At 42.2% G+C, this 144,179-nt stretch overlaps 1 protein-coding gene across 1 annotated transcript; it reads right to left on the reverse strand.

The window, feature by feature from the left end:
- Positions 1 to 5,152: 5,152 nt before the first annotated feature.
- Positions 5,153 to 66,162, reverse strand: LOC117525807 (voltage-dependent calcium channel gamma-4 subunit-like). The gene is made up of 4 exons (XM_034187739.1): positions 65,714 to 66,162; positions 41,444 to 41,527; positions 12,092 to 12,232; positions 5,153 to 5,877 (listed from the first exon to the last, which is right to left on the reverse strand). The coding sequence occupies exons 1-4, from the start codon at positions 65,934 to 65,936 to the stop codon at positions 5,333 to 5,335; spliced, it is 993 nt and encodes a 330-aa protein (XP_034043630.1). The 5' UTR covers positions 65,937 to 66,162; the 3' UTR covers positions 5,153 to 5,332.
- Between the last annotated feature and the right edge of the window lie 78,017 nt (positions 66,163 to 144,179).

Raw genomic sequence — 144,179 nt, forward strand, 5'->3', positions numbered from 1 at the left:
CCAACACGGAGGTGGTTTTGTGCCGCGTAATGAACGGCTTCGTGGCACGTCCCTCCTCTTTTCTTTCCATGAAAAAAACTCCTCTAACAGTGGAATGTGCCAAAAAAGTGCTGATGTCCACGTCTCCTGCCTTTTTGTGAAAGTCAGACGACGTCCCGGATCAACAAAGCCTTCACGTTGGAAATGATCTGGCTGTTTCAGCGGGGTGTGAGCCTGTCGATCGGCGCTCGGAGCACGGCGCGCTCTCAGCAGTTGTGGGCCGTTCTTAAAGCGGCAGTAACATTCCTTAATCTGTGTAATCCCCACAAAATCGTCCCTGAAAGCCATATTAATTTTCCGAACGGTGTCCACCTGGAGGTCTTTCACAGTTTCTGGAAAAAAATTGATGCAGCAAAGCTCCAAATTGTTCAGACATTTATTTGAAATAAAAAACGACGAGAGGGGTGGACCAGTGCTCACACAAAGCCTGCTCACAGGCGAATGATGCAACCGACAGGCGTGAAAAAACTCACGCATGCGCACAAAGGTTCAAGCTTGGCTGATGCAATCACATGTGATTCAAATTCATATGGTTTTTGAAAAAAATAAAATGGTCAGATACTTTTCTAACAGACCTCGTATATATAGTGAACAGTACATATGGTCCCACTCTGGCCAGAGTGAGACCATATGTACCAAAAGAAGCTTTTGCGGAACCTGAATATTTTGGCCCGGTAACATCTGCCTGAGGGCAGAAAGGAGAACAGTGCATGGTTGGGATGTGTGGGGTCTGCAATGAATTTTGTGGCTTTTGACAGGTAGTGGCTGTGTGCAGTGTCCTTGATGGAAGTGAGGCGAGTGCCAATGATCTTCTCGGCAGCTCTCACCACTCTCTGCAGAGCCTTACGGTCCATGGCAGTGCAGCTGTCATGCCAGATAGAGATGCAGTTTGTTAGGATGCTCTCCACCATGCCCCTGTAGAAAGTGGTGAGGATATAAGGGGAAGATGAGCTCTCCTTAGCCATCTGAGAAAGTGCATTCACTGGTGGGCTTTCTTGGTTAAGGAGGATGTGTGCTAGGTCCAGGTGAAGTCACTGGAGATGTGCACCCCCAGGAAGTTGGTACTCTGGATGATCTCTACAGCCACACCTCCTATGGAGAAAGATGTGTGGGTGGGCTGGTTCCTCCTGAAATCAACATTCATGTCCAAGTTGTTATTGGTGGAGTAGCCCACCAGATGTTCTATCTCCTTTCTGTATACCAGCTTCTCATTGTTCTGAATCAGACCCACCACTGTCATGTCATCTGCATACTTTATGATGTGGTTGGTAGTGGAGTCCCCATACTGGAGAGCTTTAATTGTGGGTGTGTTGTTGAATGCATCAAGTTTAGTTTGTTGAAAAAGTCTGTGTTGTTGTCACACTGCAGGGGGTGGGCCTGTTGTCTGTTATGGTTTTAATGCCTTGCCCAAGTCGCTGGACATCCCTGCAGTCTTATAAGTGACACTGAATTTTTTTTTCTTTTTTTGCTATGTGCCCGCTTTACGTCTCTGATGGCATCCCTCGATTTGAAGGCTGGATTGCAGGCTTTCAGTGCTCACTGGTCAGCCAGGGCTTCTGGTTGGCACGGACAGTGATGTTTTTGGTTACACAGATGTCTTCTATGCATTTCTGTATGTGCCCAGATACAGCTGCCGCGTACTCCTCCATGTTGACCCCTTGTTGTTCTTTCTGTGGTTGTTTCTTTGAACACAGACCAGTCCGTGCTGTCAAAGCAGTCTTGCAGCACCACTCCCCCGTCCACCCCTTTCAGGCCAGACCTTGTCTCACAGCAGGCTTTGATCTTGTGAAGACAGGCTTGTATGTGGGAAAAAGTAGGACTGAGGAATGGTCAGATGTGTCAAGGTGGGGGTAGGGGAGTGCCTTGAAAGCCTCCTTATGTTTGTGTAGACATGTTCTAGTGCAGGGGTCTTCAACGCCAGTCCTCAAGGGCCGGTGTCCTGCACCTTTTAGATGTGTCCCTCGTCCAACACACCTAAATCAAATGGCTGAACTACCTTCTCAGTATACATTAAAGTTCTCCAGAGTGCTGGTAATGACCTCATTAATTGATTCAGGTGTGTTAAAGCAGTGACACAACTGTTGTGGGACACTGGCCCTTGAGGACTGGAGTTGAAGACCCTGGTCTAGTGTGTTGACTCCCTGAGCTATGAAGGGTAATTCACTGATGGAGATCTATAGTGTGTTCAGGGCCTCCTTTGCATCTGCCCTGGGTTGGTGTGTGTGTGTGGGGGGGGGTATACTGCCAAGATCATAACCATAGTGAGTTCTCCGGGTTGGTAAACTGGATGGCATTTGATAGTCAGGAATTCAATGTCCGGAGAGCAGCGTCTAGAGACTGTTGTGGAGGTTGAGCACCAGGTGTTATTTATGTATATACACACAACATTTCGCCGAGATTTACCACTGAGTGAGCTGCTCCTATCCACCTGGAATGATGTTACCCCCTGCATGTCTATGGCAGAGTCTGGTATGTTCACGTTCAGCTGTTTCTTGGAAAAATCAGCTTGCAACAGTCTCTGATCTCCTTTCTCATTGTTAATTCCAGTATCAGGTGATCCAGTTTGTTCTCTAGGGAGTGTACGCTGGCAAGCAGAATTGATGGTAGTGGAGCTCCCTAGAGTTTCTGTGTAGGCTCTCAGTTATCCAGGTGGTTTCCATAGTAGAGAAGCTTGAATCTTCAACTGGACTGGGTTGCTTGACGCGAGGACATTTCGCTTCAAATCGCAGAAACTTCCTCAGCTAAAATTCTTGCTCTGGAAGTCTGACTTCTGTCTGACTCTTGTAGAGAAGAATAAAACAGAAGCCAACAAAAGCTGGAGTTTTAAACCTAACCAGACCCCTCCTACTGAGAGGCAGACTGCTATAGGCTAGTGACTAAACAATAGCTCTAATTAGCAACTATTGTGCTCTAGTTAGCACACCTAATGACAGGACAGCTGTCCCTCTAATGATGGGATGGATGCCTTTCTGATGGCTCCCTTGATGACGTGAATGACTCATTACCATGAACAAAAGACTGAAACTCCTTTGACCTGAGTACCCCATTGTAAACAGGGGATAAAGTGTGTCTCAGACCCCCTCCCCGGTTAAGGCTGGGTTTCAAACATTTCACAAAGAATGCCTCCTTGACCCCTCTGTCAAACCATTTCTTCTCTGGTCTTTTGAAATTCAAGTTATGTAAAATTTTGAATTTCAAAAATTAGCAAATTTTATTTATTTCAAACTAATTGAGGAATGTTATTACATTAGTTTTATAGATGAGTATACACGTGATTGAAAAACAGTCTTACATTGGCAAAGAAATGTAAATGGCTCAGGGAGCTCAGTGGGTTAAGTTGACTGACCAATTTCTATTGACCTAAGTTTGATTCCTTGTCTCTTGCTCCCTGTCTCTTTGATAAGGCACTTCTTCTGCACTGACTCAGATTCCCAAAATGTAAAATTGGTACTGGCCATGGCTGGGGAAGTAACCTGTCTTGTCCTGGTGTCGTGAGCCAGAGTTGTAGACTTTCATATGCTTCATGCTATGCATTCCAGGTATAAGCACAAGCAGGACTCAGTGCTTTGTACGAGCTTCATATGAATCCTTTTCGCAGTCTTTCCATAATGGAAATCCACAGAGCACAACAAAATTTGATTTGGGAGCATTTGGATTATTGAGAAATGTTCAGGAACCTCCCAGGAAGAATCTGCCTTTGTAAACAAAATTTAATTTTAATTTAACCATGTTAGTCCCATTGAGATCAAGATCTCTTTTGCAAGGGAGACCTGGACAATTATAAAGTTTCCACTTCACCTAACCTGCATGGCTTTTAAATGTGGGAGGAAACCGGAGCACCCGGAGGAAACCCATGCAAACACGGGGAGAACATGTAAACGCCACACAGAAAGACCACAGGTCAGAATCGATCCCATGACCTTCTTGGTGTGACGCAACAGTGCTAACCAGCAATCCACTGTGCTGCCAAAAATGACTGGGCTCAGCTATTTGTGCAAGCAATAGCAGGTGTCTTGGTTTGTTTAAACCCAGAAGTAACACGTCAACAACAAGCATATGAGAAGGTCACAGTGGGGTTGGAGCCTGTCCCAGGGCATAATAATCAACAGGGGACTTAACTCCTGCATAGCATTCATACAAAGAATTGTTCAACTACAAATTCACACTTCCAGGCACAAATAAGCTTTAATCCAAGCGGGATTCAAACCCCCAACCTCCTTGTTGTGATGGCACAGTAATAATAACTGAAGCCGCCTTTTTATAAAGTAAAATCAGCTACACCATGTTACAGTTGTTAAGACAGTTCTCCAAACTGTCCTTAGTGGGAAGGAGCAACAACACAGCAACAAAGGTGCAATGCTTACAACTGTCATTTTACAAAAAAAAAACAAAAAACAAACAAAAAACAAAAACCTAACTTGTTTGAACCTGAAAGCAAGAAACACAGCAACAAGAGTCATGTTAGTTAACAACAGCAACACATACAGTGTGATCTCACCTCTGTCAGGCATAAGCACGGAACCCAAAGACAAGTTAAACACATTTGTTCTTTTTCACAACTCCAAAAATGTGAAATAATGTGTTCAGTACAATGTCCCTGAGCAAACAGAGAGAAAACCACATGAGGGTACAAATAATGTCTACAATACACATTACACAGTAGTACATATATATAACAACAATTCCATACCAACTGTATAACTTGAAAGTGTGTTGTTGTGTGGCAGTGTAACACATTTAATATACAGCAATGCACATATTTGTCAGTTTGACTCACAAACTGACTTCTTTGTAATTGAAATGCAGAAAAAGAACTTCAATGGCTGTTAAAGACTTAAGACTTTCAACGGTGTGCACGTTAAATTAGCACCATTTCTGTGACATTAAACACATGTTGAACAATACTGTTTTTGTGTACTTCTCATAACTACTTATGAGATATGTTATTTCATTTTCAAGAAATGCAAAAACAAGCTGTGAAAGAAGCATCTTAAACGACTGTCCACTAAAGAAACAGAGGATATCAGAATTAAAATCAAATACTGCTACAAAATGGTTGAATTCTCACAAAGTTGCCAGCTTATATCATAAAATGTTTTTCCTTTGATTTTGTGTCTAAATGAGCACAGACCATTGCCTTCCGGTCACAAAGGGACTCAATTACAGTACTTTGGAGTGTGGACCATTCATCATCTTTCTGACTTCATCACTTGCGGGAAAATTCTTCATCAGCTGTATAATGTGGGATATGTTCCATCAAGTTATTGTTTCACACAGCACTACACTCTCGGCATTAAACCGGTGTGGTCCTCCTGTTCATGCCATCTTTCAGATCTTTCTGGAAGCAGTTATGGACTTGTAAAAATCCAGAATCCCTCTCAGGACTATAGGGCCCTGCACTCCCACTCCTGCCTTTCAAGGGTTCTCTACTGAGAGCGTACATGGATATATCCCCCATTGGCAACCCCATCCCCAGACCACTTCCTCCACCGATCTTCATCCCCACTGGAGAGGGCTCACGGGATGGGTCACTCGACCTTGAACTGGAACGCGAGCACCTTCTGCGGTAGCGGTAGCTTGGAATACGTGAGTATGGTGAAGAGGATGATGTGGTTTTCAAGAAGTCATTTCGTGCTCTGAAGCGTGTCTCTTTGTTTTTTTCAATGTAGATGTTGACAGCAAGGACACCAACTGACTCAGCTACGATGAAGGACAGGGCTCCAAAGTAGAAAGACCAGCCATAGTTGTACTGGTTCTTCTTGTCCTCACCTTTCTTGTCACTGGGATCACCGGTGTTGCTGGAGATGTAGACAATGATGCCAATGATGTTGCTCAGGCCTATGGAAAGAATAGAAGGTTAGATGGAGAGGTATAAAGGGTAAAACCCACACCCTCCATTGTATTTACAAACACAATTAATTCACCAACTTGACTAAAGCCAACTTTAAAAAACAATACAGGCATCATTTTACTCCAAGTACAGTACAGAAGATTAAGACTGACAAAGGTCAAGTGCCCCACAACTGTGGCTTTACAAAAGAGCAACACGCATGTGAGTTGCCAGAGCGCCGGCTCCCCCTGCACACACATGTGCCGTGCATGTGAATCGCGTGTGTGTTGCGCTACCCCCCATCCGTGTGTTTGCTGAACTGACGGGGTGTGTCCGCCCACAGCACACACACTGACAGGCTGCCCCAGGTGACAATGGACCATCAGATCATAACACTCAGTGGGCGATCTGACTGTCACGTCACCCACGTGAGGTCTGTTCCAAATGGACACACCGGACCAGTAGATGTGGACATGATAACAGCACACTGCTTCATTAATGTCATTTCCTGACTGTTAGATAATATTTGTGCTAATTCCTTATTTTATGTTAGTGATCAAGTATTTGCTATTGATGTGATTGGAAGTTTCTGAAATCTGTTTTAGAGATAAGTTTCACTTTCATCACCCTTATGCATGTTTCAGATACAGGGACACCTCCCCCTGTTGGTGAGAGCCAGTAACATTAGAAATGTGAGACTAAACCACATCCACTGTAAAAGCCCACATTGTATAAAAAGTGCTGTATGACCCATTTTCTGGGCCTTTCACGAGATGGACACTGTCTGTGAGGGTCCCAGGCCTGGTTCTAACATGACTTTTAAGAAACAAAAAATGAGGAAAAAAATGGTTTGGTTCTTGGAAAGGGACAGTAAATTACTTAAAAGAGCCAGGAGAAATTACAATGACTGTACGTCTATGACCATGGATCATCTACAGTGGAACAGATGGTTCATACTTGATAAGAGGGTGTTTTTTATGGTGTGTTTTTATTATTTTTTTTAATACATCTATCGCTTTGTTGATTTCAGCCATTTTCCCACACCATTTATAGGCAAGTGACGGTAGCGCAGTGGTAACATTTCGGGCTGGCAATCAGTAAAGTCCATGTATGAATCCCATGGGTAGCATGCATGTTTTATTTTTCCACAGGAATGGTGCAATGCGGTTCCACAGGTACCAGCTGGTTTTCATTTTTTATTTATTCCACAGGAGTGGCGTGATGTGGTTCCACAGGTACCAGCTGGTTTTTATTTTTATTTATTCCACAGCAGCGGCATGATGTGGTTACACATGCTCTAGTTGCTCGCACTGTGTTCGTGCACAAGCGTGCATGACACCTTTGCAGCAGGATCGTACATACCTGTCCGTCTTGCGGGATGTTTTCGTGGTTCGGTAATTCAAACTGTTTCGCGCTGTTTCACCATACTTCGACCAAATTCGCACTATGTGTGAAAGGGCCCTGACACTTACAATATACTTTCTTACATTTCTAAAGCCTGCAACACATTCCAAAAAAGAAAAAACTTGGTATGTTGAAGTATTTATTACTTTCCCAGCATGCCTTAGTCCTGCCACTGCACCCTGTTACTGATGTGGGTGCCATCACTGATACTTCAGTTAGATTTACTGAATTTTATATGATTTCACTGGATGCACTGATGAATCTTGCAATTTCTGCTAAATGCAGAACATGACCCCATACCAATGATACTACAACCCCTGGCAAAAATTATGGAATCACCGGCCTCGAAGGATGTTCATTCAGTTGTTTAATTTTGTGGAAAAAAAGCAGATCACAGACATGACACAAAACTAAAGTCATTTCAAATGGCAACTTTCTGGCTTTAAGAAACACTATAAGAAATCAAGAAAAAAAGATTGTGACAATCAGTAACGGTTACTTTTTTAGACCAAGCAGAGGAAAAAAATATGGAATCACTCAATTCTGAGGAATAAATTATGGAATCACCCTGTAAATTTCCATCCCCCAAACTAAAACCTGCATCAAATCAGATCTGCTCGTTGACACTGACCCTATGCCATGACATTGATCCTATGTGTCTTTTTGCAAGGAACGTTTTCACAGTTTTTGCTCTATGGCAAGATGCATTATCATCTTGAAAAATGATTTCATCATCCACAAACATCCTTTTAATTGTCCAAAATATCAACGTAAACTTGTGCATTTATTGATGATGTAATGACAGCCATCTCCCCAGTGCCTTTACCTGACATGCAGCCCCATATCATCAATGACTGTGGAAATTTAGATGTTCTCTTCAGGCAATCATCTTTATAAATCTCATTGGAACGGCACCAAACAAAAGTTCCAGCATCATCACCTTGCCCAATGCAGATTTGAGATTCATCACTGAGTATCACTTTCATCCAGTCATCCACAGTCCACGATTGCTTTTCCTTAGCCCATTGTAACCTTGTTTATTCTGTTTAGGTGTTAATGATGGCTTTCGTTTAGCTTTTCTGTATATAAATCCCATTTCCTTTAGGCGGTTTCTTACAGTTCAGTCATAGACGTTGACTCCAGTTTCCTCCCATTCGTTCCTCATTTGTTTTGTTGTGCATTTTTGGATTTTTGAGACATATTGCTTTAAGTTTTCTGTCTTGACGCTTTGATGTCTTCCTTGGTCTACCAGTATGTTTGCCTTTAACAACCTTCCCATGTTTTTTGTATTTGGTCCTGAGTTTAGACACAGCTGACTGTGAACAACCAACATCTTTTGCAACATTGCATGATGATTTACTCTCTTTTAAGAGTTTGATAATCCTCTCCTTTGTTTCAACTGACATCTCTCGTGTTGGAGCCATGATTCATGTCAGTCCACTTGGTGCAACAGCTCTCCAAGGTGTGATCACTCCTTTTTAGATGCAGACTAATGAGCAGATCTGATATGATGCAGGTGTTAGTTTTGGGAATGAAAAGTTACAGGGTGATTCCATAATTTTTTCCTCAGAATTGAGTGATTCCATATTTTTTCCCTCTGCTTGGTCTAAAAAAGTAACCGTTACTGACTGCCACAATCTTTTTTTCTTGATTTCTTATAGTGTTTCTTAAAGCCAGAAAGTTGCCATTTGAAATGACTTTAGTTTTGTGTCATGTGTGTGATCTGCTTTTTTTCTACAAAATTAAACAACTGAATGAACATCCTCCGAGGCCGGTGATTCCATAATTTTTGCCAGGGGTTGTATTTAAGGACCTGTGGCCTACACTTGGGCCTACTGTACTGGAAATTATTAACCTGTCACTAACCTCAGGATCTGTTCCTAAATGCATTAAATCCGCAGTGATTAAACCAATACTGAAGAAACCTAACCTTGATCATGGTCTATTGAAAAATTATAGGCTGATATCAAACCTATCATTTTGATCTAAAATTCTTGAAAAAGTGGTTTCACACTAGCTCGTGGACCACTTTACTGAGAATAACCTCTTTGAGCCACTGCAATCTGCATTAAGAACACACCATTCCACGGAGACAGCTCTGAGCTAAGTGGTAAATGATCTCCTGTTTGCAATGAATTTGGACATCACCATGGGTCTGTTACTGTTAGACCTTAGCGCGGCGTTCGACATGGTGGATCATCGGATACTACTGGATAGGTTGGAGAATCAATTTGGGATTGCTGAGGTATGTCCTTGCATGCTTGAAGGGTCACAGGTGGGCTGGAGCCTATTCCAGCAGTCATAGGGTGTGAGGTGGGGTACACCCTGGACAAGACACTAGTCCAGTGGTGTCCAAACTATTCCAGAAAGGGCCGAGAGGGTGCAGGTTTTCCTTGCAGCCACTGACTCCAACAGGTGATTTCACTGATTAACATCACTTAGGAGGTAGGTAGGATGAGTTCATCAGTGAAATCACCTGTTTGCCCACCCATGTTTGCATGGGTTCCCTCCAGGTGCTCTGGCTTTCTCACATGTCCAAAGACATGCAGGTTATGTGAAAGGATGACACTGAATTGATTTATTGCAACCTGTGTCTGTCGGCCCTGTGACAGACTGGCAGCTTGTCCAGGGTGTATCCTGCCTCTCACCTAATGACTGCTGTGGATTGGCTCCACCTCTCCCACCCTTGCTGGACCCTTAACTTTAATAAATGCATTCAGAAAATGAATGCTACATACACTCAACAAAAATATAAACGCAACACTTTTGGTTTTGCTCCCATTTTGTATGAGATGAACTCAAAGATCTAAAACTCTGAAAGGTGCAGTTTTATCACACACCACAATGCCACAGATGTTGCAAGATTTGAGGGAACGTGCAATTGGCATGCTGACAGCAGGAATGTCAACCAGAGCTGTTGCTCATGTATTGAATGTTCATTTCTCTACCATAAGCCGTCTCCAAAGGCGTTTCAAAGAATTTGGCAGTACATCCAACCAGCCTCACAACCGCAGACCACGTGTAACCACACCAGCCCAGGACCTCCACATCCAGCATGTTCACCTCCAAGATCGTCTGAGACCAGCCACTCGGACAGCTGCTGAAACAATCGGTTTGCATAACCAAAGAATTTCTGCACAAACTGTCAGAAACCATCTCAGGGAAGCTCATCTGCATGCTCGTCGTCCTCATCGGGGTCTCGACCTGACTCCAGTTCGTCGTCGTAACTGACTTGAGTGGGCAAATGCTCACATTCGCTGGCGTTTGGCACATTGGAGAGGTGTTCTCTTCACGGATGAATCCTGGTTCACACTGTCCAGGGCAGATGGCAGACAGCGTGTGTGGCGTCGTGTGGGTGAGCGGTTTTCTGATGTCAATGTTGTGGATCGAGTGGCCCATGGTTGCGGTGGGGTTATGGTATGGGCAGGCGCCTGTTATGGACGAAGAACACAGGTGCATTTTATTGATGGCATTTTGAATGCACAGAGATACCGTGACGAGATCCTGAGGCCCATTGTTGTGCCATACATCCAAGAACATCACCTCATGTTGCAGCAGGATAATGCACGGCCCCATGTTGCAAGGATCTGTACACAATTCTTGGAAGCTGAAAATGTCCCAGTTCTTGCATGGCCGGCATACTCACCAGACATGTCACCCATTGAGCATGTTTGGGATGCTCTGGACCGGCGTATACGACAGCGTGTACCAGTTCCTGCCAATATCCAGCAGCTTCGCACAGCCATTGAAGAGGAGTGGACCAACATTCCACAGGCCACAATTGACAACCTGTTGCATGAGGCAAATGGTGGTCACACCAGATACTGACTGGTATCCCCCCCAGTAAAACAAAACTGCACCTTTCAGAGTGGCCTTTTATTGTGGACAGTCTAAGGCACACCTGTGCACTAATCATGGTGTCTAATCAGCATCTTGATATGGCACACCTGTGAGGTGGGATGGATTATCTCAGCAAAGGAGAAGTGCTCACTATCACAGATTTAGACTGGTTTGTGAACAATATTTGAGGGAAATGGTGATATTGTGTATGTGGAAAAAGTTTTAGATCTTTGAGTTCATCTCATACAAAATGGGAGCAAAACCAAAAGTGTTGCGTTTATATTTTTGTTGAGTATATAAATATGCTTCATTTTACTGATGTTAGCTCAGATATTTTGTTATTAGTTAAGCTAACTTTTAAAAGCCCCTGCAACATTTTCTCAACTTGCTTGTTACTTTCAAATGTGGGTGTGTGGTGAGCACTCAATGGCCCATCAGTTAAAATCCTCATGGCAGAAACTACTGTTTGTAGTGAGCATATTTGCTATGTTGTTACGTCTTCTTCTGTGTTGTGAAGCTTTGCAAAGCATGTTTGTGTTTGGACGCCTTCTGTGAATTTCCAACAGACGCGTTATAAAAATTAAATTGTAGCATATGCTGCAAGTTAGTTATATTTGTTTGTGTTCTCTGCCTCATCCTGCAATCATTTTTTTTCAAATTGCAAGATGTCTTGTGATGCAGCTATCTCTTAGTGAATTGATGCAAATGTTTTTTTTTATTTTTACATTTGTGTTTTGTGCTGTGTTGTCGAAGTTTGGAAGTCTTCTGTAGGAAGGGGAACAATAAGGTATTTTAGGATTTGAACACATGCATTTTTGTCAAACAGACAAGATCGTTTAGAAAACTTTATGACAGAGGCATGCAGAGAAAGCTTGTATTGTATGAGTGTTGTCACATATCTTGTCCGTGGTAAAGAATGTGTCTGTGTTCCCGACTGATGTGTTGTGTTTCTGTGCCACACTGTCAGATTGGTCTTACCTGCAGCCACAAACAAGATGCCAGCACTGAGCAGAATGTTGTTCCTGCTGCTGTAGATGCGACCGACACCAACACACAGGCCTCCCACCATCAACAGAATGGTGCTGAGAATGGGGAAGAGGCTCGATGCACGCACGATACCTGTTCACACACACAAAAAGTGCAAACATCAGCTCTTGGTGCAAATGTATACAAAAATCTGACCTATGTGGTTGATGCACAGAAAAACATTGCCAATAAAATTTTCCCTTATCAGTCATTTATTCAGTTTAGATGCAGCAAAGATCCAAATCGTTCAGACATTTATTCGCAATAAAAAATAGACGAGAGGGGTAGACCACACCTCACTCAAAGCCTGCTCACAGGCGAATGACGCAACCGACAGGCATGAAAAAACTCACGAGGGTTCAAGCTTGGCTGATGCAATCACACGTGATTCAAATCCATATGGTTTTTGAAAAAAATAATAAGGTCCGATATATATATATATATCGGATATTTTTCTAACAGACCTCGTATGAAGGAAAAACTCCCTTTTAACAGGAAGAAACCTCCAGCAGAACCAGGCTGAGGAAGGGGCAGTCTTCTGCTGGGACCGGTTGGGGCTGAGGGAGAGAACCAGGAAAAAGACATGCTGTGGAGGGGAGCAGAGATCAATCACTAATGATTAAATGCAGAGTGGTGCATACAGAGCAAAAAGAGAAAGAAACACTCAGTGCATCAAGGGAACCCCCCAGCAGTCTAAGTCTATAGCAGCATAACTAAGGGATGGTTCAGGGTCACCTGATCCAGCCCTAACTATAAGCTTTAGCAAAAAGGAAAGTTTTAAGCCTAATCTTAAAAGTAGAGAGGGTGTCTGTCTCCCTGATCTGAATTGGGAGCTGGTTCCACAGGAGAGGAGCCTGAAAGCTGAAGGCTCTGCCTCCCATTCTACTCTTACAAACCCTAGGAACTACAAGTAAGCCTGCAGTCTGAGAGCGAAGCCCTCTATTGGGGTGATATGGTACTATGAGGTCCCTAAGATAAGATGGGACCTGATTATTCAAAACCTTATAAGTAAGAAGAATAATTTTAAATTCTATTCTAGAATGAACAGGAAGCGAATGAAGAGAGGCCAATATGGGTGAGATATGCTCTCTCCTTCTAGTCCCTGTCAGTACTCTAGCTGCAGCATTTTGAATTAACTGAAGGCTTTTCAGGGAACTTTTAGGACAACCTGATAATAATGAATTACAATAGTCCAGTCTAGAGGAAATAAATGCATGAATTAGTTTTTCAGCATCACTCTGAGACAATTTTAGAGATTTTAGAGATTTTAGAGATATTCTGCAAATGCAAAAAAAGCAGTCCTACATATTTGTTTAATATGCGCATTGAATGACATATCCTGATCAAAAATGACTCCAAGATTTCTCACAGTATTACTAGAGGTCAGGGTAATGCCATCCAGAGTAAGGATCTGGTTAGACACCATGTTTCTAAGATTTGAGGGGCCAAGTACAATAACTTCAGTTTTATCTGAGTTTAAAAGCAGGAAATTAGAGGTCATCCATGTCTTTATGTCTGTAAGACAATCCTGCAGTTTAGCTAATTGGTGTGTGTCCTCTGGCTTCATGGATAGATAAAGCTGGGTATCATCTGCGTAACAATGAAAATTTAAGCAATGCCGTCTAATAATACTGCCTAAGGGAAGCATGTATAAAGTGAATAAAATTGGTCCTAGCACAGAACCTTGTGGAACTCCATAATTAACCTTAGTCTGTGAAGAAGATTCCCCATTTACATGAACAAATTGTAATCTATTAGATAAATATGATTCAAACCACCGCAGTGCAGTGCCTTTAATACCTATGGCATGCTCTAATCTCTGTAATAAAATTTTATGGTCAACAGTATCAAAAGCAGCACTGAGGTTTAACAGAACAAGCACAGAGATGAGTCCACTGTCTGAGGCCATAAGAAGATCATTTGTAATCTTCACTAATGCTGTTTCTGTACTATGATGAATTCTAAAACCTGACTGAAACTCTTCAAATAGACCATTCCTCTGCAGATGATCAGTTAGTTGTTTTACAACTACCCTTTCAAGAATTTTTGAGAGAAAAGGAAGGTTGGAGATTGGCCTATAATTAGCTAAGATAGCTGGGTCAAGTGATGGCTTTTTAAGTAATGGTTTAATTACTGCCACCTTAAAAGCCTGTGGTACATAGCCAACTAATAAAGATAGATTGATCATATTTAAGATCGAAGCATTAATTAATGGTAGGGCTTCCTTGAGCAGCCTGGTAGGAATGGGGTCTAATAGACATGTTGATGGTTTGGAGGAAGTAACTAATGAAAATAACTCAGAACAGTTGGAGAGAAAGAGTCTAACCAAATACCGGCATCACTGAAAGAAGCCAAAGATAACGATACGTCTTTGGGATGGTTATGAGTAATTTTTTCTCTAATAGTTAAAATTTTATTAGCAAAGAAAGTCATGAAGTCATTACTAGTTAAAGTTAAAGGAATACTCGGCTCAATAGAGCTCTGACTCTTTGTCAGCCTGGCTACAGTGCTGAAAAGAAACCTGGGGTTGTTCTTATTTTTTCGGAGGGCTTTTTTATAGAGCAACAGACTCTTTTTCCAGGCTAAGTGAAGATCTTCTAAATTAGTGAGACGCCATTTCATCTCCATCTTACGGGTTATCCGCTTTAAGCTGCGAGTTTGTGAGTTATACCACGGAGTCAGGCACTTCTGATTTAAAGCTCTCTTTTTCAGAGGAGCTACAGCATCCAAAGTTGTCTTCAATGAGGATGTAAAACTATTGATGAGATACTCTATCTCACTTACAGAGTTTAGGTAGCTACTCTGCACTGTGTTGGTATATGGCATTAGAGAACATAAAGAAGGAATCATATCCTTAAACCTAGTTACAGCGCTTTCTGAAAGACTTCTAGTGTAATGAAACTTATTCCCCACTGCTGGGTAGTCCATCAGAGTAAATGTAAATGTTATTAAGAAATGATCAGACAGAAGGGGGTTTTCAGGGAATACTGTTAAGTCTTCAATTTCCATACCATAAGTCAGAACAAGATCTAAGGTATGATTAAAGTGGTGGGTGGACTCATTTACATTTTGAGCAAAGCCAATCAAGTCTAACAATAGATTAAATGCAGTGTTGAGACTGTCATTCTCAGCATCTGTGTGGATGTTAAAATCGCCCACTATAATTATCTTATCTGAGCTAAGCACTAAGTCAGACAAAAGGTCTGAAAATTCACAGAGAAACTCACAGTAACGACCAGGTGGACGATAGATAATAACAAATAAAACTGGTTTTTGGGACTTCCAATTTGGATGGACAAGACTAAGAGTCAAGCTTTCAAATGAATTAAAGCTCTGTCTGGGTTTTGGATTAATTAATAAGCTGGAATGGAAGATTGCTGCTAATCCTCCGCCTTGGCCCGTGCTACGAGCGTTCTGGCAGTTAGTGTGACTCGGGGGTGTTGACTCATTTAAACTAACATATTCATCCTGCTGTAACCAGGTTTCTGTAAGGCAGAATAAATCAATATGTTGATCAATTATTATATCATTTACTAACAGGGACTTAGAAGAGAGAGACCTAATGTTTAATAGACCACATTTAACTGTTTTAGTCTGTGGTGCAGTTGAAGGTGCTATATTATTTTTTCTTTTTGAATTTTTATGCTTAAATAGATTTTTACTGGTTATTGGTGGTCTGGGAGCAGGCACCGTCTCTACAGGGATGGGGTAATGAGGGGATGGCAGGGGGAGAGAAGCTGCAGAGAGGTGTGTAAGACTACAACTCTGCTTCCTGGTCCCAACCCTGGATAGTCACGGTTTGGAGGATTTAAGAAAATTGGCCAGATTTCTAGAAATGAGAGCTGCTCCATCCAAAGTGGGATGGATGCCGTCTCTCCTAACAAGACCAGGTTTTCCCCAGAAGCTTTGCCAATTATCTATGAAGCCCACCTCATTTTTTGGACACCACTCAGACAGCCAGCAATTCAAGGAGAACATGCGGCTAAACATGTCACTCCCGGTCTGATTTGGGAGGGGCCCAGAGAAAACTACAGAGTCCGACATTGTTTTTGCAAAGTTACACACCGATTCAATGTTAATTTTAGTGACCTCCGATTGGCGTAACCGGGTGTCATTACTGCCGACGTGAATTACAGTCTTACCAAATTTACGCTTAGCCTTAGCCAGCAGTTTCAAATTTCCTTCAATGTCGCCTGCTCTGGCCCCCGGAAGACAACTGACTATGGTTGCTGGTGTCGCTAACTTCACATTTCTCAAAACAGAGTCGCCAATAACCAGAGTTTGATCCTCGGTGGGTGTGTTGCCGAGTGGGGAATAACGGTTAGAAATGTGAACGGGTTGGCGGTGTACACGGGGCTTCTGTTTAGGGCTACGCTTCCTCCTCACAGTCACCCAGTCGGCCTGCTTTCCCGGCTGCTCGGGATCTGCTGGAAGGGTACTAACGGCGGCTAAGCTACCTTGGTCCGCACCGACTACAGGGGCCTGGCTAGCTGTAGAATTTTCCACGGTGCGGAGCTGAGTCTCCAATTCGCCCAGCCTGGCCTCCAAAGCTATGAATAAGCTACACTTATTACAAGTAAAAGTTAATTTCAGTTTCTTAGTAATTGCAAATGTACCAGAGGCAATACTGGAATTTATCGGTTATCGATTATCTGTAACTTCCGATACATTTTTGGGTGGTTTATCGGTTTATCTTTATCAAAGATAACTTTTAAGTTATCTGATTATCTGTTATTGAAGTTAATTTTTTTGGTTATCTGTGCCCACCACTGGGTACCCCCCCCCCCCAAAAAAAGTGCGCACTGGAGGGTACCTGCCTCTGAGCGTGCGTAATGAATTGGGTGCACTCCTAGAAAGCTCGTGTATTTAGGCTACACCGTTGTAAGAGACTAAGAGTAAAGAGTTATGACAGTATTTTTTTAATTATTATTTGAACATATAGACCCTCGGTCAAGTGATCTCCTGCATACCACAAAACTAAACCAATAGCTGATCTGAGAAACGACACAAGACAGTAGATTAACCCCACATACAGCCCTCCATCACAAGCGCAAACACAGTGCAATTGGGCATGACAGTCACACAACGGGTCAAAGATAAACCTTTCATGTAGATATACAGTGGTCCCTTGTTTATCGTGGGAGTTACGTTCTAAAAATAGCCTGCAATAGGCGAAATCCCCGAAGTAGACAGCGTTATTTTTTACAATTATCAAAGACGTTTTAGGCTGTAAAACCTCTCTTTACACACTTTATACACTTTTCTAAAACAGGCATTAACATTTTCTCACTTTTCTCTCGTGTGTAAACACTCTCAAAGTTCAAACCTTAGTATTAAAATAAGACCAACCTGTTTTCCTATAAATAATAATGATGGCTTTTAGAACTAACAAATTTAATTTTAACGATCAACCTACGAGGTTGGACACATAAGAAATTATTAATAATGACTGACCAGTATTTCACAGTTCCTCTGATCGCGCCTCTTCGTCGTGGCGCCACGTCTTTTTCCATTGAGTCACACCTCGCTGCAGGTGTCTTTTTCCGAGTGAAGAACACAGTTATGGGTAGTTGTTAGCGCTCTTTTTTTCTTCTGGGCGAGAAGATTCTTATAAACAGACACGCAGAACACAATGCGTGTACTCTCCCTTCGCGGTGCCGCAACAGGTGTCCCGTCATCTCAACAGAACACCAGCCTGCTTGATGAGGACGCAGAGCACAATGCGCTGTAAAAAAAAAAAGCATGCAAAATTGGACTAAAAAAATCCGCGAAACTGCGAGGTGCTATATTTTCCAGTATTTCTTTTTCTTTCTTTTTTACTTTATTTTTGATAACTCTCACATCCGAGGGGGCGAGGTTGATGACGTGAGGGGGGCGTCGCCCCCAAACGCCCCCTCATGGTGCCGGGTCCGTCCAAAACAGGAGCATTCAGAGACAAAGCCAGGATGAGCAGACAAGGATACTATGAGCCAGCTGACACCAATCCTGGATAAGTGTGCACACACAGATTCCTCAAACAGACCCCGACATCGATCACCGATTCACGATGCACCATGGCAGCCAGAGCAGCTTACTTATCCCTGGTGGAAGTGGAAGTCCTCATGGAGGCATACAAGGACATAAACAACCAAATAAAAAAGAAAGGTGACACAGCTACAGCTATAAAACAATGACAAAAAGCGTGGCAAAGTATTGTAGACTTCCTGAATGTGAAAGTAGTGCACAAATATACACTTACTGCTCTGCTGAAACCATAACAATTACAATCCAAATAGTTAATTAACATCTCTGAATATGTAGTTGTACCCTGAAAGTGAAATTGTGTAAATGTGACTTCATTAGACTGTATAAGTGTTTGATCAATAAAGGAGCTCACTGACATAACTGAATTCCCCTTTGGGATAAATAAAGTTCCTCTTCTTATCTAATCTTGTGTTTGCTCCTCTGCTGTGTCATTAGCCTATATCAGGGGTGGGCAACTTGTTCCAGAATGGGCCAAGAGGGTGCAGGTTTTCTTTGCAGCCACTGACTCCACCAGGTGATTTCACTGATTAACCGATTCCATCTGCTCAAACTGATACTAATATATATATATATATTTTACAACCCCACTTCCAATGAAGTTCGGACATTGTGTAAAATGTAAATAAAAACAGAATACAATGATTTGCAAATCCTCTTCAACCTATATTCAATTGAATACACCACAAAGACAAGATATTTAATGTTCAAACTGATAAACTTTGTTGTTTTTGTGCAAATATTTGGTCATTTCGAAATGGACGCCTGCAACACGTTTAGCCATTACAGTCATCTTGAAGCCCTCTGAATGTAGTTCCTGCAACTCATAACGTGCAAGAATTATGAGAGAACTTTTTGAGGCATTGACAGTGGATGAAACTTCACTGGGAGTGATTGGAGACAAAATAAAGATCTGATATTCCCTGGATCTGACACGCACGAGCTGCCCTGATAGCACACCAAAATAGCAGAGATGATCAGAGAGGGACAGCGCTTCTGGAAGCAGCTGAGGGAGGTCAGCAGCCATGAGTGTACACATGGTCAGCAGACTACACACACCTTTCCATGCTAGCTGAGCTTATCTTTAATTTTTATACACAGGACCACAGCAGGAGCCTGCACACAGAGGTGGCCTTCAACACAGTGGCGAACGAATACTGGTCACACCCGAGAACCAAAGAAGATATCTGTCCACAGGAGGATGTTGTGTAGGATCTGTGTGTGACAGTTCCAGCCAGGAGCTCTTTGGTGCAGACCATTGGACATTACATAGTTCATCCTCCAATTAGTAATTGCATGCAATCTGTGCATGATGGTGCCAGCCAGGAATTCTTTGATAGCTTGGACCACTGGATATTATATATTTCATCCTACAGGAAATCATTCTACAAGTGGGTGAGTGACCTGTTTAGTTTTCTTCCTTTTATACTTTTTTCAGTGGAGCCACGCTAGGCTTTGCTATTATTTATGTATTTAGTTTAATATTATTTAAAGGGCTGTTCCTTACTGGGTACAGTTGGGGGAATTTCCACAGTGTCTAGTCACATAATTGCAGGATAATAACAGGATAATACCAGCTGAACACTTTGTGCACAAACGTGTCATTTTAGCTGTGAGTGGCATTAGATATCTGTGAGAGTGCTGTACGGCATTTGTGCACAGCAGATCCTTGCATCTGCGAAGGCTGCACTCAATATTCGAGATAGTTCTGCGTGGCAATCGAGAGGCATTCACATGATATATATGCAGACATCTTTGCCGCAGGTCCATGCGATATTTGGCTGACATTTGGGCAGCATGCGTTGACATGTCATTTGTACCACTCCAGTGAGATAGTAACTGCAAATTTGTCATTTATTTGCGTGTTTGGTCACTAATTCATTTCTCCAACTATTCTCTGACATTCGCAGTCCAGTGAAATAGTACCCTTACTTACAATCAGTTTCTTTCTACCAGATATCAGAACTGTTTCTTTTCCAGAATTTTTTATTTTTTGTATCAAGGTACTCTGTGAAGGAATGTAATTTTTGCCTGTTGTATTCTGTTATTCTTTGAATGACTACCCAGAGTTCATGACAGTGAGAATTGGAGCATAAAATGACTGGTATATTAAACACTTTTCCTTTTTCATCTCTACAACAACCAGGATCAGCGTTTCCATTACAGTGGAAGTTACCCATTTTCTCTTGCTCACGAACAAGCCCCCAAGATAATTAAACTCCATGTAAGAGCAGCAGCTCATTCCCAATATTGCTCAGATTTGCAGATACAGACTTGTTATCCCAATTGTTTCATGATCTGCTGTAAACCTTCGCACTTTGCACCTGAATCCATTCTGCAAAGCCTGATGATCCTGAGACCACCATAATGTCGACACTCTGCACCTCAATGCTATATCCATGGAAACGCCAAACAGAATCAGTGATGAGGCATCAAGCCCTATTCTCACTTTCACGGATATGCATCCCAGAAGCTCACAGTTCAGGTTATCCTCACAGGGGGAAACAAAATTTGAATAGTAAAATGTACAAAACGTAATGCACAAAAATTCATGCTTATACTGGATATTTGTCAACCAGGAGGCTGTGATCACCTGACCAAAACCAAAATGTTGCCTCTTGAGATGGGGAAACAGGTGGAAGTTCATCGAATTGTAATTCTAGCCCTAACACTCATTTTTGCAAAACATGTATTGCACATGCTCATGGAGGGTCTTGGTGTTGAACCCTTTATTCTGTTTTGTGCTCTGTTCTTGTTTTAACTGTGGCTTAAATTTTCAACATGTTTGATTTTTTTTTTTTAGTGCAACCTTTGATATACTTTGGTAATTCCTTACATTTCTGTGGATCCCATAAGGTTATTGTACATGCTGTATCACTAAGAGGATGCTTTAGAAGCACCAGTGGTCATTTGAAACTTATATTACTAGTGTAGTGCCCGCAGGAAGTTTGTATTCCTAGTATATAAAATTGGGAGCTTAAGTAGATTTCTCATGGATGGTCTTATGAGGCTGTGTTTGAAGGTGGGAGGTAGAAAGAGGTGTACTTGTTGTGGAAAAGGCCCCCTCTAGTGGACATTTGGGTCTTTCACTCACTGTCATTGGGCACTCTCTCTCCTCTACTCTAACTCGACCATTTGCCGTAGTCTGGAGGTCAACACGGAGCGAGGCTGCAAATCACAGCAATCCTCGCCAACATCTGCCTAACTGGCCATTTGGCAACGGTGCATACAGTGCAAAACCACACATCATAAGTTGCCAGACAGCTGCAATAAAGGATCTGGACAAAGACATTGGAGTGATTCTTACCGATCACCTGCTGAGGGTTCTAACAACCAGATCCAGCATAAATACATAATCAGGGACTATTCGGTGTCCCTACAAATGGTCTTTCGAGCCGGATAAAGAGAATACTCAGCATATGAAGATGTCTCGTTCACAAGATAAAGAGTCTGGAGGTACGCGTGTCAGGAGGCAGTCAACGCTTCCTGTATACCTCAAGGACTACAGCCTTCCAGACTATCTGAGCAAACGTTCACCTAATTCAATGCCAGCACAGGAGGATATAGAAAGCAGGAGTAATTCACGCTGTGCTTCACCCATCAGTCAGGAATGGAGCACCCCACAATGGGCAGTAACTGACCAGTGGGATCAACCCAGCCGTGACTGGGAGATGGAGTGTCAGCAGCTCAAGTATGAAAGGGATCGTCTCCTTGCTTCAATGCAGCACCTCAGGTTACACAACCAGGAGCTAGAAGCTAAGGTGAGACATAGTGAATCTAGGCAGGAGTCCCACTGTCATCACCAGGATGCCGCTGAGTCTGTGCCACCTCAGGAGGCCCTACACACAGGCAGAGCTGCAGCTGCCCACCGGAGGCAGTCTGCTCACGACTCAGAGCATGCAGTTCATCCCAAGAATCATCTTCACTCTTCGTCCAATGATGTTATTCAGGCCTGTTCATCACCTGGTGGGAGACGTCATTGTATATCGACCATTGTATACTCCACCCAGTTCACCACCTTTACCTCGTAGTTCCAGAGTCATACACCACTATAGCTCAGAGCCCAGCAGTTACCACCCCAGACACCATTCTTTGCTAGAGCGTTATGCCGACTATGATGAGCACTCCAATTCCCATGACAGGTACGGGTACACCAGTGAGCGACATCACTGCACCTCACCTTCTCGTGATCACAATCCCCACAGTGGTTATTCATATGAGCAATACCACAATTATCATGAGCGCTATCCTCCCAGACGCCTAGCCCGGGATCCCCCTGGTGGTCAGGAGCAGACATATCATGGACCTACTCCTACCATAGCAGACTTTATACATCCTAATCCCAGAGAGTTTTCCCAACTGCGAATCACTCTAGATAACATCCTGCCAAGGGATGCCACAGAACGTTTCAAATTCCAGATCCTTATGGATCATCCCAAATTGGAAGAAGCTCTGCTTATAGCAGACTCCTATGCAAACTCTCATTGCCCCTTCTCAGATACCATGGCTGCCTTGAATCAGCAATATGGATAACCACACCAGCTGGCTCTTCAGCGTATCGCTGAACTCATGGATGGTCCCAACATAAACAGTGGTGACATCAAGTCATTCTGGATGTTTGGGAAAACTACCACATGATCTCAGATCAAGCTTTCGCCGCTACATACACCCATGGAGGATAGCGATACCAACTCTCTTGGATCTAGCAGACTGGTTGGAATACGAACTTCAGGTCCAGGAAGATATGTCACACTATGGGTCTAGCACGAAGAGGAACATATCTAAAGGCAGCGACCTTAAGAGGGGAACCAAGCCACTTGCCAAGGCATCAGTCCTTCTCCTCGGTACTGAAGCCAAGCCCACAAGGGAACCAGTCAAAGCTACAGTTCCTACTCCACCTCTGAAGAAATTCTGCTCATTCTGTGACAACAACAAACACTCCCTCAATAATTGCTCCAACTTTAAGATCCTTAACACTGCCCAAAAGCGCGCATGGATTCAAGACAACAAGCGATGTTGGAGGTGTGGCAGGAATCATAAGTCTATCGACTGTGATTTAAAAATGTGCTGCAAGACATGCAACAGTCGGCACCTAATCGCCCTTCATGGGATTGGAGAAAAGGCCTCCATCAGAACTGACAATGCTGGCAACCTTGAGTCTGCAGCGTATGGCAAGCCACTGTCACCTCCTGAGGGAGAAGAAGTTCTCTACATTGGTAAGCCACCTCAAGGACATCGTGTTCTCCTGAAGGTCAGCAAGGTGATTCTCACAAGTGGAGATCGAAGTCTGGAGACCTTTGCTATTCTGGATGATGGATCAGAGCGTACTTTGCTCCTCCAGGCTGCAACTCAATGCCTAGGTCTTCATAGTCAGCCTGAAGATTTGCCCCTTCGGACAGTGAGACAGGAACTCAAGATGCTCCATGGGGCGGCTGTCTCCTTCACAGTCTCACCAGAACATTCGCCTGAACAGCAGTTCAACATTATTGATGCTTTCACTGCAACAAATCTTGGTTTTGGGGAACATACCTACCCTATAAAAGCTCTGCGTCAGATGTTCAGGCACCTAAGGGAACTGTCTATTCAACCCTTCAAAGGCGTCTGTCCTCTCCTGCTCACTAGATCCGACCACCCTCATCTCATAACACCAGTAGAGCCAGTGCATGTGGGGCCACCAGGAGCACCAGTGGCAGTTCAAACCCGTCTTGGATGGACCCTCCAAGGGTCAACACCCCACCTCAAACACTATCTCCTGGAGCAACAATGTCTCTTCACGGCCCACAGAACTCCACCACCAGACCTTCAACAAGACATTGAGCAATTATGGCAGATGGATGTTCTTCCTTGGCGCAATGAAAAGACTAGCATGAGATCACGTCAGGATCACAAGGCTCTCCGTTGTCTAGAGGCAAAGACACATAGGGTGGAAGTCGATGGTGTTCAGTGCTATGCCACTCCACTCCTGAGGGTAAAGAACTTCCCTTCCCTTTGCGGCCCCAAGACAGCAGTTCTCTCACACCTCAGAAGCATCGAGAGACGGCTCGCCAAATCACCTGAGTTGACCACAGCCTACATCTCAGAAATAAACAGACTGGAGCAAGCTGGTTACGTGGTCAGATTGGAACCTGAAGCAGAAGACACACCTACCAGGTGGTACATCCCACACCATCTGGTAGAACACAATGGAAAGCCTCGTATCAGCTTCAACTGCTCTTTCCAGTATCAGGGCATTGACCTAAGCAAGCTCTTGCTTCCTGGACCAGCCCTGGGACCTTCCTTGATTTCTGTCCTCCTGCGCTTCAGGGAACATACGGTGGCTATCAGTAGTGACATACGCGGTATGTTCCACCAAGTACGGCTTCTGCCTGAGGATCAGCCACTTCTCCGCTTTCTCTGGAGAGATCTTCGATGAGAGGAACAGCCTGCAGTGCATGAGTGGAGAGTCCTACCGTTCGGTACAACTAGCAGTCCCTGCTGTGCCATATATGCACTCCAGAAACATATCCTTGATCACACTCAAACAGAAGATGCTGCCAGGGAAGCTGTGTTGAAATGTTTCTACGTTGACAACTGTCTCTGGAGTGTGGCTACAGTGGAGGATGCCACAGCATTAGTGAACCAACTACAGACACTTCTGGCCCAAGGTGGTTTCGAGCTGAGGCAGTGGGCAAGTAACTACCCTGACACTATTAGTCACCTACCGACTGAAGCAAAGGCAGATAGCATAGAGAAGTGGGTCTCTCACGGTCAGGTGGACCAGCAGGAATCAGCCCTTGGCCTCCAGTGGCATTGTCAGGCGGACACACACTACAAACAGAGCAATGTAATGTATTCTATCAGATGTCAGGAAAACTGTAATGAACACTACATAGGTGAGACTAAGCAACCTTTACACAAAAGGCTATACCAGCACCGCAGAGAGGGCGCCAGTGGACCTCAGTCTGCAGTTCATCTCCACCTTAAAGACACTAACCACACATTTGAGGACAAGGAAGTTAAAATATTAGCCAGAGAGAAGAAATGGTTTGAGAGAGGGGTCAAGGAGGCATTCTTTGTGAAACATTTGAAACCCAGCCTTAACCGGGGAGGGGGTCTGAGACACGCTTTATCCCCTGTTTACAATGGGGTACTCAGGTCAAAGCAGTTTCAGTCTTTTGTTCATGGTAATGAGTCATTCACGTCATCAGCAGAGTCATCAAGGGAGCCATCAGGAGAGGGACAGCTGCCCTGTCAGTAGGGTGCTAACTAGAGCACAATAGGGGCTAATTAGAGCTATTGTTTAGTCACTAGCCTATAGCAGTCTGCCTCTCGGTAGGAGGGGTCTGGTTAGGTTTAAAACTCCAGCTTTTGTGATTTCTTGATTATTCTTCTCTACAAGAGTCAAGACAGAAGTGAGACCACCAGAGCAAGAATTTAGCTGAGGAAGCTTCTGCAATTTGAAGCGAAACGTCCTCGCGTCAAGCAACCCAGTCCAGTTGAAGACTCAAGCTTCTCTACTATAGCAACCACCTGGACAACTGAGAGACTACACAGAAACTCTGTCCTACAAGACTCGCATTCCCCAACCGAATAAGATCACGATGCGCTCTATTTATAAAGTGTTAGCCAGTCAGTATGACCACCTTGGATTTCTTGTCCCATACACTACGAGAGCCAAAGTCCTGGTGCAATCTCTGTGGGACAAGAAACGTGAGAGGGATGATCCTGCTCTACCAGAGTCTTTGCTTCAAGCTTGGAGAGAATGCGAAGATGAGCTGCGTGATCTACAAAGCATCACCCTGCCAAGATGCTACACCAGCCCCGGACTGGATTGCTCTACCAGCCATCGTGAAATCCATGTGTTCTGCGATGCCTCTGAGCAAGCATATGGCTCTGTGGCATACCTCAGGACTGTCAGTCGTAATGGTGAGGTGGAGGTCGCCTTCCTCACTGCAAGGTCACGAGTAGCTCCAAAGACGCAACAGTCCATCCCGCGTCTGGAACTGTGTGCTTTGACAGGGGCTCAGATGGCCAAACTCCTTAACACAGAGCTAACCTTTACCATCCAACGGACCATGTTGTGGACTGATTCTACCACTGTCATCACCTGGTTGAATTCAGAATCATGCTGCTTCAAAGTGTTTGTGGGCACCAGAGTCGCAGAGATCCAGGATCTTACAGTCGATGCCATCTGGCACTATGTAGAGTCTGCTGTTAATCCAGCAGATGACATCACGCGGGGAAAGCCACTTTCCTCACTAATAGAACACAGCCGCTGGAGTAGTGGTCCACCCTTCCTGCTCCAATGTTCAACTGAGTGGCCACAAACACTTCCACTTCCAGCAGCAGAACCAATTGAAGAACTGAGGAAGCCTACCTTTTTTGGCCTCACAGATGTACCTCCTCATATACACCCTGTCCCAGATGCCACTCAGTTCACTACCTTTGAAGATCTCAAAGGAGCTACTGCACAATCGTTACATGGGGTGGTCCGGGATGAGTTGACAGCAAAAGACTATCATCAAGCCCAAACCTTACTCTTGCGACAGATCCAATTGGATTGTTTCCAATGTTTACAATGGGGTACTCAGGTCAAAGCAGTTTCAGTCTTTTGTTCATGGTAATGAGTCATTCACGTCATCAGCAGAGTCATCAAGGGAGCCATCAGGAGAGGGACAGCTGCCCTGTCATTAGTAGGGTGCTAACTAGAGCACAATAGGTGCTAATTAGAGATATTGTTTAGTCACTAGCCTATAGCAGTCTGCCTCTCGGTAGGAGGGGTCTGGTTAGGTTTAAAACTCCAGCTTTTGTGATTTCTTGATTATTCTTCTCTACAAGAGTCAAGACAGAAGTGAGACCACCAGAGCAAGAATTTAGCTGAGGAAGCTTCTGCGATTTGAAGCGAAACGTCCTCGCGTCAAGCAACCCAGTCCAGTTGAAGACTCAAGCTTCTCTACTATGGAAACCACCTGGACAACTGAGAACCTACACAGAAACTCTGTCCTACAAGACTCGCATTCCCCAACCGAATAAGATCACGATGCACTCTATTTATAAAGTGTTAGTCAGTCAGTATGACCCCCTTGGATTTCTTGTCCCATACACTACGAGAGCCAAAGTCCTGGTGCGATCTCTGTGGGACAAGAAATGTGAGTGGGATGATCCTGCTCTACCAGAGTGAGCTGCGTGATCTACAAAGCATCACCCTGCCAAGATGCTACACCAGCCCCGGACTGGATTGCTCTACCAGCCATCGTGAAATCCATGTGTTCTGCGATGCCTCTGAGCAAGCATATGGCTCTGTGGCATACCTCAGGACTGTCAGTCGTAATGGTGAGGTAGAGGTCGCCTTCCTCACTGCAAGGTCACGAGTAGCTCCAAAGAAGCAACAGTCCATCCCGCGTCTGGAACTGTGTGCTTTGACAGGGGCTCAGATGGCCAAACTCCTTAACACAGAGCTAACCTTTACCATCCAACGGACCATGTTGTGGACTGATTCTACCACTGTCATCACCTGGTTGAATTCAGAATCATGCCGCTTCAAAGTGTTTGTGGGCACCAGAGTCGCAGAGATCCAGGATCTTACAGTCAATGCCATCTGGCACTATGTAGAGTCTGCTGTTAATCCAGCAGATGACATCACGCGGGGAAAGCCACTTTCCTCACTAACAGAACAAAGCCGCTGGAGTAGTGGTCCACCCTTCCTGCTCCAATGTTCAACTGAGTGGCCACAAACACTTCCACTTCAAGCAGCAGAACCAATTGAAGAACTGAGGAAGCCTACCTTTTTTGGCCTCACAGATGTACCTCCTCACAGACACCCTGTCCCAGATGCCACTCAGTTCACTACCTTTGAAGATCTCAAAGGAGCTACTGCACAATCGTTACATGGGGTGGTCCGGGATGAGTTGACAGCAAAAGACTATCATCAAGCCCAAACCTTACTCTTGCGACAGATCCAACTGGATTGTTTCCCCACTGAGTTCAATGCCCTGAAAGCTGGTAAACCAGTTCCTAAAACCAGCAGCATTCTCCCTCTGGCCCCAGAATTTGATGAAAAGGATAATCTCATCCGGGTTGGAGGTCGCCTTCGGCACAGTAATCAACTCAGTCCAGATACCATTCACCCTGTTGTCCTTGGCGCCCAACATCCCATCACTAAGCTGATCATGCAGGACGTTGATGCAAAATTATTTCATTCTGGGCCTGAACGAGTCTTTGATGAGCTTCGATGCCATTATTGGATCCCCCGTGGGCGAGAGGCCATACGTCGATACCAGCGCAACTGCCCTGAATGCCGAAAGTGGCGCAGCAAACCACAGGTACCCAAAATGGCCGACTTACCTCCTTCGAGGTTACGCCTGTACAAGCCAGCCTTCTATTCTACTGGCGTAGATTGCTTTGACCCATACACCGTCATAATAATTGGTCGGAGGAGTGAGAAACGCTGGGGAGTGCTCTTCAAATGACTACCCGTGCTGTGCACATAGACCTCCTCTCCAGCCTTGACACCGATGCCTTCCTAATGGCTCTAAGGCGTTTCACAGCCAGGAGAGGCAAACCGTTCGAACTGCTCTCTGATCAGGGAACCAATTTCAAGGGAAGTGAACGAAAGCTACGAGAAGCCTTTGCTGCTCTCCAGCCAGACCTGCAAGCACTTCTCACATCCCAACAGATCAACTGGAAGTACAACCCACCAAACGCTCCTCATTTTGGTGGTTGTTGGGAACGAGAAAGCCGTTCCATCAAGCAAGCCTTGTGGGTTGCTCTTGGTGCTCAGCTGGTGACAGAGGAGGTACTGAGAACACTCCTAATCGAGGTTGAAGGTATTCTCAATTCTAAACCTTTGGGCTACACATCGACCGACATTGCGGACCATGATCCCATAACACCCAATTCCTTGCTTATGGGATGCCCAGATGCTGCCCTTCCGCCAGTGGTATATCCGGAGTCAGAACTTCTAGGTCGCAGACGATGGCGACATTGTGACAAGTGAAAAAGTGACAAAGTTTTTTTATTCGGCACACAAAATATTCAAATAGAAAAAAATGAACAATTCCACAAACAAACACAGACAAAACTAGTGAGTCCGAAAGGGTGTGGGCTGAAGCAAAGCTTATTAGCGCCCACCCCTGCTAGTACAAGTCCAACAATTCTAATCATTCATATTTACATAAATACAAATTCACTACTACATGTCGACACACAGACATACACATCAATATACTATTCACTTATAATTATATTTATATAGTACCAGATCACAAGAAAGTCGAATCAAGGCACTTTACGCCAGTAAGGACTAACCTTACCAACCCCCAGAGCAAGCACTAGGCAACTGTGGTGAGGAAAAACTCCCTATAAGGAAGAAACCTCAAGCAGACCAGGCTCTTGGGGGTGACCCTCTGCTTGGGCTGTGCCATATATACCTATATACATACGTATATACTTTACAAACATAAATATATACGTACATATACACAGTCACTTATATACATATACACCTACCCATATCTATATATCTACATACGCATATACATACCCACACATTCAAATATACAATAAGTCCCACTTATAAATTGAACATTCCATATAAATCAAATTATATTTGCTTCTTTATGATACTTAGACATGATGTTCTTTTTGAGTAGTTTCTTAAATCTTACTAAGGTACTACTCATTCTAACCTCTGTTGAACATTTGTTCCATTTCCTCACCCCAACCACAGACACACAAAAACCCTTTACATTTGTTCTTACTGGTGGTTTCATAAAAATTGCACAACCTCTTAAACTATATCTGGATTCCCTCAGTCGGAACAGACTCTGGACATGTCTCGGTAAGGCTTGGTTTTTTGCTCGAAATAAAGTTTGAATTGTAATGTAATCGACCAAATCTATGAATTTTAATACATTTAAAGACACAAATAGAGAATGAGTTGGTTCACGATATTGTTTATTGCAGATGATTCGTATGGCTCGTTTTTGCAAAAGGAATATTGGATTGGTATTTGATTTGTAAGTGTTTCCCCATGACTCAACACAATATGTCATATATGGTACCATCAGAGAATGATATAAAGTAAGTAACCCTTCTTGCGGCAGTAGGTCTTTGGCTTTATACAAAATGGCTATAGTTTTTGACAATTTTGATTTCACATAATTTATATGTGGTTTCCAGCTAAGTTTATTATCAATTATAACACCTAAAAATTTATTCTCTGTTACTAACTCAATTTCCTTATTGTTTATAGTTAAATTTTTACATTTGGGTGCCTGTTTATTTCCAAATATAATACATTTAGTTTTCCCAAGGTTGAGTGACAACTTATTAGCGTCAAACCAAACCTTAAATTTTTCCAGTTCTTTCTCCACTATGTCCAGAAGCTGTTCAAGATTTTCACCGCTACAGAACACAGTTGTATCATCCGCAAAATGGACACATCTCAGTGAACTCGACACCCAACTTATATCATTTATATAGATTATAAACAACAAAGGACCCAGCGCTGAGCCCTGCGGCACCCCACATGTGACATCCCTGAGTTCAGAATTTGTATTATTGAATTGAACATACTGAAATCTGCCTTGTAAATAACTAGCTATCCATTCATATGCCAGACCTCTGATTCCATATATCTGCAGTTTAGTTAATAGTATTCCATGGTTAATTGTGTCAAACGCTTTCTGTAAATAAAAAAAAAACAAAAAAACACCTATTATGTATTGTTTATTGTCAATTGCAGTTGCTATACTTTCCACAAAGTCCATCAAAGCATGTGATGTAGTTCGAGACCTTCTGAATCCATATTGTTCTTCACAAATGATGTTATGCTTCAGTAAATAATCATTTAATCTTTTAGCAAATATTTTTTCCAAAATTTTGGAAAATTGTGGCAGGAGTGATATAGGTCTATAATTAGAAAATGTGTGTTTGTCACCAGTTTTAAACAGAGGAATTACTTTGGCTATTTTCATTTGAGAAGGAAATTTACCAGTACTTAGTGACATATTGCAAATATAATTGAACGGTTTTACTATACAATCAATAACTTTTTTAATAAAGCCATATCCAATTATTAAAATCAGTCGATTTCTTACTTTTTGAACCATGAACCAGATCAAGTATTTCCCTTTCATGAGTACCACCAATGAACATTGAAACAGATTTGTTAAACGTTGAATTATTTACCCAGAAGTTATTAGTTGATGAGTCAATTTTACTGGCAAGATTTTTACCCACATTAACGAAGTATTCATTAAAGTGTTCAGCAATAGACTCGTCGTTATCAATCGTGATGTAGTTGTTACTCTGAAAAAATGAAGGATAATCTCTAGTTATTCTATTCTTTTTTACTATTTCATTTAATATGTTCCATGTGTTTTTGATGTTATTTCTATTTTTGACAAGTAACTCATTATAATATACTTTTTACTGAGTCTCATGATATTGATTAACTTATTCTTACATGTTTTATACTTACTTTCAGCTTCCTTAGTTCGTAGTTTTATGAATTGTTTATATAGTACGTTTTTCTTTTTACATGCCCTCTGAAGCCCATTAGTTATCCATGGTTTGTTGCTATATTGATTTCTATATATTTTGTCAACAAATGGACAGTGTTTATTATACAAACTGGAAAAAATGGAAATGAAAGCATCATATGACCTGTCAACATCATCAACAAAAACATCTGACCAATTCTGACTTGATAAATCCTCCCTTAAATGATCAATTGTTTCAGGTGTTACTTTTCTACTCATGAATTTGATATTGCTTCGATACATACAACAACCCTCCAATGCAAAGACTGAGAAAACTGGCAAGTGATCACTGATATCACTGACCAGTAGTCCCCCACTAAGATTACCGGATATAACGTTAGTTAAAATATTGTCAATGAGAGTTGTTGTATCCATAGTTATTCTGCTAGGATGAATGATGTGTTGGGAAAGTGTAAGTACACGGACCCACAACAGGGGGCGCAAATGAACGGACAATGGAATAGGTCAAATAACACACTTTACTGTTGTGAATATGCACAAGGACAACAGATTACAATAAAGGACAAAGTCAAATTCACACAGGTGTCGTGTGGGCAGGCTCGAAGATAGGAGACGCCTCTCCAAAGTAGAACCGGAACCACACGGTTTCCTCCGCCACCAGACCCCGGGAATACTGGAGCCGCCAAGTCCCGAACTCCCAGGTGGCCACTGCCTCTGCGTGTCGGACCTGGTACTGCTGGCGAGGAATAAAGAACAATTAAAGGAGGGCGCGTTCGCACCCAGGAATCTGAACGGCAGGTAAGCTACCTCCACCTCTCGTTGGGAAGTTCTCTCAGAGAAATGCACAAAGTCACAAAGATCACTGTCAAACAGTTAGCTGAGTACGTTACCTTCTCGGTAGAAACGATATCTCGGCAAAGAGGTGGAGACGTTGTCCTGCTGATATACTCCTGCCATCAGATGATTGGTAACAGCTGTTGCAGGTGATGCGTGACAGCTGTCACCCTGGCTGCTCCTGTGAGGTGGCTGCGCCCTCTGGTGCCTGGAGCCCGCACTCCAGACAGGGTGCCCTCTGGTGGTGGGCCAGCAGTACCTCCTCTTCTGGCGGCCCACACAACATGATGGTTGGAAACAGTCCTAAACAGTACAAGGTGTTTATAAATGAGGTAATTTGTGGATGATTGTGAGGGTTTAAAAAAATCTATATTGAAATCTCCACAGACAAATAAATGCTTATTTCTGGTGATTTTGTTGTACATTCATAAGATAATGTCTTCAAAGGTGTCAATATTTGTCCCAGGAGCTCTGTAAATGCAACTAACAACTATGTTTTTGGAGTTTATAGATGTAATTTATATGGTAACATTCCATGATGTTGTCCACTGTAAATGACATGTTGTTAATGAGTTTACAGTTATAATCTGACCTTACAAACAATGCAACGCCTCCGCCCCTTCTCGTCTGCCTATTAACCAGGAACAATTCATAACCATCAAGATATACCAGATCTTTATTATCCTCATTTAACCATGTTTCTGAAATTGCAATAACTGAAAAACGTTTTTTGGATGTTTTCAAACAATCATTAATAGTGGACAGATTACGAGAAAGACTTCTGCTGTTGAAATGTATAATTGAAAAATCTTCATCATTGATTTTATAATTTTTGAATTGTTCTGTAAAATATTTGCACTGTCTCACAATATTCTCACTGAAAAAGGTATCAGGATCATTTTCAGATTCAAAGGGGTGGTTAGCAGAGTTATTATAATTAAATGTATCTAGACAGAGCTCCTGGGCAGAAATAAACGGATCATTATCCTTAGTCATTATGTCTGTCTTGTCTCCGGGTGTAGATGATGTGGATGAGTGGGTTGCTCCAGTCTGCATCATGCTGCTGTGATGTGTTTGAGTCCTCATACCTATTGTTCATATTTGTCCAGCTCCTCGATGTTCCTTATTGCCATAACCTTTGCTTGTTCTGGTGATCCGTTCAGTTTGATGAATATTTTACAGTTTGAAGTCCATGTGTGCTGGATTTTTCCCTGTTTCTTTAAGAAGGGTGCTTTCCTGGCGATGTCGGCATTCCGTTTGGTGAGATGTTCATTGATGAATACGTTTGTCCCTTTCAGTTTTCTTCCTTGTTTTAACAGTGCTGTTTTGTGTTTTCTGTTGATGAATCTCATGATGACGGTTCGTTTATCACCGTCATTTCTCCGGGGCAGAGGGTAGCACGCTTCAATGTTATTTAAATCCATTTCTATACCTTTAGATAGGAGGAAATCAACAACCTGTTTTTCCACAGAGCTGACCTCCTGTTCACTGGGATGCCCTCCGCTCTCATCTGTTACCGCCCGTGCGTAGGACCGTGGTTTGATGTGAAGACCTGTGATGATGACATCGTTGATTCTGGTGTACTGCTCCAATTCAGCCACTCTATTTTCCAGCTGCACCAGATGCCGGTCTTTCTCGGCGTTCTGGAGCCGTAATGCCTTCACCTCCTCCACCAGATCCATGATTGATTTCTGTTGCTGCTTCACAACAGAAATCTCCTCTGATAGAAAGTCCAGAGATTTTTTAATATCGTCACCTTCCTCCGCTGTCAGAACCTTCTTAGGCCCCATGGTCGGCTTATGGGCAGCTTGACGATCGCCGATGTTAACAGCCTGCGTTGTTTGTCACCGGGATGGATCTGCACTGCGCTGGTGCCGCGCGGCCTCGGTGTTTCTGCGTTGATGGATCCGCGGTGGCTGCATGAGGCCTCGGGGAAGTGGCACTCGTGACGCGCGGCTTTAATGACGCAGCGCGCGGCCTCAGTGAATTCACCACGTTGGGTGGGCCTCGGACGCTGTTGCTGTCCAGTCGCGGGGCTAAATTGCCGGTTGAGGTGGTATTCCCACTGTCCGGGTTGGCAAACACCGGCGTGGCAGATGGCAACTACAAACACCACCTCTGAAAACTCAGGTACAAACTTTTTGCAGCTCGCTCTGACGACACGCAGCTCTGAGAGAGTGACGACACGCAGCTCTGAGAGTGACGACACGCAGCCAGCTCCTTGACCACTTCTGGAAGCACTTCATTAAGTTCTACCTCCCCAGCCTTCAGGCCCGCCAGAAGTGGCATACCGACCAGCCAAGCCTCCATGTTGGAAAGACTGCTGCATCACGGTGTGGTACGGCGCCTGCACAGCGACTTGCCGTAGGTCCCTTCAACGCATCGTGAGAGCAGCGAAGAAGATCACGGGCACCTCTCTCCCACCCCTCCAAGAACTGTACAACACCCGCCTCACCCGGAAAGCCACTAGGATCGTAAGTGACCCCACTCATCCATTACGTAGTCTCTTCAGCCTGCTGCCGTCGGGGAGGAGACTGCGCAGTCTCCAGGCCAAGACCAGCCGGCTGAGAGACAGCTTTTTCCACCAGGCTGTCAGGACACTCAACTCCCTCCCTGCTTTGCCCCCTTTCCCCCTGCTGCCCTCCACTCACACATAAACACAAACTGGACTGTTTCACTTTCCACTCCCGCCAATTCCCTAACCTCCCTAACCTAAGCTGCTGTGAAGATATTGCACTTTATACATACAATACTCTCTGCACAATGATCAACAACTGTATATATTCTTGCTCTGGTCATGGAATTTGCACATATCCATTACTGCTGAATGTTGTCCTACTACTTTGCACTACAAGTATTTGTTTGTTTACATTTACCTTTTGTATAATTTTGTTACAATTACACTATTACAACTTTTTTTTTTTTTTTTTTTTTTTTACAGCTGTTAGATCTCTACACTTGATATTTATACTTTGCTATTATATTTCTTAAATACCTTCTTTTGTGAGGTCAGGGAGTCCAGAGATCAGGTATTTCAGTTCTCAATATGTCTGTGATGTATTGTAGAAATGACAATAAAAGCTGACTTGACTTGACTTGACTTGACTGTCATGATCATGGATCAGCAATTACCTCATTCGTTGTGGCCAGTGGGCAAGGTCATCAGCGTCTCAACGGGATTAGATGGGAAAGTGCGATCAGCTGAAATACAGGTTGACAACCGGACCTACTCCCGTCCAGTTAGTAGGCTCATCCAACTCCCATCTGTACCAGACTAACAGATTCTGCAACCTTACTATTATCAACATGGGCCTTTTCGGTTATAGTTCAGATTTCTTATGGGAAATCTGGGGGCGGCTGTGGAAAAGGCCCCCTCTAGTGGACATTTGGGTCTTTCACTCACTGTCATTGGGCACTCTCTCTCCTCTACTCTAACTCGACCATTTGCCGTAGTCTGGAGCTCAACACGGAGCGAGGCTGACAATTGTAAATGAATATTATACTACAAAAATGTCTTTTTTTTATATACTTTTCATCACGTTAATAAGAGACTGCTGCATGATACCTTGAAAACTTGCTAAAACAATTATAACAAAAAATCAGTGTCTGTTACATTTAATATGCGTGGAATTTAATAAGCGCATATATAGACATATATATTCGTCTGGAACAAAGAGGACAAACAGTGTTGTAAAGAACAATAATCAAGACGTTAAACAGCAAACTTCACTTTCCCTCAGAACGACATGATCAGGAAGCGATTGTAGCTCGCAGCAGCTCCCATTGAAAATAACGGAGAGACAGCCTGTGATTCTTGCATGTTTACATAAAATAAACACAATAACAACATCTAAAAATCCAGAGAATATATTCAGGAGAGTTTTAGGCACAATATAAAATAGTTTTATTTTGCGATGTTAATCGTGTTGTCCGTGTGCAGCGGTTAAAGTGAAGCATGATCAATGCAGTTATCAATGTTACTGAGATCTCACAGCGCGGCGACCGCTCCGAGGTTTTGCGGGATTTGAAACCTGAAAAGCCTCAATGGTGAAACAGGAAACAAGAAATGTCAAATCTTGAACACTTCCTGGATCAACACTTCCTGGATTGACAGACGAGATCTTATGGAATCTCACGGGAACTCAGTGGCAAGTTCACACTGAAACAGGAAGTGCCAAATTTTGAGTCCACAGTGAAACATGAAATGTCAAATGTTGAACACTTCCAGGCTTCGGTGGAACCAGAGATCAGGGTCTCCCCTGAAATTTGATTAGACACAGATGATTGGCATGCCACAGCACATGCATTAAAAAAAAAAACAAACTTGCATTTTGAAATCAGTGACACATATTGACTGCTAGGTCCCTCCTGTCCAGTAGTTGGTGCTGTGTTCCACAAAAAAAGTTCTAATCCATCTTAGTAGAAGAAGAAAAATGTTTGAGCCATTTTTTGAATTTGAACACTTCGTCTGAACCATGGACTCCTAGTTATATTGGTGAGTAAACTGCCATTTTCTAATGTCTAAAATTATCTTCTAACTCAAACTGATAGCAAATCTCTACAACTTGGTATAAATGTAATTAAAAATATAAAATACAGCTTCCTGATGGAGTACTGTAGAGGAGGCTTTTCTTAAAAAGAAGACCCGATAGCGTAGCTACAGTTTGCCAGAAAGTACATCTGAGATGCAGCCTAGATTTGATGTTTTGGTGAAAGACACTTTTATTATATGGCTGCGACGCTACACATGCTCTGATTGGCTGACTACCGGTCGCATATTTTCCCATATTGGACTGGTTTCCAAGACAATCAGTCCAAAACGCGTATTTTCTTTACAAACCAGGAAGCTAAAAACGCGATTAGAAAAACCAATTCAAACACGAACGTACTGCATAAATATCTAAACAGCATCTGGAAAAACACACAGATTGAAATCTTACCAGGTCGACCTTGACCATCTGTTAGCAAGTTCCTGTTCTGCTCCGGTGTTCTGTCGGGACACCAGCCGTCAACTCAGAGGTGAGCCGCTGTTGAGCTCGGCTTCAGAGCTCTGAAGTGAGCACAGGAGGTGAACCCGTTCTTTTTTTTTTTTTTTTTTTTTTGGAGTTGAACTTAACCTTTGCTGCTCACGAAGTGAACGGCTTCACTTCTGCTCTGAGTATGAGCTCTGTTTGTGTTTATATATATATATATATATATATAGTGGTGGGCACAGATCTGCTAATTTGCTAATTCACTAACCGCTAATTATTGAAGCTAATGTTTTCATTATCGGATTATCTTTTCAGATAATTTTGAAAAACCATCAGCAGACTAATTATCTTCCGATAAATTTTGGTCCTATAAGTTTTAGACCATCCATCCATTTTTTTCTGCTTCATCCGGGGTCAGGTCGTGGGGGCAGCAGCTCAAGCAAACCCGCCCAGGCCTCCTGATCCACACACACCTCCCCCAGCTCCTCCGGGTGAACCCCGGGGTGTTCCCAAGCCAGCTGAGAGACATAGTCCCTCCAGCGTGTCCTGGAGCTTCCCCGGGGCCTCCTCCCAATGGGACGTGCCCGGAACACCTCTCCAGCAAGGCATCCAAGGGGCATCCAGTAAAGATGCCCGAGCCACCTCAGCTGGCTCCTTTCGACATGGAGGAGCAGCAGCTCAACTCCGAGCTCCTCCCGAGTGACCAAGCTCCTCACCCTATCTCTAATGCCAGACGAGTGGTGGCAACGGACGCACCACCATTGCTCGGTGTGTCACTCTGCTTTCGCTGCGAAAATTCGCCCCAGTGCAAAATCAAATAAGAGGAGCTTCCATTCCGCTCGCTGGCTCCGGCTGTCAGTCACGTTAACATGACAGACCTTGATCACACGGAGCGAGTTGTTGTGGAAAGCTGACAAACGTCATGAGACGTTCCCAATTCGGGGAGTATCATTATTTTCTGCAGGAGCTGCGTCTGGATGACGGCAGCTTTCAGCGGTCCTTCCGCCTCTGCAGGACCCACTTTGAGGACCTCCTGTCCCATTCACGTGCGCACATGTAAACAATTAAAAAAAAACTCTGGCATAATTGTGTTTAGAAACCAGTCACCATTTGTTTTATTAAACATCTGTGTCGTTAATAAATAAAATAATCTTCACGGACAATTCGCTAGCATGCGCACGTAAAAAAAAACAAACTCTGCTGCCCCTGCTGCAGGGCTGCTGCTTGCTCTCCTCTCAAAAACTCTGTCATAATTATGTTATAAACCAGTCACCATTTGTTTTGTTATACAGCTGTGTAGTTAATAAATAAAATAATCTTCACGGACGATTCGCTCGCACGCGCACATGAGAGAAAAAAACTCTGCTGCCCCTGCTGCTCTCTCTCCCCCCAAAAACTCTGTCATAATTGTAAAATAAAGGAGAAAAGGGACATAAGTCCTGCTCACAGGTTGGCTACCAGAGACAAGACATGTTCACATCCAACTCAGTCAAACTCCAGTCATCACCACATCACTACATATCCAGTCTCTGATTGGTCATCGCAGCGCGACAAGATGAAAAAGTTCAGATTTTTCAACTTGGGGAGGAGGGCAACGCGATGTAATATTGTGCCACAAACGTGCCAATTGCTCAAAATCGCTTCACTTGCATCGCTTCATTCGCGTCCATTCGTGCGCTGCGTGGCTTGGCGCCACAACGCGTCCTTCCATAGGGATTACATGGCAACCTGTCGCTGCTGTCGCTTGCGTCGCGCCCAGTGTGAACGTGGCTTAAGGGAGCGCCCAGCCACACTGCGGAGGAAACTCATCTCGGCTGCTTGTACTAGCAACAAGCGGCCAGTAGTGGTCTAAAACTTATCAAAACTTATCAAGTACTGACAACATGTCGGTCTGATATTTCCCCATAGAGACCTCACAGTCGGTTAATAATCATTTAGTATTTCTTCATAATTGATGTAAATAATATTCAGTGACTTGGAAATGTTCATGTTTCCATCCCCTGACTTGTCTGAAGAAAACGCAATAAAACTGATTTTTATTCACAGGTATTATCAAGTTTTAGTGATTTTCTTTCAGTCTGAGTTTGAGGAAGGTAATTTAAGAAATTTGTATTCTTTATATTTTTTGTACTTCTTGGATTTGAAATGGCATAAACATATTAAAATGTATGAAATAACAAGTGTTCCAATACTTTTGGAGGGCACAGTATCCTAACCTTATGATGAGTGCAAAATGAATGTTCAATTTTCACTGTTGCTGCACTTTGTGTGAAATCATAGTCATATCATATATCATATTGATATGACAATATTGAGATATGATAATTTTAAATATTGTACAGCCCTACTGTCAACTAGCTGAAAACTTTGAATATTAATTTACATCTACATTAAAAATGCTAAAGTGGCAGGGGGTTAAGAGGACTGTAATTAGGGGGCTCTGGGGGGCTCTGCTCCCCCAGAAGCTGAAAGGTTTTAGTCATGCTAATGCTCTTCTGAAGCATTTGCTGAAAAAAGGTCTGAAGGACCGAAATGACATGGTGAGATGCTGAAGAGCTTCAACTCGTTCATGTCTGTGACATATACATATTAAAGGATGTACATCATCGTGCCATGCGTAAACCATATCTGAAAGCTGAGAGCTATCTGACAAATCATCAAAGAGATATGCAAGCGCCCCCCCCCCCCCCCCCCCCCCCCCCCCCCACACACACACACCACACACACACACAGACATTTCTTGCTTTATAGATAGATGTGCAGGATATGGGGTCTAGGATCATGCTGCTGTTTTTGTACACATTGCATGGTACAAGCCTGACACACTACATCACTGCATTGCACACTAGAGTGGCAAGTTAAGTCATCAAGCTGAGCATTCGCTCGCAGTCGTGGTTAACCCATGATCTTCCAACACCAATTTGTGACAGGAATAGACTGTGACCTTTTTGGGATGCATATCTGTGAAAGTGAGAATGGGGCTTAACCTGACAAAGTCCAAGACTGACCTAAATTGTGGTTGCACCAGTACTGAATAACCTGTGACAAAGGAGTTGGACAAAGGGACAATGTGCAACTCCACAAACCACATACTGTATAGGCTGCGTGGACAGAATCTTTTACCCTTTCCAGGATCTTTGAAAGATAGAGAACATGTCAGTGAGTATCTCTTGAGTAGAGTTAAATCAGTCATTAAGAAACAGAAAGAAAATTTTGCAGCTCTAAATCTGCTTCAAGCATCTTATCCTGTCTAAAGAACACTAGTGAGTGAAGTCACCAAGGGACCGGTGACAGTTCTGAAGGAGTTACAAGCTTCAGCGGAGACTGGCGAAAATGCAACTTGACAGAGCTTGAAGAATTTGCAAAGCAGAATGTCATAAAAATTAGAGATGTCTACCAAGATGACAGAGTCCCAGACAGATGTATGCTCTTCCAGTACAGTATGTGTTGAATAAAAAAAGTTAATGTTATAAAAGAATAGCACTGTAAAACGTCCAGAATACAGCATGGCATTACTATTTATAGTCACTGTAGATGACACTTAATAGTTCAGGGAAATCCCAAAAATCCCTGGAGGCAAATCATATTTAGAAAAAAAAGTCATAAAAATAGCTTAAGGTTTAATTGCTGAAAAAGGAGTAAAAACTGCTGTAGGTTCAGGAGGTTAATATTTCCAGCATAGTGAGCACCAGATTTCTATCTACTCATTAAAAAGCATCATAATCACACACAATAATAGAGACGGGACTTTTTTCGTAAGTAATTATCCAGACATCATTTGGTGTTCTGCAAAGTGATGCTGAAGATGAGTCCTACAACACATTTCATCATCTCCACAGCTCCACTTCCTGCCATGACATCAGGCTTTTATCGAGGATGGATAGAGATGTCGTGATGCTTTAAGCACTGTTTTGATGACTACATCATCGCTGCTGAAAAAAATCAAGGGAGGATTAAGTGCTGACTGGTTTGAAGTGTTTGTGTTGACTTACGTAAGATATACTCAGAGCTGTCCGTGTCGTAGTCATTATCCTCTGGAAAATGGTTGATCCGAAAACAGCTCCCTTTGTTAATACCTGTGAAGAACCGAAAAGAACTGTAGTATGAATGTAATAGAGAGATTTAACCACCTGTGCAGAGAAGAAATTAGTATTTTGAGGCAAAGGTGTTGTATGTATATGTCGCAGACATGAACGAGCGAAGCTCTTCAGCATCTAACCATGTCATTTAGGTTCTTCAGACTTTTTTTTTGAGCAAATGCTTCAGGGTAACATTAGCATGGCTAAAACATTCCAGATTCAGACCCCCCACGCGCCTTTTTAAGCATTTTTCTTTTTTTTGCCTTTCAGCTTCTGGGGGGGGGTCGACCTCCCAGACTCCCCTAATTACAGCCCTATTATCCCCCTGCCACTTTAAGCATTTTTTAAAATGCAGATATAATTGACAGTAGGGCTACACAATATGGCCAAATAATCACATCTCATTATTGTCATATCAATATGATATACGATATGACTATGATTTCACACAAAGTGCAGCAACAGTGAACATTAAAAATTCTTAAACAGAACAGTAATAATAACACACTCATTTTGCACCCATCATAAGGATACTGTGCCCTCCAAAAGTATTGGAACACTTGGTGTTTCACACATTTTAATTTGTTTATGCCAAATACAAGAAATACAAAAAACATAAAGAATAAAAATTTCTCAAATTATCTTCCTCAAACTCAGACTAAAAGCAAATCTCTAAAACCTGATAATACTTGTAATAATAATCAGTTTTATTGCCAGTTTTCTTCAGATAAGTCAGGGGATGGAAACATGAACATTTCCAAGTCACTGAATATGTCTAGGACTTTATTTACATCAGTTATGAAGAAATACAAAAGTTTCTTTCACGAAAACATCAAATCTAGGCTTACAGCTCAGATGTACTTTCTGGCAAATTGTAGCTGAACTATCAGGTCTTCTTTTTAAGAAAATCCTCCTCTACACCACTTCATCAGGGAGCTGGATTTTATATTTTTAATTAATTTACAACAAGTTGTAGAGATTTTCTTTTTGGAATTTAAGGAAGATAATTTTAGATTTATTTATCACTGGTGCGTCACTCAGACAGCAAAATTATGAAGGTTATTTAAAAATAAGTCCTTCAGAGAGCAAAATTAAGAGGTTACACAGGTTTTATACAGAAAAGAGGAGGAGTAAATTGCCTGTATTTCTTTCAGCCTGAGTGTCTTCACCTTATATCTCATGAATCAACAGCTGCCTGCTCGTTTACAATCACTGGAGAAACAGGTATTTATATAAGGCAACCCGACTCTGTTGTTTTCTCTGGGCCCCTCCCCAATCAGACCGGGAGTGACATGTTTAGCCGCATGTTCTCCTTGAATTGCTGGCTGTCTGAGTGGTGTCCAAAAAATGAGGTGGGCTTCATTGATAATTGGCAAAGCTTCTGGGGAAAACCTGGTCTTGTTAGGAGAGACGGCATCCATCCCACTTTAGATGGAGCAGCTCTCATTTCTAGAAATCTGGCCAATTTTCTTGGATCCTCCAAACTGTGACTGTCCAGCGTTGGGACCAGGAGGCAGAGCTGTGGTCTTATACACCTCTCTGCAGCTTCTCTCCCCCTGCCATCCCCTCGTTACCCCATCCCCGTAGAGACGGTGCCTGCTCCCAGACCACCAATAACCAGCAAAAATCTATTTAAGCATAAAAATTCAAAAAGAAAAATAATATAGCACCTTCAATTGCACCACAGACTAAAACAGTTAAATGTGGTCTATTAAACATTAGGTCTCTCTCTTCTAAGTCCCTGTTGGTAAATGATATAATAATTGATCAACGTATTGATTTATTCTGCCTAACAGAAACCTGGTTACAGCAGGATGAATATGTTAGTTTAAATGAGTCAACACCCCCGAGTCACACTAACTGTCAGAATGCTCGTAGCACGGGCCGGGGCGGAGGATTAGCAGCAATCTTCCATTCCAGCTTATTAATTAATCAAAAACCTAGACAGAGCTTTAATTCATTTGAAAGCTTGTCTCTTAGTCTTGTCCATCCAAATTGGAAGTCCCAAAAACCAGTTTTATTTGTTATTATCTATCGTCCACCTGGTCGTTACTGTGAGTTTCTCTGTGAATTTTCTGACCTTTTGTCTGACTTAGTGCTTAGCTCAGATAAGATAATTATAGTGGGCGATTTTAACATCCACACAGATGCTGAGAATGACAGCCTCAACACTGCATTTAATCTATTATTAGACTCTATCGGCTTTGCTCAAAAAGTAAATGAGTCCACCCACCACTTTAATCATATCTTAGATCTTGTTCTGACTTATGGTATGGAAATAGAAGACTTAACAGTATTCCCTGAAAACTCCCTTCTGTCTGATCATTTTTTAATAACATTTACATTTACCCTGATGGACTACCCTGCAGTGGGGAATAAGTTTCATTACACTAGAAGTCTTTCAGAAAGCGCTGTAACTAGGTTTAAGGATATGATTCCTTCGTTATGTTCTCTAATGTCATATACCAACACAGAGCAGAGTAGCTACCTAAACTCTGTAAGGGAGTTAGAGTATCTCGTCAATAGTTTTACATCCTCTTTGAAGACAACTTTGGATGCTGTAGCTCCTCTGAAAAAGAGAGCTTTAAATCAGAAGTGTCTGACTCCGTGGTATAACTCACAAACTCGTAGCTTAAAGCAGATAACCCGTAAGTTGGAGAGGAAATGGCGTCTCACTAATTTAGAAGATCTTCACTTAGCCTGGAAAAAGAGTTTGTTGCTCTATAAAAAAGCCCTCCGTAAAGCTAGGACATCTTTCTACTCATCACTAATTGAAGAAAATAAGAATAACCTCAGGTTTCTTTTCAGCACTGTAGCTAGGCTGACAAAGAGTCAGAGCTCTATTGAGCTGAGTATTCCATTAACTTTAACTAGTAATGACTTCATGACTTTCTTTGCTAACAAAATTTTGACTATTAGAGAAAAAATTACTCATAACCATCCCAAAGATGTATCGTTATCTTTGGCTGCTTTCAGTGATGCCGGTATTTGGTTAGACTCTTTCTCTCCGGTTGTTCTGTCTGAGTTATTTTCATTGGTTGCTTCGTCCAAACCATCGGCATGTTTATTGGACCCCATTCCTGCCAGGCTGCTCAAGGAAGTCCTACCATTATTTAATGCTTCAATCTTAAATATGATCAATCTATCTTTGTTAGTTGGTTATGTACCACAGGCCTTTAAGGTGGCAGTAATTAAACCATTACTTAAAAAGCCATCACTTGACCCAGCTATCTTAGCTAATTATAGGCCAATTTCCAACCTTCCTTTTCTCTCAAAGATTCTTGAGAGGGTAGTTGTAAAACAGCTAACTGATCACCTGCAGAGGAATGGTCTATTTGAAGAGTTTCAGTCAGGTTTTAGAATTCATCATAGTACAGAAACAGCATTAGTGAAGGTTACAAATGATCTTCTTATGGCTTCGGACAGTGGACTTATCTCTGTGCTTGTTCTGTTGGACCTCAGTGCTGCTTTTGATACTGTTGACCATAAAATTTTATTACAGAGATTAGAGCATGTCATAGGTATTAAAGGCACTGCGCTGCGGTGGTTTGAATCATATTTGTCTAATAGATTACAGTTTGTTCATGTAAATGGGGAATCTTCTTCACAGACTAAAGTTAATTATGGAGTTCCACAAGGTTCTGTGCTAGGACCAATTTTATTCACTTTATACATGCTTCCCTTACGCAGTATTATTAGACGGTATTGCTTAAATTTTCATTGTTACGCAGATGATACCCAGCTTTATCTATCCATGAAGCCAGAGGATACACACCAATTAGCTAAACTGCTGGATTGTCTTACAGACATAAAGACATGGATGACCTCTAATTTCCTGCTTTTAAACTCAGATAAAACTGAAGTTATTGTACTTGGCCCCACAAATCTTAGAAGCATGGTGTCTAACCAGATCGTTACTCTGGATGGCATTTCCCTGATCTCTAGTAATACTGTGAGAAATCTTGGAGTCATTTTTGATCAGGATATGTCATTCAAAGCGCATATTAAACAGATATGTAGGACTGCCTTTTTGCATTTACGCAATATCTCTAAAATCAGAAAGGTCTTGTCTCAGAGTGATGCTGTAAAACTAATTCATGCATTTATTTCCTCTAGGCTGGACTATTGTAATTCATTATTATCAGGTTGTCCTAAAAGTTCCCTAAAAAGCCTTCAGTTGGTTCAGAATGCTGCAGCTAGAGTACTGACGGGGACTAGCAGGAGAGAGCATATCTCACCCGTGTTGGCCTCTCTTCATTGGCTTCCTGTTAATTCTAGAATAGAATTTAAAATTCTTCTTCTTACTTATAAGGTTTTGAATAATCAGGTCCCATCTTATCTTAGGGACCTCGTAGTACCATATTACCCCATTAGAGCGCTTCGCTCTCAGACTGCGGGCTTACTTGTAGTTCCTAGGGTTTGTAAGAGTAGAATGGGAGGCAGAGCCTTCAGCTTTCAGGCTCCTCTCCTGTGGAACCAGCTCCCAATTCAGATCAGGGAGACAGATACCCTCTCTACTTTTAAGATTAGGCTTAAAACTTTCCTTTTCGCTAAGGCTTATAGTTAGGGCTGGATCGGGTGACCCTGGACCATCCCTTGGTTATGCTGCTTTAGACGTAGATTGTGGGGGGGTTCCCATGATGCACTGTTTCTTTCTCTTTTTGCTCCGTATGCATCACTCTGCATTTAATCATTAGTGATCGATCTCTGCCCCCCTTCACGGCATGTCTTTTTCCTGGTTTTTTCCCTCAGCCCCAACCAGTCTCAGCAGAAGACTGCCCCTCCCTGAGCCTGGTTCTGCTGGAGGTTTCTTCCTGTTAAAAGGGAGTTTTTCCTTCCCACTGTTGCCAAGTGCTTGCTCATAGGGGGTCGTTTTGACCGTTGGGGTTTTTCATAATTATTGTATGGCCTTGCCTTACAATATGGAGCGCCTTGGGGCAACTGTTTGTTGTGATTTGGCGCTATATAAGAAAAAGGTTGATTGATTGATTGATTGAAATGCAGCTCTTTTTTTTTTCTTTTTTTTTTTTTTTTTTTTTTTTTTTGCACGTGCCATGACATATCAATCATCTGTGTGCAATCAGATTTCAAGGGAGTCCAGTGCAAGCCTGACCTCTGCTCTAGCTCCACCCATGCCAGGAAGTGATCAACATTTGATGTTTCCTGTTTCACTGTGGACTCAAAATTTGGCATTTCCTGTTTCAGTGTGAACTTGTCACTGAGTTCCCATAAGATTCCATGAGATCTCATCTGTCAAACCAGGAAGTGTCGATCCAGGAAGTGTTTGACATTTCCTGTTTCATTGTGGACTCAAAATTTGGCACTTCCTGTTTGGGACTCATTGTACATGAGCGAGCTTTCCGCCGCTGTGTATCACTTAATTCGCTTGTATATGTCCAACAAAATAAATATGGAGGGTAGGGGAGGAATTACAACCCAATTCCAATGAAGTTGGGATGTTGTGTAAAATGTAAATAAAAACAGAATACAATCATTTGCAAATCCTCTTCAACCTATATTCAATTGAATACACCACAAAGACAAGCTATTTAATGTTCAAACTGATAGACTTTTTTGTTTTTGTGCAAATATTTGCTCATTTTGAAATGGATGCCTGCAACACGTTTCAAAAAAGCTGGGACAGTGGTATGTTTACCACTGTGTTACATCACCTTTCCTTCTAACAACACTCAATAAGCGTTTGGGAACTGAGGACACTAATTGTTGAAGCTTTGTAGGCGGAATTCTTTCCCATTCTTGCTTGATGTATGACTTCAGTTGTTCAACAGTCCAGGGTCTCCGTTGTCATATTTTGAGCTTCATAATGCGCCACACGTTTTCAGTGGGCGACAGGTCTGGACTGCAGGCAGGCCAGTCAAGTACCCACACTCTTTTACTACGAAGCCATGCTGTTGTAACATGTGCAGAATGTGGCTTGGCATTGTCTTGCTGAAATAAGCAGGGACGTACCTGAAAAAGACGTTGCTTGGATGGCACCATATATTGCTCCAAAACCTGGATATACCTTTCAGCATTGATGGTGCCATCACAGATGTGTAACTTGCCCAATGCCATGGCCACTAACACACCCCCATATCATCACAGATGCTGGCTTTTGTACTTTGTGCTGGTAACAATCTGGATGGGTTTTTTCCTCTTTTGTCCAGAGGACACGATGTCCATGAGTTCCAAAAACAATCTAAAATGTGGACTCATCAGACCACAGCACTTTTCCACTTTGCGTCTGTCCATTTCAAATGAACTCAGGCCCAGAGAAGGCGGCGGTGTTTCTGGATGTTGTTGATGTATGGCTTTCGCTTTGCATGGTAGAGTTTTAACTTGCACTTGTAGATGTAGGGACGAACTGTGTTCACTGACAGTGGTTGTCTGAAGTGTTCATGAGCCCACGCGGTAAGATCCTTGACACAATGATGTTGGCTTTTAATGCAGTGCCGCCTGAGGGATCAAAGGTCACGGACATTCAATGTTGGCTTTCGGCCTTGCTGCTTACGTGTAGAAAGTTCTCCAGATTCTCTGAATCTTCTGATTATATTATGGACTGTAGATGATGGAATCCCTAAATTCTTTGCAATTGAACACTGAGAAACATTGTTCTTAAAGTGTTCAACTATTTTTTCATGCAGTTGTTCACAAACTGGTGATCCTCACCCCATCTTTGCTTGTGAACGGCTGAGACTTTTGTTGGTGCTCCTTTTATACCCGATCATGACACTCATCTGTTTCCAATTAGGTGTTCTTTGAGCATTCATCAACTTTCCCAGTCTTTTGTTGCCCTGTCCCAACTTTTTTGAAATGTGTTGCAAGCATCCATTTCAAAATGAGCAAATATTTGCACATTTGAGCATTAAATATCTTGTCTTTGTGGTGTATTCAATTGAATATTGGTGGAACAGGATTTGCAAATCATTGTACAGTATTCTGTTTTTATTTACATTTTACACAGCATCCCAACTTCATTGTAATTGCGGTTGTAAATGACTTTTACTGTAGTCTACCACAAAGGATTTCGAAACTGTTCTGTTTTCACCTCAAACCAAGTCACAAAACATCTGAGGACAACCAACATGGATCTGAGGTCCTCAAGCCCTCATGCAGCTTCTGTTCAAAGAGCCAGCGCTCCGTTCCACTTTTAAGAGAATAAAACATTGGCACATTATGAATATTAAAAGGTTCAACTCTGAATTTAAAATACGTCTGATTGTGCTACAGTGCTGCCACGTCACATCTGTGTTTCTTGCCACTGTACGCTGCTTTTAAGCAGCCTGTGAGACCTAGTGTACACACACTGCAGACCTATGTGTTCAAAAATGACAAATTATAAACATAAACTCCACAATGCAGCATGAATTCTCGTTTCCACACTGCAGTGAACTGTTTCATATCTCTGTAATCCTGTTTTACTGCCAAATCTGCAAATGATGCATAGATTCATTAAAATCCAAAGAAAAAAGTTGAGGTTTAAGGTTTGCGATTGTCCTGGATCAAAACTAAGAACAAGGCTTTCACTGACCTTCTGGACTCAATCAACATAAATGTACCATGAATGTGTCAAACCTGTGCATTCTTGTGTCTGGGTCTTCAGCGTTTGTATTCATAAGAAGACAGTAGCGCTTACAGAGTAATGAGGTCACTGGACAGAAGTGTTTGGTGATGCCAATATGACTGCAGGAGATTGAAAGTCCAAGCCTTTACAGACCTGGTGCCTCCTGTCTCACTGTATGGTTGTGAGACTTGGAAGCTAAAAAGTGTCTTAGGTCATGTTATTAAAAGTGACCTAAGACATCGTGCCTTAGGGCACTTTTTAGCATCTCTTCAGATGATCCTGTAGTGATTTTCAGTCAGATGAACAGTTACTCAGGGATACTAAGATGAGTATCACTTGCATTGTGAGGGAACATCAGTGATGACATTTTGGCCAGGTGGCGACATATTTCTCTGCACATGATCCAGCACATAGGTGCCTCACTGTCCAGGATCCCAGTGGCTCGAGAAGGCCAAGGGGACACCCATGTTTCATCTTACTGCAGCCAATGGATGGTTACATTTGAAAAAAGAAGGACAGGTTTCAGTCTAGGTGATTGCCATCCAGGACTAAAGGCGTTTCCACGGTGTGGTGGATGCGGCGATATACTGCACCAATACATGCTCCCAGATATGACCTCAAATTAAAACGACATATTTACAAGCAGATTTTGATTTTTTTATTTCAACTCCATTGTCGTTTTGAACAAGGCAAAATTACAAAAACTGTAATTACTTATGGACCTGACTATATACTTTATCGTACCATGTCCCCTGGTACGACTATTTCACTTAAGAGGTTGTGGCTGGTCTGGAATAGATACTGTTGGGAATAAAAGTAAATACAGGGACAGAAAAATTTAGCAAAGCAAATTCCAAGAAAAGCTGTGCAGTGTTTGTGCGATATCTGAGACGTGCACAGCAGTGATCTCATTGATTGACAAATGAGGTGCAAATATTGACTGCATGAAACCTTAAACGCATGAGTCACACACCATTTATGGATAGTGGATAGTGACCTGTAGTCACACAGGCCAAAGAGAAACAACATGAATTCCTTACTGCTCCCATTTCAACAGTATTTAAAAAGTCATTTATATATTTTTTGAAAAGGCTACCAGGCTTTGTTGGAATTTTTAATAACATGTCAATTAAATTTATTTATAAATCTCAACATTCAAAGGGTTTGATGCAAAAAGCATATAAAATCATATAAATCATGAAAAATCATGTGATAGTACAAAAGAAATGTCACCAATAAAACTGCATTCTTTTTAAAATAACAAATATTTTCAAACAAATTAACAAAGAAACCATATCAAATTGTTAAACTGTTAAAAGTTTCCAGTAAAAAGAGTTTGAGGTACTTACAAAAATCTCAAACAAACCTACAGTGAATATTCGCTGCAAAAACAGTCAATAGCAAGCAGTGGCTAATTCTAAGCTCAAGCATACAAAGTGGGTTTTCAGACTTTCAGTGTCAGACTTTCTTACTGTTAGCAGCCCGTTATTTTGTTTTTTTAATTGCATGAAATAAGAAGGTTCTGCAATCCATAAATTCCCCCTTTGTCCCAACAATGCAAAGTAAATCAGCAGGCAGTGATCACAGAGTAAGAGAAGGCACATAAGGTTTCAAAAGATCTGCCAAGTAAGAAGGCACTAGACCATTCACTGTTTTGCATGGTTGTAGCAAGCCCTTACTGTCTGATCTCTCATGACCAGGACACAGATGAAACAAGGCTATTTATTTATATAACTAAATTTACTCTTTTTAATAAGAACTCCAGCAGCAGGATTCTGGGCCACTTGTTGACTTCTATATGTCAGGCCAGAGAATTTTAATTTAATTTAATTTAACCTTTATTTAATCAGGTTAGTCCCATTGAGACCTGGACAACTGTAAAGTTTCCAATTCACCTGACCTGCATGTCTTTAAATATAAAACATTGTAATAACCGGTTCATCAGTAGGTGAGACATATTCAAGAATCAGTCCCTTTGCAAACTTAAGTTAGTTTGTGTTTGTGTGTGTGTGTGTGTGTGGGGGGGGGGGGGGGGGGGGCATTTTGGAAACAGTTGTGTATTTTGTTTTATTATTATTATTTTTACTGTGATAATTCATACAAGTATCTACTGAAACTGTTAGTTGGCCACAATGATGACACTGTCAGCCGGGCAATGGCTCAAAATCCTTAATCTTCATTCAACTTGCCTGAAATTAAAATTAACACTTTTCCTCAATTTATATATCACCACTTCAACATTAAAGTTACACTTACAGTGTTGCTTAAAAAATTGAACACTTTAATACTGTTAAAGGGGGGACTCAGATATTTTTTAACCTGGGCTCTATATTTGATGTTTTGAGGTTCATCTTTTTACCAGGAATAAAACCATTTTAATCAGTGCACTATTCATTTCGAATGCAAACATCATCACAGGCTAATGAGCTGCATAATGTAATTGTAAGGGGCAACTTAAAAACACTCACAATACATCGCTTCTCATTGAGCACTGAGAGAGTCTCAGCGGTGGTAAACGTGCTGATGAGGGGCTCAGTCCCATTGTAAGCAGAAGAATGACCCCCTCAGTAGCAACTGACTTATAATGATTTAGTCCTGAGTGCTGAATGGGGAGCGTCAAACAAAATGAGGCTAAAGTAAGGCACTAACTGTATAATCAGTCTAAAGTTTAAAGACATTTACAGAGTTAAACATGCAGATCAGTTGGGATCCTCTCCATGTTACCAATCATTCCTAATGACATTTTTGATGTTTTGGTGGGATCAAGAAGTGGTTTACGTTGAAGGTTTTAGCTTGCCCCACAGGCCTACATTGTGTAGCTGTTTAGCCAGTGATGGTGATAGCGTAATTACTCAGTACTGGACTGATTAAAATAGTTTTTGTCCTGACTAAAAAGCTGAACCCAAAAACCTCTAAAAATAAGGCCCAGGTTGGAAAATGCCGGTACTCCTCTTTAATATAGACGTACCATCTCCACTCCATATTTTTTGAGAGTATTGTACATTTAAAGTGACACAGGTGCTTCTGTTTGATTGTTTTAGCTGACTGTAAAATTCTGAGAAAATCCAGGTGCAGAAATAAAAAAAAAAGTTTTATTTTGAAGTCATACAAAAGGTGACAATGTCATAGAAAAATAGAAAGTATTAATAATAAATAATACACTAAAGACTAGGAAGGTAATGAGGAGGGGATGGAGAGGCAGAAGCACATACACACAGAGCTCAGTGGGGGGAGAATCTCCCCAGAGTGTGAGTAGAGCCCATCTTTTATTACTCAGCATAGCTTCACCATGGCAACCTCCTCACGGCAACCCAGAATCACATTTCTAGCTCGGCTTCTCAGAGGATGCCTCTGACATCTTACAAATGCATTCTTCAGGCAAACACACACTCATCCATGCACACACACACACACACACACACCTTACATCCCAGAGATGCTCACATACTTCAAGAAAAGCAGTGTTGAACAACAACAAATCTGCAGAACTTGTCTACTTGCAGTTGTGCAGAGACGTCATTGTTTTAGTGCCAATCCACCAATCAGGATGAGCCACTGGTGAGTGAGAGTTCTTGTTTCACTTCAGGATGAGTGGCTGCAGAACAAGACCTCTCTTTGTTTCTCTTTAAAAAGCTCTTTTGACATCGTCACTCACCTTCTGTGACGTTCTTTCTCCTTCTACAAGACACAAGCCACAGTGCCTGTTTATCTGAAACACACAAACGAGTGTTGTGTCTCCGAATATAATGACTTCCTCTTTTACCTACAACATGATCTTTTGATCACAAAAGACACCACAACAAAAAAACTGAAGTGACATTACTGATTGTTTTTATTTAGAATTGTGTTCACAACAGTGCATTCCTTTGCCTTGTTGAATAGTGCCTGTGTAACTGTATTTGTATAACTACAAAAACGAACAAGATTAAAAGTGATGCCACATCCACATTATTTAGGCTGAGAAACTGGGCTGTGATGGCCCTGAGAGTGAACAAGGTGTTTGTTAGAGGAATCTGTGATCAGATGACTCACCATCTGTGGTCTATTGACCCTTGACCTGCTTACAGAGGAATCAAAGCACTTTGTTCCTCCAGACCTACATCTTGTCCCACGGCATTTATGGTGGAAGATGGTTCAGTCCTGACTGTTGCCTCTACTGTACTGTCACATGGGGCCAGACACTTTGAGGCTGATACTCCTGCTGAGATGTCAGACATCTCCAGTACCAGAGTTCATATGGCTCATTCTCCAGTCAACTGTGAACCACCAAATGTTGGTGAGACTGTGGCATAGGAGCTGAGCAGGCAGCGATGCTGTTCTCCTGGCTTTGCAAACAATCTTTGCTTCAATCTGAGAGACAGGTATCATCCCTACAGGCTTGGAGAATGGACTTGTTGCCCCAGTCTGGAAAGGAAAAGGTGATTGCATGGACTGTAACAATGTAGGGGTATTACACTGCTCTCTGTGCCAGAGAAGGTGTTTGCAGGAATTATTTTTAATAAGAATCATTTCCAGCTACTTGCTGCTCAGTTACCAGAACAGTCTGGCTTCAGAACTGAACCATCAACTGCATTGTAGTCCTGTGAGTACTCAAAGAATGCAAGCATTAATGCTAGCAGTGGTTCTTTGCAGCCTATGTTGATTTTGGCAAAGTGTTTGATTCAGTTGATCGGTCTGTTCTCTGGGAAATCCTAATAATTCATGATATCCCCAAGAAGCTACTAGACATCATAGCCAGTTTATACACAAATACAGTGGGGCAAAAAAGTATTTAGTCAGTCCCTGATTGTTTAAGTTCTTCTACTTATAAAGAGGAGAGAGGTCTGTAACTTTATCATAGGTACACTTCAATTATGAGGGACAAAATGAGAAAAAAAAATCGAGAAAATCACATTGTAGGATTTTTAACCCCTTAACGCCCATTGTCGCATATATGCTACAATCTCTGACTCAAATATGCAACTTACCAAATTGACCTGTATGCCTGTTGTCGCAAATTTGCAACATACCATCATCATTATTATAACATTATAACATAAAGTCATTACCAGAATACCCAATATTACTATCTAGTTTTTGTGCAAAAGTGATATTAATAATCTCAACATTATTTACCATTTACTTAAACGCAAAAACACACACAAAACATTTTTTATATATACAGCTATATAAATTTGGGTGTTAAGGGGTTAAATAATTTATTTGTAAATTATGGTGGAAAATAAGTATTTGGTCAATAACAAACAAGCAAGATTTCTGGCTCTCACAGACCTGTAACTTCTTCTTTAAGAAGCTCTTCTGTCCTCCACCTGTTACCTGTATTAATGGCATCTGTTGGAACTGTATAAAAGATACCTATCCACAACCTCAAACAGTCAGACTGCAAACTTAACCATGGCCAAGACCAAAGAGCTGTCGAAGGACACCAGGAAGAAAATTGTAGATGTGCACCAGGCTGGGAAGAGTGAATCTACAATAGTCAAGCAGGTTGGTGTGAATAAATCAACTGTGGGAGCAATTGTAAGAAAATGGAAGACGTACAAAACCATTGATAATCTCCCTCTATCTGGGGCTCCACGCAAGATGTCATCCCGTGGGGTGACATGATCATGATCATGAGAACGATGAACAAAAATCCCAGAACTACACGGAGGGACCTCATGAATGACCTGCAGAGAGCTGGGACCAAAGTAACAAAGGCTACACACTACGCAGAGAGGGACTCAAATCTTGCAGTGCCAGGCGTGTACCCCTGCTTAAGCCAGTACATGTCCAGGCCCATCTGAAGTTTGCAAGAGAGCATATGGATGATCCAGAAAAGGATTAGGAGAATATCATGTGCTCACATGAAACCAGAATAGAACTTTTTGGTAAAAACTCAACTTGTCGTGTTTGGAGGAAGAAGAATGCTGAGTTGCATTCCAAGAACACCATACCTACTGTGAAGCATGGGGGTGGAAACATCATGCTTTGTAGCTGTTTTTCTGCAAAGGGGACAGGACGACTGATCCATGTTAAGGGAAGAATGAACGTGGCCATGTATCATGAGATTTTAAGCCAAAACCTCTTTCCATCAGTGAGAGCATTGAAGATGCAATGTGGCTGGGTCTTCCAGCATGACAATGATCCCAAACACACCGCTCGGGCAAGGAAGGAGTGGCTCCGTAAAAAGCATTTCAAGGTCCTGGAGTGGCCAGGCCAGTCTCCAGACCTCAACCCCATATAAAATTTGTTGAGGGAGTTGAAAGTCCATGTTGCCCAGTGACAGCCCCAAAACATCACTGCTCTAGAGGAGATCTGCATGGAGGAATGGGCCAAAATACCAGCTTCAGTGTGTGCAAACCTGGTGAAGACTTACAGGAAATGTTTGATCTCTATCATTGCCAACAAAGATTATGTTACAAAGTAGCGAGCTGAACTTTTGTTATTGGCCAAATACTTATTTTCCACCATAATTTACAAATAAATTCTTTAAAAATCCTACAATGTGATTTCCTGGATTTTTTTCTCATTTTGTCTCTCACAGTTGAAGTTTACCTATGATGAAAATTACAGACCTCTTTCATCTTTCTAAGTAGGAGAACTTACACAATCAGGGACTGATGAAATACTTTTTTGCCCCAATGTACATATACACGCGTGCACACACATGCACACATGCACACACAAATGCAAACACGCCCGCACACACAAAACAAATCCACTGCACTGTAAGCCGTCTGGAGGCTGTTAGCAGGATGTTAGAAGAAAATTGGTTGATTGATTTGATTGCTCGCTATCGAACGTTAAATTAGGTTTATTGATTTTATCTTGTTTTTGGTGTACTGCTGCTTGCACATTTGTGTTCTTGAAATTGTAGTTCAGGGATCAATTTATACTTGTATTAGGTATATGTATAATTTTATATACATATGTACAATTTTAATTTTTGGTTAAAGGGGTAGGCATTTATAATGTTTTGCTTCTGCCTACACGCTTTCGGGTACATGGATGCATTGTTGGATTATTTTCTCTCTTTCTTTGTATGTATAGGAAATGTCAAATGTTGACCACATCCTGGATCCCAAGAGGCGAGATCTCGTAGGATATCACGGGAATTGAGTGGTATGTTGAGACTGAAAGTGTAAATGCCAAATTTTGAGTCCACAGTGAAACAGGAAATGTCAAATGTTGAACATATCCTGGCATGGGTGGAACTAGAGTGGAGGCCAGGGTCGCACTGGACTCCCCTGAAATCTGATTGGACACAGATGATTGACATGTCATGTCACCACACATCACCACACATCTGGTTGAAAGAGCTGCATTTTGAAATCAGTGATGCATAGGTGGCCAGGTAGGGGTCAGTTGAAGAATTACACAGGGTCAAAATTTTAAAATGCTCTGATCAAATTGAAAACTACATCACATTACTTGTCTGATTAAAAAGAGTCCAAAAAGGTATAGTTTGGGCTATCTATATGACTGAATGTTATGGAGTTTTCGGGTAAAAACAACAAGAATGGTGACAAAGGTCAGTTTCAGTTTGTACAGGAGTCAAAAGGTGAAGAGTTGCTCTAATTTTGGTAACAAGTGAATTAGGATTAATAAATGGAATAGTTTTGACAGTGCTGAATGATTGGTCTCCAAAGTAAAGGTCAAACAAGGTCAATGTGCATTGGATTCTATGACATGTGTTACCTTGTAACATGGACTAAGCATGACACATGATGCAAACTGTTACTTTTTTAAACCCGATTAACTCCACTGAAGCTGACCTTTGTCACCATGCTTACTGCTTTTACCTCATAACTCCATAACATTCAGTCACAGATTGTCCAAACTATACCTTTTTGGAATCTTTATGATCAGGCAAATAATATGGTGTAGTTTTCAATCAATTCAATCAATTTTATTTATATAGCACCAAATCACAACAAACAGTTGCCCCAAGGCGCTTTATATTGTAAGGCAAGGCCATACAATAATTACGTAAAAACCCCAATGGTCAAAATGACCCCCTGTGAGCAAGCACTTGGCGACAGTGGGAAGGAAAAACTCCCTTTTAACAGGAAGAAACCTCCAGCAGAACCAGGCTCAGGGAGGGGCAGTCTTCTGCTGGGACTGGTTGGGGCTGAGGGGAGAGAACCAGGAAAAAGACATGCTGTGGAGGGGAGCAGAGATCAGTCACTAATGATTAAATGCAGAGTGGTGCATACAGAGCAAAAAGAGAAAGAAACAGTCAGTGCATCGTGGGAACCCCCCAGCAGTCTTAAGTCTATAGCAGCATAACTAAGGGATGGTTCAGGGTCACCTGATCCAGCCCTAACTATAAGCTTTAGCAAAAAGGAAAGTTTTAAAGCCTAATCTTAAAAGTAGAGAGGGTGTCTGTCTCCCTGATCCGAATTGGGAGCTGGTTCCACAGGAGAGGAGCTTGAAAGCTGAAGGCTCTGCCTCCCATTCTACTCTTACAAACCCTAGGAACTACAAGTAAGCCTGCAGTCTGAGAGCGAAGCGCTCTATTGGGGTGATATGGTACTATGAGGTCCCTAAGATAAGATGGGACCTGATTATTCAAAACCTTATAAGTAAGAAGAAGAATTTTAAATTCTATTCTAGAATTAACAGGAAGCCATTGAAGAGAGGCCAATATGGGTGAGATATGCTCTCTCCTTCTAGTCCCCGTTAGTACTCTAGCTGCAGCATTTTAAATTAGCTGAAGGCTTTTCAGGGAACCTTTAGGACAACCTGATAATAATGAATTACAATAGTCCAGCCTAGAGGAAATAAATGCATGAATTAGTTTTTCAGCATCACTCTGAGACAAGACCTTTCTAATTTTAGAGATATTGCGTAAATGCAAAAAAGCAGTCCTACATATTTGTTTAATATGCGCTTTGAATGACATATCCTGATCAAAAATGACTCCAAGATTTCTCACAGTATTACTAGAGGTCAGGGTAATGCCATCCAGAGTAAGGATCTGGTTAGACACCATGTTTCTAAGATTTGTGGGGCCAAGTACAATAACTTCAGTTTTATCTGAGTTTAAAAGCAGGAAATTAGAGGTCATCCATGTCTTTATGTCTGTAAGACAACCCTGCAGTTTAGCTAATTGGTGTGTGTCCTCTGGCTTCATGGATAGATAAAGCTGGGTATCATCTGCGTAACAATGAAAATTTAAGCAATGCCGTCTAATAATACTGCCTATGGGAACCATGTATAAAGTGAATAAAATTGGTCCTAGCACAGAACTTTCTATATGATTGGAGCACCTTTTAATTCTGACACCTGTGTAATTCTTCAATTGACCCCTACCTGGCTGTCTATTGAAAATTCAAGTGGCCAATAAGTTTTTTTCAAAAGAGTTCATGTCTATGGATTATTTCTACCAAATTTGATGTTTGTATCGACATTTGCAGGATTCCACTCTAAATATTCTCTTATCTGCTGCACTATATATGAGATGTAAGATGCTGCTCCTCAGTATTTCTCAGCTGCCCTCAAAAGTATTGGAACACTTGGTATTTCACACATTTTAATTTGTTTATTCCATTTCAAATACATATTTTCTAAAATTATCTTCCTTAACTAAAACTGAAAGCAAATCTCTACAACTTGATATAAATTAATTAAAAATATGAAATCCAGCTTCCTGATGAAGTGGTGTAGAGGAGGATTTTCTTAAAAAGAAGACCTGAAAGTCCAGCTACAATTTGACAGAAAGTACATTTGAGATGAAAGCCTAGATTTGATGTTTTGGTGAAAGAAACGTTTGTATTTCTTCATAATTGATGTAAATAAAGTCCAAGACATATTCAGTGACTTGGAAATGTTCATGTTTTCATCCCCTGACTTGTCTGAAGAAAATTGGCAATAAAACTGATTATTATTTACAGGTTTTATCAAGTTTTAGAGATTTGCTTTCAGTTTGAATTTGAGGAAGATAATTTTAGAAATTTTTATTCTTTATTGTTTTGTATTTCTTGTATTTAAAATGGCATAAACAAATTGCAATGTGTAAAATTCCAAGTGTTCCGTATCTTTTGGAGGGCACAGTATCCTAACCTTATGATGAGTGCAAAATGAGTGTGGTATTATTACTGTTTTGTTTAAGAATGTTTAATTTTCACTGTTGCTGCACTTTGTGTCAAATCATAGTCATATTGTATATCATATTGATATGACAATATTGAGATACAATAATTTGGCTATATTGTACAGTCCTACTGTCAGCTAGCTGAAAACTTTGAATATTACTTTACCTCTACGTTAAAAAAATGGGGGAGGGGGGGTTGAAAAGGCTGTAATTAGGGGGGTCAGCTGAAAGGCAAAAATAAAAAATGCTTAAAAAGGTGGGGGGTATGGGGGGCAGAGCCCCTCCAGAAGCTGAAAGGCAAAATAAGGAAAATGCTTAAAAGCTGGGGGGTCTGGGGGCTCTGAAAGGTCTGAGTCATGCTCATGCTCCCAAGAACCATTATACTGAAAAAAGTCTGAAGGACCTAAAGGAACATGATTAGATGGCGAGGAGCTTTTCCAGGCATGTGAGAGGCAAACAAAGAAAATTGCTTAAAAAGGCGGGGGGTCTGGGGGGGGGGGGGGGGGGGGGGCGGTGAAGTTGGATGACAATCAAACGGAACGCTGATGGTACGGGACCTACACAAACAATGAGGAACCGTCAACACAGAAAGCACAACAGAATACAGAAGAATTGATTTTGTCATCAGGATTCTTTCACATTTTTCAATGGTTTGAAAATTCTGCCGGCGCTCCAGCTACAGGCACAAAGTTGGACGATGGTTAAACAGTGTTTCCAAAAGTCAACGTAAGTCCAGATTTCTTGTTTTGTTTTGGTTTCGGTGTCCTTTATTAGTGCTGTGTGACTGGGGCTTAAGGGAGACATCAGCCACCCTCCCTGAGGAAATCCATTTTGGCTGCTTGTACCTGCGATCTAGTTCTTTCGGTCATGACCAAACTCTCATGACCATAGGTGAGAGTAGGAACAAAGACTGACCACTAGATCGAGAGTTTTGCCTTTTGGGTCTGGCCAATCTCCTGCTTCATTGTCCTTTCACTCGTGAAAAAGACCCCAAGGTACTTGAACTCCTTCACTTGGGGCAAGAACTCATTCCCAATGTAGAGTTTGCAATCCATCATTTTCCTGCTGAGAACCATGGCCTCAGCTTTAGATGTGCGGTTCTCATCCCTGCCGCTCCACACTCAGCTGCTAACAGACCCAATGAGTGCTGGAGGTCACAAGCCCAGCCCATGAAGTCAACAGGACCACATCATCTGCAAACAGCAGTGATGAGACCCTGAGCACACCAAATTGAAGACCCTCCTCCCCGACTATGCCTCGATATCCTGTCCATGAATATCACAAACAAGATTGATGACAAGGTGCATCCCTGGAAGAAACGAGACCAACTTCCTGCCAACAACTTGAACACAGCTCTTGCTTTGTGAGTACAGAGATTGGATGGCCCTGAGAAGGGACCCCCTCACTCCGTACTCCCACAGCACCTCCCACAGCATCTCCAATCATCATACCCAATCATATGCCTTCTCCAAGTCCATAAAACACATGTAGTCTGGATGGATATACGCCCAGGCACCTTTCAAGATCCTTGTGAGTGTGAAGAGCTGGTTGGTTGTTCCATGGCCAGGACGGAACTCATATTGTTCCTCTTCAATCTGAGGTTCAACTATCGGCCGATCCCTCCTTTCCCACAAAATAAAATAGACTTTACCAGGGAAGCTGAGTAGTGTGTTACACCTGTAATTGGCGCACACTCTCTGGTCCCCTTTCTTAAATATGGGGACCATCACCCTAGTTTGCCACTCCTTAAGTACTGTCCCAGAAGTCCACGCAGTGTTGAAGAAATGTATCATCCAAGACAGTCCCTTCACATCCAGAGCCTTCAGCATGTCTGGGCGGACCTCATCAACTCCCGGGGCTGTGCCACTGCAGAGATGTTTGACTACCTGACCGACTTCCACCAAGGAAATTGATGATGATCCCCCATCAGCTTCCAGCTCTGCCTCTTTTACAGAGAGTGCTCCAGTATGATGCAAGAGTTCCTCAAAGTGTTCCTTCCAACTCCTGATTACCTCCTCAGTTGAGGGCAACTGAGTCCCTTCCTTATTGTATACAGCTTGGATGGTACCCCGTTTTCCTCTCCTGAGGTGCTTCATGGGCACCTGAGGAGCTTCACGGGCCATGAAGCACCTTGGTTCCGACTGCAAGTCCTTCTCCATGGTTACTCAGAACTCTTTCCACACCCACTGCTGTGCCTCTACCACAGCAGAGACTGCCACCTTTTGGCCTCTCAGTACCTTGCAACTGCCTCCGGAGTCCTCCGAAATAATGTATCCTGGAAGGAATCCTTCTTCAGTCGGATGGCTTCCCTGACCACTGGTGACCACCACGGTGTTCGAGGGTTGCCGCCCTTGAAGCACCTAAGACCTTCAGGCCACAGCTCCCTGCTACAGCTTCAGCAATGAAAGGTTTGAACATTGCCCATTCTGGTTCAATGCCCCCAACATTCACAGGAATGCCAGAAAAGCTCTACCGGAGGTATGAGTTGAGGATCTGTCGGACAGTGGACTCTTCCAGATGTTCGCAGTTCAAAGATTCAAGATTCAAAGATTCAAAGAAATTTATTGTCATATGCACAGTACAGAAGAACATCTTACCTGCACTAGCCATTTTAGTTTACCAGGTCTGTCCAAAGTCCTCTCCCACCCTCTGATCCAATTCACCACCAGATTGAGAGTTGACGGCTCTGCCCCTCTCTTCACCTGAGTGTCCAGAACATGCAGCCTCGGGTCAGACAGTATGATCACAAAATCGATCATGGACCTTCAGCCTAGGGTACTCTGGTACCATGTACACTTATGAGCATCACTATGGTTAAACATGGTGTTCGCTACAGTCCATGACTAGCATAGACGTTCAATAGCAAATGACTGTTTGGGTTTCGAGCAGGAGGCCATTCCTCCCAATCACGCCTCTCCAGGTGTCTCTGTCATTGTCCACGAATGCTTTGAAGTCCCCCAGCAGAACAATGGAGTCCCCCCCTGGAGCCCCATGCAGGACTCCAGTCAGGGACTCCAAGAAGGCCAAATACTCTGAACTGCTGTTCGGTGCATACGCACAAACAACAGTGTTTTCTCCTCCACCACCCAATGGCACAGGGACGTGGCCCTCTCATCTACCGGGGTAAAATCCCATGTAGCGGTGCTCAGCCAGGGACTTGTGAGTATCCCCACACCCGCCTGGTGCCTCACACCCCATGCAACTACAGAGAAGAATAAAGTCCAATCCCTATCAGGGAGAATGGTTCTGGAGCCAAGGCTGTGCGTGGAGGCAAGGCCCACCAGATCCAACTGGTAGTGTTCCATCTCTTGCCCAAGCTCCAGCTCCATCCCACACAGCAAGGTGACGTTCCACGCCCCCACAGCTAGCCTCTGCCGTCTGGGTCTGGTCCATCAATGTCCTCGACTTTCACTGCTACCCATGAGACAGCGCACCTAACACCAGCGGTTCCTCCATTCTTAGGGAAACTTGCACTTGTGTTAGCTTAGCCCCACATCTGGTAACATTACAACATATGCTGCCTTTCATACAGTATCATACGAAAGGTTAAGCACAATATTTTGCATATAAATTTCCACATGAATGTGTAACACGTTTCACATTCAGCATTCAGAAAAGCACATTTGGGTTATGAATATTGTTAGAATAAGAATACTATTTATCAGGCTTGTTTTTCTAGTCATAAGATTCACCATTTTTAAAACCCCATGATCACAGCCTTCTAGCTGATGAATACGTGTGATATGTACAGATTTTTGTAGATTACGTTTTGTTCATTTTACTAGGGTCTTTGTTTGTTTGTTTGTTTGTTTTTGTGAAGATAACCTAAATACGAGGGCTGTCAATAAAGTTACGGTCCTTTTTATTTTTTTCAAAAACTATATGGATTTCATTCATATGTTTTTACGTCAGACATGCTTGAACCCTCGTGCGCATGTGTGAGTTTTTCCACGCCTGTCGGTGACGTCATTCGCCTGTGAGCACTCCTTGTGGGAGGAGTCGTCCAGCCCCTCGTCGGAATTCCTTTGTCTGAGAAGTTGCTGAGAGACTGGCACGTTGTTTGATCAAAATTTTTTCTAAACCTGTTAGACACATCGAAGTGGACACGGTTCGAAAAATTAAGCTGGTTTTCAGTGAAAATTTTAACGGCTGATGAGAGATTTTGAGGTGATTCTGTCGCTTTAAGGACTTCCCACGGTGCGAGACGTCGTGCAGCGCTCTCAGGCGGCGTCGTCAGCCTGTTCAAGCTGAAAACCTCCACATTTCAGGTTCTATTGATCCAGGACGTCGTGAGAGAACAGAGAAGTTTCAGAAGAAGTCGGTTTCAGCATTTTATCCGGATATTCCACTGTTAAAGGAGATTTTTTTAATGAAAGACGTGCGGACTGGTCCGCGCGTCGGGACGCAGCCGCCGCGACGCTCCGCCACAGGAAAAACACCTCTGTTGAAAGCCTTAAGGACAAGTTGGAACATGTCCTGCCTGTTAAACAATTTCTCATATACTCACTCCACTGAAAGCCATCAAAAGCCGCCTGGATTTTACAAATGGTTATCAACACGGAGGTGTTTCTCCTGTGCCGCCGCACCGCGTCGGCTGCATCCCGACGCGTGGATCCGTCCGCACGTCTTTCATTAAAAAAATCTCCTTTAACAGTGGAATATCCGGATAAAATGCTGAAACCGACTTCTTCTGAAACTTATCTGTTCTCTCACGACGTCCTGGATCAATAGAGCCTGAAATTTGGAGGTTTTCAGCTTGAACAGGCTGATGACGCCGCCTGAGAGCGCTGCGCGACGTCTCGCACCGTGAAAAGTCCTTAAAGCGACAGAATCACCTCAAAATCTCTCATCAGCTGTTAAAATTTTCACTGAAAACCAGCTTAATTTTTCGAACCGTGTCCACTTTGATGTGTCTCACAGGTTTAGAAAAAATTTTGATCAAACAAAGCGCCAGTCTCTCAGCAACTTCTCAGACAAAGGAATTCCGACGAGGGGCTGGACAACTCCTCCCACAAGGAGTGCTCACAGGCGAATGACGTCACCGACAGGCGTGGAAAAACTCACGCATGCGCACGAGGGTTCAAGCATGTCTGACGTAAAAACATATGAATGAAATCCATATAGTTTTTGAAAAAAATAAAAAGGACCGTTACTTTATTGACAGCCCTCGTATTAGAGGTAGAGTTTCAAAATGAAGCTCTCCTTCAGCCTACACTGTTTTGACACTAAAATTGTTTCATTGTGAAGATTATTCAGAAAAATATGTGAAGAAAAACAATGGGTCATATATACAGCAGATTCACAATATTCATAGCTGTTCTGCAAAAGAAGAAAAATATAAAAACACAAAGTTCACAGCAACAGTCCTTGAAAGTCCTTGCAAAGTCCTTGAATGTTGCACAGTCCTACATAGAATATTTCCCCAGCTGCCCACGCCCATCATAATTAAAATTCTCCATCAGAAATATGTTTCAGACATGCAACATTAGTTTTTTTTTTTTTTTTTTTTTGAGAAGATATTTCAGCACCACAAGCTGTGGACAGTTCCACGCCAAGCTGACTTGATGACGCATTGACAGCTATTAATGACGTTTTACAGACTCCAATCAATTGACTGATTCCTTTGATTACCTTTTAATGAAACACTCACGCGCATGCGTGCACGATGTGCACAAACAACAAAGGACTGCTCGCTCACGCAGACGCGTAGCACAGCCCAAAACTAGTCAAATACAACACTTCCTAAACGGATCAACTGGATTTCATGAAGCAGTCAGTCCAAAGGGCGCCGCTCTCTGGTTCAGATATTTCTAAGCAACTTGGCAGAGGGACGTGTGTGATTGTGCGCGCAGAGACAAGTGTAATTTCCTTTCGCCGACACACCCAGAGGCTTGGCTATTATTTATTCTGTTCATTTGGCCCTAATGCAGCTGCTCTGACTCCATCTTGTTCCGAGGAGAGATCATCTCTCAGTTGCAAAAAAAGATAAGCAAAGAAAAGAAACAAATATTAACCTTCCCCATTGAAAATAAGATGACATTGTGAGTTTAACTAATTTTTTAAATCAAAAGTCGTTTTACAAAACTCTTCCAGTTCAGTAATTGTAGCCAGTATATTGTGATGAACATTTTAAAAAATCACGGAAGGAGTTGCAGGACATAAAGACCACTTTTAAAATGAAGGGGACAAATTCTCCTCAGAGGATAAAATCAAAAAAAAACTTTTTTTTGGGGGGGGGGGGGGTCATTTTTGTGCCAACGTGTGACACATTTTTGCCTTTTTCACTGTCAAAGTGAACGATTTTATTTCTTAAAGCATCATTACGCACGAAGCGCATGGCGACGTTTGCGCGCACCGGCGTCCTGTACAGATTCCGGCTTTATAAGTTAACGCACGTAAAAGAGACGGTGCCAACTAAACCATTTAATGTACCTCGTGTGTCGGAATAGCATTTCGGGATGATGTGATTCTTTCTTGACGTGAAAAAAGTTGGTGAATCCTTCCTAACTAATCGCCTGCAACAGCCAGATGGTGTTTTTACCTTCGATACAACAGATCCTCCAAAGCCCGGAGTGCGTCAGGTCGCCTTTCACCTTCTTGGTTTGGATCTGGGTCTCGTCTGTGGTGACATTGGTGGCGTTGCAGATGTAAGCCCGCGAGTACAGCCAGTAGTCGGTGCCGATGGCGATGGTCATCAGGCTAAAGGCGGCGAAAGCCCCCACGATGGCCAGCAGAGTCTGTACCCCACGATCACACCATGCCATGGCGTCTGGAGCCTCCACGGCAGTTACGCATGCGGCGTTGATCGCACGATGCTCCGCGCGCGTGTTTAAACCCCCATCAATCAAAGCAGGCAGAGCTCGCGCTCCAAACTTCACTTTGTTCTTTGTCTTTTCCGTCAGCGGGTCAGATTTGCGCCACAGGTGGTAATTTGCAGCCCTGGAAATTCATTCTTTCAGTTTTACCATCATTGTCGAAGTTTCTGTGAGGGTCGGTGTGCAGCACGCACACAGAAGTCTTCATGATTTATTAAAGCGCGCGGATGAAGGCTGCAGCATCCACAGCAGACCACACCTTCAGCCAATGAGAAGCGTCTGCGTTCCTCAAACCAACATTAAAGAGACTTTCTGTGAGAGGCTTCATATTATGGTTTGGATTTGAGTACACTACTCACGTTTATTAAAGGAGCAGGTACAAACTTTAGGTTATGTTAATGAACGAACATAACTGTGTATAAATGTTTGTTTTGATACTTATGAGTATCTTGAGTATTTTAGCAGTTTTCCCTCACAATTAAAATCCACAAAATAACCCAAATCCAGATTATAGCCCTCAAGTGTGAAAATTACACCATAACAAAACAGCATCAATTTGGCATTGTCCTGATAATCCTGTCAGTTCTGGGGTATACCCTGCCATTCAGCAACAAAGGCCTGTCTGAGCTGTGTAACTGTCCATAGAGACTGCTCAAAAGCATGAATTCGCCTCCCAAGAAGGTTCCAATGTTCAATCGGGTCAAGTCTGGGGACCTGGCTGGCCACTCCATTACCTCTATACCTTCGTCCTCAAGGAAGTCTGATACCTGTGGCATACTGGAAGTCACTCTGGTTGGAATGAGCCATAGCAAAGCAATTCCTCAGGGGTGACTGGGAGATGTACAGATCCAGATGTGGCATAGTAACTCTGTGTCTACCTTGACCTGGTCTTCTGGAATATCCATGAATTTCCTGGTAACGAGTCCAGAGTCTTGAAACCAGACTATGCACTATGCGTAGTCATTCTGCAACCTGACGTTGGGACAGACCATCCTCTGCCATCAAGGTGGCCCACCTCATTCTCCCCCAGATGACACCTCACTGCTTCCACGCATGTCAGAATGCTCAACAGGAGCTTATAGATATCCACTGCAAGCAAAAATGTGTGATGATATCACTTATTTCTGCCATCCTTATATAAGGGTGAAATGTGCGATAACTCAAAAATGAGTTCTACTGTGTGTAGTTTTCACTGTCGGCTTCAAACACACCATGGACTCTCAAGATATACTGGTTGTAGCTTCCCCACCCCCGACCACACACGCACACGCACACACACACACACACACACACACACACACACACACACACACACACACACACACACACACACACACACACACACACACACACACACACACACACACACACACACACACACACACTTTTCAGTAACATCAACATTTTTCATTCAAACCTTGTTTTCAGCCTGAGATACCCACATTATTTTATTATTATTCATTTATTCATTTTCTATACCTGCTTGCTCCAATCAAGGGTCACGTGGGGGGGGGTGTGGGGGGGGGGGGTCGAGCCTATCCCAGCAGTCATAGGATGAAAGGCAGGGTATTGCAGGGTCATATACAAACTCAGTCACACCCCTCCGTTTAATTTAAAGTTTCCAGTTCATCGAATCTGCATGTCTTTGGAAGTGGAAGAAAGTCAGAGCGCCCAGAAAGAACCTACGCAAGTACGGGGAGAACATGCAAACTCCACACAGAAAGGACCAGGCAGGAAGTGATCTCATGACCCTCTTGCTGTGAGGCAGCAGTGCTAACCAATAAGCCAGTTGTACTATTATTATTATTATTTATTTTAGGTCACTGGTAAGCATGCAATCTCACAATCATACAACAAGTCAGGTAGCACCAGGATCCTAAAGAATTGGACTCCTGGAAACATATTGACATTGCTACACACCTCTGCCCAGTGACCTCATGACTCCATAAGCTCTTCCCAGGCGTCTCTCGTTCTCAAAGGCTGAGAACCCAGAGACATGAATGTCACTGCTCAGATAAGTGAATTTCTCCAAGAGTTAAACACTTTCACAGCATACAGATACACCTCTGATGTCTGAGTCCATGAAGTCATTGAAAGTCTGAATCTTGATGCAGGACAACTGCAAATCCAGTCACCCTGATTTTTCACTCAGCGTCAAGTGCTGAAATCAGGGTATCCATTGATACTGCAAAGATCTCAGCATTGACGTCAAGCTCAGTAAACCTTTTCTCAACAACAAACGCACATAAGCTGCTGGTTTTCACAACCCTCCCCAGCACCCAGTCTATGCAAGCACTAAACAGTGTAGGAGCCTGAACACATACCTGACAAACATCAGTTTTCCCTGGGAACATTTCAGAAAAAAAAATGTTTTAATAGTGTTGAGAAAATAAGAGATATTACATTTGTGGACTGACTTTTTAAAGAAGCTGAAAGCATCACCACTGATAAAATATTTCTGAAAACATCTATCAGAACTGCTTTGAAGATGGAGCTGCAGACATTTGAGGCAAGTTCACATAAAACTTGAAAATTAATGCATAAATTTATGCTGCAGTCGAAAGAAACTGAGATTTCATGTGTCTGAACGAACGCAGTCGAACAGTCTCTGTGTTAGGCGCGAGCCTGTCACTTTAAGCCCCTGTGGCAGTTTTCAGCTGGGGGTCCCTTTTTTCCTGAGGAGTGATCTTCTGTTGTGCCAATAGAGAGAGAGAGAGAGAGAGAGAGAGAGCTGCAGGCTGCTGTTGTTTGACTCCGTGCCCTGTCCTGATCTGAATCACTTCTTGGTCCCTTCAAAGAGAGAAAAAAAAGGTGTGTGTGTGTGTGTTTTTTTTGGGGGGGGGGGTGCATGCAAATGCAGAAGCTTTAAGTCATGATGGCGGAAGGAGGAGGACAATGATAGAGATTACAAGGAGGTGGAGGAAGAAAGAAGAGGTCGAGGACAGGATGAGACCGACAAAATGGAATAAAACAAAAGGCGTTGAAAGAGAAGTGAAAGAAATAAGTAAAGCACAGGGAGAGAAAGTACAGAGCAGAGAGGTTGTTGGTGTTTTGTGTGTTGCACATTAAAGCTGCACTGTGTGTAGGACTTAGTGTCATCTACCAGTGAGATTGCAGATCGTCAGTCATGATTTTGTTTCTCTTCACCTTTTTGCTTCATGTTTCCTTGCCTTCTCTTCTCATAAGCAACATGTATGATCCTAAATAAGGGTTCTGAAATGTGTTGACTTGCACTAGCAACCAGTAGACGGTGTATAGGAGAGCAACCACTGGTTTCTCTTTTTCTTCAGCAACATGGGGGCACAACATGTTGGCATATTTATCTTTACAATCTCAATGTACATCTCTGCATTAATTCTGTTATCACTTAAGTGTAACCTACCTTTGCCATGAGCACTGAATTGACTCTATACCATACGCTTTTGGTATAGGTTTTGGAGTTGTTCCTGGCCCTTTTTTGACTGTGGTCCATAGCACATGTGTTCATTTCTTTCAAAAAAGATCTGGAATACTGGTTCGTCTGACCACAATACATGTTTCCACTGTGTGATGGTCCAACCCAAGGTGCCTTTGAGCCCAGAAAAGTCCATCCTGCTTCTTTCCAAAGTTAATATAAGGCTTCTTTTTTGCACAATAAAAGATTTTAAGTCATTTGTGAATGTACTCCATATTGTGGTGCTTGACAAAAGCTGCCTTAAGTATTACCTTGCCAATGTGGTTATAGCAGCTATTGATGAATGATGGTTTTTGATTGCTGTCTGAGAGATCGAAGATCACAAGTGTGCACCTTAGATTTGTGCTCTTGCCCCTCATTCACTGAAAATCCTCCAAATTCCTTAAACTGTTAAATGATATGATGCGCTGTCGGTGGAGAAATATGCCAGTCCCTTGAAATCTTTCTTTGTGGAACATTTTTTTTTATTTTTCAACAGCTTTCTCATGCATTTTTTGGCAAATAAGACGCCCTCTTCATGGGTAATCCTTTTGTACAAAATTATGGTTACAATCACCCAGTGACAACACCTGCTTGAAATAACATAATTATTAAATTTTTTCTACTTTACTACTAGCTCTAAATTGTCCTCACCTCAACTTTATTTGGAACTGGGCTGAAATGCCGGAATGGATGTATAACAAAATGGAATGAAGTTGACCCAACAAAACATGAAATATTTTGAGTTCGTACTGTCTACAATGCACTGTGGTTCTCTTCCTTCCTTCCTTTCTTTCTTTTTTCTTTATTCATTTATTTATTTATTAATTACATTTTCCATAGTTATCCCACCTTCTTCGGATTTGTGGTTGTCACTACTGTTACAGAAAAGAATCCACTTGACAATGACACAGGTTGGACACTTCCAGGTGACATTTTCATCACAGAGAATTTTTGTATTAACTCATGCTTCAGATACAGTCTGTAAAATTCTGTGAGAGATACAAAGCAGCGCCAGGCTATGAATAAGAAGATTTGGTACCTGATGTGCACAATCCTGAAAGGAACCTGATGAGAATTAGATATGATCCAAAATGTGGCAGTATGTGACAGATGTTCTGATATTACTTCACTATGCAAGGTGATACTTCTCACTGGAGTCTATTTCAGCAACCATTCCTTTGATAAAAAGTCATTCCAGAGTAAGTGTGATTTTGCGCTGTATATAAATAAACTCAATCAAGGATCCTCCAAAGAGGCTGAGTACAAAAGACAATTAAGTCATTGCTTTAGATATCAAACAGCATAAAAAAGAATCTTAAAATCATGCACTAAAAAAAATGGAGTAATATTTACTTGAAAAAACCTAGGAAAGTTTTTTCACTTAGGAATTCCAAGTAAATTTTACAAGGGGAATTCTTAATTAAATTTTACTTGCATATATTAGTTTTTCTAAAATAATAACTCAAGTAACATTTACTAGCAATTATCAATTGAATATTTTCATTGAATTTTACTCTGTCTTTATTCATAAAAATTAAAACTTTTCAGCTGTTCCCCTTGTTTTCACTTAAAGTTGTGACAGCAGATCCAGTTTGGATCTGCATGTTGATTTGGCACAAATTCTACACAGGGATGCCTTTCTTGACGTACCTCCACATTACATGGAGAAATGTGGTGTAGGAGTGGTGTTTGAACCGGGAACCTTTTGCACTGAAACCAAGTGCACTAGCTGCTTGTCTACCACCCCTGCCCTTGTTTTCACTCAGAGTCACCAAAGCAGATCTTGGATCATTAGTTCATGAATGTGTTCATTATAAAAACAACCAACGATGCATCTTGATGCATCTTTTTTTCTGAACAGAATTTCTTTTGTCTCACTGTCTGACAAATTTAAGTATTTTTAATAATCCATAGTAGACAGAGGTGTGGCCAAGTGGTTAGTGCACTTGGTTTCAGTGCAAAAGGCTCCCGGTTCAAACCCCACTCCTGCCGCATTGTCCATGTAATGTGGAGGTCCATCAGGAAGGGCATCCAATGAAGAATTTGTGCCAAATCAACATGCAGATCCAAATTGTATCTGCTGTGGCAACCTTGAGTGAAAACAAGGGGAACAGCTGAAAAGTTTTACTATTTATGAATAAATAAAGTAAAATTCAATGAAAATATTCAGTTGATGATTGCTAGTAAATGTTACTTGAGTTATTCTTTTATAAAAAACTAATATATGCAAGTAAAATTTACTTAAGAAGTCTCCTTGTAAAATTTACTTGGAATTTCTGAGTGAACAAACTTTCCTAGGTTTTTTCAAGTAAATATCACTCCAATTTTTTTTTTTGCAGGGACAGAAAACCAGCAGCTAATTAATACAATTACTGCGTACAGACACTGGATGAGGACTGCATACCAAATGCCCCCTAATGGGGCCAGGTCCCTCCACACTATGTGACAGCTTACTGTATGCTGTCAACAGTCCATGTGCGGTTTTTCACCTCACTTCATCTTGTCGGTGGATCTGGGACTCTTCACATTCCCCGTGTAGATTGGGGGCTGTGTGTTTTGTCTTTGGGTTACTTTTACTAACTTGGTGTGTGTGTGAGTGCTGCTATTTCTTATAATGAAGTACACAGGTATGTTTCACTTGTCCTGCTTAAAAGGACTGGTAATGGGTGCACAGTCGAGCCACAGTGAACATTTTATTCAGTGTTTGTCTGCGCTACAAAACTTCTCCAGCTTCATTTTTTTTTTTTTTTTTTCAGTTTCTGGATGTTTGGTGCTTTGGAAGAGAAATAGTTTTGGCACAGCTTGACATTTCATTCCGGTAATTGATGTCTCCATGGCCAACTTCCTCTTGTCTCACAGCTTTTTGAGTCATTTTCAACTCAAAATCGCCTCATCTGTGACCCCGTGACCTTGTCTTCCAAACACTGCAGTGGTTTGAATAGATGTGTGTGTCCTGTTACTGCTGCCTGGTGCACAGCGTGACTGATTGTGCCAAAGTGTCACTGCAATTCACATTGGAAATTGGCGGCTCCATCAAGGAAGTAATTGGACTTCTTTTCTTGAAATCATTTTGTCTAAATCCAGGCTGATTTTGACAAAATTGTAGGGTAACCCAAGAAGCATTTCAATCTAGTTTCTTACAAAAGATGAACAGAAAATGTTTGTGTTTTCCCCTTTCTCTGCTTCATCTTCAGTTATATATTTGGTGTATTACTTGTGTTTTTGTAACTGGCAGAAAACGGCCCATCCTGACATTTTAGTTGCAACCCTGCTGTTTTTGTTTTTAATCTTTAGTTTTGAGAAGAAACTACAATCTTAACGCTGCACACATTGTAACACTCACCAGCTGTTCACATTTACTGGATCAGCAGTGACAGCTGGTAAAAGGTAAACAGTCACAGAGACATTAATGCAACTTTTTAATGAGTCAGACAGACTGACTGTGTGTGTTATTTTCCCTCTGTCTGTCTGTCCTGGGTTACAGTGTCTCTGTGTGCAATACAAAGGTCATACGTCTCATTTGGACCAGTTTTTTTCAAAGGTCACAGAAGACAACTTGTCCAGTGTGTCTTGTGCTCCACTCCCATCATTAACAGCAGATTACTTTGTCTTATTAGGATACAACATGGGGGTGTCATAAAACATTTAGGTCACAGAGCAAAACTTTAAAACTCTAACTGTGCTCCTGGGATTGACAGTTAGATTAACATTCACACAAGTATAATTTTTGAATCATTTATCACGCATAATTTTACATTTTGAGTTATTTCACACTAGTTTCAACTTACAACAAGCTGAACGTTTTTTACAGCAATTGTACTGATTTTAATTATTTTGTTTTGTAAATGTAGGTTGTTCTATGTGATGTTCTTTCATTCTTTCTTTATTCACTCTTCCTTGTTTTTTCTTTCCTTCCTTCCTTCCTGCTTGCCTGCTTGCTTTCTTTCCTTCCTCATTTCATCTGTTCTTGCCTTTTTCCTGTTTCCTTCACAGTTCCTTTCCTTCTGTCCATTATTTTTCTCTTTCCTTCTTTCTTTCATTCAACCCCTTGTCTGTACATATAACTTGCATGTGAGTCACAGACAGTTCATACCATATATAATATATACAATTTTTAATATGAGAGACAGGTCTCACTAAAGTGGTGAATGATCTTCTGCTTACAATGGATTCGGACACCACTACGGTTCTGTTGCTGTTAGATCTAAGTGCTTTATTTGATACAGTGGATCATCATATTCTACTTGATAGGCTGGAAAATCATTTTGGGATTACTGGGAGTACCCTTGCATGGTTGACGTCATACTTGACCAGTTGTTCTCACTGTGTTTTGTACAGTAACACTACCTCTAACCTTAGTGACATGAAATTTGGGGTTCCACAAGGGTCTGTCTTAGGCCCCCTGCTTTTCTCTCTTTATACAGCACCCCTTGGGCACATATTGTGGTGTTTTGGGATTACCTTTCACTGCTATGCAGATGATACTCAGTTATACATGACGATAACTGCTGGTAATCTCGTTCACATAAAATCCTTAGAAGATTGCCTTGCAGCAGTGAGAAGTTGGATGTCTAGAAATTTCCTACTTTTAAACTCTGATAAGACTGAAATGATGGTTCTTGGTCCAGTGAGACATCGGCATCAATTTGACCAGTTAACGCTCAGCCTCAGCTCATGTGTCATACATCACACTGACAAAGTGAGGAACCTTGGGGTAATTTTTGATCCTTCATTGTCCTTTGGCCTCCACATTAGAAATATTACTAGGACTGCTTTCTTCCACCTGTGAAATATAGCGAAGATTCGTCCCATCCTGTCTATGGCTGATGCTGAGACCCTGATCCATGCATTTATCTCTTCTAAATAGGACTACTGCAATGTTCTGTTTTCTGGTTTACCGCAATCTAGCATTAGGGGTCTCCAATTGGTTCAAAATGCTGCAGCCAGACTTTTGACACGAAGCAGAAAGTTCGACCACATTACACCCATTTTGGCATCCCTTCACTGGCTTCCTGAGATCAGATTTTAAGGTTCTGCTACTAACCTATAAAATTATTCATGAACTGGCACCTCCCTACCTAACTGACCTAATTAAACCTTACGTACCGGCCCGTGCTTTACGTTCTCAGGGTGCAGGACTACTTTGTGTCCCTAAGGTGAATAAGAAGTCTGCGGGTCACAGAGCTTTCTCTTATCGTGCCCCTGTTCTGTGGAATGATCTCCCTGCATCAATAAAACAGTCAGATTCTGTGGAGATTTTCAAGTCCAGACTTAAGATGCACTTATTTTCCCTTTAATATGGCTAGCATACTGGTACAGTTTTATTTTACACTTTTTACTCTTTTAATTCATTTATTAATAATTGGAACGGGCCGCGGCCTCAACTTTACCTAAATTCTTGTTGTGAAAGTGTAGGAACACGGACCCACAACAGGGGGTGTAAAAGAACGGGCAATGGATAAGCCAACAGTAACAATTTAATGTTGTAAATTGTGCACAACGGAATACAGACAACAACCAGTTTGGAACTACAGTCAATTACGTTGGGTGACGTGTGGGCAGGCTTGAGGATAGGAGACGCCCGTCCAGAACCGAGCCGGATCCCACACAGCCCTCACCGCCAACGGATCTGAAGAACACCGGAGCCGCCAAGTCCTGGGTCCCCAGGTGGTCACCGTCTCCAGCTGTCAGACCTGGCACTGCTGGCAGAGAACAGAAACAGTACAGGTGAGTGTGAGTACGCACACTCAGTAATCCCACAGTCTGTGTTCTTTTGGGAGGGAGCACCTCCACCTCCAGTCACACACTCGTGCAGCTCCTGTCTAACCACTTATCTGGTTGGGGTGTGAAGCGAAGCCGTCGCTGATCACACCAAATGCCAATCCCACAGATAAGGCAACACCCACAGGAAAACGGCTGCAAAGAAGTTCAGACTATTAGTCAGCATTAAATACAGCAGAGAAATTACCTCCAAGGTAGCTGATTTCTCGGCGAGGAGATGGAGTTGCAGTCCAGCCTTTATGGTGATGGTGATGAGTTGAATGAGTGACAGCTGGTGCTGATGATGAGTGACAGCTGTTACTCCCAGTGGCTCCGGCGCCCTCTCCTGCTTTCTTTCCTTCCTCATTTCATCTGTTCTTGCCTTTTTCCTGTTTCCTTCACAGTTCCTTTCCTTCTGTCCATTATTTTTCTCTTTCCTTCTTTCTTTCATTCAACCCCTTGTCTGTACATATAACTTGCGTGTGAGTCACAGACAGTTCATACCATATATAATATATACAATTTTTAATATGAGAGACAGGTCTCACTAAAGTGGTGAATGATCTTCTGCTTACAATGGATTCGGACACCACTACGGTTCTGTTGCTGTTAGATCTAAGTGCTTTATTTGATACAGTGGATCATCATATTCTACTTGATAGGCTGGAAAATCATTTTGGGATTACTGGGAGTACCCTTGCATGGTTGACGTCATACTTGACCAGTTGTTCTCACTGTGTTTTGTACAGTAACACTACCTCTAACCTTAGTGACATGAAATTTGGGGTTCCACAAGGGTCTGTCTTAGGCCCCCTGCTTTTCTCTCTTTATACAGCACCCCTTGGGCACATATTGTGGTGTTTTGGGATTACCTTTCACTGCTATGCAGATGATACTCAGTTATACATGACGATAACTGCTGGTAATCTCGTTCACATAAAATCCTTAGAAGATTGCCTTGCAGCAGTGAGAAGTTGGATGTCTAGAAATTTCCTACTTTTAAACTCTGATAAGACTGAAATGATGGTTCTTGGTCCAGTGAGACATCGGCATCAATTTGACCAGTTAACGCTCAGCCTCAGCTCATGTGTCATACATCACACTGACAAAGTGAGGAACCTTGGGGTAATTTTTGATCCTTCATTGTCCTTTGGCCTCCACATTAGAAATATTACTAGGACTGCTTTCTTCCACCTGTGAAATATAGCGAAGATTCGTCCCATCCTGTCTATGGCTGATGCTGAGACCCTGATCCATGCATTTATCTCTTCTAAATAGGACTACTGCAATGTTCTGTTTTCTGGTTTACCGCAATCTAGCATTAGGGGTCTCCAATTGGTTCAAAATGCTGCAGCCAGACTTTTGACACGAAGCAGAAAGTTCGACCACATTACACCCATTTTGGCATCCCTTCACTGGCTTCCTGAGATCAGATTTTAAGGTTCTGCTACTAACCTATAAAATTATTCATGAACTGGCACCTCCCTACCTAACTGACCTAATTAAACCTTACGTACCGGCCCGTGCTTTACGTTCTCAGGGTGCAGGACTACTTTGTGTCCCTAAGGTGAATAAGAAGTCTGCGGGTCACAGAGCTTTCTCTTATCGTGCCCCTGTTCTGTGGAATGATCTCCCTGCATCAATAAAACAGTCAGATTCTGTGGAGATTTTCAAGTCCAGACTTAAGATGCACTTATTTTCCCTTTAATATGGCTAGCATACTGGTACAGTTTTATTTTACACTTTTTACTCTTTTAATTCATTTATTAATAATTGGAACGGGCCGCGGCCTCAACTTTACCTAAATTCTTGTTGTGAAAGTGTAGGAACATGGACCCACAACAGGGGGTGTAAAAGAACGGGCAATGGATAAGCCAAACAGTAACAATTTAATGTTGTAAATTGTGCACAACGGAATACAGACAACAACCAGTTTGGAACTACAGTCAATTACGTTGGGTGACGTGTGGGCAGGCTTGAGGATAGGAGACGCCCGTCCAGAACCGAGCCGGATCCCACACAGCCCTCACCGCCAACGGATCTGAAGAACACCGGAGCCGCCAAGTCCTGGGTCCCCAGGTGGTCACCGTCTCCAGCTGTCAGACCTGGCACTGCTGGCAGAGAACAGAAACAGTACAGGTGAGTGTGAGTACGCACACTCAGTAATCCCACAGTCTGTGTTCTTTTGGGAGGGAGCACCTCCACCTCCAGTCACACACTCGTGCAGCTCCTGTCTAACCACTTATCTGGTTGGGGTGTGAAGCGAAGCCGTCGCTGATCACACCAAATGCCAATCCCACAGATAAGGCAACACCCACAGGAAAACGGCTGCAAAGAAGTTCAGACTATTAGTCAGCATTAAATACAGCAGAGAAATTACCTCCAAGGTAGCTGATTTCTCGGCGAGGAGATGGAGTTGCAGTCCAGCCTTTATGGTGATGGTGATGAGTTGAATGAGTGACAGCTGGTGCTGATGATGAGTGACAGCTGTTACTCCCAGTGGCTCCGGCGCCCTCTCCTGCTTGAAGCCCGCACTCCAAGCAGGGCACCATCTGGTGGTGGTGGGCCAGCAGTACCTCCTCTCCAGTGGCCCACACAACAATTCTGGGTCTTTTAGTGAAGTTTAGGGCTAGTGGCCGGCGATCACCTTAGCACTTCTCTGTTTTTCTTGTTTAATGCTGGCAAATTATACAGTATTTTTTGTCTTTCTGATGCCTGATTCTGATTTTTCTGTCTGTTTAAGGTGCAGCTCCATCCAGAGATGGGAGTTGTATTCATGTTGGCGATCCTCCTGTCCTGTGCGCCAATAGCATTTCTTGTATATTCGTCCGTGAATTGTTCTGTGAATTGTTCTGTAATTTATGTTTGTAGCATGGCCCAAGCAGAGGGTCACCCCTTTGAGTTTTGTCTGCTTGAGGATTCTTCCTCAGAGGGAGTTTTTCCTTACCACTGTTGTTGGGGGTTAGTAAGGTTAGACCTTACCTGTGTGAAGCACTTTGAGGTAACTCTGTTGTGATTTGGCCCTATATAAATGAAAATAAATTGAAATTGAAATTAACATGGCAGCAGCAATTTGCTGTTCCCTTTGTTTGCTATAAGGGGCGACATGCAGAACCACCATTAAACAAATAGTGACATGTTTGTGAAAAGCACAAACCAAAACTATGATTGTGATGGCCAAAACAATGGAAGAGGGACAGGAGAGAGACAGTACAGACCCCAAAAACAGACTACACTTGATGGAGGAGGTGGTTAGGCTGGATCACTCTGCGTCCCCCAGGGAAATGGAGAGAGGGAGACCTGGCCCAGGGTCAGACAGGGGACACATAAGACATAACAGCTGAGGGGTCAGCCAGGGCAGCCCCCCACCCACCGCCCCCAAATGCCACCACCCACCACCACGCAGCCAGAGAGACTGCACATGTCAAGAGCAGCCCTGGAGCGCAACCCCCAACCGTCACAGTGTTAAGGCCCCACCCTGTAAGGCCAGTGGGAGCACACAGGAGCAACCTGGCCACACCCCTAACATCCGGGCCATCTGGTGGGACGAAGGCCTACCCACTGCAAAGAATCAGATCCTGCCCATCACTAGAGCTAGTGACCAGCAATCCCTACCTCAGCGCTCAACATGACCACGCACCCCCAATGCAAAAGTTGTCCAGGATACCTCCCGAGAGCAGCCATGCTACAAAACGTGGAAGCTCCCTCTACTCATCTTGGATACACACCATGACACATCACCACCCACAGCAGCATGGGCCAGTTTCTGTACCGCGGTGAGCACAGAGCTAAAGCCGCCAAAGGTCATCCTCCCCCACAAGTCTCGGGACAACAAAACGTTGCCTCAAATCTATATTAATTAAAGTTCCCAACGTGTATTTATTGTATATAATGTGATAACTAACTTAAGATAACTTCTTTCTTTTTTTCCTTTTTCTTTCTTTATTACGGCCACCAAGGATGTAATAAAATCATCGGCATTTATTTATTTGTCTGTCTGTCTTTTAGCAGGATTACATCAAAACTACTGACAAAATTTACACCACAGATAGATATGAGGCCATGGAAGACTCCACTGAGTTTTGGAGGTGATCTGGATCCACATTCTGGTTCAGGATTTCAATTTGTATGCTTCACTTTGTCAGATTTTGAGGCTTACTTCAAGACTACTTAATGGACTTTCACCACAATTTCACCACACATTGGTGTTAGGCCTTGGAAGGCACCATTAAAGTTTGGAGGTGATCTGGATCTGGATCCAGATTATGGATCAGGATTTCACTTTGTAGACTTTAAAGGATTAAGTCAGAACTACTTCACAGATATGACATCACGTAGATGCAAAACCAAGATCAGGAAGCCACTATTTTGTTTTAACTTGTGAATTAAATACCACATTGCAACATATTAATCAGTCAGACCATTCTGGATCAGTGTGCAATTATTGCATTGTGTTGTGGAATCCGGATCCAGGTAAACTCTGGGTCATGATGTGAATCACATGCCTGTTATTTTGAGTCCTTGTCAACCCTTGGTGGACACCAGAAATCTCAGATTGTTCTTGTTTCCTTTTGCAGTCTGTGATTAATGTGTCTTTGTTTTGAGTTAAGTGTATAAGAACAGAGGTCGTCATACAGCCTCGTTAGGGATTATTACAATTCTGGGAGGAATCATCTTGATTTGTCTTTCCTGGTATATGTTGATTGAGCAATGTCAGTAAATCTGTCTAGTCCCGTTTATTCACAAAAGAACACATTTCCAGCACAAAAAATCCATCCTAAGCAACTTATCAAAGCTCTGGGTTTGTGCAATAAGACTGAAAGTCTTTCCTAGAAGTATTGTTTTTTAATACAAGCTGTTCTCACATGTTCATCTAAACAGTGAGTCCCTTCATTTGCATTCTGTTATCTACTGTTGGACTCTAAGCGACACCTTCTTGGCTTTTCAGTTATCCCACATTGCATACAATGCATGCACACACACACACCACAACTCAAGCACATTTTTAAAGTACACTGTACATGAGCACAGAGTGCATGTTATGGTTAGGGGTCTGGATGGAACCGGACCGTTTCAGGCAATGGACCTAAATGCAGGGAGCTGGACAGGGAAAGGAGTACAAAGGAAAATATATTTATTTATAAACAATAAATAAAAGGTGCTGTGCTGGGGTGCCTGCAGTATAGAGACATGGCCTGCCTCCTGGTGGTGAAAATAGGGAGCTGCAGTATCCCGAGCTAGTCTTGAAGGAGAATGATTACTAAGGTTCAAGGACCAGGTGGAACACTGTCCTCCGAAACCATGAACTATGGGAATAAAGACACACATGGTGAGTGAATGCACTCGTAATGCTGGAGCCTCAAAATAGTCACAGTTCACAAAAGACTTAATACAGGTTACTTTGGAGGTGAGGAAATAATGTTCTCTTCTTAAGAAACAAGGTTTACTGTTCAGGAATTGTGCACAGTTCATAAATTGTATCCAGAGGTCAAGTGCTGCGCGTTGTGACGCAGTCCCAATTAAGCAGGACTTGATACAGCTGGGTTCTTAAATGTTTGACATCAGAGTTCATGCAGTTCTTACGAAGAGTTCTTGGAACAGTTCTTTATCATAGCACAGTCACAGACAGGAATGCGTGAGAACGGAATCCCACTAAGACGAAGAGGAACTTAAGTGGCATGTAGTAGAGTCGTGCTCTGAGCAGAGAGGCGAGGAGTTCCAAAGTGACATAGCTGTGCAGGTAGATTAGAAGCAAGAGCCAGGGCAGCATGGGAGCTGCGCAGGAATCGTCTGGAACAACTGGTCTCATGGCAAGTCGTGATTCAGCAGCACGAAATATACATTAATCTATTGGTTCATGATATTATGACGAAAAGTGCCTCATTTTCATCACGGCAGCACGAATTCATTCTAATTCATTCTGTGATGGCTGCACAAAATTAAAAGTGAAGCGGGGGTTGGGGTGGTTACGGCTAGGGTGGGGGGAAGTATTAGGATTAGGTTATGGTTAAGGTTAGGATTGGGCGTAGGAATAGGGTTAGTAATAGTGAGTTTAAAAAAAAAAACCCCGTCACGAAAATTTGACTCATTTCGTGAATGGGGGGACAAAAAAATGTGAGACTGGGCTGTCTGGAACACCGGGAAAGACAGTTCGCTCTAATACAGGAATTAGAAGGGAGGCCAGGTTACCAGATGTTAGCTGCGGGAAGCATCGGCGTCTTAAGCACACAGCAGGAAGGCACAGTCAAGGTCACAGACAGCCAATCAGGCTTGGTCCTCCTGGTAATGGTCTGGATCATGGATCGTGGCTCTGGAAGAACCTGGAAGGACTGCAAGAGTCTGGCAATACTCACAAGTATCTGGCAACTATTGAACAGAAAGATTGGTTTAAACCTCTGGGGCCGCTGCCGTCGTATACGACGGCTAAGACCAAGCTTTACTAAATTATAAATAATTTTTTAATGATATGGGATAGAAACTTACTTCTTTTTTGCTGTGAAAAAGAAGAAACACCCAGTGTTTCTTTTTATTCACCTCTTTTTGCTCTGTATGCACCACTCTGCTTTTAATCATTGGTGATTGATCTCTGCTCTCTTCCACAGCATGTCTTTTTCCTGATTCTCTCCCCTCAGCCCCAATCAGTCCCAGCAGAAGACTGCCCCTCCCTGAGCCTGGTTCTGCTGGAGGTTTCTTCCTGTTAAAAGGGAGTTTTCCTTCCCACTGTCGCCAAGTGCTTGCTCATACGGGGTCGTTTTGACCATTGGGGTTTTTCTGTAATTATTGTATGGCTTTTGCCTTACAATATAAAGCGCCTTGGGGCGACTGTTTGTTGTGATTTGGCGCTATATAAATAAAATTGATTTGATTTTATTTGATTTGCTGAAAAGTTAACTATGCAGACCTTCGAGCCAGCCATCGGCCATCTTTGTACTCCTCATAGAAGCTGTGTGATGACGTGTGCAATGTGAGTGTCCAATCGGAATTGGTTCACCATCACATGGTTTTCCAAAATCCAATTGTAGGGCAGATTTACCTCACGTGAAAAGCCAAAGATAATTTTCAGGAGTGATATGTTACTAGTTGGCCCATTTGAATAGCTCCCTGGTTGCTCCAGTGAGTACATACTATTCCAATGCGCTCTGCACCATTACGCACAGCGAAAGTGAAAGCAGACAGAGCAGACAGTGAGCCTCTGATGACAATCTCACATGCTCAAACAAAGAGTGTGTAACTATCAGGATTGCTCCACTAGTTTGCATATGAATGTTACTGGATAACTCTGTTGCTTTCTCTGCGTAAAGCAGTGGTTACCATATCAAAATAACAAATGCATAGACCATTTTGTATATATTGTTCAAATTTGCATTTGTGTGTATTGTTTGAAACTTTTTGTTGTACAGTCTTTCACACAAGACCTCAAATTACCTTTATAAAGTGTCAAAACAGTTGCTTATTATAGTTTGCTGTGTGTTTTGAATAAATGTGTGTGGAAAATTATTTTTTGCTTTATTTTGTCCTCGCCTATTTTTTATTATAAACCTTTGTTACACTTATAAAACACAACAAAAACATATATATTCTGAAAGCACAGGTTGTCCTGAAAAAAGAGACATAAAACTTGATTGTGGGATGCAGGGAGAGCTGTTAACAGCAATAATAAAACATTTATGTCAGGCAAGTGAACTGTTCAAAAAAAATGCCCTCAGACCCCAGAGGGTTAAATAGTCTGTCAATAATCAATCGCTCATGGGATCCAGGTGTGAAAAATAACTGAGGGCACCATCTGGTGGAGAAACTAATACATGACACTGGTTAAAAGACAGTTAAAAACAGGATCTGGGGGAAATCCTGACAGTGCAATCAACAATTCACCTTTACAATTTAGACTTATTTAAGGGCATCACAATTTCCAGTCATAGAAGATTGAACATGAATAAGAAACTGTGTCCTGGTACAATTAAAACATCATTATTCACACTCATTACATCTGCCCACTGATTTAAATGGATTACAGAAATGACTGATGATTGTAAATATTTGCGTGTCTATTCTCTTACAAGTCTCTGTGGTGTTGTTTGAAGCAGAAACACGTGTGTTTGCTGCAGTCACTAAAGAGCCGCTGTGCTCATACAGCGCCTGCAGCACACCACCAGGAATAAAGAGCATGTGAGATTTGGCTCGAAGAAAGCAAACACAGACTCACCCTGTGGGCTACAGAAAGCTTAATGAAACACTGCTTTACACCAGCAAGTGTTTCATTTTTTTCACTAAGTTCTTGTTGTAATGATGCACTGACGTACAGGAGGCCAGACAATGTATGCTTTAATGTAATTTGAATTTAGAGATGCATGTGAGCTGAACCATCAAACCAAATGCAACAAGCTGGCACCCAGATGGGAAAATGGAAAGAGATACTGAGTATTTCGGTTTGTAATTTTCTTACCCGTTTAACACAGAGTGGTTTTATTGTCTAAGCATTTTGCCCCTTGTTGTTTCAGGGAGGCTTTCAGTGGGGACCATCTGTACCCGCTGAGTTTTCAAAATCCTACAAGTTTCGGTCAGCAGGAGCAGCATGTGGTGCTGCCAGCAGGTTGAAATTGTAAAAGGGTATATTGCAGGGGCTGATGTTCAAACGCTAAATTTCAGGTTTCTTGAGTCCAGTAAGGCTTCAAACATTGGTGACTAAAAACAGGAGAGTTCTCTGAATTATCCAGGACACCAAACTCCTGCATCTCCAGTTAAAGGTGTTTCGTTCAGTTCAGTTTATTGATATAGCACCAAATCGTGACATGTCACTTCGAAGTGACATCCATGAGTGAAGTCTAGACATACTCACTGCACAAATAATCACACTGGTGACAGTGGTAAGGACAAGGAAGTCCTAATCATTTTTTGTTATTTTACAGGGAGAAACCTCAAGCAGACCAGACTTAGTGGGGTGACTATTTCCTGTGGCCATTCTAACAAAACAAAAGACACAACACAAGACTGACAGAACATGCAGCAACACCACACTACAAGAAACACTTGTGTTTGTGTGTTTGTTTGTTCCAACTACTCCACCAAGGTGCATGGACCACTTTTCACCAATCTTGCTGTTGCCATGTAGGTTAACCCTGGAATTGCCCTAAAGCGGTTTGTTTTGGCAAAGATCAAGGTCATTGGGGTGAAAGGACAAAATGTTGGCTTATTTGTCTGTTTGTTCCCCTACTCCTCCAAGTCTTTTGACTAATTTTCATCAAATATGATGTGGATTCCAGGCAACCCCAGAACTGCCCTAATGAGTTTGTCTTGCCAAGGCAAGTGGTGGCCAAATATCAAAATTATTATTTATTTACTCCAATGTCCACCAAACTTGGCACACATTCTGTAACTGCCCTATTGCATCAAATTAACCAAAAGGTAATCACTGGGGTCAAGGTCAAAATTTAAGCTTTTTAATCCGATTTGCACTAATCGTTCACACATATGGAAGTGGGCTCTGAATTGCCCAGTGTGGTCAAAATTACCAAAGGTCAATCACTGGGGCAAACTCACTATGCCAAATGTAAAAATATATGCTTTTCAATCCAATTTGCACCAGAGGTGGCACACCTATGGCGACGGGTTCTGGAATTGGCCGGAAAGGTCAAATTTGCCAAAGGTGAATGACTGGGGTCAAGGTAATGTCTGCCTGTTTGCTGGTCTACTCCTCCCAGGTCCTTTTCCTAATTTCTACCAAACTTGGTATGTCAGTGATGGTAGGCCCAAAATTGCCATTAAAATAACTAAACTGGCTAAAGTCAAGGTATTTGATTTTCAGCATGGTAAAGGCAGATGTCAATCACTGGGTAAAGGTCAAGGTCATTAGAGTAGAATGGTCAAATATCAGATTGGTGGAGCCATTTTTAATTTCATTTATCCTTTATTTATACAGTTAGTCTCTTTGAGACATAAAATCTCATTATCAAGACAGACCTGTTTTAGGGCCCCTTCACACATAGCACGAATAAGTACAAATCAGGGCGAATCACGGCGGAACAGCTCGTATGAGCAAACACAAAAACACGTGTGTCTTGTGGACATTGTGCCACAAGACTGACAACCGCATCATGTGGAACAGAGCTCACGTGAGTGACGTGACATTCAGATCGCCATGTTATGATTTGATGGTCCGTTTCACCTGGGTAGCCCTGTCAATGTGCGAGGCGTGCACTTGCTCGCTGCAGCCCATTGCAACAGCGATATATGTTTTTATGTATGTCCACGTGACGACAGCAAGCAGTCACACGCATGTCACAGTGTGCAGTTGTTAGTTCATGCCCATCCAAACATGGTACGTGTTCTCCAGCTGGGACATCCAGAACCAGAGATCTCAATAGCTGCTCCTGTTTGTGGACACACCCCCTGTCAGTCCAGCGCACACACCAACACACCATCCATATCAGCAGCTCATGCAAGTGTGCTCCCAACCATCCCTCCCCCCGGCACGCCACATGTTTACGGATGGAGGGGAGCGCAACACACGTGCGATTCACACGCATGGCACATGTGTGTGCAGGGGAGCCGACACTCTGGCACCTCACGTGTGCTGTTTGCATAGCCACACTTGTGGGGGCACTTAGACAAATTTCACTGCCAGCTCGAAAGTGACTGTCTGCTGACTGTTTTTGTGGTAATGGTGCGAAAGGCCCACACAATCACTCATTCATCTTCAGCCACCTACTCCAATTAAGGGATCGCGAGGGGCTGGAGCCTGTCCCAGCAGTCATAGAACACCCTGGACAGGACGCCAGTCTGTTGCAAGGCCACATATAGACAAATAAACACATTCACACCCACACACACAATCCACATAACCTGCGTGTCTTTGGATGTGGGAGGAAGCCGGAGCACCCACACAAACATGGGGAGAACATGCAAACTCCACACAGAAAGGTCACAGGTGGGAATCAAAACTATGGCCTTCTTGCTGTGAGGCAACAGTGCTAACCACTAAGCCATCGTGCTGCCCCACTAGTTTCCAATTCCACAAATTTTTTATCTTGGAAAAAATGTTCAAGGTTAAATCCCTGTTAGAAGTGGCTTTTAATAAGCTAAATAAATACAATATAAAATATAGATCAAAAGGGCTTTTCAGTGTTATAAAGAATCAAACTAATGCAATACGTACACCAAAATGGGCTTTTGATATTAAATTTAAATGTCCACAAAATTCACAAACTGGATCAGATCCAGATCAAACTTTGTCAGGCAGTAGTGAGTGCCAGTCTGCACCTCACTTTCAAATATGAGCGTGATTTGGGCAGGTTTGATTAGAACATAATGTCAATATACATAAACACTGAAAAAAAACATGAACACAACACTTTGTTTTTTGCTCCCATTTTCATGAGCTGAACTCAAAAATGTAAAACATGAAAGACCTATTTCTCTCAAATATTGTCACAAATCTGTCTATATCTGTTAGTGAGCACTTCTCCTTTGTTGAGATAATCCATCCCACCACACAGGTGTGGCATATCAAGATGTTGATTCGACATGATTATTGCACAGCTGTGTCTTAGGCTATTAAAGGGGTAGAAAAAGACAGAAAAAAGTCTTTTTGGTCAATCTCTGTATTTGCACCGCAAGGTGGGGGCATATACCATTTGGGTTGTCCGCTGTCCGTCCTTCCGTCTGTCCGTCTGTCTGTCCACAATGTACCTCGGCACCTATTGCTCGCAAAAACTTCATATTTGGTGGGTACATGCCTTTGGAGGAGTACTTCACATGGACTCGAACGCCGGTGACCTTGACCTACTTCCAAGGTCACCAATGGTCACAACTGCCAAATCCTTTGCCGCAACGTAGCTTAGCACCTATGCTCACAGAAACTTCATATTTGTGGGTACATGCCTTGGAGGAGTACTTCGCATGGCTTTCGAAGGGTTGGTGACCTTGACCTACTTTTTCAAGGTCACCAGTGTCACAACTGTCAAATCCTTCGCCTGAATTTGTTCGCCGCAATGTACCTCGGCACCTATTGCTTGCAAAAACTTCAAGTTTTTCTTTCTTCAGGTGTTCAATACTTTTCCTGTGTCATTTCACATTATTACACCTAACTTCATTATAGACATGTATGATTTGATTTCTTTGTATGTGTAGATTACTTTGGTTGCTACCTAACATGTAGAGAAAATTTCATGTCAGTAGCACCTTTACAAATATATTTACTGCGGAAAATGGTGATGTGTTCAATGCTTATTTTACCCACATATATATATATATATATATATATATATATATATATAGAGAGAGAGAGAGAGAGAGAGAGAGAGAGAGAGAGAGAGAGAGACTGAACAAAAATATAAATACAACACTTGTTTTTGCTCCCATTTTTCATGAGCTGAACTCAAAGATCTAAAACATTTTCTATATACACAAGACTATTTTTCTCAAATACTGTTCACACATCTGTCTAAATCAGTGTTAGTGAGCACTTCTCCTTTGCCAAGATAATCCATCCCACTTCACAGGTGTGGTATATCAAGATGCTGATTACACTGCATGATTATTGCACAGGTGTGCCTTAGGCTGGCCACAATAAAAGGCCACTCTGAAATTTCAGTTTTATCACACGGCACAATGCCACATATGTCGGTTTGCAGAACCAAAGAATTTCCGCATAAACAGTCAGAAACTGTCTCAGGGAAGCTCGTCTGCATGCTTATCATCTTCAATGGGATCTCGACCTGACTGCAATTCATCATTATAACCGATTTGTGCCACCCCTTGACTGGTGCATGTGATAGGTGGGTGAGCAATCCAATGCTTTGTGAATTCTGTTTCATGATGATAGGAAGAGTCAACATCGAAGGATCAAAAGTTGTTGTTAACATGTAGTGACACGGACCCACAACAGGGGGCGTTAATGAATGGACAATGGATAAGCCAAAAAGTAACAATTTAATGTTGTGAATCGCACAACGAAATACAGACAATAACAGAGGATGAGGATGGTCAATCATACACAAGGTGATGTGTGGGCAGGCTCGAAGATAGAAGACTTCTGGCCAGAGAAGAGCCGGATCCCACACAGTTTCCACCGCCAACGGATCTGAAGAACACCGGAGCCGCCAAGTCCTGCGCCCCAGGTGGCCACTGTCTTCAGCAGTCAGACCCGGTACTGCTGGCAGAAACAGAAACAGTTAATGGTGGGTGGGTGAATACACACCCAGCAATCTTTCAGTGCTTAATTCCTCCAGGAGGGAAAACCTCCACCTCCAGTAACACACTCGTACAGCTCCTGGAAAACCACTTATCTGGTTGGGGTGTGAGGTGAAGCCGTCGCAGTCCACACCAAACGCCAATGCAGCAGATAAGGACACGTCGCAGGAAAACGGCTGTAAATGAGATCAGACTTTTGTTTGTTAATGATGCAGCAGAGAAGTTACCTGAGTGGTAGCTGATTTCTCAGCGGGGAGGTGGAATTGCAGTCCGGCTTTTATGGAGGATGTGGTTGATGAGTGACAGCTGGTGTTGAGGATGAGTGACAGCTGTCACTCCCAGTAGTTCCGACGCCCTCTCGTGCTTAAAGCCTGCACTCCAAGCAGGGCGCCATCTGGTGGTGGTGGGCCAGCAGTACCTCCTCTTCAGCGGCCCACACAACAAAAAGTGATGTCAACTATGACATAACAGTTATCCCTGTGGGTGTTAAATGCCGTCTTCCACTCGTCTCCCTTCCGGATCCGAACCAGGTGGTACGCATTCCTAAGATCGAGTTTGGTGAATATTTGGGCTCCATGCAGAGGCGTGAACACCGAATCCAACAGAGGTAACGGGTATCGGTTGCGAACTGTTATTTTGTTCAGCCCTCTGTAATCGATGCATGGACGGAGTCCGCCGTCCTTCTTACCCACAAAAAAGAAACCCGCACCCATCGGGGAGGTTGAGTTCCGGATCAACCCGGCAGCTAAGGAGTCCCGGATGTAGGTCTCCATTGTCCAACCATATAACCAGGTTGATAAGCCCGTCTAAATCCCGCGGCTCGTCCTTCGCCACCAGGTGCTCCTTAAGGACCAGAGACAGTCCGTTTACAAAGGCGGCGCGGAGCGCAACAGCATTCCAGCCGGCTCGTGCTGCCACGATGCGGAAGTCGACTGCATACTTAGCTGCGCTCCGGCACCCCTGTCTTTTCGACAGCAGCACACTTGAAGCGGTCTCGCCTCTATGAGGGTGGTCGAACACTTGTCTGAACTCCCTCACAAACCCAGCGTATGACGTTAGGAGCCGTGAATTCTGCTCCCAGAGCGCCGTAGCACAGGCGCGTGCCTCTCCTCGAAGCAAATTTATAACGTAAGCCACCCGGCTAGCGTCTGCGCGGTACATGACGGGACGCTGTGAAAAGATGAGCGAGCACTGCATTAAGAAGTCCACGCACATCTCGATACAGCCTCCGTACGGCCTCCGGAGGGCTTATGTATGCTTCAGGGGATGGTGGGGGGTTCGTTGAACGACCAGTGGAATGGCTGTCTCAGGCCTCCGGTCAGCAGGAGGAGGTGCTGCAGCAGCGCCCTGAGCCTGCGCTTTCACCTGGGCGGTGAGAGCCTCCATCCTCCGATTGAGAATCACATTCCGCTCGGTGACTAAGTCCAACCGAGCAGTGAAAGCGGTTAAGATTTGCTGCAGCTCACCTAACACGCCTCCTGCTGACGCCTGTGCACCTCGCTCTTCCATTGGCTGTTCAAGTGATGGTTGACGCCCCTCGGGATCCATAACGCTGGCCGAGAAATCCTGTTGTGAAAGTGTAGTGACACCGACCCACAACAGGGGGCGTTAATGAACGGACAATGGATAAGCCAAAAAGTCAATCAGTTTCAATCAATCAATTTTATTTATATAGCGCCAAATGACAACAAACAGTTGCCCCAAGGCGCTTTATATTGTAAGGCAAGGCCATACAATAATTATGTAAAAACCCCAATGGTCAAACGACCCCCTGTGAGCAAGCACTTGGCGACAGTGGGAAGGAAAAACTCCCTTTTAACAGGAAGAAACCTCCAGCAGAACGAGGCTCAGGGAGGGGCAGTCTTCTGCTGGGACTGGTTGGGACTGAGGGAGAGAACCAGGAAAAAGACATGCTGTGGAGGGGAGCAGAGATCAATCACTAATGATTAAATGCAGAGTGGTGCATACAGAGCAAAAAGAGAAAGAAACACTCAGTGCATCATGGGAACCCCCCAGCAGTCTAAGTCTATAGCAGCATAACTAAGGGATGGTTCAGGGTCACCTGATCCAGCCCTAACTATAAGCTTTAGCAAAAAGGAAAGTTTTAAGCCTAATCTTAAAAGTAAAGAAGGTGTCTGTCTCCCTGATCTGAATTGGGAGCTGGTTCCACAGGAGAGGAGCCTGAAAGCTGAAGCTAACATTAAATTAACAATTTAATGTTGTGAATCGCACAACGAAATACAGACAATAACAGAGGATGAGGATGGTCAATCATACACAAGGTGATGTGTGGGCAGGAGATAGATAGAAGAAGATAGATAGAAGACGTCTGGCCAGAGAAGAGCTGGATCCCACACAGTTTCCACCGCCAACGGATCTGAAGAACACCGGAGCCGCCAAGTCCTGCGCCCCAGGTGGCCACTGTCTTCAGCAGTCAGACCCGGTACTGCTGGCAGAAACAGAAACAGTTAATGGTGGGTGTGTGAATACACACCCAGCAATCTTTCAGTGCTTAATTCCTCCAGGAGGGAAAACCTCCACCTCCAGTAACACACTCGTACAGCTCCTGGAAAACCACTTATCTGGTTGGGGTGTGAGGTGAAGCCGTCGCAGTCCACACCAAACACCAATGCAGCAGATAAGGACGCATCGCAGGAAAACGGCTGTAAATGAGATCAGACTTTTGTTTGTTAATGATGCAGCAGAGAAGTTACCTGAGTGGTAGCTGATTTCTCGATGGGGAGGTGGAGTTGCAGTCCGGCTTTTATGGAGGATGTGGTTGATGAGTGACAGCTGGTGTTGAGGATGAGTGACAGCTGTCACTCCCAGTAGTTCCGACGCCCTCTCGTGCTTAAAGCCTGCACTCCAAGCAGGGCGCCATCTGGTGGTGGTGGGCCAGCAGTACCTCCTCTTCAGCGGCCCACACAACAAAAAGTGATGTCAACTATGACATAACAGTTATCCCTGTGGTAACTTTTCTGACATCGCCCACTTAAAACCCAAAAATTCAGAAGGATCATGAGGCCCTGCTTTCACAGTCTGTATTCATACTGAAAATGAAGCTCAAGCAAGCTTTTGCCCTTCTGCTCCATGGGAGGTTTCTTTTCTCCCTGACACCTGCGTTACCGTTTAACAGGTGTACCGTCCCAGTCAAACTCCCCACCTGTCACTGTTGCCAGAGAGGGTAAAGCCAAGCTTGGCCGGGTTTTTTTGCGTACATAGAGTTTGCAATCAAGATTTCCTGAAGTAATTGATCCGTAAACTGAAATCCATAAACTACTTAAACTGAAAGAAAATATATAGTTACATGCAAAGGTTTGGGCACCCCTGATAATTTTCATGATTTTCCTTTATAAATCATTGGTTATCTGGATCAGAAATTTCAGTTAAATATATATAGCAGATGAACACAGTGATATTTGAGTAGTGAAATGAAGTTTCTAGTATTTACAGAAAGTGGGCAATAATCGTTAAACAAAATTAGGCATAATGGATGCCAGCAAAATAAATACATAAATAAAAGCTAAATTCATATAATAAATCTTAGTGGTTAGCGGTTATCTGCAGCTTGAGCTCAGTCTTTTATCTGTTTATCAGTTTAGCATTATCATATTTCAGTTAGTGGATTACCAGTGAGCAAAGCTAACATAGTTAGCTGTTCCCACCACTGCTAAAAAGTCTAAACTCACATTCATACAACGTATATATTAACCTGTATGTATTTTATTCTACTTATATTTAATATTGTTTCCATTTCTTATTGTTCACTTTTTCTGAGTCAGTGCTGGTTTAGTTTTACAGAAAGTCACTCTGTAACTAACGACCATGTTACTTTGTAGACATGATTAAAAAACCTTGAACTTTGAAGACCTACAAAACTGACATTCATTTGACCACAATGTCCTGTTGAGTCATATTAATCAATAAGATTATAATAATAATCTTAAAAAAGCATGCGGTGAGCGAAGTGTTCTATAATATGAATAAAAAGCACCGCTGCCACTGTCACCTTAATGAGACGGCCTGACAAAACCGTGCTCATCTTTCAGGGACACGTGACCGGAATAAATGGATGTGAACCCGTCATATTTATAATAATCTATTTAGTGGATTTAAGTCTTCTCTCACATTGGGCAGAAAAAAAAACAGACGCTAAAGAGATATTGAGAAAATAGAATGAAAGGAATAAAAAAAGTCTGAGGGCAGACTGAGGGAACAGGCTGAAAGAAGAGAATAATAAAAGAAGAGAATAATAAGAATAGTCATGAAAAGGTGCGTGCGTGCGTGCGTGCGTGCGTGCGTGCGTGTGTGTGTGTGTGTGTGTGTCCTTTTGATATATAATTCATCATCATCTTTCTTCAGTCATGAGTAACTGGACTCATGCACAGTGAAATTTAGTGATATAGTCCCATTCATAATAGTGTTTAATCAACTGTTACAGCTCTCTTTTAGAGTGTTAAATCAAGAGGATCAACACTTCTTGTTGTTCATTCGGCTGCTCTCGGTTTTGTTCGATTTGTACATTCCTATCACAGTATTGATTTAACAGTGTTTTGAATGAGACTATATGAACTTCATTCCATTCCAGTTGTCCCAAGAATGGTCCTGAAAGACCGAAGAACAAAGACAGAAGGAAGGTTGTCCTTAACTGGTTAATGTCCCAGGTCTCACATAGGGTAAAACATAAATAAGTAGGACCCTAAACAACTAGACCTTTGTTCTCCTGCCTACTTACCTTCTCTTCCATTTCGGATACTGCTGGAATGATTTTGTTGTCAAACAAACATATATTTATGGAGACTCAGATAAGGAGTACCACTTGTATTGTGAGGGAACATCAGGTACAACACTTAGGCCATGTGTCGCATGTTTCTCCACGTTTAATCCAGTGCACAGGTGCCTCTGTGTTGACGAGCCAGTGGGTGGCGAATGCCAAGGGGAAGCCCACATTTCACTGGCACATTTCACCTAGGTAGACTGGTTGTCTACCTAGGTGGTTGCTATCTGGGATCCAAGGCGTTTCTGTGGTGTGGTCGATGCACCAATGTATGACACCAGTGCATGCTCCCAGACCTGACATTTGAACATATACGAGGTCTGTTAGAAAAGTATCCGACCTTTTTATTTTTTTCAAAAACCTGATGGATTTGAATCACGTGTGCTTGCATGAGCAAACCTTGAACCTTCGTGCGCATGCGTGAACTTTTCCATGCCTGTCGATTGCATCATTTTCTGGTAAACAGCCTTTGTGTGGGACGTGTGTCGTGCGCTCGGCATTTTTTCATTCCAAGGAAAAAGATGGAACGACTGGAGCAGCGCCGAATCAGATTTTGCCAGAAACTGGGCGACAGCCAGGTGGAAACCATTTGGATGATTCAGACGGCTTTCGGTGACTTTTCAGTCGTGTGACTATCTGAGAAATTGTGGAAGAGGTGGGCATGTCACAACATGTCCTGTGAGACTTCAACATGGAGGCGCTTCTGCTCCACCGTCAGAAGCTTCAGGAAAGAATTTCGCCGCCACTCTTTTCATGGCAAAATCTTCTTTCGCAGTGGAATGTACCGAAAAAGTGCTGATGTCCACCTCTTCCGCAGTTTTCGGATAGTCACACGACGGTCCCGCATCACCACAGCGTTCACTTTGGCAATGATCTGATCATTTCAGCATGTTGATGGCCGACCGGTGCGTGGCTCGCTCTCCACCATTGTGCGGATGTCTTTAAACCGGTTGTACCGCTCCTTAATCTGTGTGATGCTCATAGCATCGTCACCGAAAGCCGTCTGAATAATCCGAATGGTTTCCACCTGGCTGTCGCCCAGTTTCTGGCAAAATTTGATGCGGTGCTGCTCCAGTTGTTCTGTCTTTTTCCTTGGAATGAAAAAACGCCGAGCGCACGACACACACCTCACCCAAAGGCTGCTTACCAGGAAATTATGCAAACGACAGGCGTGAAAAAGTTCACGCATGCGCACGAAGGTTCAAGGTTTGGTCATGCAAGCACACATGATTCAAATCCATCAGGTTTTTGAAAAAATAAAAAGGTCCAATACTTTTCTAACAGACCTCGTATATATATACGTATGTATATATATGTATGTCACAGACATGAATAAGTGAAGTTCTTCACCATCCCACCATGTCATTTAGGTCCTACAGACTTTATTATCAGTAAAATAATTCTGGGGAGCATTAGCATGGCTAAAACCCTTCAGCTTCTGGGGAGCTTCACCCCCCAGACCCCTACTGCAGCCCTTTTACCCCTCCCAATTTTAAGCATTTTTCTTTATTTGCATCTCACATGGCTGGAAAAGTCCTCAGCATCTCATTTAGGTCCTTCAGACTTTATTTTCATTAAATGCTTCTGGGGAGCATTAGCATGGCTAAAAACCTTCATGCAGTTGACACACTAATCACTGACTGACCTCATGTGCTGTGAAGGTGCGCACTGCCTCCCACTTTAGTGTTCGTGGATTAAATGTTGACTCAACATTTAGCATTTCCTGTTTCAGTGTCAACTGTACATTGAATTCCCGCAAGATCTCTTCTATTCACGTGAGATCTCCTCTTCTCTTTTTTAAAATTTCTTTTCTTTTTTTTGAGAAAAACAAAAACTTACACAAAAACCTTACATAGGCTAAATATAGCAGCGCATAAACAACATAATGAAAAAACAGAAAATATCCTCTGCTCTAGCTCCAGGAAGTGTTCAACAATTGTCATTTCCTGTTTCACTGTTTAGTCAAAATTTGGCATTTCTTGTTTCAGTGTCAACTTGGCACTGGATTCCTGCAAGATCCCACAAGATGTCATCTATTGTCAATCCAGGAAGTGTCGATCCAGGAAGTGTTCAACATTTGACATTTCCTGTTTCACTGTGGACTCAAAATTTGGCACTTCCTGTTTGTGACACAATGTACCATGATTGAGCTTCACACCGCTGCGTGTCGCTTCACTCGTATGAATCTAGCACACAATTTATTGAATGGATGTTATGTTAAGACCATTATGACTTTATAAAGCTGTTTCAGCCAGAGGTCACAGCACCACCCCATCACAGCAATTAATAATAATAATAATAATAATATAATAATAATAATAATAATATACACTAAGAATAATAATACGAGCAAAGTGTCGCACAGCAGCATGAAGCTCGCTCATGGTACACTGTGTCCCAAACAGGAAGTGCCAAATTTTGAGTCTACAGTGAAAAAGGAAATGTACACAGTAAAATCACCAGTGTTCAATTCACACTGACCGTGAACATATGGTCCTGCTCTGACTAGAGCAGGACCATTTGTACACTGGCAGTGTTAATTCAACACTGTCAGTGTTAGTTTTAAGTTGGTGATTTTACTGCGTAGTAGTAGTAGTAGTAATAATAATAATAATAATAATAATAATAATAATAATAGTAATCATAATAATAGTACTGTAAATTAAATCCTACAAGGGATTATATGTAAATATTAGAGAAAAGGGTTAAATTTTATAGTCTCAAATGTATTACTTTTACAATACATGTGACATGTATTACCATGTCACATGTGGGGTGCCGCAGGGCTCAGTGCTGGGTCCTTTGTTGTTTATAATCTATATAAATGATATAAGTTGGGTGTCGAGTTCACTGAGATGTGTCCTTTTTGCGGATGATACAACTGTGTTCTGTAGCGGTGAAAATCTTGAACAGCTTTCTGGACATAGTGGAGAAAGAACTGGAAAATTTAAGGTTTGGTTTGACGCTAATAAGTTGTCACTCAACCTTGGGGAAAACTAAATGTATTATATTTGGAAATAAACAGGCACCCAAATGTAAAAATTTAACTATAAACAATAAGGAATTGAGTTAGTAACAGAGAATAATTTTTAGGTGTTATAATTGATAATAAACTTAGCTGGAAACCACATATAAATTATGTGAAATCAAAATTGTCAAAAACTATAGCCATTTTGTATAAAGCCAAAGACCTACTGCTGCAAGAAGGGTACTTACTTTATATCATTCTCTGATGGTACCATATATGACATATTGTGTTGAGTCATGGGGAAACACTTACAAATCAAATACCAATCCAATATTCCTTTTGCAAAAACGAGTCATACGAATCATCTGCAATAAACAATATCGTGAACCAACTCATTCTCTATTTGTGTCTTTAAATTTATTAAAATTCATTGATTTGGTCGATTACATTACAATTCAAACTTTATTTCGAGCGAAAAAACCAAGCCTTACCAAGACATGTCCAGAGTTTGTTCCGATTGAGGGAATCCAGATATAGTTTAAGAGGTTGTGCAGTTTTTATGAAACCACCAGTAAGAACAAATGTAAAGGGTTTTTGTGTGTCTGTGGTTGGGGTGAGGAAATGGAACAAATGTTCAACAGAGGTTAGAATGAGTAGTACCTTAGTGAGATTTAAGGTACTACTCAAAAGAACATTATGTCTAAGTATCATAAAGAAGCAAATATAATTTGATTTATATGGAATGTTCAATTTATAAGTGGGACTTATTGTATATTTGAATATGTGGGTATGTATATGCGTATGTAGATATATAGATATGGGTAGGTGTATATGTATATAAGTGACTGTGTATATGTATGTATATATATTTATGTTTGTAAAGTATATACGTATGTATATAGGTATATGTGGCACAGCCCAAGCAGAGGGTCACCCCCAAGAGCCTGGTCTGCTTGAGGTTTCTTCCTTATAGGGAGTTTTCCTCACCACAGTTGCCTAGTGCTTGCTCTGGGGGTTGGTAAGGTTAGTCCTTACTGGTGTAAGTGCCTTGATTTGACTTTCTTATGATCTGGTACTATATAAATATAATTATAAGTGAATAGTATATTGATGTGTATGTCTGTGTGTCGACATGTAGTAGTGAATTTATATTTATGTAAATATGACTGATTAGAATTGTTGGACTTGTACTAGCAGGGGTGGGCGCTAATAAGCTTTGCTTCAGCCCACACCCTTTCGGACTCACTAGTTTTGTCTGTGTTTGTTTGTGGAATTTTTTTCTATTTGAATATTTTGTGTGCCGAATTAAAAAACTTTGTCACTTTGTCACTTTGTCACTTACATAATGGTGAAAATTTAAATGACCTTATTTTTCATTACTGCATTATTTGCAAAGACGCTCCACTCTCAAGCTTCAGTTAAAACATTACAATAACTTAATATTGAATATGTGACTGTGAATGTGAGATTCACAGCCTCATGGATTAATATTTCTATTAGCACAGGGACTTTTAACTAGACTTCCAAGGCTTCGGCAGTCTTGCTGATAACTATGGCCATGAGTTGGGTAAAAGCACAGAGCCTTTAAATTATGACTCAAAGCCTTGTTTGCCTGCAGTTCCACCTTACATTTCTAAACCTCCACAAGTACCAGGCAGTAGCTGAAATACTGGAATAAAAGTTTGAGTTGATTGACCTTATTTTCTCACACAGTATTGTGAAACTATTCTGTTAAATGAGACGTGTATGTGATTATGGAAAACAACAGATAGAATATACCTCTCAAAGAATCACCACATAATCAAGGTGGAGGGTTTGTGAGGCCCTTTGACCTTGCAAGCTGTGTTCTAAGGGATATAAGGGGGCATCAGTTCCCAGGCAAATTGGTCTCAGGTTAAGCAGATCAAAATCTTTGTAAGGACCACCAATAGTGTCTAACCCAGCCATCACCTGCAGTTGGTGTCCTGGCATTAATTCCTTGATCTAGACCTTTACCTATGGGATTCACTTGGGATCATCCCAACATTTTTGCTGTGACTAAAGAGGCCTATCACCCACAGCGGGGCCATGGAGTTGGATATATAGTAATTCAGATAGCAAGTTGGGGCAGGGACTTGGTACATTCAATTCCAGCAAGTTCACCGAATGGTGGGGGAGCAGCTACGAGGGGTGACTGAGACGTTTTGAGCCTGACCCAGAAAAAGTAGAGTGTGGTTCTCCATCTGTTGCATTCTGAAATACCAACATTTCTCAAGGACCCTTCACACATAACACGAATGAGGTCATGGGGGAGGTGATGGTCTAGTGGTTAAGCGTTGGGCTTGAGACCAGAGGATCCTCAGTTCAAATCCCAGCCTGACCGGAAAATCACTAAGGGCCCTTGGGCAAGATCTCTAGTTGCTCCCGGTGTGTAGTGGGCGCCTTGCATGACAGGAGCCTGACATTGGGGTGAATGTGAGGCACTGATGTGTAAATCGCTTTGAGCATCTGATGCAGATGGAAAGCACAATATAAATGCACTCCATTTACCATGAGGCCAAATGGTGCATGGAGGATTCAAATGGCAGTCGTGAAAAATCTGAGCCGCCTCAGTCCACATTCGTGTCGCACTCATGCTGGAAACACAATAAAACGGCATCAAGATGAGGTCGTACTGCCATCTGAACATGGTCGCAACATTCGTACAGCATGTCGTACACAGGTCGGACCATTCAGACCGTGGTCAAGCTGCACAAGATGATTGGTCATTGCTGGTCCTCAGTTGCCAAATGCTTATTGAGTGTTGTTAGAAGGAAAGGTGATGTAACACAGTGGTAAACATACCACTGTCCCAGCTTTTTTGAAATGTGTTGCAGGCATCCATTTCAAAATGAGCAAATATTTGCACCAAAACAATAATGTTTATCAGTTTGAACATTAATTATCTTCTCTTTGTGGTGTATTCAATTGAATATAGGTTGAAGAGGATTTGCAAATCATTGTATTCTGTTTTTATTTACATTTTACAGAACGTCCCAAACTTCACTGGAATTGGGTTGTACATGTGAATGGATTTCTAATCACAAAAAGTGGTGGTTGATTGGTCACCCAGAAGAGAACATTGCTGGAATTACTGGATTACTAAATTGTTGGTTGGGGAAAATCGTTGCTTTGTGGGGGACCCATAACAACGTCCAATTACAATAAAATTTGGGACAGATCTTTTATTTTTATTAGTGGACAAGAGCAACATGTGGCCCAAAAGATTTTGCAACATTTGACATTTTTGAACATGTCTAGCAGTCAGTGTGTTGTGTCCGCCCCCAAGCAACACAAATGGCGTGTGTGTGTCGTGTCCGCCCCCGAGCAACACAAATGGCATGCGTGTCATGTCCACCCCCAAGCAACACAAATGGCATGTGAGTGTGTCCCCTCCCCCCGCCACAATACAAAATTGTTGAGGTGCGGCTGAGGTAGCGAAGGCTCGAACGGTGCAATCACTGTCCAGTGCAGTGCACACATCTGGACGGCTGTCATGTCCATCATGGAACAGCTGACACCTGTGGAACACCCATCATGGCATGTCCAGCATGTCCTGCTGGAGGTGGAATCACCAGTCAGCAGCGTGCCCACACCACCTGAGTAGAGATAAAACTAGAAACCCAGCTGCTCCAGCTGTGTGTCACAGCACCAGCCATTCGTCCAGACAGCCACGTCATGTTACACATGATCGCTGATGATCATGACCCCAGGCACCCCCACCAACGAAATCAGATGATGCATGCAGGTGCACCAAAGCCATCAGATGATAACACACATGATCACCAAGGCAATCATCATGTCGCACCTGACCACTGTGTCATTGCTATTCAAAGCTGGAGAACACATATCATGTCATGAACAACATCACCTCTCAACATACTACCGCGATGCACGTGTGGGCAGGATCTCATGACTTGGATAAAAATAAAAACAGCTCACTGGCCTGCTGTGCCTCACGTGACATGTGACTGCAACATCCACACGGTCCATCTGTCATGTGACAGCCTGACTGACAGCCTGACTGACAGAGAGGTGTGAGCAGCTCATTTGCCCCACATCCTGAAGCTGTGAGCCCATTCATGGTAGCACTTTGCTGCTCAGTACAGGAGGGGAGGCATGTTGCCGGTGAAGCAATCATCATGTTGCACCTGACCGCTGTGTCATCGCTGGTCACAGCTGGAGAACACATATCGTGCCATGAAGAAGATCACCTCTCAACATGCTACCGCAATGCATGTGTGGGCAGGCTCTCATGACATGGAGAAAAATAAAAACAGCTCACCGGCCCGCTACGCCTCATGTGACATGATTGCAACATCCTCACAGTCCGTCCGTCATGTGACAGCCTGACTGACAGCCTGATTGACAAATAAAAACACATATCACCTTTGGAACGCTTTCAGCGGCGTCTCAGTGCACACTGCAGACACCATCAGCCAGGCTGCCCCATGTGAAACTATCCGTCTGATCATGTGAACAGCCTGCTGGTGAGGCAAATGTCACCTCCTCCACTTGAGTTATAGTCCACATGATATGGTGTCCTTTGATGCACTGAGCGCCGATTGGCCAGAGACAACTGAACGCACGGACCCTCTGTGTGGCTGGCTGATGTGTTCATGATGTGAATGCATGAATTCATTCATGTCAGTTCATTAATTCCTTGTTTATGTCCGTGGGCATGGTTTACAAACAAAAAGAAACAGAAGGATGATCATTCTTGTATTGTCTGTTTGTTATAACAAGAATTAAATATTTTAACAGTCAAAACAACGTCCATTCATTCCTTCAATTCCAACACAGACCTTCAAGTCATCAAGCATCAATGACACATCATAACCAGTAACATGATTGTCTTACATTTAAACAGTGCATTCATTGTTTTTATAATGTTCTGTGCTCTCTCATTATTTGGTCCTTACACATTTTCAACAATTTATGTACATTTTTACAACATTAAATTGCTTCCGCTGCTGTATGAACACGATGAGGTGTCACACTGCTTACGTGGTCGCACTGTGTTCGTGCGCGTGCACACAAGTGTGCACAAACCATCGCCATGGGATTACATGGCTGTCCGACCGTCTGTCCCTCTCGACAGCGGTTGGAATTTTTCAGGGTTTGTCAATTTGGCCTGTTTCAGCCTCAATCGCCCAACTTTATATTATGCATGAAGGGGCCTTCAACGTTGCACCCACGAAATCAAAGATTCACACATTCTCAAGAAATGTTTGTTTCTCAGAATGCAAAAGACGGAGAACCACACTCTACTTTTTCTGGGTCACGCTCAAAGCATCTCAGTCAGCTAGGTGGTTGAGCTTACCTGTAGGCTGTATTGGGTTTTTTTTGGCATTGCCCAGAGGTTTTGAGATGTTTATAATTGATAAGACTAGCATTATGATGCAATTTACCCTGTATTTGGAATGAATTGCTTCGAGTACATGTTGCTCGGAGGATGCTTTGTTTTGGTTTATGCACATACATAACAAATAAGAGTTCCATGTATTCAGCCTTCTTCAAGTCTCTGGGTGATATCCTTGAGGTGTTAAGATGGGACTCCACTGTTTTCATGTAGAACTTCAAACATCAAACGTGTGCAGCTGTCCAGATATTCAGAAAAGAATTTGGCACCATAACACTTTAGGCCAAATATCAAAGACAAATTTGGCAGGGATTTTATCAGACTTGCACGCATGTGTTTTTGACACTCAAATGAAGAAAGGAGCAAAGCTGAGAACCTATTATTACTCCTTGGTGGAGACTTGGATCAGATGTTATGTGGAAGCAGTCAGTCAAATCTACAAACCCCAAAAGGAGAGTGAGAGTAAAGCTCTTGAATGCATTCTTCAGCTTTCACCTGTAGATGAACTACTTCTGCATTGTGGAAATATTACAGGAGTTGCAGTTGGATTGGATCATGTTCAAAGGCTCCATTGTACGAGGTCTGTCAATAAAGTAACGGTCCTTTTTATTTTTTTCAAAAACTATATGGATTTCATTCATATGTTTTTACGTCAGACATGCTTGAACCCTCGTGCGCATGCGTGAGTTTTTCCACGCCTGTCGGTGACGTCATTCGCCTGTGAGCACGCCTTGGGAAGGAGTGGTCCCACCCCCTCGTCGGATTTTCATTGTCTGGAAATGGCGGAATGAAAAGGACTTTCTTTTTCCATCAGAATTTTTTCAGAAGCTGTTAGAAACTGGCACCTGGAAACCATTCGAAAAATTGATCTGGCTTTCAGTGAAAATTTTACGAGCTTCACAGAGAATAAGGACTGTTACTACAGCTTTAAGGACCCCTTTAAGGACGCTCGGCACGCCGCGCTCCGAGCTGCGACGATGCGGCACAAACCACAGGACCATTTCTAAACGGATGGCTCTGTGGATACGAGACCGTCGTGTGCTCTGGTGGTTGGCTCTCACTGCGGTATTGTATCGCTTTCTGTTCCGGAGCACAGTGGTGTTTTGCTGTATCTGTTACTTAATCTGCGCAGTTAGATTGATCTAGTTAACTAGATAACGATTTGTTTCACAGTGTAATCTTCACGTGTCTTAACTAAAGCACTCCCTCTGCTGAATCACCTCTAAATTATTTACACATTATTCAATTTGTGTGTTTTTAGGAATCCACTAGCTTAGCGCAGCTACTAGCTCTTAGCCGGTTTAGCATGGCGGCTTCTCCTGTCTCTCCCGCACTTTTCTGCTCTGGGTGTGCAAATGTTTTAGTTATTCCTCGGCCTCCTTTAGCAGTAATGGTACTTGTAATAAGTGTAGCTTATTCGTAGCTTTAGAGGCCAGGCTGGGTGAATTGGAGACTCGGCCCCGCACCTTGAAAAATCCTACAGCTAGCCAAGCCCCTGTAGTCGGTGTGGACCAAGATAGCTTAGCTGCCGTTAGTTCCCCTCCAGCAGATCCCGAGCAGCTGGGAAAGCAGGCCGACTGGGTGACTGTGAGGATGAAGCGTAGTCCTAAACAGAAGCCCCGTGTACACCACCAACCCGTTCACATCTCTAACCGTTTTTCCCCACTCGGCAACACACCCGCGAGGAACAAACTCTGGTTATTGGCGATTCTGTTTTGAGAAATGTGAAGTTAGCGACACCAGCAACCATAGTCAATTGTCTTCCGGGGGCCAGAGCAGGCGACATTGAAGGAAATTTGAAGCTGCTGGCTAAGGCTAAGCGTAAATTTGGTAAGATTGTAATTCACGTCAGCAGTAATGACACCCGGTTACGCCAATCGGAGGTCACTAAAATTAATATTGAATCGGTGTGTAACTTTGCAAAAACAATGTCAGACTCTGTAGTTTTCTCTGGGCCCCTCCCCAATGGGACCGGGAGTGACATGATTAGCCGCATGTTCTCCCTGAATTGCTGGCTGTCTGAGTAGTGTCCATAAAATGAGGTGGGCTTCATAGATAATTGGCAAAGCTTCTGGGGAAAACCTGGTCTTGTTAGGAGAGACGGCATCCATCCCACTTGGATGGAGCAGCTCTCATTTCTAGAAATCTGGCCAATTTTCTTAAATCCTCCAAACCGTGACTATCCAGGGTTGGGACCAGGAAGCAGAGTTGTAGTCTTACACACCTCTCTGCACCTTCTCTCCCCCTGCCATCCCCTCATTACCCCATCCCCATAGAGACGGTGCCTGCTCCCAGACCACCAATAACCAGCAAAAATCTATTTAAGCATAAAAATTCAAAAAGAAAAAATAATATAGCACCTTCAACTGCACCACAGACTAAAACAGTTAAATGTGGTCTATTAAACATTAGATCTCTCTCTTCTAAGACCTTGTTAGTAAATGATATAATAATTGATCAACATATTGATTTATTCTGCCTTACAGAAACCTGGTTACAGCAGGATGAATATGTTAGTTTAAATGAGTCAACACCCCCGAGTCACACTAACTGCCAGAACGCTCGTAGCATGGGCCGAGGCGGAGGATTAGCAGCAATCTTCCACTCCAGCTTATTAATAATCAAAACCCAGACAGAGCTTTAATTCATTTGAAACCTTGACTCTTAGTCTTGTCCATCCAAATTGGAAGTCCCAAAAACCAGTTTTATTTGTTATTATCTATCGTCCACCTGGTCGTTACTGTGAGTTTCTCTGTGAATTTTCGGACCTTTTGTCTGACTTAGTGCTTAACTCAGATAAGGTAATTATAGTGGGCGATTTTAACATCCACACAGATGCTGAGAATGACAGCCTCAACACTGCATTTAATCTATCGTTAGACTCGATTGGCTTTGCTCAAAATGTAAATGAGTCCACCCACCACTTTAATCATACTTTAGATCTTGTTCTGACTTATGGTATGGAAATTGAAGACTTAACAGTATTCCCTGAAAACCCCTTCTGTCTGATCATTTCTTAATAACATTTACATTTACTCTGATGGACTACCCAGCAGTGGGGAATAAGTTTCATTACAGTAGAAGTCTTTCAGAAAGCACTGTAACTAGGTTTAAGGATATGATTCCTTCTTTATGTTCTCCAATGCCATATACCAACACAGGGCAGAGTAGCTACCTAAACTCTGTGAGTGAGATAGATTATCTCGTCAATAGTTTTATATCCTCATTGAGGACAACTTTGGATGCTGTAGCTCCTCTGAAAAAGAGAGTCTTAAATCAGAATTCCCTGACTGCGTGGTATAACCCACAAACTCGCAGCTTAAAGCAGATAACCCATAAGTTGGAGAGGAAATGGCGTCTCACTAATTTAGAAGATCTTCACTTAGCCTGGAAAAAGAGTCTATTGCTCTATAAAAAAAGTCCTCCGTAAAGCTAGGACATCTTACTACTCATCACTAATTCAAGAAAATAAGAACAACCCAGGTTTCTTTTCAGCACTGTAGCCAGGCTGACAAAGAGTCAGAGCTCTATTGAGCCGAGTATTCCTTTAACTTTAACTAGTAATGACTTCATGACTTTCTTTGCTAATAAAATTTTAACTATTAGAGAAAAAAATTACTTATAACCATCCCAAAGACATATCGTTCTCTTTGGCTGCTTTCAGTGATGCCAGTATTTGGTTAGACTCTTTCTCTCCGATTGTTCTGTCTGAGTTATTTTCATTAGTTACTTCCTCCAAACCATCAACATGTCTATTAGACCCCATTCCTACCAGGCTGCTCAAGGAAGCCCTACCATTAATTAATGCTTTGATCTTAAATATGATCAATCTATCTTTATTAGTTGGCTATGTACCACAGGCTTTTAAGGTGGCAGTAATTAAACCATTACTTAAAAAGCCATCACTTGACCCAGCTATCTAGCTAATTATAGGCCAATCTCCAACCTTCACTTTCTGTTGTGAAAGTGTAGGAACACGGACCCACAACAGGGGGCGCATGAACGGACAATGGAGAAGGTAAATAACAAGATTTACTTCTGTGAAACAGCACAGTTAATATAACAAACACAATTTGGGGGTCGAATCCGCTGGTGTCGTGTGGGCAGGCTCGAAGGTAGGAGACGTCCGTCTCAGTCGAACGGAACCACCCAGATCTCCTCTGCCACCGAACCCTGGAAATACTGGAACCGCCAAGTCCCGAATTCCCAGGTGGCCACTGCCTCCGCTCGTCGGATCCGGTACTGCTGGCAGGAGAGAGCAACAACACACAGGCGTGGATGACCGCACCCAGCAACGGAGAGGGGAGAAGCCGCCTCCACCTCTTGTCAAAGAACAGCAGGAAGGTGAGTACTTATCCAAACAATGAAGCTATCTGTAGTCACCAGTCCTGAAAAGGTTTAACAGGTTTAGCTGGTTATGCAATATATAAATGCAGAGAATACTACCTTAGTCTTAGGCGATATCTCGGCACTGAGGTGGAGACGCCGTCCTCCTGATATACCTCTGTGCTGAGTGGAACAGCTGTGTCTGGTGATGGGTGACAGCTGTCACCCAGGCTACTCCCATGATGCGGCAGCGCCCTCTGGTGCCTGGAGCCCGCACTCCAGGCAGGGCGCCCTCTGGTGGTGGTGGGCCAGCAGTACCTCCTCTTCAGCGGCCCACACAACAGGACCCCCCCCTCAACGGGCGCCTCCTGGCGCACGACCGGGCTTGTCCGGATGGCGACGGTAGAAGTCGGCCAGGAGGGCCGGGTCCAGGATGAAACCCTTCTTCACCCAGGAGCGCTCCTCGGGTCCGTACCCCTCCCAGTCCACCAGTAACTGAAAACCCCGGCCCATCCGACGGACATCAAGGAGCCGGCTGACAGTCCAAGCCGGCGCTCCGTCAATGATCCGGGCAGGAGGCGGCGCCGGACCCGGGGTGCAGAGGGGTGAGGTGTGAAGGGGCTTAATCCGGGAAACATGAAAACTGGATGTATCGCAGTGAGGCCGGAAGCTGGAGCCTCACTGCGGCGGGGTTGACGACCTTGAGGATCTTATACGGTCCGATGTACCGTTCCTGGAGTTTTGGTGAGTCGACCTGTAGAGGAATGTCCTTGGTGGACAACCAGACCTCCTGCCCAGGACGATACTTGGGGGCCGGGGCTCGCCGCCGGTCTGCATGTTTCTTCGCCCTCGTCCGGGCCTGCAACAAGGCAGAGCGGGCGGCACGCCACACCCGACGGCACTTCCGTAGGTGGGCCTGGACCGAGGGCACACCGACCTCTCCCTCAACCACCGGAACAAGGGGGGCTGATACCCCAAGCACACCTCAAACGGGGAGAGGCCGGTGGCTGATGACACTTGGCTGTTGTGGGCGTACTCGATCCAGGCAGGTGGGTACTCCAGGCCGTCGGCGTGCGCGGCTGTCACACAGCGAAGTGTCTGCTCCAGTTCTTGATTCGCCCGCTCTGCCTGCCCGTTGGTCTGGAGGTGGTACCCAGACGAGAGGCTGACCGTGGCCAACCCAGTTCCCGGCAGAAGCTCCTCCAGACGTGTGAGGTGAACTGGGGACCGCGATCGGAGACGATGTCTGATGGTATGCCATGCAGACGGACGACGTGGGGGACCAGGAGGTCGCTGTCTCCTGGCCATAGGGAGCTTCGGGAGGGCCACGAAGTGGGCCGCCTTGGAGAAACGGTCCACTATCGTGAAGATGACGGTGTTTCCCTGGGACGGCGGGAGACCCGTGACGAAGTCTAGGCCGATGTGGGACCAGGGGCGATGAGGCACGGGCAGTGGCTGTAGCTGCCCTGAGGTCTTCCTGTGGTCGGCCTTGCCCCTGGCGCAGGTGGTACAGGCCTGGACGTAGTCCCGGACGTCGGCCTCCAGGGATGCCCACCAGAAGCGTTGCCGGACGACTGCCACGGTTCTTCGCACCCCTGGGTGACAGGAGAGCTTAGAACCGTGACAGAAGTCCAGGACTGCAGCCCTAGCCTCTGGTGGGACGTATAGTCTGTTTTTTGGTCCGTTTCCGGGGTCCGGGACACGGGTCAGGGCCTCCCGGACGGTCTTCTCCACGTCCCAGGTGAGGGCGGCCACGATAGCGGACTCCGGGATGATGGGATCCGGGGGATCCGACGGTTCCGTTTTGACCTCATCTTCGTGCACCCGGGACAATGCATCCGATCTCTGATTCTTGGTCCCGGGACGGTAGGTAATCCGGAAGTCAAAACGGCCAAAGAACAGTGACCAGCGGGCTTGCCTGGGGTTCAGCCGCTTGGCGGTCCTGATATACTCCAGGTTCCGATGGTCAGTGAAAACCGTGAATGGCACGGCTGTTCCCTCCAACAGATGTCTCCACTCTTCGAGGGCCTCTTTCACAGCAAGGAGTTCCCGATTGCCGACGTCATAGTTCCGTTCAGCGGGGGTCAACCTGCGAGAAAAATAGGCACACGGGTGAAGGACCTTATCGGTCTTCCCGCTCTGGGAGAGCACCGCTCCTATCCCTGAGTCCGAGGCATCCACTTCAACCACTAACTGGCGGCTAGGATCGGGCTGCACCAGAACTGGTGCAGATGAGAAGCGCCGTTTCAACTCCTTGAACGCGGCCTCGCACCGATCCGACCAGGTGAAGGGAACTTTTGGAGAGGTCAGGGCTGTCAGGGGGCTAACTACCTGACTATAGCCCTTGATGAACCTCCTGTAGAAATTAGCAAAACCGAGGAACTGTTGCAGCTTCCTACGGCTTGTAGGTTGGGGCCAATCTCTCACCGCCACAACCTTGGCCGGATCCGGGGCGACGGAGTTAGAGGCGATTATAAACCCCAGGAAGGACAAAGAAGTGCGGTGGAACTCACACTTCTCGCCCTTCACAAACAGGCGGTTCTCCAACAACCGCTGCAGAACCTGACGGACATGCCGGACATGAGTCTCAGGATCCGGGGAAAAGATGAGTATATCGTCCAGATACACGAAGACGAACCGGTGCAGGAAGTCCCGCAGGACATCGTTTACCAACGCTTGGAAGGTCGCGGGAGCGTTAGTGAGACCGAACGGCATGACCAGGTACTCAAAATGGCCCAACGGGGTGTTAAATGCCGTCTTCCATTCGTCTCCCTTCCGGATCCGAACCAAATGATACGCATTCCTAAGATCAAGTTTGGTGAAGATATTGGCTCCATGCAAGGGGGTGAACACCGAATCCAACAGGGGCAACGGGTATCGATTGCGAACCGTGATTTCGTTCAACCCCCTGTAGTCGATGCATGGACGAAGCCCGCCATCCTTTTTACCCACAAAAAAGAAACCAGCACCCATCGGAGAGGTGGAATTCCGGATCAACCCGGCAGCTAATGAGTCCCGGATGTAGGTCTCCATTGATTCACGCTCCGGCCGTGAGAGGTTGTACAGCCTACTGGACGGGTACTCACAGCCTGGAACTAAATCAATGGCACAATCGTACGGGCGGTGGGGAGGAAGCGTGAGAGCCAGATCCTTGCTGAACACGTCAGCGAGGTCATGGTACTCCGCTGGCACCGCCTTCAGATTGGGCGGGACTCGGACCTCCTCCTTAGCTTGGAGCCGGGAGGACCGCGGAACCTAGACACTCCCGATGGCAGGTTTCGCTCCACTGAACCACTACCCCGGACGGCCAATCGATCCGGGGATTGTGCTTTAGCATCCATGGAAACCCCAAAACCACACGGGAGGTGGCCTGAGTCACGAAGAACTCGATCACCTCCCGGTGGTTACCTGACACCACCAGAGTTACTGGAGGTGTCTTATGTGTGATTGGTGGGAGTAGGGAGCCATCTAGCGCCCGAACCTGCACAGGCGAGGTAAGAGCCACCAGAGGGAGCCCTATCTCCCTGGCCCATCTACTGTCAAGCAGATTCCCCTCAGAGCCCGTGTCCACCAGTTGCTGGGGCCTTCAGGGTTGAATCCTCATAAAGGATCGTGACTGGGAGTCGTGGTAGCAATGTGGGTGTGTCCCACGTGAATGTTTTGGCCCACCCCTGGCCCAGTCTCTAGGGGCGGGCGTTGGAGTTTAACCGCTCAGGGCAGTCGTTTGCGAGATGCTCACTCGAGCCACAAACATAACAAGCTCCGTGGGCCCGCCTCCTTTGTGCTCCAGGTGCCCTAAATGTTGCCCTGCTCGTGTCCACAGCTTCGTCAGCAGGGGAGCCATAGGCGCACGGAGAGCGCAGAGACAGAGGAGCGTGGGGAGGGCGGAGCTCGATCGGGACCCGGAAGGGAGAGGGACGACGCGTGCCTGGCCACGCCTCGCCTCGCTCCCGCGACGTTCTTCTAACCGGTTGTCGAGTCGTATGACTAGATCGATGAGCCCATCTAAATCCCGCGGTTCGCCTTAGCCACCAGGTGCTCTTTTAGGACCAAGAGACAGTCCGTTTACAAAGGCAGCGCGGAGGGCAGTGCTATTCCAGCCGGATCTCGCCGCCGCGATGCGGAAGGCGACTGCATAGGCAGCTGCGCTCCGACGCCCCTGTCGTATGGACAGTAGTGCGGTTGGAAGCGGACTGTCCTCTGTTGCGATGATCGAACACCGTTCTGAGCTCCCGTACAAACCCATCGTATGTATGAAGGAGCCGTGAGTTCTGCTCCCAGAGCGCTGTAGCCCAAGCGCGTGCCTCCCCCGCGAAGCAGATTTATCACATAAGCTACTTTGCTAGCATCAGTCGCGTACATCACGGGACGCTGAGCGAAGACGAGCGAACACTGCATAAGAAAGTCCGCGCACGTCTCCACACAGCCTCCGTACGGTTCTGGAGGGCTTATGTATGCTTCAGGGGACGGAGGGAGGGACCGTTGAACGACCAGTGGAACGTCACTTTCGCGCGCAGGGTCCTCGGGAGGGAGAGCCGCAGCGGCGCCCGAAGGGTGTGCCTCCACTTGTGCGGCGAGAGCCTCCACCCTGCGGTTTAGGAGAACGTGCTGCTCGGTCATTAAATCGATCCGAGAGGTGAAAGCGGTGAGGATCCGCTGCAACTCACCGATTACCCCTCCCGAAGCCTCCGCCGCGCCTTGGTCTTCCATTGGCCGTTCAACAGCCGGTTGACGCCCCTCGGGATCCATGACGCTGGCCGAGATATCCTGTTGTGAAAGTGTAGGAACACGGACCCACAACAGGGGGCGCAATGAACGGACAATGGAGAAGGTAAATAACAAGATTTACTTCTGTGAAACACAGCACAGTTTCAGTCAGGGTTTAGAATTCATCATAGTACAGAAACAGCATTAGTGAAGGTTACAAATGATCTTCTTATGGCCTCAGACAGTGGACTCATCTCTGTGCTTGTTCTGTTAGACCTCAGTGCTGCTTTTGATACTGTTGACCATAAAATTTTATTACAGAGATTAGAGCATGCCATAGGTATTAAAGGCACTGCGCTGCGGTGGTTTGATCATATTTATCTAATAGATTACAATTTGTTCATGTAAATGGGGAATCTTCTTCACAGACTAAGGTTAATTATGGAGTTCCACAAGGTTCTGTGCTAGGACCAATTTTATTCACTTTATACATGCTTCCCTTAGGCAGTATTATTAGACAGCATTACTTAAATTTTCATTATTACGTAGATGATACCCAGCTTTATCTATCCATGAAGCCAGAGGACACACACCAATTAGCTAAACTGCAGGATTGTCTTGCAGACATAAAGACATGGATGACCTCTAATTTCCTGCTTTTAAACTCAGATAAAACTGAAGTTATTGTACTTGGCCCCACAAATCTTAGAAACATGGTGTCTAACCAGATCCTTACTCTGGATGGCATTACCCTGACCTCTAGTAATACTGTGAGAAATCTTGGAGTAATTTTTGATCAGGAAATGTCATTCAATGTGCATATTAAACAAATATGTAGGACTGCTTTTTTTGCATTTGCGCAATATCTCTAAAATTAGAAAGGTCTTGTCTCAGAGTGATGCTGAAAAACTAATTCATGCATTTATTTCCGCTAGGCTGGACTATTGTAATTCATTATTATCAGGTTGTCCTAAAAGTTCCCTGAAAAGCCTTCAGTTAATTCAAAATGCTGCAGCTAGAGTACTGACAGGGACTAGAAGGAGAGAGCATATCTCACTCATATTGGCCTCTCTTCATTGGCTTCCTGTTAATTCTAGAATAGAATTTAAAATTCTTCTTCTTACTTATAAGGTTTTGAATAATCAGGTCCCATCTTATCTTAGGGACCTCATAGTACCATATCACCCCAATAGAGCACTTCGCTCTCAGACTGCAGGCTTACTTGTAGTTCCTAGGGTTTTTAAGAGTAGAATGGGAGGCAGAGCCTTCAGCTTTCAGGCTCCTCTCCTCTGGAACCAGCTCCCAATTCGGATCAGGGAGACAGACACCCTCTCTACTTTTAAGATTAGGCTTAAAACTTTCCTTTTTGCTAAAGCTTATAGTTAGGGCTGGATCAGGTGACCCTGAACCATCCCTTAGTTATGCTGCTATAGACTTAGACTGCTGGGGGGTTCCCATGATGCACTGAGTGTTTCTTTCTCTTTTTGCTCTGTATGCACCACTCTGCATTTAATCATTAGTGATTGATCTCTGCTCCCCTCCACTGCATGTCTTTTTCCTGGTTCTCTCCCTCAGCCCCAACCAGTCCCAGCAGAAGACTGCCCCTCCCTGAGCCTGGTTCTGCTGGAGGTTTCTTCCTGTTAAAAGGGAGTTTTTCCTTCCCACTGTCGCCAAGTGCTTGCTCACAGGGGGTCGTTTTGACCGTTGGGGTTTTTCCGTAATTATTGTATGGGTTTGCCTTACAATATAAAGCGCCTTGGGGCAGCTGTTTGTTGTGATTTGGTGCTATATAAATAAAATTGATTTGATTTGATTTGATTTGCTCTTTCTCTGGTTATCACAAGACTGGACATCAGCCATTTTCCGGCAGATTTCACTTTTAACAAGAGATTTTGTCATGGAAAGCCGCGCGGCGGCTTCGTGCGTAAAGAGTCAGAGGACAAGTTTGGACATGTCCAGCTCTCCACAATTTCACTGATACTTACTGGACTGGTAAGCATTGAAAGCCGAAATAGACATGTCCAAACTTGTCCTCTGACACGCCGAAACGGAGGTGTTCCTTTGTCTCGCTTCCAAAGCGAATCGGTCTTTACGTGCGAAGCCTCCGCGCGGCTTTCCATGACAAAATCTCTTGTTAAAAGTGAAATCTGCCAGAAAATGGCTGATGTCCAGCTCTTGTGATAACCAGAGAAAGAGCACACGACGGTCTCGTATCCACAGAGCCATCCGTTTAGAAATGGTCCTGTGGCTTGTGCCGCGTCGTCACAGCTCGGAGCACGGCACGCCGAGCGTCCTTAAAGGGGTCCTTAAAGCTGTAGTAACAGTCCTTATTCTCTGTGAAGCCCGTAAAATTTTCACCGAAAGCTATATACATTTTTCGAATGGTTTCCAGGTGCCAGTCTCTAACAGCTTCTGAAAAAATTCTGATGGAAATAAGTCCTTTGCATTCCACCATTTCCAGACAATGAAAATCCGATGAGGGGGCGGGACCACTCCTTCCCAAGGCGTGCTCACAGGCGAATGACGTCACCGACAGGCATGGAAAAACTCACGCATGCGCACGAGGGTTCAAGCATGTCTGACGTAAAAACATATGAATGAAATCCATATAGTTTTTGAAAAAAATAAAAAGGACCGTTACTTTATTGACAGACCTCGTACAACCCCAATTCCGGTGAAGTTGGGACATTGTGTAAAATGTAAATAAAAACAGAATACAATGATTTGCAAATCCTCTTCAACCTATATTCAATTGATTACACCACAAAGACAAGATATTTAATATTCAAACTGATAAAGTTTATTGTTTTTGTGCAAATATTTGCTCATTTTGAAATGGATGTCTGCAGCATGTTTCAAAAAAGCTGGGACAGTGGTATGTTTGCCACTGTGTTACATCACCTTTCCTTCTGACAACAATAAGCATTTAGGAATTGAGGACACTAATTGTTGAAGCTTTGTAGATGGAATTCTTTCCCATTCTTGCTTGATATACGACTTCAGTTGTTCAACAGTCCGGGGTCTCTGTTATTGTATTTTCCGCTTATAATGCACCACACATTTTCAATGGGCGACAGGTCTGGACTGCAGGCAGGCTAGTCTAGTACCCACACTCTTTTACTACGAAGCCACTCTGTTGTCACATGTGCAGAATGTGACTTTGCATTGTCTTGCTGAAATAAGCAGGGATGTCCCTGTAAAAGATGTTGCTTGGATGGCAGCATGTGTTCCTCCAAAACCTGGATGTACCTTTCAGCATTGATAATGCCATCACAGATGTGTAACTTGCCCATGCCATGGGCACTAACACAACCCCATACCATCACAGATGCTGGCTTTCGAACTTTGCGCTGTAATAATCTGGATGGTCTTTTTCTTCTTTTGTCCAGACCACAGCACACTTTTCCATTTTGCGTCTGTCCATTTCAAATGAGCTCAGGCCCAGAGAAGGCGATGACGTTTCTGGATGTTGTTGATGTATGGATTTTACTTTTCATGGTAGAGTTGTAACTTCCACTTGTCAATGTAGCGACGAACTGTGTTAACTGACAATGGTTTTCTGAAGTGTTCCTGAGCCCACATGGTAAGATCCTTTACATAATGATGTCAGTTTTCAGGGCTGTGAAATGAAAATTGTGAAATCCAAGGAAAATTCGAAGGGGGTCTGGTGGGTGCAGCCCCCCAGGAGCTGGGGTCTAGGGCCTTGTGGGGCCCCAGAAACCAAATAAAATTTTTAGCTAATGATACATTTTCAGCATCTCCTGGAAGAACAAATCTTAAAAGAAGTGCATATTTAAATGATCCTAGAGTCAACCTTTTCATTTGAACTGTCATTTCATTTGAACCGCGCAGAGGCAGTTAACTTCCTTTAAAGATTTTTCAAGTTAAAACCTTTTTCTTCTTAAACTCCAAATTCATCTTGTGAACATTTTTCTTACAAAGTCAACTATTTTGTATCGAGTTTTTGATTTGACCTGGCTTCCAAAGAGGACGACAAAAGGCGAATTTTTGTTTTTGGCGAATAGAGAATAAAGACACTCAAACCTTTATTCTGATGATTGCAGACAACAAGCGCTGCAGAGATATACACATCCAAGTCAGCTTGAGCCGACAGTAATTCGAAACGCCGTCATAAGTCAGCGTAACAACTTAAATCGCCCCTGGTAACCAGCGAAACCGGGCGCGGTGACCGGCAGAGTTCCTTTGCCAAGGTCCCTGAAGCAGTTGTTGCAGACAGACAATTCATCTACTGGAAATGAGATGGCTCCCAGCCTCTGACCTCACGGAGTCCATCTGCACTGTGCATCAAAGTAAGACCTGGGTGTTGTGTATCAGAAATAAGCAGAGTGGCTTTATTTAATTCTATTCCCTGTCATTAACAATATCTCATGTTAATAATACCAAAGTAAATCCCCTGCTGACTAGGATGTAACTCATTCTTAAACTCCTGCAACTTAACCATATTACATAAACGTCATATAATAATTGTTCATTGAACTTCTTCATCATAAAATTGCCTTACTGTGATATGTCCTGTTATTCAACACTCCTGACTGAGTTAAATAAATGTTTAAATGTATGAAGTTGTCTGTGGTTTGTATGGTTTACAGAGGAGTCAGACTCAACCTGTCGAACTTTCGACTGTAGGATTAGAGACCGATTTAATATTTCCTATTGATGGACCCCAAAATCATTGATATTATAACCTTGTTATAATATCATTCAGTCATAGTTGGTGCCCCCATTATTTGAGGTAAAATTATGTACAAGTGATAAATTCAACATATCCTAAAACACATCTTTCCGCTACAGTCTTATTGGTGCCCCGTGTGAGGTGCACTTATCTGCTCTGAACCTCTGTGTAATCATATAAAAACACAGTCAGTTAAGTTGGAAGTGTTATAGAGCAACTTAATCTCTTTCCCTTCTTCTGAACTCTGTGTGTGTGTAAGAGAGAAAAAAGAAAAGCTCTGTATTCCTAACACTTGAGAAATTCATGTTTAATGTGAGGCCTCGGTGACTGTTAAATTCTGCGAGTTTCCAGGTTTAAACTGTTCACCAGAAAACATATTACATTGTTTGTGAGATTCCAAATTGCATGATCACTGTGTTCTATGACTCCAAAGGATCTGGTTAAATTAGCTACTTAACCAGTCACAAACCTTGTAAGTCAGTCAGCACATTGTGCTTTGATTTTCCAGCCACTATTTGGGTGATCTGAGGTTGATGTTACACTGACCCTATATTCCAGAAAAGGGTTGCCAGTGATTTTTTTCTGATCAAGAAAACACCCCGATCAAAGCTTGTCTGAGAGAAAGAGGGAAGGGGGACCCCCGTGCTAACCATCTTGTGCTGCATTGTTCAAAAGGACGGCCATGTCCTCCATTTTGATGAGAAGCAAGCACGTTTTAAGAATTTATTGCTGTTGAAGTGGAGAGGTTGGAGCAGAGGCATTGCCCACTATAATTATCTTATCTGAGTTAAGCACTAAGTCAGACAAAAGGTCTGAAAATTCACAGAGAAACTCACAGTAACGACCAGGTGGACGATAGATAATAACAAATAAAACAGTTTTTGGGACTTCCAATTTGGATGGACAAGACTAAGAGTCAAGCTTTCAAATGAATTAAAGCTCTGTCTGGGTTTTTGATTAATTAATAAGCTGGAATGGAAGATTGCTGCCAATCCTCCACCTCGGCCCGTGCTACGAGCGTTCTGGCAGTTAGTGTGACTCGGGGGTATTGACTCATTTAAACTAACATATTCATCCTGCTGTAACCAGGTTTCTGTAAGGCAGAATAAATCAATATGTTGATCAATTATTATATCATTTACTAACAGGGACTTAAAAGAGAGAGACCTAATGTTTAATAGACCACATTTAACTGTTTTAGTCTGTGGTGCAGTTGAAGGTGTTGGGGAAGTGTCGTGACACGGACCCACAACAGGGGGCGTTAATGAAGGGACAATGGAATAGCCAAAAAGTAACAATTTAATGTTGTGAAGGTGCACAACGTAGTACAGACAGATACAAATATGCGTTATATCAATCCGACAAAAGGTGACGTGTGGCAGGCTCGAAGATAGGAGACGTCCGGTGCGAGAAGAGCCGGATCCCACACAGCCCTCACCACCAACAGACCTGAAGAACACCGGAGCCGACAAGCCCTGCGCCCCAGGTGGCCACTGTCTTCAGCAGTCAGACCCGGTACTGCTGGCAGAAAACAGAAACAGTTCTGGATGAGTGTGAGTTCGCACACTCAGTAATCCCACAGTCTGTACACAGTTAGGAGGGAGAACCTCCACCTCCAATCACACACTTGTGCAGCTCCTGAGATAACCACTTATCTGGGTGGGGTGGGAGGCGAAGCCATCGCAGTCCACACCAAACGCCAACTCAGCAGACAGGGTATCCGTCCCAGAAAAAAGGCTGCAAAAAGAGATCAGACTAATACTCGAATTAAGGTTCAGCAGAGAATTACCTGTATGGTAGAAGATTTCTCGGCGAGGAGGTGGAGTTGCAGTCTGGTCTTTGTAGTGGTGGTGATGGGTGACAGCTGGTGTTGATAGGTGACAGCTGTCACCTCCAGCGGCTCCGACGCCCTCTCGTGCTTGGAGCCCGCACTCCAAGCAGGGCGCCATCTGGTGGTGGTGGGCCAGCAGTACCTCCTCTTCAGCGGCCCACACAACAGAAGGTGCTATATTATTTTTTCATTTTGAATTTTTATGCTTAAATAGATTTTTGCTGGTTATTGGTGGTCTGGGAGCAGGCACTGTCTCTACGGGGATGGGGTAATGAGGGGATGGCAGGGGGAGAGAAGCTGCAGAGAGGTGTGTAAGACTACAACTCTGCTTCCTGGTCCCAACCCTGGATAGTCACGGTTTGGAGGATTTAAGAAAATTGGCCAGATTTCTAGAAATGAGAGCTGCTCCATCCAAAGTGGGATGGATGCCGTCTCTCCTAACAAGAACAGGTTTTCCCCAGAAGCTTTGCCAATTATCTATGAAGCCCACCTCATTTTTTGGACACCACTCAGACAGCCAGCAATTCAAGGAGAACATGCAGCTAAACATGTCACTCGCGGGCCAGACTGGGGAGGGGCCCAGAGAAAACTACAGAAACACTCCCCACAAAACACTATGAGCATTAAAATCCCCACACCACAAAACCTTACCCTGTTCAAGCCCATGCACTCTATCCAGATCAGTTAAAGTTAATCTATGATATGGGTTATAGAAATTAATCAGCACCGATTCCATATTCTCAATCCAAATTTTAATTACTAACAACTCATGATCCTGCCCTAAGCCCACAACCTTAAATCTCATGCCATTTTTAATGAAGGTTACCACTTCACCCCTTGTCCTTCCTTTTGATCCCATCTGATACCTATATATCCCTGGACTACAAAATCTAATTAAGGTTTAAGCCATGACTCTTGGACACAAATAACGTGGCTTAACATCTAAATCTGCAACACACTTCTTAAATTATTGGCCATTACTTATCAAACTTCTTGCATTCCACTACAATACTGTTAACATAAAGATTAGGGCACAGAACATGATTGTGATTTCTAGCTGACCTGTGCTTGTTTTCAAATTTAGGCCCTGAATTTAAGATGTTTTTCTGCTGCTTTCAAAATGATCATTGTTTTTTCGGTGGGGGGTATACATTTTAACATCATAACACATAAATCCAATGTAAACTTTTGCTGGGAGGAATTCCTGCTCAAACCGTAACATGACCGAGAGACTGTCACATCATTCACCATTTCGAGTAGTTTTTAATCGTTTGGCTTCTAGCACATTGCCTCCCTCAATATTTCCTGCAATTTCTTCAACCGACATATCAGTAGGAATGCCGGTAATGACTACCGCGTACTGGGATACTGCTGCAGCCACCCCACACTCACATTGCCTCAATTCGGATGACAGACTGTCTTAAAGGTTCGCATACATAAATAATTAAATGTATATGTATGGTTGTTTTAATTCTGATGTGTGCCATTATTACATTCAACTAGTAATAATTGTGGCTTAATTGCTGTATTTTTAACTGAGGTGATAGGGTGTGAAGATTGTAATGACAATAATATCTCTATCTATCTATCTATCTATCTATCTATCTATCTATCTATCTATCTATCTATCTATCTATCTATCTATCTATCTATCTATCTATCTATCTATCTATCTATCTATCTATCTGTCTATCTATATCTCTCATCTCTATCTTTCTGTCTTTCTGTTTCTATCTATCTCTAGCTATCTCAATATCGAGCTATCTCTATCTGTACATCTCTATATCTATCTATCTCTGTCTCTAGCTCTCTATTTATCTATATATATCTATAGCTCTCTATCTATAGCTATATCTGTCTATCTCGATATCAATCTCTATATATCTCTATATCTATCACAATATCTATCTCTATTTATCAAAATCTCAATCTGTCACTATATCTATTTCTACCTATCTCTATCTATCTCTGTCGTCCTCGACCTATCTCTATCTATCTATCTATCTATCTATCTATCTATCTATCTATCTATCTATCTATCTATCTATCTATCTATCTATCTATCTTGATCTATCCATCCATCCATTTATTTTCTTCCGCTTCATCTGAGGTTGGGATGCGGGGGCAACAGTTCAAGCAAAGCCGCCCAGACCTCCCGATCCAAACACACCTCCCCCAGCTCCTCCAGGGGAACCCGGAGGCGTTCCCATGCCAGCTGTGAGACGTAGTCCCTCCAGCATGTCCTGCGTCTTCCCCAGGACCTCCTCCCAATGGGACATGCCCGGAACACCTCTCCAGCGAGGCGTCCAGGGGGCATCTGAAAAAGATGCCCGAGCCACCTCAGCTGGCTCCTTTCGACGTGGAGGAGCAGCGGCTCAACTCCCGAGTGACCGAGCTCCTCGTCCTGTCTCTAAGGGAGCGCCCAGCCACCCTGCGGAGGAAACTCATCTTGGCCGCATGTACTCGCCATCTTGTTCTTTTGGTCACGAGCCAAATCTCAGGACCATAGGTGAGGGTCGGAACATAGATCAATCAGTAAATCAAGAGCTTTGCCCCCCTGCTCAGCTCTCTTCACCACAACAGTCTGATACAGCAACCGCAAGGACACTCTACTGACCTGAAAAGGGCAAAGCACCTTTTTCCGGTCGAGAACCATGGCCTCAGATTTGGAGGTGCTGATTTTCACACTTGGCTACAAACCGCTCCATTGCACGCTGAAGGTCCTGATTTGACAAAGCCAACAGAACCACATCGTCCGCAAACAGCAAAGACGAGATTCTATGGTTCCCAAACCGGACCCCCTGTACACCCTGACTGCGCCTATAAATTCTGTCTATAAAGGTAATGAACAGAACCGGTGACAAAGGGCAGCCCTGGCGGAGGCCAACGTGCTCTGGAAACAGGCTTGACTTACTACCGGCGATGCGAACCAAGCTCCTGCTGTGGTTGTACAGGGACTGGATAGCCCTTAATAAAGGACTCTGGACCCCGTACCCTCGGAGAACCCCCCACAGGGTGCCTCGAGGGACATGGTCGAACGCTTTCTCCAGATCCACAAAAGTCATGTAGACTGGTTGGGGGAACTCCCATGAACCCTCGAGCACCTAATGGAGGGTGTAGAGCTGGTTCAGTGTGCCGTGACCAGGATGAAAACCACACTGCTCCTCCTGATTCTGAGGTTAGACTAATGGTCGAATTCTCCTCTCCAGTACTATGGAATAGACCTTACTGGGGAGGCTGAGGAGTATGATCTCCCTGTAGTTGGAACACACCCTCCGGACCCCTTCTTAAACAGAGGGACCACCACCCCGGTCTGCCAATCCAGAGGCACTGTCCCCGACCGCCACACAATGTTGCAGAGACATGTCAACCAAGACAGTCCCAGAACATCCAGGGACATAAGGTACTCTGGACAGATTTCATCCACCCCAGGAGCCTTGCCACCGAGGAGCTTTCTGACCACCTCTGTGACTTCGGCCTGGGTGATGGATGAGTCCGCCTCTGAGTCCCCAGTATCTGCTTCCTCTTCAGAAGACGTGACGATGGGATTGAGGAGATCCTTGAAATATTCCTTCCACCACCCGACAACATCCCCAGGCAGGGTCAACAGCTCCCCACCCGCACTGTAGACAGTGTTGGTGGAGAGCTGCTTCTGCCTCCGGAGGCGTCAGACAGTTTGCCAGAATTTCTTTGAGGCCGACCGATAGTCCTCCTCCATGGCCTCCCCGAACTTCTCCCAGACCAGAATTTTTGCCTCTGCGATCGCACAGGCTGCAGCACGCTTGGCCTACCGGTACCTATCAGCTGCTTCCGGAGTCCCACTTGCCAACAAAGACAAGTAGGACTCCTTCTTCAACTTGAAGGCATCCCTTACTTCCGGCATCGACCACCGGGTTCGGGGATTGCCGCCGCAACAGGCACCAGAGACCCTGCGACCACAGCTGCAAGCGGCCGCATCGACAATGGAGGTGGAGAGCATGGTCCACTCGGACTCCATGTCTCCAACCTCCCACGGGATCTGGGAGAAGCTCGCCTCTCTCTATCGATCTATATCTGTCTCGAGCTCTCTATCTCTGTCTAACTGTCTCTATCTAACTGTCTCTATCTAGCTAGCTAGCTAGCTATCTATCTCTGTCTGTCTACATCTATGTATCTATCACTATCTACAGTGGAGTAAAAAAGTATTTAGTCAGCCCAGATTGTGTACGTTCTCCTACTTAGAAAGATGAAAGAGCTCTGTAATTTTCAACATAGTTACACTTCTACTATGAGTGACAAAATGAGAAAAAAATCCAGGAAATCACATTGTAGGATTTTAAAATAATTTATTTGTAAATTATGGTGGAAAATAAGTATTTGGTCAATAACAAAAGTTCAACTCAATACTTTGTAACATAATCTTTGTTGGCAATGACAGAAGTCAAATGTTTCCTGTAAGTCTTCACCAGGTTTGCACACACTGTAGCTGGTATTTTGGCCCATTCACCCATGCAGATCTTCTCTAGAGCAGTGATGTTTTGGGGCTGTCACTGAACAACATGAACTTTCAACTCGCCTCAACAAATTTTCTACGGGGTTGAGGTCTGGAGACTGGCCTGGCCACTCCAGGACCTTGAAATGCTTTTTACAGAGCCATTCCTTTGTTGCCTGAGCGGTGTGTTTGGGATCATTGTCATGCTGGAAGACCCAGCCACGTTGCATCTTCAATGCTCTCACTGATGGAAGGAGGTTCTGGCTTAAATGCTCATGATACATGGCATTCTTCCCTTAACACGGATCAGTCCTCCTGTCCCCTTTGCAGAAAAACAGCCCCAAAGCATGATGTTTCCACCCCCATGCTTCACAGTAGGTATGGTGTTCTTGGAATGCAACTCTGCAATCTTCTTCCTCCAAACACGATGAGTTGAGTTTTTACCAAAATGTTATATTTTGGTTTCATCTGACCACATGATATTCTCCCAATCCTCTTCTGGATCATCTATATGCTCTCTGGCAAACTTCAGACAGGCCTGGAGACATACTGGCTTAAGCAAAGGACACACCTGGCACTGCAAGATTTGAGTCCTTCTCTGCTTAGTGTGGAGCCTTTTTTACTTTGGTCCCAGCTCTCTGCAGGTCATTCATTAGGTCCCTCTGTGTAGTTCTGGGATTTTTGTTTACCGTTCTCAGGATCATTTTGACCCCACAGGATGACATCTTGCATGGAGCCCTAGATCAAGGAGATTATCAATGGTCTTGTATGTCTTCCATTTTCTTACAATTGCTCCCACAACCTGCTTGACTATCTATCTATCTATCTATCTATCTATCTATCTATCTATCTATCTATCTATCTATCTATCTATCTATCTATCTATCTATCTATCTATCTATCTATCTATCTATCTATCTATCTATCTATCTATCTATCTATCTATCTATCTATCTACAGTGAGGAAAATAAGTATTTGATCACCCTGCGATTTTCCAAGTTCTCCCACTTAGAAATCATGGAGGGGTCTGAAATTTTCATCGTAGGTGCATGTCCACTGTGAGAGACATAATCTAAAAAAAATACGGAAATCACAATGTATGATTTTTTTAAAATAATTTATTTGTATGTTACTGCTGCAAATAAGTATTTGAACACCTGTGAAAATCAATGTTAATATTTGGTACAGTAGCCTTTGTTTGCAATTACAGAGGTCAAATGTTTCCTGTAGTTTTTCACCAGGTTTGCACACACTGCAGCAGGGATTTTAGTTTACTCATCCATACAGATCTTCTCCAAATCTTTCAGGTTTGGAGTTTCAGCTCCCTCCAAAGATTTTCTATTGAGTTCAGGTCTGGAGACTGGCCAGGCCACTCCAGGACCTTGAAATGCTTCTTACGGAGCCCCTCCTTAGTTGCCCTGGCTGTGTGTTTGGGGTCATTGTCATGCTGGAAGACTCAGCCATGACCCATCTTCAATGCTCTTACTGAGGGAAGGAGGTTGTTTGGCAAAATCTCGCAATACATGACCCCATCCATCCTCCCTTCAATACGGTGCAGTCGTCCTGTCCCCTTTGCAGAAGAGCACCCCCAGAGTATGATGTTTCCACCCCCATGCTTCACGGTTGGGATAGTTTTCTTGGGGTTGTTCTCATCCTATAAACATGGTAAGCTGAGTTGATTCCAAAAAGCTTTATTCTGGTCTCATCTGACCACATGACCTTCTTCCATGCCTCCTCTGGATCATCCAGATGGTCATTGGTGAACTTCAAACGGGCCTGGACATGTGCTGGCTTGAGCAGAGGGACCTTGCTGCCCTGCAGGATTTTAAGCCATGACAGCATCATGTGTTACTAATGTAATCTTTGTGACTGTGGTCCCAGCTCTCTTCAGGTCATTGACCAGGTCCTCCTGTGTAGTTCTGAGCTTTCTCAGAATCATCCTTACCTCACAAAGTGAGATCTTGCATGGAATCCCAAACCGAGGGGGATTGGCAGTCATCTTGTGTTTCTTCCACTTTCTAATAAATAATGATAACATTTGTTGTCTTCTACCAAGATGCTTGCCTGTTGTCCTGTAGTCCATCACAGCCTTGTGCAGGTCTACAATTTTGTCCCTGGTGTCCTTAGACAGCTCTTTGGTCTTGGCTATGGTGGACAGGTTGGAGTGTGATTGACTGAGCGTGTGAACAGGTGTCTTTTATACAGGTAACAAGTTCAAACAGGTGCAATTAATACAGGTAAAGAGTGCAGAATAAGAGGGCTTCTTAAAGAACAATTAACAGGTCTGTGTGAGCCAGAATTCTTGCTTGTGGGTAGGTGTTCAAATACTTATTTGCAGCAGTAACATACAAATAAATTATTAAAAAATCATACATTGTGATTTCTGGATTTTTTTTTTTTTTTTTAGATTATGTCTCTCACAGTGGACGTGCACCTAAGATGAAAATTTCAGACCCCTCCGTGATTTCTAAGTGGGAGAACTTGCAAAATTGCAGGGTGTTCAAATACTTATTTTCCTCACTGTATCTATCTATCTATCTATCTATCTATCTATCTATCTATCTATCTATCTATCTATCTATCTATCTATCTATCTATCTATCTATCTATCTATCTCTCTTTATTGATCTCTATCTATATCTCTATCTATCTCGCTATCTATGTCTATTACTTTCTATCTCTAGCTCTCTATCTCTCTATCTATCTCTTTCTCTGTCTATCACTCTATCTCTATCTATCTATCTATCTATCTATCTATTTAGTATCTATCTATCTCTATCTCCTTCTCTATCTCTCTATCTCTTTCTCTATCTATCTATCTATCGATATCTGTCCAACTCTATCTCTCTATCTTTCTTTCTATCTCTATCTCTTCCTATCGCTATCCATCTCTCGCTATCTATCTCTACCTCGAGCTATGTCTAGCAATTTCTATCACTCTATCTCTCTCTAGCTGTATCTATCTCCAGCTATCTATCTCTATCCATCTATCTCTCTGTTTCTATCTCTATCTATCTCTCTGTCTCTTTCTCTTTCTATCCCTCTCTCTCTAGCTTTCTGTATATCTGTCTATGTATCTCTATCTATTTAACTATATCAGTCTGTCTCTAGCTATCAAACGATATCACTATCTATCTCTAGTTCTCTATCTCTAACTGTCACGATCTCTCTTGCTATCTCTGTATCTCTATCCATTTCCATATCTCAATCTTTCTGTCTATCTCACAATCTCTATTTCTAGCTCCCTATCTTTATCTATCTCTCTCTATTGATCTCTCTCTATCTTTCTCTCTCTCTATCTATCTCTATCTATCCATATCTATCTATCTCTATCTCTCTTTCTGTCTCTTTATCTCTCTATTGCCATCTCTCAATTTATCTATCTCTAGCCATCTCTATCTATCACTTGCTATCTATCTTGATGTATCTCTCATTATCTATCTAACTCTGGCTATCTATCTCTATCTATCTGTCTCTATCTCTTTCTATCTCTCTATCTCTATCTATTTATCTCTATCTCTCTATCTATCTCTATCTGTCTATCTATCTATCTATCTATATATATATCTATCTATCTATATCATCTCTATCCATCTTTATCTCTATCTCTATCTCTATTGATCTCTATCTATCTATATCTCTATCTATCTCACTATCTCTATCTATTACCTTCTATCTCTAGCTCTCTATCTATCTCTTTCTCTGTCTATCAATCTCTCTATCTCTATCTGTTCAAGCCCATGCACTCTATCCAGATCAGTTAAAGTTAATCTATGATATGGGTTATAGAAATTAATCAGCACCAATTCCATATTCTCAATCCAAATTTTAATTACTAACAACTCATGATCCTGTCCTAAGCCCACAACCTTAAATCTCATGACATTTTTAATGAAGGTTTACCAAGTCACCCCTTGTCCTTCCTTTTTGATCCCATCTGATATCTATATATCTATCTCTGTATCTCTTTCTATCTCTCTATCTCTATTTCTCTCTCTATCTCTGTCTCTCCATCTATCTCATCTATACCTATATTTCCATCTATCTCTATATATATCTCTATCTATCCCTATCTTTATCTATCTATCTATCTATCTATCTATCTATCTATCTATCTATCTATCTATATATATATATATATATATATATATATATATATATATATATATATATATATATATATATATATATATATATATATATATATATATATATCTTTATCTCTATCACTATCTCTCTATCTCTATCTATCTCTCTATCTCTATCCCTATCTCTATCTTTCTATCTATATCTCTATCTCTCAATCTCTATCCCTAACTCTATCTATCTCTCTATCTGTTTCTCTATCTCTGTCTATCTCTCTATCTATCTCTATCCCTATCGCTATCCAAATCTATCTCTATCCATCTCTCTGTATTTCTATCTATCTCTATCTCAACCTCTATCTCTCTATCTCTATCTCTATACATCTCGTTCTATCTATCTCTATCTATATATCCCTATCTCTCTATCTCTTTCTATCTCTATCTATCGCTCTATCTGTATCTATATCCCTCCATCTATTTCTCTTTATCTATTTCTCTGTTTCCATCTATCTTTATATCTATCTATGTATATATAGCTCTATCTATATCAATCTCTCTATTTCTATCTCTCTATCTATCTCTCTATCTCTATCTGTATCTATCTATCTCTCTATCTCTATCCCTATCTCTATCTCTCTATCTCTATCCGAATCTATCTCTATCCATCTCTCTCTTTTTCTACTATCTCTATCTCAACCTCTCTATCTTTATCTCTTTATCTCTATCCATCTCTATCTATCTATCTATCTATCTATCTCTATCTCTCTATCTCTATCTATCCCTATCTCTATCTATCTCTATATATATCGCTCTCTTTATCTATCTCTCTATCTATCGCTATCTCACTATCTCTGTCTATCCCTCTATCTATCTTTCTATCTATCTCTATTTATCTCTATCTATATCTCTATCTCTCAATCTCATCCCTATCTCTATCTATCTCTCTATCTATTTCTCTATCTCTATTTATCTCTCTATCCCTACCTCTATCCAAATCTATCTCTATCCACCTCTCTCTATTTCTATCTATATCTATCTCAACCTCTCTATCTCTATCTCTCTATCTCTATCCATCTCATTCTATCTATCTGTATCTATATATCCCTATCTATCTCTATCTCTCTATCTCTTTCTATCTCTATCTATCACTCTATCTGTATCTATCTCTCTCCATCTATCTCTCTTTCTCTATCTGTCTCTCTAACTCCATCTATCTTTATATCTATATATGTCTATATATCTCTATCTATATCAATCTCTCTATTTCTATATCTCTGTCTATCTATCTCTATCCCTATCTCTATCTCTCTATCCGAATCTATCTCTATCCATCTATCTCTATCCATCTATCTCTATCTATATATCTATATCTATCTCTATATCAATATCTCTATCCATATCTATCTCTGTATCTCTTTCTATCTCTCTATCTATCTCTATTTCTCTATCTATCTCTAACTCTCCATCTATCTCTACATCTTCATCTATCTCTATATCTATCTCTATCTATCCCTATCTCTATCTATCTATCTATCTATCTATCTATCTATCTATCTATCTATCTATCTATATATATATATATATATATATATATATATATATATATATATATATATATATATATATATATATCTCTATCTGTATCCCTATCTCTATCTATCTTTCTATCTATCTCTCTATCTCTATCCTATCTCTATCTATCTTTCAATCTATCTCTATTTATCTCTATATATCTCTATCTCTCAATCTCTATCCCTAACTCTATCTATCTCTCTATCTGTTTCTCTATCTCTATCTATCTCTCTATCTATCTCTATCCCTGTCGCTATCCAAATCTATCTCTATCCATCTCTCTCTATTTCTATCTATCTCTATCTCAACCTCTCTATCTCTATCCATCTCGTTCTATCTATCTCTCTATCTATATATCCCTATTTATCTCTCTATCTATCTCTATCTCTCTATCTCTTTCTATCTCTATCTATCGCTCTATCTGTATCTATCTCTCTCCATCTATCTCTCTTTCTCCATCTATCTTTATATCTTTCTATGTCTATATAGCTCTGTCTATATCAATCTCTCTATTTCTATCTATCTATCTCTCTATCTCTATCTATTTCTCTATCTGTATCTATCTATCTCTCTATTTCTATCCATTTTTCTATCTCTCTCGCTCTATCCGAATCTATCTCTATCATCTCTCTCTTTTTCTATCTATCTCTATCTCAACCTCTCTATCTCTATCTCTTTATCTCTATCCATCTCTATCTATCTATCTATCTATCTATCTATCTATCTATCTATCTATCTCTATCTCTCTATCTATATCTCTATCTATCTCTCTGTCTCTATATTGATATCTCTATTCATATCTATCTCTGTATCTCTTTCTATCTCTCTATCTCTATTTCTCTATCTCTATCTCTCCATCTATCTCTATATTTCCATCTATCTCTATATCTATCTCTATCTATCCCTATCTCTATCTATCTCTATATATATCTCTCTCTTTATCTATGTCTCTATCTATTGCTATCTCTCTATCTCTTTCTATCTCTCTACCTATCTTTCTATCTATCTCTATTTATCTCTATCTGTATGTCTATCTCTCAATCTCTATCTATCTCTCTATCTATTTCTCTATCTCTGTCTATCTCTCTATCTATCTCTCTATCCCTAACTCTATCCAAATCTATCTCTATCCATCTCTCTCTATTTCTATTTGTCTCTATCTCAACCTCTCTATCTCTATCTCTCTATCTCTATCCATCTCGTTCTATCTATCTGTATCTATATATCCCTATCTATCTCTCTATCTATCTCTATCTCTCGATCTCTTTCTATCTCTATCTATCGCTCTATCTGTATCTATCTCTCTCCATCTATCTCTCTTTCTCTATCTATCTATCTCCATCTATCTTTATATCTATCTATGTCTATATATCTCTATCTATATCAATCTCTCTATTTCTATCTCTATCCCTATCTCTATCTCTCTATCCAAATCTATCTCTATCCATATATCACTATCTATATATCTCTATCTATCTCTATCTATCTCTGTATCTCTTTCTATCTATCTATCTATCTCTCTCTATTTCTCTATCTATCTCTATCTCTCCATCTATCTCCATCTATCTCTATATCTATCTCTATCTATCCCTATCTCTATCTATCTATCTATATCTCTCTCTCTTTATCTATCTCTCTATCTCTATCCCTATCTCTATCTATCTTTCTATCTATCTCTATTTATCTCTATCTCTCAATCTCTATTCCTATCTCTATCTATCTCTGTCTATCTCTGTCCCTATCTCTATCTCTATCCGAATCTATCTCTATCCATCTCTCTCTATTTCTATCTATATCTATCTCAACCTCTCTATCTCTATCTCTCTATCTCTATCCATCTTGTTCTATCTATCTGTATCTATATATCCCTATCTATCTCTCTACCTATCTCTATCTCTTGATCTCTTTCTATCTCTATCTATCACTCTATCTGTATCTATCTCTCTCCATCTATCTCTCTTTCTCTATCTATCTATCTCCATCTATCTTTATATCTATCTATGTCTATATATCTCTATCTATATCAATCTCTCTATTTCTATCTATCTATCTCTATCCCTATCTCTATCTCTCTATCCAAATCTATCTCTATCCATCTATCACTATCTATCTATCTATCTATCTATCTATCTATCTATCTATCTATCTATCTATCTATCTATCTATCTATCTATCTATCTATCTCTATTTCTCTATCTATCTCTATCTCTCCATCTATCTCCATCTATCTCTACATCTTCATCTATCTCTATATCTATCTCTATCTATCCCTATCTCTCTCTCTCTCTCTCTCTCTCTATATATATATATATATATATATATATCTTTATCTATCTCTCTATCTCTATCCCTATCTATCTTTCTATATATCTCTATTTATCTCTATCTCTATCTCTCAATCTCTATTCCTATCTCTATCTATCTCTGTCTATCTCTGTCCCTATCTCTATCTCTATCTGAATCTATCTCTATCCATCTCTCTCTATTTCTAGCTATCTCTATCTCGACCTCTCTATCTCTCTCCATCTATCTCTCTATCTCCATCTATCTTTATATCTATCTATATCTATATATCTCTATCTCTATCAATCTCTCTATTTCTATCTCTATCTATCTCTCTATCTCTATCCCTATCTCTATCTCTATCCGAATCTATCTCTATCCATCTCTCTCTATTTCTATCTATCTCAACCTCTCTATCTCTATCTATATATCTCTATCTATCTCTCTATGTCTATATATCTTTATATCTATATCTCTATCCATATCTATCTCCGTATCTCTTTCTATCTCTCTATCTATCTCTATCTCTCCATCTCTCTCCATCTATCTCTATATTTATCTATCCCTATCTCTATCTATCTCTATATATCTCTCTCTCTTTATCTATCTCTCTATCTATCGCTATATCTCTATCTCTATCTATCTCTTTATCTCTATCCCTAACTATATCTATCTTTCTATCTATCACTATTTATCTGTATCTCTATCTCTCAATCTCTATCCCTATCTCTGTCTATATCTCTATCCCTATCTCTATCCAAATCTATCTCTATTCTTCTCTCTCTATTTCTATCAAGCTCTATCTCAACCTCTCTATCTCTATCCGTCTCTTTCTATCGATCTCTATCTATATATCCCTATCTATCTCTCTATCTCTTTCTATCTGTATCTATTGCTCTCTATCTGTATCTCTCTATCTCCATCTATCTCTCTATCTCCATCTCTCTATATCTCTTTCTATATCTATATATCTCTATCTCTATCATCTCTCTATTTCTATCTCTCTATCTATCTCTCTATCTCTATCTATTTCTCTATCTCTCTATCTATATCTCTAACTCTATCCCTAACTCTATCTCTCTATCTCTATCCGAATCTATCTCTATCCATCTCTCTCTATTTCTATCTATCTCTATCTCAACCTCTCTATCTCTGTCGCTCTCTATCTGTCTCTATCTCTATCCATCTCTAGCTCTCTATCTCCATCTCTATCTCTCTCTATCTATATCTATCTCTCTATCTCTATTTCTCTTTCTATCTCTATCATAACCTCTCTTTCTCTCTGTATCTCTCTATCTCTATCCATCTCTATCTCTCTATCTCCATCTCTATCTATCTCTATCTATCGCTCTATCTCTATCTGCCTCTAGCTATCTCTATCTCTATTTCTCTATCTGTATCTATATATCTCTCTCTCTCTCTATCTGTATCTATCTCTATCTATCTCTCTATCTCCATCTATCTCTCTATATATCTCTATTTCTATCTATCTCTATATCTCTATATCTATCTTTCTATCTGTCTTTCTCTATATCTATCTCTCTGTCTCTATCTCTATATACCTCTATCTCTGTCTCTATCTTTCTATCTCTATCTACCTTTATCTATATCTCTCTATTTCTCTATCTCTATATCTCTATCTATCTGTCTATCTATCTATCTCTATCTATCTATCTATCTATCTATCTATCTATCTATCTATCTATCTATCTATCTATCTATCTATCTATCTATCTATCTATCTATCTATCTATCTATCTATCTATCTATCTGCCTATGAGGTCTAATGGGAGTGATGCATTGTCCTCATGATTTAATTGCATTTGTGATGTAAAGCATGTGACACTCCCCATCATAGTCTCTGTAATTAACAGCTCATTTGCCACAAAATCACTCCAGTGGTACCCAACAATCCTCCAAAGTGACTTAGTACCAAAGGCATCCAGTCAACACCCTAGATCTCTGGTTGTAATGTTTATTGGTATAGGATTTTTTAAATAACATTATAACTCTGTATTTTCATGTTTTATCAGGAAAGGTTTATTGATACAAGATGTTTGTGACTTTGGAATAAGATATTTTCCTGTGATTACAAAATTCATACATCATGTTTTAACAAGCTATGGTTTGAAAATATCTTGTTAAACATGAAAAACATCTTGTCATAAGTAAAAACATACCTTTTAGATTATAACCTGATACTGACCCATTTTACATGACATCAAACCAAAATATCTCTTCATACAAAGTATATGTGATAGAAAGACTAATCTGGAGCATGGATCTGTTATCAAACACATTTTACAATATTCAATTTGGTTGTAATTTAATCTGAAGATTTGTGGGGAAACTGTGTCTTCACTGAGTTGACAGTAGATGGAGCTGTTGTCAAAAGGCACAGCCTCAGCAAGCACATCTGTCGACCAGAAGAGTTACTAAGACTTCTAACGGTATATAAATGATGAATACAACAAATTAATTATCAGCAGTAGTGAGATGTGAAATGTAAAGCCTTTTTATAACCAAACCATTAGGTTTGCAAGTAAAATGTGTGTGTGTGTGTGTGTGTGTGTGTGTGTGTGTGTGTGTGTGTGTGTGTGTGTGTGTGTGTGTGTGTGTGTGTGTGTGTGTGTGTGTGTGTGTGTGTGTGTGTGTGTGTGTGTGTGTGTGTAAGCCAGATTTGTTGTTTCCGTCCTGTTGGTCATCATATCGACCCTGACAGGCGAGAGCCATTTCTCATGCTGTGCTGGAATTTAATTTCTGTTGTAATTTGACAGAGAGCAGGCCTTATCGCTGTTCAACAGGAAACATATAAATGTGAGTGGTACTCACGAGAGATTTTTATTTTTCCTGCAAGTAATGTGATGTAGCCACGGATTGTCATCACTCACAGTGTGAGTCAGTGGTTCACAAATACGGTACGACACTGGGGCATTCTCAAGGTTTCAGAGGATCCATCATAATTACATTTTAAAACTAGAAGCACTCGGAGAGTGAAAACCTCCGCCAAGGCCATGGGGTCAATGACGCCATAACATCTACATGCCGTGGAATCATTGAACTTAAAAAAGTCTAACAATGATGTTTGCTCGTAAGAAAAGTTTCATCTGCTGTGACTGGATAGCATGTATCCTTAGCGCTTGGCATCACAGTTTATTGCAACTTGCACCTTTCCCAGAAGCTGTCATCTGAGCACTGATATTGATATTGCATGTGCTTATAGACAAAAAGAAATTATTATTCAACTAAACTGCAAATATATGAATTTTTTTAACATTTATGAAACACTTCTCTAAATAAATAAGAGTAAATTCTGAAATAGAACTATTTTTTAAGTGTTGCATGTGCTACACAAGGCCATAGGGTCACTGACCCTAAAGAGATTCCCTCCTTGGCACAGTGATCTATTCAACAATTCAGTGTTACAACCAAAACTATGATACATACCCTTTTCTTTCCTTTATATATATAGGAAATATATATAATATATAATATATAAATATATATATTTATATCCTTGACCATGAAAACATACCACTAGAACTTGGAATCACTTTTATGTCTTTATTAGTTCAAAAGTTATTGTATAAAAATGATTTTTCGGTAATGGCGGTTTTCTTCTGGATCTAGCTCCATAACATTTGAAGCTACATCAAATCTGATGACACCTTACTGAATCAGTACAGATTTAGCTACAATTTGGTGTTAGTTGTGCATCTCTAGCTTCATTTGTCACCTCACACTGACACATTTTCTATTTTCCATATATTTTTGCATATTCTGGATCACCAGATCCGGAATCCGGATCCGATCATCACCAAACTTTGTTGTTTGATAGAACATTTGACTATGTTACACCCTATTTTTTTTTCAAGCCTTTCTGCCTTGTTTTTGTGGAGTTAGAAACTAGAATGTCAAAATTCCCCTTATCCCGCAATGGTGAAGAATCCTTTAAAAAATTCCTGGATCCGGATCGTGATCCGGATCACCACTAAAATTTAATAACTTGTTCCTTGTCATTTCCAACCACTCCACAAAATTTCATCAAAATCCGTTCAAAACTTTTTGAGTTATCTGTTGTATGGCTGGGGGTGCCTGGCTGTCTTCTGTTTCTGTCTTTTGTTTTTCCTTCCAGGTGGCACGCGTTTAGGACTGAGTGGCTGTGTGGCTGGGTTATCAGGACCTCACCCTGATCACCTGAGGCTGATCATGTGCAGCTCATCAGGACTCACAGCTGTGGTGCATCTATATGGATTGGAGCATGGTGGCATTTAAGTCTGGAGTACACAGTGTGTATTTGCCAGAGACTCGACCTTGTGACCAGACGGGTGAGATTGTCGTCTTGAGAGCCATCTCATCATCATGGATGCAGAGACCGTCCAGGTTTGATGCCATGGTCTGTGAAAGAGGAGGGGGTGAGGTCTCACGCTCGTCAGCACACTTCCTGAGGTACGTTAGGTTTTGTGACTAACATTAGTACAGTCAGTAAATGTGGTGTCCCTCACACCTTATTATATTGAGCTGTTATGTTAGTCGTTTAATCAGCTTCCACTGCAGTTGAGAATGTGAACTGGGTGTTCCATGCCTGCAGGGTGGGAAGCTGATTAGTGATTAAGCCAGGAAGTGTTTGCTGTTTATGTACACCTTTGAGTGGTCTCTCTGTGTGTGGAGTGTGGACTCACATGATGGTTTCTTCTTTCACAGACTCGGTTTGTCGCGGCCACCTGGGGGGTGTCGGCGGGGTCCTTGGGTCCGAACTATTTCTGGCTCCGGACCGTTTGTGCTGCCTGGAGCGCACCGTATTACCACCTCACCAGACCGCGCACTCATTTGTTTGTATTTATCACATCACTGTTATGTTATCAAATTCAGTTATCCTTTGTACCGTGCTCTGCTTATTTCATACTGGGTCCTTCAAACGCTGGTCGGTTCTCCGTCCTGCATCCTACACATAACATTATCCTGCTGACAAACAGACAGACAGACAAACAAACAAACAAACTCGACCGAAAACATAACCTCCTTGGCGGAGGTAACTAGAGCAACCACCAAAACTAGTTTCCAATCCTTCAAATTTTTACCTTGGAAAAAAAATCAAGGTTAAAGTCCTGTTATAAGTGACTTTTCATAAGTTAAAATATAACACAAAATATCGGTGAAATGGGCTTTCCGTCAGTCTGCACCTCACTTTCAAATGTGAATGTGATTGGGGCATGTTTGATTAAGATAATATGCATATGTTGCGGACATGAACAAGCGAAGCTCGTCAGCATCTCACCATGTCATTTAGGTCCTTCAGACTTTATTTCGAGTAGGTTTAGCATGGCAAAAACCTTTCAGCCTTTTTTCTTTTTTTGCTTTTCAGCTGACCCCCCTAATTACAGCCCTCTTAACCTCCCTGCCACTTTAAGCATTTTTTAATGCAGATGTAAATTAATATTCAACATTTTCAGCTAGTTGACAGTAGGCTGTACAATATGACCAAATTATCGTATCTCAGTATTGTCATATAAATTATCATGTAAATGTCACTTATATACATGCTGTCCATATTCTTGAGCCGCTTAGGTGGGTATGGAGAGTTCCCATGGGATAAGAAAGCTTTTCAACCTACCATCCCTATTTCTCAAGACCAGGCACCTAAGTGGTTCTTCTCTCTCTCTCTCTCTCTCTCTCTCTCTCTCTCTCTCTCCTCTCCCCTCTCTCTCTCTCTCTCTCTCCTCTCTCTCTCTCTCTCTCTCTCTCTAAGATATTTAGGTGTACCTTAGTAAACACTAGCATAATTCCACCTTAGATTTGGAATGTATAATAGAAGATATACTTAAAAATATATTTTAACATTTTTGATGATGCCGAACACAAATTCCATAACATTGAAAATAATGTTGATCCGGATTGTTTCTTTCTTGAAAATAGAAATCATCATTGTAATTATTTTACTGAGGAACAATTCAGGGAATATTCCTTCACTAATGTGGCATTCTCTATTATGCATTTTAATAGCAGAAGCCTTCCTATGAACTTTTCCAAAATCCAGGACTGTTTGAAAATTGCTAACAAATATTTTTCAGTTGTAGTTACTGAGACGTGCTTAAGAGACGAGTATGTTGATTCTGTCCAGCTCAAGGGTTAGGATTTTTTTTTTTACCACACATAGGGCAAATAATCGGGGTGGTGGTGTGGCTCTTTACGTCAGATCTAATCACTACTGTGAAATCATTCCAAATATGTCATTTTTGTTGGATGGTGTTATGGAATGTGTTACTGTGGAGATTATTTGTGAAAAATCAAAAAACATAATTAAAGGTTGTATTTACAGAGTTCCCGGATCAAATGTGGAGAAAACGTTTGAAATGTACGACTCAGTTAAAAACAATAAGCTCTTATTTGTTTGTGGAGACTTTAACATCAGTTTTCTAATTCCACATGGCCATATACAAATAGCAGAATTTTTAGATTCTGTGTTCTCTAAGGGATTACAGTATATCCAGCAATAACACACCCAACCAGGTTTAAGACGAATACATTAACGTTTACTGACAACATATTGACAAATGTTATTGTTGGGAATTTAATGAGTGGATTACTTATTAGTGACGTCAGTGATCACTTGCCAGGTTTTGTTGTTTACAATTCTTTAATTGATAAAGTTGATCATATTGACACTCCAAATTTCAAAAGAAAAATAACTGAAGAATCTATGGCCAATCTTAGAACAGAGTTATCACATCAAGACTGGCGTGGCATCTATATTGAAGACATTGACCAATCATATGAATCATTTATTTCCATTATCTCCAAGTTGTATGATAAACATTGCCCACTTGTATTAAATGCTCGTCACAAGCAAATACTGACAAACGTTGGATCACTAAGAGACTGCTGAATGCATGTAAAAAGAAAAAAAATGTATAAGCAATTTTTAAAGTTTAGAACAAGGTTGAGAGTAAATACAAGACATATACAAACAAGTTAACCAACATCATCAATCAATCAATCAATCAATTTTATTTATATAGCACCAAATCACAACAAACAGTTGCCCCAAGGCGCTTTATATTGTAAGGCAAGGCCATACAATAATCATGTGATCTTGTAAAAGGCAGTATTATAGTAATTTATTGGATAAAAATAAAACAAACATTAGGGGCCCTTGGAAGCTTTTAAATTAAATCATAAATAAGAGAAGAGGCATTAAAGAATATCCTGCCCTTTTCTACACAAGTATGGTTGTTAAGGAAAATAAAGCTATAGCAGATCACTTTAATGATTATTTTGTAAATGTGGATAAAAATGTAGCTGATTCAATTGTACCTTCTGGGGTGTGCTCTTTGGATTACAGTAAAACAATGAATAAAATTCAGGATTCAATGTTCATTAAAGAAACTGATGAATATGAAATAACTGACACTGTTCGTAAACTCAAGGGAAAAAAATCAACTGACAGCGATAACTTTGATATGTTTTTGATTAAAAACATTATTAATTGTATTGTTAAACCTTTCATGTATATTTGTAACTTGTCACTAATGACTGGGAAATTTCCTTCCAGAATGAAATTAGCTAAAGCGATACCACTGTTTAAAACTGGTGATGAACATGTCTTTTCAAATTACAGGCCAATCTCACTCCTGCCACAATTTTCCAAAATTTTGGAAAAGGTATTTTTAAAGAGGTTAAATGATTTCATAAATAAACATCACATACTTAGCGAATAGCAATATGGTTTCAGAAAAAAATCGCACTACTTCACTGGATGTGATTGATTTTGTTGAGCAGATTACAAATGCAATTGAAAATAAGAAATATACTGTAGGGGTCTTTTTTGATTTACAGATAGCATTTGACATGATAGACCATACTGTGCTATTGGGCAAATTACAGAGGTATGGTATCAGGGGAGGGTGGCACGGTGACTTAGTGGTTAGCACTGTTGCCTCACAGCGAGACGGTCGTGGGTTCAGTTCTTGGGGCCTTTCTGTGTGGAGTTTGCATGTTCTCCCCGTGTTTGCGTGGGTTTCCTCCGGGTGCTCCGGTTTCCTCCCACATCCAAAGACATGCGGGTTAGGTGGATTGGAATCTTTAGAAATTGTCCTTAGGTCTGCGTATGGGTGTGTCTGTGTTTGTTTGTCTGTTTGTGGCCCTGTGACAGACTGGCGTCCTGTCCTGGGTGTACCCCACCTCACGCCCTATGACTGCTGGGATAGGCTCCAGCCCCCTGCGACCCTTGATTGGACTAAGCAGTAGAAGATGGATGGATGGATGGTATCAGGGGATTGGCACACAATTGGATAGTTATTTCAGCAACAAGTATCAGTGTGTACATATTGGTGGGACAGATCCTGAGCTCATGAAAATTACTTGTGGGGTGCCACAGCGTTCAGTTCTGGGGCCGTTGTTGTTTCTTCTGTACATTAATGACATATGTTCGGTTTCCAAGTCCATCAGTTGTATTTTGTTTGCATATGATACAATGGCATTTTGTAGTGGGGATCACTTGGGACAGACCTTGGACATGATGGAGAAGGAGCTACAGAAGTTTAAACAATGGTTTGATTTAAACAAATTATCACTCAACTATGGCAAAACAAAGTGTATCATATCAAACAAGTCCAAGAATTCCTGCAGAAATCTATCATTAAATGATATTGAAATTGAAACTGTAACTGATACTAAATTTCTTGATGTTGTTATTGATGATAAACTATGCTGGAAAACATATTAATTTTGTTAAATCTAAAATGTCAAAAGTCATTGCAATTTTGCATAAAGCGCGAGATTTTATTTCCCAACACTCATTAACTATTTTATATCATTCATTGCTCGTTCCATATATGACTTGCTGCATTGAAGTTTGGGGAAATACTTTTGGGGGAAAAAGTTTTGGGGGGAAAAAAAATCCCCAAACCCTAGCTTGGTAGGAAGGGATGTGATTGATACTATACAGGACACTAAAGTTAGTAAATGCGGTAGTAGTAGATGTAAAACTTGCAAATACATAGTAGAAGGGAATAACTTCAGTAACACCACAGGTAGACAGTCAGTACAAGGTTAGCTCACGTGAAACAGAAATGACATGCACTACAAAAAATATAATTTACTTGATTAGCTGCAAAAAAAATGTGGAATACGATACGTAGGAGAAACTAGCCAAATCCTTAGGAGTAGAATGAACAACCATAGACAGAGGCTTAATAAAATTTGTGATTTATTTTTATACCAACACTTCTGCTCATATGGTCATAGTGTAGATGATGTAGATGGAATGCCTATAAAGGAAATATTTTTGGAAGAGGGTGAATGCCTGAGTTTAGTTTCAAAACAATTACAAAGGGCGGAATACTGGTACAAGGAACTAGCCACAATTTATCCTTACAGATGTAATGACAATGTCAAAAAACTACGTAATGTTTCTAAAAAAGGTAAAGAAGATATTGTAGTATGGACATACTTTAACAAAAAACAACGTAATTTCCAAAAATGATCAGGGAAACGCAATAGACAACATGCAATTACAAAGACAGATTTAGAACTTAGATTAAGGGAACTAGTTACAATCACAATAGACCTGGGTTAGTACATGAACTTATCACATTAATTTTTTTGGTTTTACAATGAAAACTTGGCATCTTAATAGCTTTAGCAAATGCAATACATTTAGAACAAAAATTACCTATTTATATTCCTCTTGTCATAAAAGATTTAGCTAGCTTTAGGTTAGGTTTACAAAAAATGGAAAACAACAATAACCAAAGATAGCAATAAATCTTTCTTGAAAATTCCTTTTCACAACAACGGCATTGAAATGATCAATGATCAAAGGGGGAGCCGAATTCCTTCACCAAGGCCGTAGATCCTTGGTCAGTGTTCCCTTGTTTGCACTCGGGGTCGCCACAGCAAATCCAAGGTGGATCTGCATGTTGAATTGGCACAGGTTTTATGCCAAATGCGTGGGATTTGAACCCGGAGCCTTCTGAACTGAAACCAAGCACATTAACCACTTGACCACCAACCCTAATTTCTAACTAAATATAACATTAAAATTATAAAATTAAAATTATTACCGATATGAAACAATTACCATCCTTCTACTGGCGTCCAAAAATGCACAAAAATCTGATAGGTAGTAGATTTATAGCAGCCTCTAGTGCATGTACAACTAAACCATTATCCCAACTGCTAACCTCTAGCCTTAAATTAGTTACAAAACATTTCAATCAGTACTGCAATGGTATAACTTGGAATTTTAAAACAAATAGCCAGTCAGCAAAAACCTTTAGTAATACCTTCCGTTACACTGATGACCTACTTACTTCAAATAACCCTAATTTTGAGAATGAAATTAAAAATATTTATCCATCACAATTAGAGCTTAAAAAGACTACAGAAAACAATACACTTTCAAACTTAGATATAGAGTTGAGCATTATAGATAGACAGTTTAGAACAGCAGTTTTCGACAAACGGGATGATTTTAAGTTTCATATTGTAAAATTTCCTTATATGAGTGGTAACATACTGAGTAAACCTACATACAGTGCTTACACCTCCCAACGAGTCAGAATTGGTAGAATCTGTGATAATTATCAAAGCTTTTCCACTAGACGCCATAAACTTACTAGTAGATTAGTTAAACAAGGGTTTCTGTATGACAAAGTGGTTCTTCAGTTTAAAAGATTTGTTTAATAGATATCAAGAGATAATATCTAAGTTTGGGGTTTCCATTAGAAAGCATGTAGAAGATGGAATTTGTCTGCCTATAGTAGCTATCCATAATCTAACCAGTAGGATAAACTTTAGATAGAAACCTAAAACATATGATATCTTAGCTTCTGTTTATATAGCAACGTAGCTACCATTACAGCTTAACCTACTAGCTATTAATTATCTAATAACCTGCCTAGGCCTCATTCACCTTATATATATGCCAGTTAAACATAGTTTTATCAGTCTTCATTTTTAGGGTTTTGTTTTCGTTTTATTTTCTTACGATGAGTTTGCTAACTAAGTGGTAACTAGGCCTACCACTGTCAACGTTTACTTACCTGGAATTTATCCCTCTCCGTCGAGCTAGTTAAAGGCTAACCTGGCCTACATGTTGCTGCAGCCGCGAGCCCTGAGCTCTCCTTAGCCTGGAGCGGTTCCTCCTCAGTATCCTTTCACTAAGGTACTTATATCTTGTCCCCATATACATTTCAGAATGCTTTATGTTGTGAATACATACAAATCTTCTTTTTCTTGTTCTTTTTTAATATTATTATATTAGTGATAAAATGGAGGAGTGGGGTACAATTAATTAAACCTAACAGCTAACATTACCTTATCAAGCCAGCTGCAGCACCGTTTGTCATAGCTAACAATATAGTCGGTTCTGTTCTGTTTGGGAAGCTAATGTTTATACACACTTTTGTTTACATTTGTTGTTATATGTATTTGTTAATACCATTATTGTAGGGTTAAACGGCACTATTGTACTTCATACGCTAGTTTCCGGCTTTGTTTAACTTTGTTGGGTAGCAAGGTACGGTTGGCTAATTAAGGCTAAATTAACGGTAGTTCATTAGGCTATAGTTAGCTTACTTTCGTGATTTACACTTTTATTTTACATGGTGTAGATTTTTAATGGTTTTTCAGTTTATGGGTTTTTTAATAGATATCAACAGATAGTATCTAATTTTGGGGTTTCCGTTAGAAAGCATGTACAGTATGGCTTTTGTCTTCCTATAGTAAGCTAGCAGGGTGAACTTTAGATAGATACCTGAAACATATTACATCATAGCTTCTGTTTCTATAATAAAATAACCATATTTATAGCTTAACCTACTAGCTATAATTTAGATTTACAACAAGTCTACAGACTAGGTAAACGTATACTACAATCTTCTCCTGTATGAATATTTAGGTTTTAGAAGCTTACTCCTATAATATTATTATGTCGTAACTATATTTCCTGTATATGTTGTTTACTACCCTGATTGTGTAAATATCCCTTATATACATGCTGTCCATTTTCTTGAGCTGCTTAGGTGGGTAGGGAGAGTTCCCGTGGGATAAATAAGCTTTTCAACCTACCATACCTGTTTCTCAAGACCAGGCACCTAAGTGGCTCTACTCTTCCTTTTTTTTTTTTTCTTTTTTTTTTTTTTTAGATATTTAGATATACTTTAGTATACACTAGTAGAGTTCTACCTTAGAATTGGTATGTATAATAGAAGACATACCTTACTGAATTTTCATATAAAACAAATACTAATCCAGTATTTTTGTTGCAAAAGAAAGCTATAAGAATTAATTGTAACAAATCAAATTGCAAGCCAATGAATCCATTGTTTACTTGTTTACATATTCTAAAATTCTGGGACTTGGTTGATTACATCACAACACAAATTATGTAAAAAGTTAAAAATAAACTGCTGCCGCAACATGTCCAGGATCTGTTTAAATGTAGGGACTCCAGTTCTAACTTGAGAGGAATTTTGTTTTTTGAGAAATTGAAGATCCGAACTACTGCAAAGGGTCACTGTGTCTCTGTTAAAGGGGTTAACACCTGGAAAAACTGTCCTGACAACATTAAAGTACTTGGTACTTTGGTGGGCTTTAGGAGGCATTACAAGAATTATAAAATTTTGTGTTATAATTGAAAAGTTGGATTAATTGTTTTTGTTATTGCTTCTGGCATTGTGTGTTGTGTGACAGTGTTTGTCTGGTAGTATTCTGAAAACTGTGTTTATGGTTGCATGCTTGTATAAATGTGCGTATATTTTTATTTTTAGTATAAGGGGTGGGGATTTATAAGCTTTGCTTCTGCCCTCACCCTTTCGGCCACACGGGATCTTTGTAAAGTTATTTTGTTATGAGCTTTTTTGTTGTCGAACTGTGTGCCGAATAAATTCATTCGTTCATATACCTTACTGAATTTTCATATCAATATGATATACGATATGACTATGATTTGACACAAAGTGCAGCAACAGTGAAAATTAAACATTCTTAAACAAAATAGTAATAATATCACACTCATTTTGTACTCATCATAAGGTTAGGATACAGTGCCCTCCAAAAGTATTGGAACACTTGGAATTTCATACATTTTAATTTATTTATGCCATTTTAAATACAAGAAATACAAAAAATAAAGAATAAAAATTTCTAAAATTATCTTCCTCAAACTCAAACTGAAAGCAAATCTCTAAACCTTGATAAAACCTGTAAATAATAATCAGTTTTATTGCCAGTTTTCTTTAGACAAGTCAGGGGATGGAAACATTAACTTTTCCAAGTTACTGAATACGTCTTGGACTTTATTTACGTCAATGATGAAAAATACAAAAGTTTCTTTCAGCAAAACATCAAATCTAGGCTTTCATCTCAAAAGTACTTTATGTCAAATTGTAGCTGAACTTTCAGGTCTTTTTAAGAAAATCCTCCTCTACACCACTTCATCAGGAAGCTGGACTTTATATTTTTAATTAATTTATATCAAGTTGTAGAGATTACTTTCAGTTTGAGTTAAGGAAGATAATTTTAGAAAAAAAAAATGTATTTGAAATGGAATAAACAAATTAAAATGTGTGAAATACCAAGTGTTTCAATACTTTTGAGGGCGACTGAGAAACACTGAGGAGCAGCAGCTTACATCTCATATATAGTGCAGCAGATAAGAGACTCAGCTTGGGATTCCGGCAAGGACGGTCGCATTCCTCCCCTCTCCTCTCCTCCTTTCTGTTCTCTATCTCTGCTCCGACCTTCAAAGTCCCAGCTTCGCCAGACTGTGAATTCTTCAATTTAAAATTTGGATTAACCATGGAATTGATCAGCTGGTCTATCAACACTATTGACACCATTTTTTTTCAACAAGGAAATCATTGCTGGGGGACTCTGCGTGCCCTGATGGAACCTACCCAGCGGGCTATGCACTCGACGCCTGAGAGAATGGAGTGTGACATGCTGGCTCCACTCTCTGTGGAAGATGTTGAGGATTTATTTCTGTTCGCTTTTATGGTGGGGGGTTTGGTGCTGATTGATTTGTGTGCTGCACTGACCCACAGGAATAATAGCAAGACAGCTGCTACCAGATTCTCATCCCCTCATCTGTCCATCACGATTAATGAGTTAGGCAATGCTGTGTAATCTCAGACTGCGTGAACTCTTGAACTCAAACGCAAAATAGATACCATCTCGGACCATATGGCTGCATTGCAAAGGAATGTGCTGCTGAGGACCGGAGAATATTCTTCATAAATTTGGACTCTAGACGGTCAGAGGTGCAGTAAATGGAATTCTGTATCTCTCCGCCTAACATCAACATGGCAGCCTTATCGGCTCCTGATGGCCAAATACCCTACTCTTCCCCCAGAAGGATCTACGGCCTTGGTGAAGGAATTCGGCTCCCCCTTCTTATCTCTCTACCCCCCTCCAGCCTGCTGTTGCCTAGCGATTTCAGACATTACACACACGGACAGAAACTGACAGAAACTTAACTCATCTGCACACACGCATATCTCCCTCCCTCCATCCCTATTACCCACCTGTGTCTCTCTACTCCCCTCACCCTGGCTTCCTCCCTGCCACCTTGAAGGCAGTGTGGTTTTTACTGCTGCAGCCTTCAACTCCCCAAGCTGGGCAGTGCAGGCCCCTCCTGCTGCAGCCTTCACCCACTCAATTCGGATGACGGACTGCTTCAAGTTAAGTGCACATAAACAATGTCATATGTA

Source organism: Thalassophryne amazonica, chromosome 15 (genome assembly GCF_902500255.1).
Source record: "Thalassophryne amazonica chromosome 15, fThaAma1.1, whole genome shotgun sequence".
NCBI lineage: Eukaryota > Metazoa > Chordata > Actinopteri > Batrachoidiformes > Batrachoididae > Thalassophryne > Thalassophryne amazonica.

Coding starts and splice junctions, on each gene's coding strand:
- LOC117525807 (XM_034187739.1), bottom strand. CDS start 65,936: ATGGCATGGTGTGATCGTGGGGTACAGACTCTGCTGGCCATCGTGGGG. Junction 41,528..65,713: donor GAGGATCTGTTGTATCGAAG/GTAAAAACACCA, acceptor GGTTCTTCACAG/GTATTAACAAAGGGAGCTGT. Junction 5,878..12,091: donor CATCTTGTTTGTGGCTGCAG/GTAAGACCAATC, acceptor TTCTTTCCATAG/GCCTGAGCAACATCATTGGC.